Below are 128,399 nucleotides of genomic sequence, written 5' to 3'. Positions count from 1 at the left end.
ACCTGCTTACTTAATCAGCTCATGTTTACTACAATTCATATTGCTACCAAAGCCGCTCACCTTACTTCGTATGACATTGCTGTGTTCAGGGGCGGATCCAGGTTTTTTCTGAGGGGGGGGGGTCAGCTTCTGTCACTGATGATGATGATGATGATAGTAGCCTTTCTTATTTACCTGAATTCACCGTTTCTGCTCACGACAAACCCGCGTTTCATACGGCTAGAGCAACACCTGTAGCCCGCCGTGGTGGCTCAGTCAGTTCAGGCGTTGCGCTGCTGAGCACGAGATCGCGGGATCGAATCCCGGCCGCCGCGGCCGCATTTCGATGGAGGCGAAATGCAAAAACGCCCGCGTGCTTCCGTTGTAGTGCACGTTAAAGAAACCCAGGTGGTCAAAATTAATCCGGAGCCTTCCACTATCGCGTGCCTCATAGTCGAACTGGTTTTGGCACGTGAAAACCCAGAAAGAGGAAGAAGACCTGTAGCGAAGCCAGGTATCGGTATCGTCTGGAAAAGGACGATACCCAATACAGCCATGTGCATGGCGGCTGTGCCTGGTAATACAGGGTGTTCAAAACTAAGCTTTATGGTTTTCTTAAAATTAGGCACTGGGAGGTACGCGAAGACCACCGGTACAAATAAGTTATGTGGCCAGGGGGGAACAAAGTGAGATGATAATTATCGCTGTGAGCAGCCTAATTGACTAAAATTGAACAATTATTTTTTGTCGACTGCAGTAAGTGGGCATGTTTGTATAGAAAACTTAGAGGCAGTCGTGTTTCTACACAGTATCAGTCGGAAGAATTATTCTAGCGTGTCCGTGCTCCGAGATATCCGACTCCAAATTTCAATTGTTGTACTGCGCAGAGTTATCGAGTCGCCGCGAGAGCGGTTTATGCTTTGTGTTGCTGTGGAAGGCAGACATTTTGAACATCTTTAGGGCATTCACATCTTGATGGGTGAAGTGTTGTCATGAGATTTGTGCATGACAACACCAAACTTAAAGCGGCAGTATGAAATATTCGTTAGCGTAGCTAAAAAGGTTTCTGCTGTTCATGGTGCCGTTGTTACTCTTGATTTCAATAAAACTTACCATACTTGGAAATCAGCAGTCACTTTATTTACGTAGCCCAGGCAAGGACCATGCCCGGTCGTCTAGTCACCATTACGCACGCGCACTGCACTCCGGCTTCTCCGCTCGCGCCATTATCTCGGCATGGCAGCTGCCGCCATCTTTACAGGCTGCGCGGTCGCGTGTTACGACAGCGGTTACGGGTTCTTCGATATTTTTTTTTTTTTTTCATTTTGCCAGCCGTGAGGGGAAGGGGGGGGGCGGTTATTATCTTTGCCAATGCCTCCGCCCCGTTGTCAGACTCAACGCCTCATGCAACAACCGCGTCACATCAGGGAGGAGCTTTGCGCCGATTCTCACTCTCTTGGAAGTTGCATGCGTAATCGTGCGAACGACAATTAAAATTTGGAGTTGGATATCTCGTAGCACAGACATGCTAGAAGAATTCTTCCAAGTGAAACTGTGTAGAAACACGACCGCCTCTAACTTTTGAATACAAACATACACACTTACTGCAGTCAATAAAAAGTTAATTATTCAATTTCAGTTGATTCGGCTGCTAACAGCAATAATTATATCATCTCACTTTGTGTCCCCCTGGCCACATAACTTGTTTGCGCAGGTGTTCTTCACGTGCCTCCCAGTGCCTAATTTAAAGAAAACCATAAAGCTTAATTTTGAACACCCCGTATATCTAGCCTGTACTGTTTCTTAATATAAAACTTGGGATGATCTGTGGCAGGTTCGTTATAAATGCGTAAGCACGCGTCCGTTTTTGGAGTTCTATTGGGACACCTTGATTTCCTTAAGAAGATCCTTGTGTTCGGCTGAGACACCTTCGTTTGCTTTGGAGGACTAACTCCCCTATTCTCAAACAGCCCTCGACTCGAAGCTCTTCCTCCACTCCACCTTGTTGAGCACAGCGCCGCCTCTCGACTGATAAAGACGCGGCAGTTCTAGAGAATTCCCGTGAACGGTCATGAAGCTCAGTGACCACTTCTTTGGAGGGATGGCGGTGCTATCTTTCCTCTTGAGTTGACGTGTTGTGTTGACTAGAGGAACGTTCTTGAATACGGGCGTAACGCCCCGCTCCAACGCGGCAACCACTACGCTGGGTGTTTACGATATGCGAATCACCGCGTATGAAGACTCACGACGCCACCTACAAGAAGAAGGATGTGGCGTGCTAGCCGAGAGCGCGAGCCAGCGTCTTCATGTTTTGTTTCCCACTCGACGTCATCCTTTTACACAAGGTGCGCATCTGCTCCTGTTTCTGTAACCACGCGACGCCATCCTAGACCCGCGCGCTCGCGTTGGCCGTTGACGTCACGCTCCCGCGAGAACGCTTCGCCCATGCTCCGCGAGAACGCCACTCAGATAAAAGGATCCGGAGGGTTTGAGCCTCCTATGCTTAATGTACGACAATAAAACTGCGAAGTTACAATGAAAAACTTGTAGCGTACGAACGGTACTGTGCTCGTGCTGGATATTGTCAACGTGTAACTGTGATCACAGTTTAAAAATGTTGCCTATGAGTAGTTCTTAGTTTAGCTGTTAGTTGTTATTATTTATATATAAATACTTCAGCGAGAGATCTCTTTCATTAAGCAGGTTGGTCGCGGAACCGATGACATCCAATGAGGCAACCGATGACACCCCGAGGGGGAGCTAAGTTAATCAGGTGCGAAGGCGCTCACGCGCACATCGGCGTGCTTGGCAAAAGGGACGTCCCCTCGTTCATTCGACGCACGGCCGGCGCCAGGAGGTCCAAGGTGTTCATGAGAAAAAATAACTACGGCAACTTCGCGACACCACACCCCTACGGAATGCAACTAATGGCGAATTCCATTGGGAGAACAGGAGCAGGGCGCCGCGCAGTGCGGAGTCGGGCGACAGCGCAGTGAGAGAAGGCACACTCGACCCGCCACTGGAATACGGCGTGCATTCGGAGAGTAGGTGGGAGGGGGACGTGTGAGGAGAAATGTACCATGTGACTAACGCAATCGACGTCCCACCATTCTCTGCAGGAGAGCGGCAAAACACGCGTGATCGTCTTGTAATCTGTCGGGCGTAACCATGTCACCGTTTGCGGCCACGTACTACAATGTAACTACATACTTTTGTGCAGCGCCGACGCATCCCACAAAGTGTCCGCCTGCGAAGATAATCTGAAACTGCAACTTGAATCTGAAGTTGAGCTCCAGCAGCTTTCGCTGCTGTCACCGTCGAGAGTCTCAAGCACTTCAACAAGGCGACGACGCTTTGCTGCCGCTGTCCCCCGCGCATCTAACGACAAGCAAGGCGGACTAGAAATGCCAGGATCTGTCGCTAAATCGCTGCGAAGCTCGCTCGTATCACCGACGTCAAAAACAGCGGTACCAAAACACCAACTACGCTTGGCTGCCGCCATTACCGCCGCGCGCACCGGCTGAAGCAAAATAAAAAAAAATGTCACAGTTTCGCCCTAAGGGCGAAGCAATGAGTGCGATAGCAACACAGCAATGTCATACGAAGTAAGGTGAGCGGCTTTGGTAGCAATATGAATTGTAGTAAACATGAGCTGATTAAGTAAGCAGGTGTGCTGCGGCGTAAGTAGACCGACATGAAGAGAGGCTCGATGACCACGAGAAGACGCGTGTGAAACGGTGGTGTTGATGAGAAGCGCTTCCCGTGGGCAGCGCGTGCGAAGGGACACACCTGTAGCGCTGTGCTGCCGATCCGGGCAGCATTGCATGTGTAACGTGCGTTGAAAAATGTCGCGCGACTAGTACTAACTGAATGAACAGGCGTGGTGTGAGCGCGCACAAACAAACACGAATAGATCACACTGAATGACTGCAGACAACGACTGTCAAAACGATGGCAGCAAGCATACGCCGCAGCGGGCGAAGGTACGTGCGGTCTATCGCTTCAACCGAAACTGAGCGGCGAATGCACGGCGCATAAAGGTCAGAGCCGTGTGGAGATAAGAGACGGTGCGGACGAGCGACGCGCGCGGTTGTTGGCAAAATAGTAGCGCCCCCCCCCCTCCCCCCCCCCCCGCTCCCTCCGGCGCTGGCTTCCTGCTTCCTTGCTTGCGCGTGGGAGATGAGTGCGTTCGCTCTCCGTGATCGCGCGTCCCCGCACGCTTCCGCTCGGGCATACGGCGCGCGGCGAAGATTTTATCTATACGGAACCTCACGGCGACGACGATGACGACGACGGCGGCGATGCCGACGGCAGAAATCCGGTTGAAGTGTCCATATAATTGCTATCGCAATAAAAGAAATTAGGAGGATATGACGGTTTAAGTCACGTGACTTCCTCCGTACTCCGCTTTTCAAGCGAGAGCAGTCCGCACTGCTCCCGGCTGCTCTCGGCGCAGCGAAACTGCTCTTGTTCTACCACTGGATGACGGCTCTCCCACTCCTGTTCGACCACTGAAACACGCCGCTTCTGGAACGAGCACTTTCAGCGTGCTTTTGAGTGCTCCTGTTCTCCCAATGGAATTCGCCATAAGCTTGTGAGTGAGCTAGCTTTACTTCTACATGGCTGCTACAACTAGTACTCGCGAAAAAGTACTTTTGAAGAATGCTGGTGGCCATATTTTTTTGCGACAGGGCCATCCCCCTGTCAGCGAGGGGGCGATGCAGAAATCTGAGGGGGGGGGGGGGGTCAGGACATCCGGACATCCCCCCTGGATCCGCGCCTGGCTGTGTTGCTATCGCATTCATCGCTTCGCCCTTAGGGCGAAACTGTGACATTTTTTTCTACACGCGGACACGATCCTGAGGGAACTAGCCCGTAACAGCTTCGCTGTAAAACGCGAACAGTGATTCGCGTGCGAGTCGTTCGTGAGGTCAGCGTACTTCCTCGTCTTTCGCTATTTCTTTTGGAACGTGAATGCTCCTTAGATTGGAATGTCCGAAACGATGGTAGCTCGAAGAATGTGAAAACACTTACGGTAGAGTAGCTTAGTTATGCGCTCTTGCGGCTATTGACGTGCCAACCCATATACGCCATGCCAAAAATATATCAAGAAGATAAAGAAAACCTGACAATCGCTCTCGCCAGACGATGTCCAGCTTGGCATTTAAAACTAAATAGAAACACTAAATCAGTCCCTATTGATTAAGCACTGTTTCAAAGTTGTATTTTCGTTCATTCAGAGGTCAAATGAAGGCCACATACACTTTTTCTTTAATTTCGCGCCTAAACGACGGCGCCGGTACGTCAGTGTGACGTCACGGGTTTCAAAGTACATTCCCGTATTTGGGCCGTTATGGCTCTGCCAAAGTTCTCGAAGCTTGCCAAGTTCAGTCTTTGACTTCTTTACAACACAGCGTACTACATCTTCCCTGGTAAACAATTAACTAGGCCGGAACAGACGCCATCGAAGTCCACGACGTCACGGCGAGCTACTGTAGGAACTTGAAGGCCGCGTCGCCACCCGTCATTTTGTTATTGCCTTTTTCTGGTTTACAAAGCCATACCAAGGAATTCAGGTCATTGCCCCTTCGGCCATCAGTCAAACTTCACCCTGAAGTTTGACCGATGGCCGAAGCACCAGCGTACCAGCGTACCTCAATGAGCAGCATTTAAAAAAAATGGTATTTCATAGATAGGTCGAATTCCAACCACTTTTAGTTAGCAACGTCGAGATAAAATAATCTTCTCATAACATATACGCGTTTACGGCACTTAAACTTCCCTGCTGCGTTATAGCAGCGTTTTGGTCCAGAACAAAACTTTGGTAACGCAGCAGGGAACTTGCACTAATTAAGACTACGGGCAGGGAGCTCACAGCACAGCAGCGGCACACTCCACCGATTAGTGTACGTACGCTAGCAGCAACCTCTGGTCTGCGACAAAACAGTGCCAGTGGCCCCCAAGTCCCACTTTTCAAGCGCAGTTTGGGCAACCAGCGCTGAAACTTCGCGTGCCTGCAGCAGCGCCATAACACACAGCCTAGCGAGCGGTAGAAGCAGTTTTCAGCTGCACATGCTGCGATCTCGCGTTATCAATTCCACCGCTAATCTTGAGGTACATGTGTCCAGGTTTTGGTCTGACTGGGAACCGGCGTGATAGAAGGTATGAGCGCATGCGCTTTGTCCACCGCGCATCAAGTAGGGCCGTATGGCCAAAGCTTGGCTCGATGCATAGAACGAAAGCGAACGTTGATACAGGCGCGCGTCTGCTATCATCCAAAATGTCGTTCCATTTTCGGGGCTTCCCTATCGGATGGTGTCAGCATATCTCAGCTGCACACCCAAACTGCCGTAGCGCCTCCTGGCCAGCGCTGGTTCCCCTGCTAGCCTGCGACAGCGATGTGACGCTAAAAAAACCAGCTGCTCTCAGAGCTACACAGGTGGTCGGCACGCGCTCGTGCCACTGCTCCCGCGTTTGTCGTCATCGTCTGCTTCCACAGCTAGCTTGCGTTGCAGCTAATCATTCCAGCGTAGAATTTCACTTTTCTTCTGTCGTCGTAATGGGGAGGCCGCATTTACGGGGGTATGACCTATTCATTGTCTTACGTGACGGACAGATTTAATTTTGAAGAAATTTCAAGGAAATCCACGCAGAATGAACGCGCTCGGGAAAGGGCTCGTCGTCGACGTGCTGATTCTAGCGTGAGGGATTCCGAAGCCCAGGAGAAACGTCAGCGAAGAGCCGCCGACCCCGAGTTGTTGTTGCCTCAAAACATGGCTCGTACCCACAGGGGGGAGTGGCCCCTACGGGAGCGCGTTGTTGAGGCCGACCGTCAGCGTCGTCTAGCCGCTCTCCAGGAAGCCGACAACGGTGGTACACGCTTCGGCAACGCTAGCGCCAACTTCCCCGGTGCGACGGCCAGGTTTCAACGCTAGTTTCTCAACCGGAACTTCGGAGCTAGCTGCAGTGCGTGTGACCACGGCTGTGGTTCGAGCACAACGTGGCACTCGTCATTGCAATTCGTTCGGAGGAACACCGAATAAACACACGACAGGCTTCGCTTTCCCCCATTTCCTCGATAGGGGAAGGAATACAAATTTTTTTAACCAAATCAGCATTCTTAGGATACTGCCTGCACTTCCTGGTAATATATCTATCTACGTCCAGACTTAATCGTTTTCCTTTCGTGCCAACTTGGGTCATAGGGTACGTGCCACTGGCTTGGGTCACAGGGTGTTCGCCACTCTTCAAGCAACCACTTAATGGGACCTCAGATCGTTGGACGTCTGCCAGTGGGTATATGGCGCTTTTTAATGAAAGGAAGCGCGAGAGTGGAGCTCGGCTACAGTGCACGCCTTATACGTGCATGACGCGCTTCGGCGGTGGCAATACGGTGTGTCGCTATACATTACTTCAATGCAAATTGCATTAACGTCGACAGTGATCCTGAGATTGTTTCTACCGGAATTCTTGTGTTTTCGCGACATTGGGAAAACTCAGGTCAGTGTAGTATTCAGGTTGTCAACACCTAGGATTCCTCTGTGTGAGCTTCGCGCTTAGGCAAGACATGGCCTCCTATGCAAGAGATGGACGATACGTCTTGGTGCTTGCCGCGTCTTCATCCGGTTGTTGTTATACCGTCGTCCTCACGCCATCGTCTTCATGCAGTCGTCGTCATCTCTTGTCGTTATACCAACGTTTTAATTTAGGAATCGACATGTCGAATCTTAAATAATGACTACGGCACGATGACAATCAGATGCATCTGATTGTCGTTGAGCCGAAGTCGTTATACCCCTTTGTCGTTCCATCGATATCATTCCATCTTCGTCATTCCATCACCACTGCGTCGGCGTCATGCAGATGTCGTCATGTATCATGCTCATGGGCCACATTGACAAGCGAGTGTCATAGCAAAGTGGGACGATATCGATGTGGCACATAGCCGAAGCAACGAAAGTCTCACATTTACCCCTACACGTGATAAATAAACATCACTTCAAGAATATAATATGTTGCTATATTGTTCAATTGCTATTCGCAGTACCATCGACAGCAATCGTTAGATTTTGCCGTAATTTTTTTTCTCCTGTTCTCGATTGCTCGTTTTCTCTTCGCCTCCAAGACTTCGTACCTATCTTTGTAGCACAATGTTTAGCTGTACTTCTCTAGCCCTCCGTAAACTAAATACATCCACATGTTGCACAGTGCTCATGACGAATTCTGTCTTTGCACTTTTCCCTCACTGCTTCTGGTGTCTCCTGGGTTTAGCAAGCTTTCAAATCTCTAGTGTCCCCTCGTTTAGCTTTGATTAGATTGGTTGGGGTGCCAGGGCATAATTGATCGTCTATTTCTAAACGAAATGGCCGATTCGTTTCCAAAAGCGTTCCTGAATAATCTGGTTAATCAGTTCCTACCAGCATCAGCTTTCTATCACAGGGGCTAGATTTCAGAGACAGCTGATGCTGCGTGAATTCTACGCCCCGCCCCGTCTTTAACATACTCTTCAGATTTTCAGCGCTCACATTATTGAAACAGTAAACTCTGTCAAACGTGAACACTTGAAGTCGCAATCAATAGACGATGTTGTCGAATTCCATTTCTACATTTTTACCTACACAGAGCTGATCTGGTTCCTTCACCTAACTGTTCCTTTTGTGGGGGAACACGAAACAACAGATCAATTTATCATTGATTGTCAAATATATTGTCACGTAGTAGTGCCGCTGAAGTAAACAGTCGTAAAACTGTGTACGACGAAATTGATTCTTTATTGGGCGAACTTGTGCCCACAAAACCAAGCTACACTCGAAGCACAACGAAAGCGGCGAACGCAGTCGGCGATCGGCGAAAATCTGATCAGCGGCGAAACGCGTCGGCTTTTATATACGAGTCATCGAAGGTTCCAGATTAATCCCTGGTACCCGCGTGTCTTCCAGAAAGTTCTAGACAATTCGCGTCGCTCACATAATCAGATTACATGAGCGTCGGTGAAAGGAGACAACGGCTAGAAGTATCGATAAAGTTCGAGAAACTTCCGATACATGCAGGCGCGTCCTGTGCCTAGCGATGTTTAACAGCCGGTGAAAAGCGGTCACCGGTGAAAAGGATAAACATGTATACGTGTCAATACCCTCCCCTTAAACAGCATCGTCCCGATGCTACAAACACGAAAGCGAAAACAAAACCACGCATACAGAGAGAAAAAACAACAACAATAACAAAGCAACAAAGTTTCTAAGTTCGTCAGCGGGCGTAGAAAGGCTTAAGACGCACAACGTGGATGACTTCAGGTCGTGCCCGGCGCCGCTGTGATTGCGAAATGCCGTCTGGCACGACCTCATAGTCCAGTGCGCCGCTACGTCGGATGATCTTATATTGATGGTCCGAAATGGCGACGTAACAGTTTCTCGCAAAGTCTTCGTCGGCGTATTGAAGTACAGACCCAAACACGGTCGCCGGGCTGGTACTCGACGTAGTGTCGTCGAAGATTGCAGTGTCGATTGTCGGTCCTCTGCTGGTTCTTGATGCGCAGGCGGGCGAGCTGTCGACCTTCTTCGGCACGCTGCAAATAGGTGGCAACGTCGAGATTTTTTTTGTCGGTGACGTCCGGTATAGCATGGCGTCAAGCGTCGTTGCCGTGTTCCTTCCGTAGACCAGGTTGAACGGCGCCATGTGCGTCGTTTCTTGCACGGCCGTGTTGCATGCGAAGGTCACGTACGTAAGGATGGCATCCCATGTCTTGTGTTCAACGTCGACGTACATTGCCAGCATGTCGGCGATGGTCTTATTTAGGCGCTCGGTGAGGCCATTCGTCTGCTGGTGGTAGGAGGTGGTCCAGCGATGGCTTGTCTGGCTGTATCGCAGGATCGCTTGAGTTAGTTCTGCCGTAAAGGCCGTACCTCTGTCGGTGATGAGGACTTCTGGGGTACCGTAACGCAGCAGGATGTTCTCAACGAAGAATCGGGCTACCTCGGTGGCACTGCCTTTGGGCAAAGTTTTTGTTTCGGCGCAGCAGTTGAGGTAGTCCGGAGCAACGACAATCCATTTATTCCCGGACGTCGACGTCGGAAAAGGTCCCAATAAGCCCATCCCGATCAGCTGGAACGGTCAGCGAGGTGGCTCTATCGGCAGTAGAAGTCCGGCTGGCCTTGTCGGCGGTGTTTTGCGTCGCTGACAGTCTCGGCATGTCCTTACGTAATGAGCGACGTCGGCAGAGAGGCGAGGCCAGTAGTGTTTTTCTTGTATCCTCGCGAGCATGCGGGAGAAACCGAGGTATCCAGCCCTTGGGTCGTCATGGAGAGCTTGCAGAACCTCTGGACACAATGCTGAGGGTACCACGAGGAGGTAGTTGGCTCGGAGAGGCGAGAAGTTCTTCTTTAGGAGAATGTCATATTGCGAGAAAAACGATGCCAATCCTCGCCTGAACACCTTCGGCACAATGACGGCTTAGCTTCCAGATAGTCTACAACGCTCCTTAGTTCCGGGTCAGCTCGCTGTTGTTCGGCGATTTCATCGGCACTGATGGGTCCCAAGAAAGTGTCGTCATCCTGGTCATCCTGTGGCGGCGGATCGACGGGGGCACGAGACAAGCAGTCGGCGTCAGAGTGCTTTCGCCCGGACTTGTAAACGACGGTGATGTCGAATGCTTGAAGTCTCAGACTCCATCGCGCGAGGCAACCTGAAAGATCCTTCAAGTTAGCTAGCCAACACAAGGCGTGGTGGTCGCTCACAACTTTGAAGGGCCTGCCTAGAGGTAGGGCGAAACTTTGATGTAGCCCAGATGATGGTGAGGCACTCCTTTTCTGTGGTGGAATAATTTGCTTCCGCCTTCGATAGCGACCGGCTAGCACAACTTATGACCTTTTCTAGTCCGTCAGTCCTCTGCACAAGCACGGTGCCGAGTCCTACGCAGCTTGCGTCGGTGTGCAAATCGGTATCGGCGTTTTCGTCGAAATGCGCAAGTATTGGCGGCGATTGCAGGCGTCGCTTCAGTTCTTCAAATGCTTCGACCTGCGGCGTCTCCCACTTGAACTCGACGTCAGCCTTCCTGAAGTACGCCAGTGGCTTGGCATCTGTGAAAAGTCCTTGACGAGAAGCGCCTGTAATAGGCGCACAGTCCAAGAAATCTACGCACTGCCTTCTTGTCAGCGGGCGGAGGAAAGTTGGAGATGGCCGCACTTTTCTGAGGGTCAGGGCGCACTCCAGACTTGTTGATGACGTGGCCCAAAAACAAGAGCTCCTCGTATGCAAAGCGGCACTTTTCTGGCTTCAACGTGAGTCCGGAGGTTTTGATTGCTTGAAGAACTGCTTCAAGGCGCCGCAGGTGTTCTTCGAAGCTTGAGGCAAACACAACGACGTTGTTCAAATAGACGAGGCAAGTTTTCCACTTCAACGCTGCCAGTACTGTATCCATGACGCGTTGGAAAGTCGCAGGTGCCGAGCAAAGACCAAACGACATGACCTTGAACTCGAACAGTCCGTCTGGTGTTATAAAGGCAGTCTTCTCCCAGTCCCTCTCGTCGGCTTCGATTTGCCAGTAGCCAGTTTTGAGGTGCATCGACGAAAAATACTTTGCGTTGTAGAGTCGATCCAAGGCCTCGTAAATCCATGGGAGAGGGTATACGTCCGTCTTCGTGATTTTGTTGAGGCGACGATAATCAACGCAGAAACGTAGCGTTCCATCCTTCTTCTTCACTAACACCACGGGGGACGTCCACGGCCCGTACTCTTGGACGACTAGATGATGTCGTTGCGCAGCATTTCGTCGAGTTGTTGCCGCATGGCCTCGCGTTCGCGCACCGAAACTCGGTATGGGCTCTGACGGAGTGGGCGGACATATTCATCGGTTATGATGCGGTGCTTGGCGACAGGGGTTTGTCGAATTTTTGATGATGACAAAACGCAGTCTTTGTATTGCAGGAGCAGGGCCTTTAGCTGTTCTTTCTTATGTCTGTGAAGGTTCTGATTGACGTCGAAAGCTGGTGCACTAGAATCCGTGAAGGCGAAAGCACTGCTGGCTTGTACTATTTCGTCGATGTAGGCGACCGTGGTGCCTATAATAATGTGCTTGTATTCGTGGCTGAAGTTCGTGAGCATCACTCTTGCTTTCCCTTCACGTAGCTCAGCTATGCCTCTAGCGACGAAATTTTCACGGTTGAGCAGTAAGTGATAATCGCCCTCGATTACGCCCTCCATGTCTGCAGGCACTTCGGTACCGACGGAAAACATTACGCTGGAGCGAGGCGGAACGGTGACTTGTTCTTCTAGCACATTCAAGGCATGGTAATTGATGTTTGTACCCGGCGGTATTGCGTTGTGCGTTAAAAGCGTCATCGACTTGGACCTTAAGTCGATGACTGCACCGTGTTAGTTTAGAAAGTCCATACCTAGGATGACATCCCTGGAGCAGTGCTGCCGGATTACGAAGCTCGCCGGGTAAGTGCGGTTGTTTGCCGTGACTCGCGCTGTGCAGATTCCAGCTGGCGTTATAAGGTGGCCTCCCGCTGTCCGTATATCGGGTCCTTGCCAGGCTGTTTTCACCTTCTTCAACTTGGCGGCGAACGGGCCACTGAAGACAGAATAGTCGGCTCCAGTGTCGACGAGAGCGGTGACGTTATGACCATCGATTAGCACGTCTAGGTCGGTAGATCGTCGTCTGGCGTTAGGGTTAAGTCGTGGCGTCGGATCACGGCTTCGTCGGCTTGCTCCGCTGCTGCTACGTCGTGTAGGCAGGTCTTCTTTCAGCGTCGAAGTGTTGTCGTGAAGGCTCTTGCCAGGCGGTGTGCTGATACCTCATCGTGATGATTCGCGAATCTTCTTCGTCGGCGGCGGAGGATCTTCGCAATTGCGTCGTACAGCAACCGCACCTCCATCGGTTGCTCCTTTTAGTTTCCCGGATAGGGGCTCATGGACCGGCCCCGGGCTGGGCCAGTGTATGGTCGGCGCTGCGGCGACAAGTAGCGTCCTGGCGATTGCGAACGCGAGGGACGTCGGGGTGTCCACTGCGTTCCGGCGATGTAGTCGGCGATGTCACGTGGCCGCTCGCAAAGCTGTGGATGTGGCGCGTTGACGGCGAACCCTCGTAGGCCCATCTCGCGGTATGGGCATCGGCGGTAGACATGGCCGGCTTCCCCGCAGTGATAACAGAGCGGGCGGTGGTCGGGGGCGCGCCAAATGTCCGTTTTCTCGGGTAGCTGCGCTGGGCGCCGGGCGGGCGTGCTGGCGGCGGGGGCGGCGGTGCGCGACGGAACTGCGGCGTTACGGGGCCCTGGCACAAGCGTGGAGGGGGACCTTGACGGCGGGCGACGGCGGCGTAGGTCATCGCTTCCGGCTGTGGTTGAGGCGATGCCGGAATTTCTGGCACTTCCAGTTACCGCTGAATCTCTCCTTTAACTATGTCAGCGATCGAAGTCATCTGAGGCTGCGAGCTTGGGAATAACTTTTGCAGCTCTTCCCTTATGACCGCTCTGATCATCTCTCGCAGGTCGTCGGCGCCTATAGCGCTTGAGCTTCGGCGTAGTTTGTCAGCACATGGCGGTTGTATTGCCTGGCTCGCACTTCAAGCGTCTTCTTGATCGTTGTGGCCTCCGAAACAAATTCTTCGACATTCTTGGGCGGGTTACGCATCAATCCGGCGATTAGTTGTTCTTTGACGCCCCACATCAAGAAACGAACTTTCTTTTCCTCAGACATGTCGGGGTCGGCGTGGCGGAAGAGGCGAGTCATCTCCTCCGTGAAGATCGCGATGTTCTCGTTCGGTAATTGCACTCTGGTTTCTAAGAGAACTTCGGCCCTTTCCTTTCGTACTACACTCGTGAAGGTCCTCACGAAGTTCTCACGAAATAGGTCCCACGTCACCAGAGAGGTCTCTCTGTTCTCAAACCAGGTCCGGGCAGCGTCATCCAACGAAAACTAGACATGGCGCAGCTTGTCGTCATCGCTCCATGTGTTGAACGTCGCGGTCCTCTAGTATGTCTCCAGCTAGGTTTCAGGGTCTTCAGCCGATGATCCACGGAAGGTCGGTGGCTCCCGAGGTTGCTGCAGCAAGATGGGGGACGCTGGGGCTGCCATTGGGGTCGTTGACTTGGCCTTGATCGATGTGGTCTTCTCGGGAAGAAGTTCGTACTCCGGCAGAAGTCCTTGCTGCCTACGGCTAGCTCGCTGGTCCTTGGCGACGTTGGTGTCGCCCTCTGGTTTGGGGCTGGTAACGCAGCTTTGCGGGGGCGTTCAGTGCATGAACGCACTAGCACCTCCACATTAGCCTTAAAAACACCGTTCCACGTTTACTATCGAAATTACCAGCTTTGGGGGCTTCGACCCTTGGGCACAGCGACAGGAAGGTTGGCGATGCCATCCAGGATTTTACTGCCGGGCCAATGAGATTTCGACTATAAAATCAGAACTTAAGTTTTCGTTATTTTTCTACAAAATCGATTTCGATTAGCTGTATTTTTGCTTTCATTTATTCCTTCATTCTAATAAAATCATTATCTACAATTCATCCATTAATTCTCAACTATCTATTCACGAGTTTTTATTACATTCGTTTGCATTTTTTTCCTATGTTTTTATTGAACTGCCCGGTTCCCAACCAATCCCCCAGAGTGGGTGTGTGCCACTAACATTAAGGCTCTACATCTACATCTATAGTTCATCGCAGCATGCACCAAGTTCACTGCGAATACAATGAGGCTATCAACTGCATGATATGATTGGTGACGTTTAGCATTACGTGTTAAATTTCACCACTCAGTGAATAGATCGGTATCTTTAAACAAAAAAAGGAGGCGAAACAGATTTCTCCTAAAAATCAAGTGTCCATGCGGGAAGATCAATTTCTCCACGGTAGCGCATGGTAGCGCACTTTATGTTTCAGCCTGTCAATTAGAGGCTTGCGCTCTTCCACAAATTCCGGGCATTCTGGCAAGTAATGTTCCATTTCACTCAATCATGTGTTTCAAATATTCTAAACATTGGGCCACACTCGCAAAACCAGCAAGAGACGCCATTATTTGTGGATTACGTAAGTTCGAATGAAAGCTTGGATTCCTTTTGGCATACCACTAGATTCGCTACAACCACTAGAGGTAACAATTTTCCCGATTCGAAGCAACCAGGGTGCAAGTTCCCTGTTTATTCCCTGAATTTTACAGAACCGAAAGATTCCCTCATAATACGAGGTTTCGCAGGTTTTCCCCTGGTCGTAACACCCTGATCCGGTATGGCTCGCTCAGAGAGAGAGTGAAAAAAGGGGAAAGGCAGGGAGGTTAGCCAGAAGCCGGCTCAAAGAGCGGGAGAGGTGGAGCCCAGGTGACAGGGCTTTGGATTGATTTTGACCCTCTGAGGTTCTTTAGCGTGCACCCTGGGCCGGCGCACGAGCATGTCAAACAAAGTAGATATACTGTGACCTATATGAGTGACTATAGTGCCTATTCTTGCGAAGAATATGACCGCAAGCGAAGGGACGCATTTAATTAATCCTAATAGCACCCTTTATTTCAACACCGTCCAGCACTTCGCCTGCTCCCCTAAAAGCTGGATTCACACAACAGGACGCATCGCTTATTCAGTCCGTGGATGAGCATGACGTGGCTTGCGGCCGCCCAATCGCTCCACGCAGAGGTGCGACGCAATTCGTTGCAGTTTAGCCACGTCACGCTCGTCTGCAGACTAGAAATCAGCAATCCGTCCGCACGTGTGAATCTAGGTTAAGACGAAACATTAGCTTGGGGCCAACTCCAATGCCGCCTATTCAAACACATTTAAAACGCAGAAACGCTCTTATGAAACAACCACGAGATCAATTTGAACGAAATTAGTTGCATTTGAGAGGGAATGTGAAGTTCCAGTGACTGTTGGGAGCGGACCTTTCATTAAGGGCCTGGAATTTTTCAGCAAGACTGCTGGAAATTGGTATATTTTAAATAATATAGAAGAACAACGTTTAGAAACGCGTAACTATGCTCCAAAAAGAATGCTGCTGTTCTGTAAATTGCATCTGTTGAAGCATCTAAAGCGGATAAATTTGGTATGAGAATATACAGCTCACGTAAATGTGTTAGTGTTTACAAGGATTTAGCAAAAGTCGTATTCACATATTAGTGCTGTAATTAAGAGCCATGCATAATACATCAATTTTGTCCGCTTTAGATATATTATTAGGTGCAGTTTACAGAATTAAGATATCAATTTTCATTGCTGAGTTACAAAGTTGTAAAGATGATTGTGTTGTTTCTGATTGTTTTTCTTTTTAATTTTGCGATTTTCACCAATTTTTGTTTTATAAATTCACGGCTTAAATTAGAATTCCGCATCTAACAGTCACTACATTTTAACTTTTCCTTTGAAATGCAACAAATGTACCCATCAAATTCGGTGCAGCGGTTGCCGAAAAAAACTATTTGTTTATTATGTAGTATGTAGTATTTCTTAAATACATAGTTTTGTCTTTCTCTCTCCCTCATTTTCCATGCAAGTGAAACTATGTTTTCCTCTGTGTTCACGTTATAATGCCAACATCGTCACGTCTCCAGCTCACGCATACAACCATACCATATACTTTGGCGTATTCTCCGACAACACTGACTTTAAAAAACTTCCCTTACTTGAATGCACCACAAGCGCCTGGCTGATGGCCAGAAATAAGGGGGCATATCCCAGTTCACAATGGACTTGTATGGGCCCGTTAATGCATGCACCAAGCACGTATTAGATAAGACTGTCCTTGATGACACGTGTTGCTTGTGCAGAATATGGACATTTCTTCGTAACAATTTGTGTCGTGTGTTTGTGTCTCGGAACAGGAAGTTCATAGTTAGCGGACGTCTCATAGTGTGCCTCTTGTTATTTCAGCCTCAAAGAAGCTTTAAAATTTGTCCTTGATTATGATACTGAAATCAAACGAGGCTGCCACACGAGGTACGATAGTTTTTTCATTAAATGTTCCTCTGAATCGTACAGTATTGTTCGAAATTTCCCACGCAACAGCGTGCGCGAACGCGGTAATTTCATGCCCTGTAGCCGAGTTTGTATTTGATTCTAAGAGCTTCAAGGTTGTGAAGCGAGGAAAAGAACATCTTGTCCCAGCCTCATCAGCTACCGGTTGTAAAAATTACTTCATGAGCCCCACCACCAGTCCGAAAGTCAAGGCCTTGCATGGCTTCTGTACATACCATATCATCGCATTGCGGGAAAGCGTACATCGACGGACATCCCGTATGCCGTCTTCCACGTTGCGTGAAAGACCGCATATGCCAGCAAGCTCAAAAAAGAGGACAAGGGCGCCAGTTTGGCATAGCCCACATTAATCTGCAGTTTGTGAGGCATGCTTTCTGTCGGGGAAAACTTGTTCAATGTCACAGCGGTGCACTAAGTGTTTTTTCGAGCGTCAAAGAAGTCCGCGAATACACGCAAAGTGCCTAGAGCGGCCAGTCGCGCGGCAATCTTGCGTGTATTCGCGGGCTTCCTTCACACTCGGAAAAACACTTTTATGTAGCACGTATTGAGCGACAGAAAGCTGTATCGGGAGTTCTTCAAGTTGCTCTACAATTTTCTCACTGACACTTTTAATCTAATTATAATATTTGACAGGTTGATTAATTAATGAAGATTGATTACGTAATAAGGCGGAATGCAAAAATAATCTCAGTATCTCCAAGCAACGGCAAACAATATTACCTTGGTTCTGTCCAGCTACGTGGCATTTGCATATTGTTAAAGTTTGGTTCAAGTTACACGAAACACCCTGTATTAGCTCTATGACGCAGATCGAATGTTTGAAAGTTCTCTACTCGCTTTCCAGACAAACCACTGCACGTTTAGACACTTCGCGTGGTAGGCTTTCTATAGTGCTACAACTAACAGGTCCTTGAAAAACGGTACATAGTCCCTTTGGAGTATCGCTCAACGACAGCCTTGCGAACAGAACCAAATCTAGGTGGCGTTGATAAAGCACGCGGCGGCTTGCGTGTAATTGGAAGCCCAAAGTGCACTACCATAGCAAGTAATGGAAGTGGGGACACTCTACTATCGCTCCTACTGCAAATAAAACGTTTATTTAACAGTGTGGCCCACTGCTAAAGGAAACAAACAGTAGAGCTTGTGAGAATTTTTCCCCATGGCAAAAGTGTGGAAGCTTTGCTACTTGTGATTGACAGCGCGGGGACCTTTCTACACGCCTGTGCAGTGCATCTACAGAGATACAGCCAGTACTTGCAGCTGGAGTGCCAGCGAAGTGAGGGCCGCACATAGAAGTCTTCGCTTAACAGTGGGCGGCATTGTGTACATATATCAAGTTTCGTTTTTTTCTTTTCTCATGTACGCTTTATTCCTTTGATCACAACCACTTCTTTCGCAATGGTAGTGCAAGGGTATTGGGGTAGGTGGCTCCTATCGAGTGAATCATACCTAGTACTACCTAAGTGGTCCCTCCCTCTACCCTCCCCCACTGAATTTTGCGTAGTGTAGGCATACAGTTCCTGTATTACATAGGCATTTACAATGGCGCCCATTAGCGGGGAATGCCTAACTTCCCCCTACAGCACTTCCCTCCCCTTCTCTCCATCTCCCAGACAGACCATGATCTTGGCGCCACCACCAGCTTATGTTAGTGCCATACCAACTAAAGCGGCAAAGTTTCCGAGCATCTCAAATTAACCTAATTTCACCAGAAATTACGACTCAGGAATGCTGCACCTATTCTAAGCCCTTAACCAATACATGTGACACTGTTCCCAATTACCAGCGAGTTTTTATATAAGACCAGACGCTATGAGGCAAAACTGTGGCCCCTTCGGTGGGCTTCAAGGGGAGGGGAGGCAAAGCCCCTTTGCCTGCTCGTGCTCCCTGTGTTTCTGATAAGATTAGCACATATCTAACTTGTGTAGCACAATGGCCTATATGACACAAAGCGGGTGAGAAAAATAAATACAGGTGAATGTGACGAAGGAACAGTGCAGTGTTGAAGCAGGATGATGTAAAAGGGTTCCCTTCATTTTTCACCATTAATGTGTTAGGTCAGACATGTTTCTGAATATTCCTAAGTTTGTTCCATGCATGCTGCAAGCAAAACAATCAACCTTATTCCTACAGCTAGCACATATTTATCAGCAAGAGCATGGTGTCCAAATTTTGTGAATGAAAATAAAAAGCTGAAAAGTTTGAAATCATTGAGCTGTCCTGCTACGTTTCTATGGTGTTGAGACTGTGTAAAAATTTATTTAAGGAGAACTGGTTCGTCAACTGGTGCCTCAAGGGTTGCTCTACATCTGATATTGATGTGTGGTTGTTAATTTGTCATGCAAAAAGCTTGTGACCGTACACAATGCAGAAACAAAGGAAAAAATGAGCTCTTTACAAATGGTACACAGTCCCAGCCCACCTGTGTCTAACATGAATATTTCGAAATATTAGTTAAACAAACACTGGACATATACATTTGAAAATGTCATGTCAAAGCATACGACACTCATGTTCCTACAGCAAAGTCCATCTGCTGGCTTGTTTGACATGCCCAACAAGGTGCAATGTCATCCACATGTAGGGTCTGCTCTCACTAAGTGAGGAGATGGCCCTCATTAACAGAGCTAAGCTTTTTCATACAAAAACATTTTCAGTACTCTGTATTTCTGTGTTGTTTTGTACTGTTGCGTAATTGTTTCTTCGTGTTCATTCTAGTGAAATCAAAGCTTTTATGTGCTATTATGTAATGTTTCTTTTTGGTTCCTTCATTATCTTTGTTGCTCTGCCCCACTATTGTAACTTTTTTAACCATTCTTTCAGTTATCTTTTCCATGAACGCATGACAGCTCAGATATTGACTAAAAGGTGAGGCACTTACAATGGCCCTGCAGGTATTCCTTGCTCAATGACTACAGTAAAATACTGCTAGTACTACTGTTCTGTTGCCACTCTATCTGAGCATTTTAAGCATCGCAATGCAATGTGCAATTCAATACAGTCTTGCGCTGTCAAATGTACAGACTGGTCCTGACACACTTGCCTTTTCGCCTAAGTTGGTTCTCTCCAAACATTTTCCTTGTGAAGGAGTGACCTGTGGTAATAAGAGAGGTCTCGCATCTCTGTTCATTGCTATGTATCTTGCCACTGCTTAAGTGAGTACATTTTATGAACAGCACACACTATATGCGAAACACGTCCACACGATTTGATCCAATGGTCATACTCTGGTGTGCGTCTCACTGTCAGTGCACTTTGCACCAAAACAAGGATTGCATGCTGAAGATTTGCATATGGCACTAAAGGTAGGAATACATCGTTCATACTTCTATTGCTCGAAACTTAGCGTATTGTGAGTTCTGGCTGCAAGTGACTCAAAGGCGGGTCCAGTGATGATTGCCGAAAATTGTCAGGGGTGTGCTGGAACTTTAACTTACGTGCTGCATTGCAGTGCTTTGTGTAGACAAGCCGCAGAGTATTACATCACAAGGATGCAGCAAAAATATCGTCACTTTAAATACAGAAAAAAAGTTATGAACTCTACTGGTATGGGATTTCTTAGAAGGCAATTCATTTTTAAAAGTTACTCGGCAAAGTTTGTTGAACAGGGCAACAAACAGCAAAGAAGAGAATTGTCGTCTGCTCTTTTCGTCTACACTATGCAAGTTTATCTAAGATTTCATGACTTATGATTTAATGAAAATGAACTTTTGTTCAACAGCATGCAAATTGTCTATATCGTGTACATCTAGCTATGACTGTATGCAGGAGCAGTTAGAGAAAGGAGACCTGTGTCTCCTTGATAAGAAAAAGAATGTCCCAATACTAACTTTTCTTTGAGCACAACACCAGGTCTCAAAGGCAAAAGCAGTCTTTTTTGCCTAACGAAAGCACGCAATAGCGTCACTGTCCTTTCAACAAATGTTTCTACAATAAGTTGCACCAGGTTACTTCACTGTGTTGTTTTAAATTCACAACATGCATCTTTCTGCATGTTCCAATGACAATATAGCTACTTTTCTGCCAATGGTCAGCATGCCTGAAACTGAAACGCTTGACTTAATCAGTGAAATCAAATCTGACCTTTGCTGTCACGTTAGAAGATGAGTCAGCCCATCTGACAGATGCAGGTTAACAGCTATACTATATCAAAAGCAAAACAGAAAACGTAGTTCTGTTACGGTTACGTGCGAAAAAGAAAATGAAAGAAGGTAACGACGCAAGAAAGGAAAACAACTGCCTTTTGTTGTTCAAGACAACTAAATTTATTTTGATCATCAACACATACAAAACATAAACAAAAAATACAGCGTGTTCACAACTCTAGACAGTAGACAGAGAGAGAAACGAATTTGTCAGGAAAATTAAGTCTGGTTAGTAAGTTAACAAGAATTACAAAAGGACAAAAGGCTATGAAACACTGCATCACTGACAGAAAGAAAGCAAAATCATTGGAACATGCTTTGCGCATGGTCAGCAAGCTGAAGGTCGTTACAATCACAACTGCCACCAGCAATGGTGACCATCTTTGGTGCTGTGCCATACACTGCAGCCCTGTGACTCCCTTCTCAACGCGGTAAATGTTCAACATACTCACTCGTCGTGCAACACGGAATTTCGTGTCGAGCAGACAGTGGTGAACAGAGCCACTGATCTCTGGCATGCATTGTGACAAAGAAAAGACAGCTATTTTTGTTCGAATGCAATGTTCCAAGGCTTTCACTGTGTAACTAGCACCAGTGCTTCACAAACATTGATTAATAAATAACTGTATAAGAAAGAACAGAATCAGTATGCTAACAAAAGGTGTCAAACGTTGCTGGCCTATCGGTCTCGGTAGGTAGTATACGTTGTAGATCAATGTGATAGAGAATATGATTTATGCTATGGATGACAAATGCTCTTGCACTTAGCCAGTGGGATAAAAAAGCACCATTCTTAAACTTAGTAACTATCCAGCATGAATCAGCAAACCATGTTTCAAGTCATCCTTATTAAATAATCACTGCGTCAATACTGAATAGATGTTCTCTTTCACAGTGGCGCCCCCTGCACATCAGATGTCAATGCTACAGCAATTACCAAGCTGAAAGTTCGAGTTTGTCACAACAGTTCAAAAATGCAGCCCAGCTCACAGCAAGTACAATTACACTAGCTGCAAGAGTGCCTGGAGACAAATGATCTGCTGTTGCCAAGATACAAATGCGCCAAATGTATACTTACAACTACGACTATATGAAAGCCCAATACTAATATGTTATCAATAGCCACGAGAAGCTGATGTGCAATGAAATTGTCGAATGCAGATGAACATACTTGTGCTCCAAAAAATGCAGGCTACGTTTAGGAGTGGATTAACCCCTTAAGTGTTTTAGATGAGCTCAGCTCGTCAATGTGATCTTGGTTAATTTTGCTTTGGACAAGCTGAGCTCATCAATGGCAATAATCCCATTTTCAAAGCGATTATTAAAAGCGAGGTGCGTAGCACGTCCACTTAGTTTTTATACATAGACAGCTGCAGTGCCAGCTCTTGAAATCCGTGGTTATTTCGCTATTTTTTGTTTCACTACAAACTAGATGCCAGCACTTTTTCAGTGTTTTGAAGGCAGCATTGATTTAGTTTTTGTATTCTACAATACACGTGGCAGCCATTTCGGCAGCGCTGGAAGGACGCGTTTATTGAAATCTTTTCTAATAAATAAACAGCAGCATTTTGTCAGTGCTCAATGACCACGTTCTGGGAATCGCACGCTTTTTGCACCTTTTGGCAGATTTGCAACAATCTGGTGCGAGCCCTGTGGCAAAGCTCTCTGTTCTGTTTTGTGCTTCATGAAGTTTCACACAATTCATGACCTGCATTAGAAGTGTAAGTATGGACGAAAAAGTTTCTTCGGTGAAGAACTTTGCTTAGTAGAATAGTTGATCTTGAAACTAGGAAAAATAAAGAATTTTTCCTCATTTCTAACAATACCGTTTGTGGCAATGACAAGTACATAGATATTGCATAATGAAGAGGTAAAATGAGGTTTTCATGCTTAAATGATGAAGCAAATTGGTTGAAAAAGGTATAGAAGGGTTTTCTATGGACTAAAGTTTGAAAATAAGCCATAAAATTAAATAAAAATAAGGTAATTTTTGGTCAAAATAATAAAACACTTAAGGGGTTAACTGTCTCTAATGCTAGCAAAGTAAATCCAAAAGATAATGGTCTGTGGTAAACTTGGTAAAAAGTAAAACAAACAATAAAATCATACATGGCTGCCTCTGAATATCAACCATGATTATCACCTATGCGACAGGGACACACACACAAGAAGAATGCATAATCTTATTAACCAGCTGTTGCCTCCAATGAAAGACGTGAATAGCATGTCCCATTAAACATGTAATGGAAGACGTGTAATCATGAAGTACTAGCCAGTTCTACAAATCGAAGCCCATTGCAAAATCAAAATATACACATAAGGCAAAAAACTGGAAGATTCTAACATGACTATCATAAGCATACCAACACTTGTGCCTCCTAAATGCTGATTTTAATTTTATGACCTACCAGTGCCTGCTACAGCTTCGCTAAAAGCAGCTACGGGTGAAATAACAAACTGCCATCGAAAAATGCATAGCTGCAATACTCTGACGACAGTACAGTGATGTGTTGGTTGAATTAGCTAGTGGCCAACATGTGCAGAAAGTACCAATAAGGCATGCAGAGAGAGAAAAGGAAACATGAACAGCCAGAATGTTCTCCACACTGTCATGTGACTAAATTGGACAGCCTGAGCATGTACATGCCGAGCTCTGCACTTTTACCCAGCCTTGTCACACTACAGATACTCATAGTTCACCTGCATTTGTGCCTTCATTCACTTTTTTTTTTCACGGACACAATGCCCACTTCCCTACAACTAGACCATGCAACCACTTCCAAATGTATGGTGAATGCTGGCAGGCACATTTGTGTGTGTGTGGGCGTGTGCATGTATGTGTACATGCATGTATATCTGGATGCCCCGCTGAGCACGAGGTTGCGGGATCGAATCCCGGCCCTGGCGGCCGCATTTCGATATAGGCAAAATGCAAAAACGCCCGTGTGCTTGCGTTGTAGTGCACGTTAAAGAACCCCAGGTGGTCAAAATTAATCCGGAGCCCTCCACTACGGCGTGCCTCATAATCAGAACTGGTTTTGGCACGTAAAACCCCAGAAAGAAGCTATCTTGATGCCCCTTTTTTCACTTTCCCACAGTGTAGAACAACAAACCAGATGTAATCCTTGTTAACCTCCCTCTCAACACATTTCCTTCTCTCTCCATCTCACTGCCACCCTCCTCCCTCGGCTGCTCTCTGCACTTGTGGTCAAGTTTCCAAGTTTGAGCCCTCCCCTGTCCACTTTGAGTAACTGCTCACTCAGAGATACCTAACTGTTTACCACTACAAATAATACCCATCATAAGTTGGCTCCACCATACCTCATCCGACTGCTGCCCGATGAGCAGCAATGTAGAAGGACAACTCAACCCCAAGTTCCTTCCGGACCTATTCATACTACATAGCATAAGCCATAGGTCATCATTTGTGATCACAGACACACCAGCAAGTGTACAACGTCAGTCCCCAAAGAGACGATGTCGCAAAGAAAAGAACTACTGCTCTTTGACTTGCTACAACTTCTGGAGCAACGAGAAGGAAAATGATGCAAACTCGGCCCTTGCCTCAAAGCTACAAAGTCAATTGGTACACAACAGTGCTTCTTACAACTCCAGCATTACTGTACACTATACAAAGCACTACAATTACTATATCACGCATGAAATGCTTCGCAATTCTCCAGGATAATAGATACAGCACGTTCTACATGCTGTTTCTTTTCCATTAGTGTTGTTTCATGTACATATTCTTGAGTAACAAAAAACCTTTACCACCTAACTACTACACTTGGGCAGTGATCACGCTTTGTGGCACAGTGAAAAACATCTTCGTACAGTGGCTATAAAATACACCACTGGAATACAGCAACATACTGGCATAGTGCTCACAGAGCATACAGACGTTTAAGTTATATAGAGCATTCCCGCAAAGACTGCCAACAGTTCCTGAAAGTAGTGCTGTAGAGATAAAGGAATTTTTTGGCAACGCTTTATTATTCATGCTGGCAGACCTTTTCAATGCTATGGCAATCACTGGAATGATAAGCTAATATACTATAGTTAGCTTTTGAATTGCTTACTAGTAACATTTAACCACAGAATTGGAGCCAGGCAGTAATCAAATCATGATCAATTAATAGAAATCACGAAACTAGGACAACTTTCAGGTTATCTGTCCTCAAACCGTGAGTAAAATGCAGTTTTTCGTATTTTCCAAAAAGTCGCAGGCCTGCGCAGCACACGCAGCACAGTCACAGCGTAAGCTGGTGGAGCGGCTCAAGAGTAGCAATTTCGGCACCATGCACGACAGGGTCTTCGCGGCAAAGTCTCTTCGCCTCGTTTTGACGAGAATGATCTGAACTGTCTGCCTGGCGTCAACGGCGAGCTGCGGCTTGTAATGCTCTCTGCACAGCAGTCTGCTGAGCCCGATGATGCATGGTTGTAGCCACGCATGTAGCTCTACGATTCGCTTCTTCAGCAGCAGTTCGTACCTTGCGAGGAGACGCCATAACGTGTACCGAAGAGGTACCCAGAATACGTGGCGCACATCTCACATCGGGATCGCGTTGATTGCGCGCCTCGTCTGAATCGCATCTCGTCGTCTGCGCCTGCTGCGTTTGCAAGAACCTTAACTAGATGGCACCACCATACTGGCGGAGGCTGGAATCGTGTTGATTGCGCACCTCGTCTCAATCGCATCTCGTCGTCTGCACCTGCACACGCGCCGTTTACAGGCGCCTTAACTGGATGGCGCCACCATAGGTGGAGGCTCGGGTCGTCTGCGCCTGCGCGTCTCTGCCTAGGGCACGTTTATAGAGCCTTTTAAATGCGAAGCATTTCTTGTCGGCGGCTCTGCCCGTCCGTCCCACGTCCCACACCCCCACAGTGCATGCGCGTCCCCTCCCCCTCTCTCTCCTCTCCTACGCTCCCCCCTTTCTCTCCTCTAGGAATCCGGAGCAGCGCGCACGACAGGTGGTGCGACAGCTGCATACTCCGCTGGGGGTGCCACGGTAGTTCCACGGTATGAAAATGATGGAGCGCGCGCGCCTCATTATCTCTCGTGTGCAGCGCTGCGATGAGCGCTCGGGCCACTGCCGCGAAACCATCTCCCGCTCAAGCTGCATACTCCGCTGGGGGTGCCACGGTAGTTCCGCGGTATGAAAATGATAGAGCGCGCGCGACTCATTCTCTCTCCTGTACAGCGCTGCGATGAGCGCTCGGGCCGCTGCCGCAAAACCATCTCCCGCTCAAGCTAACCATCTCCCCGCTGCTTCGCATCCACACATGGTTCCCTTTAGCGGGAGATGGAGTAATATTTTTTCTGCTGCTTGATAGCAAGCGCTTGCGTGGCTCAGTGGTAAAGTATCTGACTCCCGTGCAGTGGGCCTGGGTTCGATCCCGGCGAAGACCGGGGACTTTTTTTCGCATTTCCGGCAATAGCGGTTACGCAGCGGCGGACACCAACCCGAACCGAAACGGCTATTGGAATGAGCCCATAAGAGCTTACACTGTAAAAATCTCTTGTTGTGTGCTTTGAAAAAATGTAGCATTAAACACCAAGATGGATTTTCTGGATTTATTTCTTGAAACTGGCACCTGTTTCAATTCCCATCAAGTGAAAAGTTACTCAGCACTGGTTAGCTTCAATTCAGCAAGTATAATGTTTTGAATAAAAATGCCAGTCAGCGATTTTTCAGTAATTTATTAGCTTAGCAATGATTAGCAAACGTTTCCTGACAGCTGCCGCTTCGAATTCTTTCTTTACCCCATTGGCTTCAGTAACTCTTTGCAGTTTTCACAGGAGCGCCTTGCATCTCTGTTGTAGCCCGTGAAGATGACCATGCAATAGATGAGTCCTGTGACTGAGTCACACATAATATTATGATCGTCTTAAGCTATACCTACATTAAACAAAGCACAAACATGTACTTATAAAATGAAACAAGGAAAACATATAATTGGAAGATATTCGGACGTATGAAAGTATTGCCTAATATTACATCTACAGTCAACTTGTGTTAATTGAAACTCTTATCGACCACAGGTTTCAATTAAAGATACTTGAATTACAGAAAGCTGAATAAGGAGAGGGTGAAAACACGATTTACGTGTTGTTAGACCGATGAATACGTAAGCCTGGTCACACTAAAATAGACACCGCATCCTGAACATGCCTACAAGTGGATGTATGAATGTGTCATCAGAAACACACAGCCACTTATGGTGTTGCCATCTTACAGCTGCACTCATCAACATACAACAGCCTGGATATCACACATGAAAACATTTCCATTCTCCATGCCTTATGAATGTACTCATCGACAACTTAGTTCCATGCCGCTCAATACTACAGAAAGCACAAAAATTAGAATAGTAAAACTAAAGCCTTGCTTGGACTAACTGGCTTCAAAGGGTGCTCAAAATGCGTAACGCCATCAAAATTTTGTCATTAGTTTCAATTAACAAACATTTTGAATTACCTGAGCTTGAATTACAAGTGAAATGTATATCATGGAAGTTTTGAAGAAGTTCTATATTCTAGAAAGCCTCAGGGCATTCAGATAACACCTTTAGGAAATTTACTAATTGTGTCAATGGTAAAAAGATCTCATGTGTCTTGCTAAGTATTAGAAACCGCACGTGAGGAATCAAAATATTACAGCTGCAATGGCTTTCCTGCGTAGAAAAGCCGTCTATTTGTTGCTACCACCAGTACATTTCCTTGGTCTGCAATAAATGGTTTGTAATTGTATACATGCTTTCCAAAGGCACAAAAAAATCCCCATAAAATAGTTGCTGGCTGAAGTAATGCAATATTGAGTTACAAACACGGACACTTTCATTTGCTATGGCTACATAAATCTTACATAACCTGTACACGAGTCATTCCAAAACGCTACATAAATCACATCCTGGCCTATGAACACTTGAGACTTATACAAAACTAACAAACACACGTGTACATATCATCACCATAATTCCTTTCGCTGCCACAAAGCAGGGCGAGGCTGCCATTCGGCACTAAAAATGAGTATGCGGCCTCATCAGTTTTCTAACAGCTATCACCACGTTCGGCAGTTTAGTTCTCGAAACTGAGCATGTTCACTGAGAAAAACAGAAAGAGTACAGCAGTCCCGTCCCGTTCATATAACCTAGCCACTCGTAGGTAATACAGCAGATCTCAGGTCCCAACCCAAACGTGCTATGCTTACTGCCAGGACCATTGCATGAGAGTGGCTACGTGGATGTCTAGCACATGGCCACCTAATGCGCCAAGAACTCCATGCATTGATCTCGCACAACTGGACGTCTAGAGTACACAAACAAAACTTAAAACGAGACAAAATAATTCACAGGAGGATGGAGATAAAGTGATCAGCAATGCTCAAACGAGAAAAGCCTCAGTTCAAAGCCAACGTTTTGACAAGGGGTATTTGTCCAAATGTTTTCCTGAAAAGCCCCTTGTCGAAAAGTTGGCTCTGAACTGGAACTTCCCTTGTTTGCCCACTTTTTAACATAGCTGAACGTATCTTGGGCGTATGTTGAACATATATTGAACTCTTTCAAGAAGAATGTCTCTGGGATACGAGTGGGACTTAAGTCAGGGTACAGAGGATTCCTCACCACATTTTCCAAGTACCTTGTCCTCCTCCTCGTCCTCCCTCCCTCCACCCCGTCTCCCCTCCAAGGGCTATGTAAACAGCTAGCACACACACCAGACACAATACAACATTTTCCGCAGAGTTCCTAGAAGCCAAGCAAGTAAACACAAGCAGCCCAATAAGGCATAAACCGAGAAATTGAGATAAAACTTATATTTGCAAGGAAAAAACCTTGCACTGCTAACAAAAAAAAGACACCTGTGTCACACTACTTGTATAAAGCAGCCTTTGTGTCATCGGCACGTAAGAGGCACTCCTTGAGAGCTGAGAGAAGTTATTAATGTGTTCGCTGCAGCGTGGGTCATTGCAGCTTTTTGTTGCCACACGTATGCAACATTTTTCGAAAAATCAACGCAAGTGAAAAACTCTTCTCCCTTCCAATCGCAAGCATGTCTCTCTGTAGCTTGAGAAGGATGCAATAGAAAGGTGCGCAATTTATTCGTGGGTCATGGCTTACAAAGATTGAGGCCTCAAAATATGTCCCCACCAATAACCTGTTGAGCTCTAGTGGGCTTCCAGTTCAGGCTTCGATGGGTGGCTTGCCCAAACTATTTTGTCCACGGGTAAAATGATTCATGCACAGTAAAAACAATGCTGTGCATAATGACACTAATTAAGTTATGTGCGAATGCCAATCGGCAACTCACTGTGACTCAACTTATGATCACTTGCACGAAGGTGTTAACCAGTAGGCAAACTTTAACAGGGACAAAATGTGCAGCTCCAAAGTAGCTTTAGGACTGGAAAGATCAGATGGATGCATACAGACGTGACATGTGACCATAGAGCGACAATGTTTTTGAAATGGCAGGGCGAAGGATGATATGTCGGGATGTGCAAACAGTAATCTTGAAAAACAAATCGAATACGAATGAAATAATTACTACATCAAATCGAATACATTTTGCATAGTTTTGCACTTGATAGAGTGTTTCCCTTTTACAAAATTTTACTTTACACATTCAGAAATTTCTACTAACAATGAAAGAAGACCAGAACGCTATGCTCCGAGATAAGCTCCCATGCAGCAATGGCTATGGTCTATTCGAGGTTTTATTTTGTTACTGTGCAAAGAAGTGAGTCCTTATAGAGCAGTGACTAATCGAGGTGCCATTTAGTCACTATCTATGAAATGAAAGCCTGGAATTAAAATTAAACAACACGTTTAGAAAATAGAAGCTTCACAAGCAATGCAAGAATACCATAGTACCGCCAAGAGCATGGTAACCAGTCAGCTCCACGACAGAACATGATAGATAGACCAAGCCCCTAACCATATGACGAGATGTTATCAGTGACCAATGCTGAGTCCGCAACGGTATAAAAGCTTGGCCTACGCATTAGATTCGAGTAGTCCAGGGACGGAAATGGAAAAATTGAACCACCTTAGTTGTTTAGTGGTTCCTTTTTTGAGTGCTTGCTCATCGGCGCTGGTTATTTGAAAGCTATTTGTTATATTCGATAAATATACGGTGTTTCGAATATTAACTATTCTATTTGAGCATCAAATCAAACAGCTATATAGTATTCGATTTGTTTTTCAACATTTTGAATATTCGCACATCCCTCATGATTTGCACAACACCTTATTGCTTTTTTATCTAGTGGTTAGCTGTACATTGTACAAGTACCTTAAATAGACTGGCTGCAGAAGATGTGTGAATGCTCTGCAAACATATTAAGGCCGAATATAAAAATAACATAGGCAAGATGAAACCATAAAAAAAATTCGCTTACTATTGAAAAGAATTATGTTTCAAAAAGAAGACAATGAGGATAAGAGAGTCTTTTCGGTGTTCTAAAAAAGAATATGGGAGATGTCTACAACAGCAATAAAAAACTATGCAATGCAACAATGTACTAGTTCTGATAAGACTACCATAAATTTTTGGCCATAGAATCTAAAATTTTATGTATAATGTGAAGTTAACAAGCAGACCTGCTGCTTCGCAATAAAAATATGGTACTTCAGTACAAGTCGACCAGCCCATTATGTAATATAGTAGCACTTTGGTAATTACTATTCAAAACAAAAAAACAAGAACAAAATGCAACTTCCTCTAAGGATGATGTTTCTGAAAACCTTCCAATGATACTGGCAGCAAAGATGGTGAGGATGTTGTCTCAAAATGACATTCTCTCTGACACTGAAAACCAAGCAGTAAACATTGGTGGCTTAGCTAATACTGACAACTGAAAAAACCCTGTTTCTTACAGAGGCAGTACACCCAAATAGCCTGATGTTATGTCTAGTGAAAAATATTTCAGGCCTTTAAATGAAGTGCATGTAGTCAGCAAAAGTAAGCTTTCACCCGCTGCTCTCCCATCTCTTTATTCTGTGGCCTAATTTTTGGTACGACTTTTACTCATGACTTTTCTATTGAAAACCTCCCAGGTGCCTCAGTCTGAAAGCAAAAGTAATTTATTACTTCCTTCTTTTGACGTCAGAGCTGGATACATTCTGCATACACAGCAGCAGGCGAGTATATTATTAGTCTAGCAGCCAAATATGCTGTTATAAGGCAAAATCGCTGCTTGGCTGCTTTTGCGAGTGCAAACGCATCCAAATTCTGCACATTTGGACTTGAGCGCCCAGAAGAATGCTGTCTGGTATCTGTACCTCGCTGGTGCCTGACTTGAGCAAGAAGCACCTGTCAATTCGGTGTTTGGCACCACTCATGTCACTCACGTATACAGTAAACCCTCATTAACTCGAACTCGGATATTTCAAAATATCTATGAAGTCGAAATTTTTTACAGCCATGCTGTCGACCAATGTTTTTCGCCTCTTATCTCGAAAATGTTTTCACCAGATTCCGGACATCTCGAAACATTGGTTTAGAAAATATACCAGGTAAAAGGCAGCATCGCTTGCGCTCAAATTTCACCCGATGGCAGCTCACTAGCAGAGGCAGACACTGCACCGGCCGGCCACACTCCCCGCTTATCTTTCCCCGTTCTTTCTGTCTATCACCGCTCGCGCGTATTTGCTCGGCTGCTCACTGCCATTTTGTTGTGGCCTCACACAGCAGCAGTGAGCTGAGAGTCGCAGTTTTTTTTTTCCCCCTCTAATTTAGGATGCCGTCACGAACACTTCAGTGGAGTCACGGTATATTAATCGTGATCTTGAGCAGGATGATTGCCACTTTTGAGCAGGCGCGATCATCCCACACACTGCAGCCAAAAGAAGCCAGCATGCAACCTCACAGCATTTCAGTGAGATCGCGGCTTGAAAAGGACGCTCGCTTCATGCTCGCGTGACAGTGAGGTATAAATGACGCGTCACTCGTAGGTGTCTGCTAATAACGCAACAACTGAGCTCTTCTGCAGTTTCAGTTTTCAAAGTTAAATTGTGCGGAATTCATTACAATGCAGAAAGTAGCAGCGTTAGCTTCTTGGATATCTGAAATCACTTATGCTCAAATGACTGTCTTCAATTATTGCTTAGGGTCATGCCTCTGTGATAAGCCCCCCTTCCTGGCACAGTGCCAGTAATGCCACTGCCCATATACTGCCCTATAATATGCACTAGAAGGTACAAGAAGGCATGAGGCAACATTTGACCTCACTGCTCCTTGTTGCTGTTGGCTCTGCTGATCTTTCCTTCTTTTTTTTTAACCACATCCTTCATAGAAGAATGTTTCCGACTTTTCAGCAATTTTTTTAATTCCCTGTCAGCACTGAACTCATACAAAGAAGGCACAAGCGTGAGCAGTTGGAGTTTGATATAGTAAGAAAATCATCTCCCAATTAGTGCCACCACTTCATTGAACCCTTCTGTTTTTCTGCGCACCCCACTTGTGTCGGCTTTGTAATGCCATCTCTCTTAATATGTACAGTCATCCACAGCTGCACTGTTATAAGCAGTACATTTCACAAAAGTTCTGGCATGCTTGGCCCAGTGAACACACGTTTACCATTGCTGTGACGATAGTGTCAGTGATAATACTATCTGCATTAGCAAATTAAAACCCTAAAATATTTGTATTCAAGAGTGCCCATGGGCACCAGAGCACTAGTAAATACTATACTACTGCGCAAGGTATCAACAGAAAGTGCCGGATTTTTACACATACAACCTGCTATAATTACTTTAACAAAGTATGTCCAAAGAACTTGCTGCTGGGCATGTTGGTTCACATGTAGGGAAGACATAGTAAGCAAACTCAATCAAGAGAAAAAAAGAAAACAGTTGTTTTTTTTTCTATATGGCTGTCTCAGATTGTGCTATTACGTCTTCTCGACAATATGTGTGAATCTTGCCTTCAGGTGCTGTTTCATGGGAGCACGCTTCTATGGAAGGAACGGGGAACCAGCTTGCCCCTGCCTAGCTGTACCATGCACGGCTCAAAGAAAAGCTACTCTGGAAGACAAACGACAGCATGTAGTGGACATGCTGTCTCACTTGGTCGCAAGGATGAGCAACTGCCAACGCATTTATAACCCCAGATGAACCTCCATAAAGCACCATGAGGCCATGGAAGGGAACTCCACTACCAGTGCCATTAATTACTACCGTCCCTCACAGTCATCATCATCATCAGCCTATATTTATGTCCACTGCAGGACGAAGGCCTCTCCCTGCGATCTCCAATTATCCCTGTCTTGCGCTAGATGATTCCAACTTGCGTCTGCAGATTTCCTTACTTCATCACCCCACCTAGTTTTCTACTGTCCTCGACTGCACTTCCCTTCATTCTCTTGGTATCCATTCTGTAACTCTAATAGTCCACCGGTTATCCATCCTACGCATTACATGGCCTGCCCAGCTCCATTTTTTCCTCTTAATGTCAACTAGAATATCGGCTATCCTTTTTTGTTCTCTGATCCACACCACTCTCTTCCTGTCTCTTAACGTTAGGTCTAACATTTTTCGTTCTATTGCTTTTTGTGCGGTCCTTAACTTGTTCTCGAACTTCTTTGTTAACCTCCAAGTTTCTACCCCATATGTTAGCAGCGCTAGAATGCAATGATTGTACCTCCCTCATGACACCATCCATCACAGTAAAGCCCCCCAAGTACAAGCTTCCATGCACACAAATGACTGACTACATGCATACTCATTCTGCAATCTGCATTCTTATTCATAAAAATGGCAAAGATAGTATCGTAAAGACAATGTGCTCCGGTACATAAAATATCACTGTGCGCAGTCACCAATACAGACTGCCATCCAGATTCTGATGCTGATTGCTGAGTTTCTTCCCACCAAGCGCATTGCAAAAGAGCGTCAGATGAGGACAACTGGGCCCGTACTCACTAAACTTCTTCTACACAGGCAAGTTGTCTCATAGTCCTACTTTATTTAAGACTTGAAAACAGTCTGATCTACTGTCTAAGTAACACATCCAGCGGTGAACATGTTAAAGAGAAATCGTACAGCAATGATAAATTTTATTACCGGTAGAAATTATGGAGTACTGCTCATAGCTTGCTGTCCGGCTGCCTGCCACTCGTATTTGGGATTGGCATGGCAATAGGACAACCGCCATGGCAATTACCTGTAAGGGACAGTTAAGTAAGAGGTGTCATGAGCACAAGCCCACAGCCGATGACCTCCACTGCTAGAACGCACAGTACTCATTTGCAAGACCAGGAGTGAAAGAAGGACTCAGCCAATACTGCCTCCTGTCTAACTAAGAACTAGACGTGAAACGACGTTGGCATGGGCTCTCGCGTCCTGCCTGCAGCCTAGTAGTTCAGACACCGTCGCGACACACCTCGCTAGACGCAGCTGACGGGGAGGGGTCAGCTACCAGGTCCCACCTGGGCAAGTGGTGCCGGAAGCGGGGGCGTCGGAGGTGGCGGAAGCTGCTGGAGGAGGTCCACGCCCGTAACCTGCACGTCGCTGGGGAACAGTCGGCTGCCGCCACTGAGCCGCTTGTCGTGTGATGGTGGAGGCCGCAGCAAGGGCACACCGCACACTGTGGCACTCTTGGTTGTCCCCATGGAGTGTAGCGGCAATCGGCCGTACAGCGATGCGTGCTTCGGGGAGGCCTGCGGGGTGAAAAATTCAAGGTTTCGGACCTCACACATCAAGGCTCACAACTAGTGAACCGTGCATAAAATATGTGTGCAGAAACCATCGACAATGACTGTCAACGTAAGTGAACAGCCAAACGCGTCAAGAAAGCTATTCACTTTATGAAAGGAATGATGCGCTTGATGACATATATTATTTACAGTTACAATATTTAGGTATCATTTGTTGCTTCATTGCATAATTCCATGGAGAAGAAAGCCATTAACCAGCACATTATTAGCGTTAGTATAGGTGGACAGCACATGCGCCTCAAAGAGGTAAGACAGATGGTGTTCAGCAATACGCGCACCGTTCAATGCAAGCACACACACCCTTTGCATCGGCGCTTTTGTTCCAACTTCCGACAACAAAAACAGGCGAAAGAACCAAAGGAAGCTACTGTATTCGCTTTAATAATGGGGACAGGTATAAACGGTTCCCCTGAACGAACTGCTAGCTTTATTTGCATTTTACCTTCGCGCAGTGGTAGTATTTCACGGCAAATTTTGTTTAACAGTTTGGTTGTAGTAGTTGTCCATGTCATCCAGTATATTCGCAATTACATGTTGGCTGCAGGAATTCAAGAACAAAATAGTAATTGTCACTGTGAAAGGAATAGTAGTGCCATCTGTCATTATCATGGCAAAATACAGCATGCATTGTGCTTCACTATAACAGTGAGAGATGGCACCACCACCCCACTGCTAAGAGTATCTACCGTTTTCGTCTTATTATTCTTTTGTGTTGCATCACTGTCACAGAGCGGCATAGTTTCTCGAGTCATCGACACGCCGATTAACGGCCGCCATAAACGTCGTGCTCTCACAGTGCGGCATCTAGTTTCGAGAAAGCAACACGCCGATTAATGGACCCAGGTGCGTGCGTGTGCGTCTGTGTGGTGCAGTGCGGGGGCTCGACCTTGGAGAGAGGGGAATCTACCGTTCCTTCGCCCCTGATTGAAAAGGGCGCGGCCAAGATTTTTGGGAGGAGTCATGAAATAATTAGGTGAATTCTGCATACCTGCAGTTACTCGACATGGGGAACTAGGGAAAGGAGAGGCTATTTAAGCGCAGGTTTTAGGCCCTGCTAATCAGTCTAGAAGCTGAACCTATGAGCTGCTGAGAAGCCGTCGGGGGGCTAGTGCCGTCTAGTATCGCCTGGGCTGCCTAGCCGCATCGGAACTCCAAGTAACTAGTTGACGTACGAGACGACAAACCAGCGTCTGCAACGAAGCTCACGGTAGTTCGCCTCAAGTTAGCCCAACCTGCTTGAGGGAAGTCGACAGATCTAGACTCCCGGGAAACCCAGCCCAGCAATCGCATCCACCTCAACAAGATCGGCTCGCCAGCATTCTTCGGGAAGGCTCTGCGCGCCGACTTCACGGTTTATGGACTTGCTGCTGCTGCCCGGCCACGCGTACGGCATTATTTGTTTCGTTTGAAGTTTCTTTTTGGTTGAACTTTGTTTAGTGAACTACTGTTAAGTGTATTCTTGGATAATTGATCCGCGCCCTGTTTCATTTTTATATCTATTGTTAATTGCTCATCCTATTTATTTGTCGTCATCATTGTGCTATATTAAGTTCAGGTGTGTTAGTTTGTCTAGTGCATTTTTTATTATTTTATTTTAATAATTTGTGTACATTTATCAGCCGATAAATATCTTGTTTTTTTGTTTACTCCCGACGACTCTTTCACTGTGTTAGCTTGAGTACGGAACGACCAACCGGCTTGTATACCCCGTCGATCGACTTCGCGCCGACAACGAAACGGGTGACAGCCGTGACAATCACCAAAAGTAACCATTTGCTTCTAACATACTCTAAATGAAACAAGGAAATACAAGAGCGGTGCCGAAGGTCATCGCCTCAATGAGCATTACGCATGCTGGAAGTGAGCCATGCAAGAACAGGAAGCCTTAGAATGTCATTTCAATGTCACACTTTGCAATTTGAATTTGCAGCGATACTGCAAATATAAAGCAAACCTACCACAAAATGTAGAATTAAAACAATAAATGTTGTGCTCATACCCCTTTCATTCCTTATTTAAAATCCTGATATTTAATAAAATAAATACATAACAATACAGTTTATAACGAAGTGCTCGGGACCTGCACTATGGTTTGTTATACAGGGCACTTCATTGTAAAGGTCGGACACCGTACCGCTCACAATAGAGCACGCTAAGCACATTCAACAAAAGAAAAACATTATATTCATAGTGACTTCAAAACAGACTTAGGGAAATTGGTTGCTAATTTTTCTGCGCTTTGACTGACAGAATGTACAACTTCGGCCACACTTATTGCACCGAGGTTCACAGTATGCTCCACAGTGAAATGCAGCAGCTAGTACGGAAAGTAAAGCTGCAGATTACCGAATGCCGCGATCACCTCCCTTGTCATCAAAATTCTTGGTTCTCTTAGAGAATTTTCATGACTGTCGCTTTCATTGACATTCGCGTCCTTTCTACTCCAGATGCCTTTGAAGACGTCGTCGGTTGTTAGTTACAATTACATCATCAAGTCGTCATCTACTGCTATGTATTTGTCAGCCGTCACACCCGTCGATGGGTTACAACAAGCAGCGTACGAGTTTAATGATTCCTAGAGCTTTGCAGCAAGACTCCTTCCGATATCGGCACGCGCATAAAGTGCATCGTGCTGTGAGCACTAGCACAGAGCGGACCTTGGTGATGCCTGCGGAGGGCAGTGCCGGCGCCGCTACATGGCATTCATTGTGAAGCAGCAAATCAGCCACTTAAGTTCCTTCGTTGTACAGGCAAATTTGTTGTACTGGTTTTCGTTGTCGAGGCATTCACACTACATATAAAAGATAGGAATTCGGCCTCAACATAATCAATCCTTCGTTACGCAGGTAATTTCACTCTAGAGGCATTTGCTGTAGAGGTGTTTGACTGTACAGTTAAACCTGGATTATAACGAAATTGACAAATTCCCGAAAAACTTCGTTAAGTTTATAAAGAGGATTTCGTTATATGCAGGTTCGGCACGAAAATTCGAAAAAGAAACGCTTACCATATAAACTCGATTCTAACGCGCCCTCAATTGTAACGCACACCCGTTTTCCGTTTTCGTCAAAGCACTCATCCATGGAACGTCACACCAGGTACCGGATGCGTGGACACGTGTCGTTTTGCACAAGCACGAGGCATCGGAAACGAAGAGCGAACGTCACGATGGCGTTGTAGTGTTAAAGTAGAACCCCGCTGTTACGTTCCCGGGGGCTGCGTTTTCCCGGCTGTTCGTTTTTGGCCGGTCCCGGCACAGCTCCCATAGAACCCAATGCATTGGTAACCCCGCTGTTGCGTCGCAACTGTAGGACCGTTCCCACATCATACGTTGCGAACTGCCACCCTGCGCCGGCCCGAGCGGCCATTTTGACTTTTCATGTCGCTTAGCTTGGTGGCTTGACGATGGCATTGGCCGCCCAAAGTGCCGGGGGCGACAACTATGACGTATTTTCGGATTCCGCCAGCAAAAGTATCACAGCCCAGCCCTTGAGATCCGTATTTGCTATACAAAGATGGTGTCTATGACGCGTTGTGGCCCTAAAATTGGTTTTGGCTCATAGATATCTCGTATAAAGTCCAAGGGCGATAACGCAGTCGCCAAGCCGTATGCTGTATGTGCGAGTGAAAACGTGTGAGGGGAGCCGACGACCGCGTCTAAATCTCGCGCGCGCAAGAAAAGCAGGAAGGAAGCGCTCTCCTTCTTCTGTTGCGCTCGAGGCACCGGCGAGGGAGCGAGGGGGGAGGGATAGCGCAGCGGCGTTGTACTGTACTCTGGCATCAACTGCGTACTGCGCGGCGGCGCGCGGTCGCGCGGGTCGTATCTTGAAAGCGATCAGCATTGGGGCAGAGTCTTGTAGCTTTGTGCATGCTGTGTGTTCTCGGCGCTCAGTTTGCGTTGAAGCGATAGACAACAGCACGAAGGTCACTTCGCTCACTTCTCCCGTGGCGCTTCCACCCGCCGCCAGCGTTTGACAGCGCATGTCCGTGTTCATCGAGTGTGATGTGTCACAGCGTGCACCCGCGTGTCGGCAACATCAACTGGAAAAGGAGAGAGTGCCAGCTTGGCGGGCTAGGCCAGCTGCAGCAAGCGGCAGGATCAGGTTTGAATGAAGGGATGGGGAAAGGTCACGCCCACGGCGGCAATATCGCCGGGTTGAGGGATGCAGGCCCGCCTCGCACACGCATGCACGCACACGTGCGCTTGCTTCGCATTCCGTCGCGGCGGAGAAGGTGCTTCCGGTTGCTGCTCGCGCAAAAATGACAAAATTTGGGGCGAAATCTCTAGGTTGTCGGAGGGGGAAATTCGTTATATCGAGGGAGTCTCCCGCTGCAACTTCATTACATAGAGGTCTCAAATACATGTGCTTCTATGGAGTAATGGCAGGGAATAGAAAAACTTCGTTATATCCAGGAATTCGTTATATGGAGGTTTGTTATAAGCAGGTTTAACTGTATTAGGCAGCTCGCAACACCTTTTTCGGACAAGGATGCATTTCCATTCGCTTTACTGGCAAGTTTCCCATTTGAGGCCTATGAACCTCTCTAAAACAATTCAGAAACAACAGTAACTTACTGTTCAGTCATTCAACTTGCCTAAAGTGAGAGAAAGTGATATCCTACATCGTCGTTCACTGCTTAAGATGTTTATGAATTTCTCAAGAATCTGGTATGATTTGGTTTCAGGAGTCAGCTGCCACTTCAATGAATACAACCATATTTCCTGATATAAAGCTTGGGAAGAAGTTGGGTGCCTTTGAAGAGAAACCTTTGAAGCGCTTTGCTGACTAAATGTCATAAAAAATGAGTGTTATGTCACTGGCACTCCCAAGTAAGGAAATGATGCTTTTTTAGAGGGAAATGCTATTGATGTATTGCGATGGCATGGTACAATAGAATCCTGCCACAACGAAAGTGATGGGGCTGATGAAGAAATCTTATTTGCTGCAGAACTATGTAGATATGAAATTTACAAATACTAACCATATAACATGGGCTTTCGCAACAAGGAAGTCATCATTTCAAGAGTCTAATTTTCTTAACATTTTCTAACATCAAGGCTTGTGAGAGTTGCTCTAGAGTTTTATTTATTTCTTTCTCTTTCGAGGGTGGCAGTGTCCAGGCTTGCTTCATGAAAACTTTGCTCAAGTGAAAATATGTCATGCACGGACTTTCTTATGGTGTTAATTTTGATGCATTTACATTCTACGGGTCACTGACAGGGAATACAGAAAACTTTGCCGTGTTGAAAACTTCATTAAAATGATAAATTTGTTAAGAATGAATTCAACTGTAATCCTACCAACATATCCAGGGAATCATGCTAACTATGCTTGTCCTGCGTGCATTCTTGCCAATAAGGCATCCGTTGAAACAAGCATTGCGTCTTGTCCACTTCGCTTTCAATTCCTTGCTTCATAAGTGGTAAGGGTATACTGTCGATCCAGATATATCAAACTTGGATATTGTTTATATCAAACAGTCGTAAGATCCCCAAGGAAATCCCATGCAAAAGTTTAGTGATGTATTATGCATATATCAAACAATGCCGGTTTGAACAATATATCAGATAAAACAATGAGCAGCCACAGCACTGTGAGTTTTCTGTATGTTCCATAGTAAAATAAACCACTTACTGCAACGTTCCCATGCCCCGTTATTGGTTATGAAACATGAAATCCTGGAAAAGAAAAAACAAATGCCGCCTATGTGCCACGTGCATTCGCCACATCACTAGCCTTGCATGCCTCTGTCCCATTTCCCTTCCACACCGCCGAAACACGAGTCTAGGTGACAGCGCCGCCGGCCGCCGTCGACGCTGCTGACTTGTGTATCAGAGGGGTGGGAGATGTGAGAGGGAGAGAGAATTAACTTTATTAAAGGTCCTGAAGAGGCCTGGGCACCCCTTACGGGGGCCGGCCCGGTGGCTCCGCCCATGTGGGGACTGGGAGTCAGAGCTCGACAGCCACCTGTTGGGCCTTCTGGACGGCCTGATGTTGAAGGGCCCTGTCGGGGCTCCTGTGGTGGTTAATCCAGTCGTGCTCGGTGGCAGGAGACCTGAAGCTAGCGTTTAGCGCGGGACACTGCCACAGCATGTGATTTAGGTCGCACTTTGGATTTTGGCATTTAGGGCATTCTGGCCTTATATCTGGTAGGTATTTGCTGCATATATAGGGGTTGGGGTAACTGTGCGTTTGCAGCAGTCTAAGCGTTAATTGTTGTGCTTTATTTAGTGTTGGGTGAGGTGAGGGGAATTTCTGTCTAGATAACTTATAGTGCGAGCAAATCTCGTGATAGGAGAGGAGTGGCTCCCGGTGCGTCTTGGTGTTCCCGGCCGGTGAGCCCGCCTGCGTCCCCGCGCGGCACATAAGATCTCGCACGAGGTTATGGGCCAGCTCATTACAGTTGGGGACCCCTGGCTGAACGTTGAGGCCTTCATACCCTGGGAACCAGTGGATGTGCTTGTCTACGTTTATTTGAGCGGATGCTAGAATGCTTAAGGCCGCCTGGCATAGTGTACTGCGGCGGTATGCCAGTGCAGCGGGTTTGGAGTCGGTAAATATTGTGTCACCCTGAGGGAGGGCTAGAGCAAGGGCAATGACCACTTGTTCGGCCTCGCAGGCTTTCTTTGTTTGTATGGTAAGAGCATTGAGGGCTGTCCCGTCAGAGGCGACCGCCGCAGCCGCAAAGTAGTGTTTGTCTACGTATTTAGCGGCATCTACGAAAGCCACGTCTGTCGCGTGTAGGGTGGCCGCTTTTAGTGAGGCTTGAGCGCGTGCCCTTCTTAAGAGTCTGATTATGCACGGGGTGCATATTCCTGGGGAAGGGTAGTACTGTGATTTTAGGGCGAAGGTGTTGCGGTAATGGTGTTGGCTCATTGACTTGAGTTGGGATAGGAACACTTATGTGTGAGAGGAGTTCCCGGCCCACAGCTGTCGAGGACAGGCGAATGAGCTGGGACATTCTTCGCGCTTCTGTGATTTCTTTGAATGTCGTATTATGTACCCCAAGGCCTAGCAGGCGCTACGTGCTTGCCGTCATGGGTAGACCAAGTATTCGTTTCGTGCATTTTCGGATGAGGTTGTCCACTTAAGTGTCATCGCCTTTGCTCCATGGGTGAGCGCAGGCAACGTATTGAACGTGGCACATTAAGAACGTGTGAAAGATGCGTAGTAAGCTCTCTTCTGCGAGTTCCACGTGTCTGTTAGCGACGCGTCGGGTGAGGTGAATGACTGCCTCAGCTTTTTTGGTGAGATGTGTGATTGTTAAGTCGTTTTTGCCATTCTCCTGCAGGGTAACGCCCAGAATTCGAGAGAGGTGCAAGAAACACAGTAGCCCTGCAGCATTACGTTTCACCCTAATAATGCACATGGAACACACTCGGAACTGTGGCACATGATCTCACTGTCGGTGATTATCATTACAGAGCACGGACATACAGCTGGGCAGAAACACGCAAATCTGTATAAGTATTAACAAATCCAAGGTCTGCACGAGCTGTGCACGCACCAGGTGGAGATTACTTCACAGCAGGCCTGTAGCCAGGGGGAGGGGCCCTAGGGGCCCACCCCCAAAATTTTTATCGTTTTGTGCTTTACCGAAAATAATTACTGAAAAATAGGTGCTTTCCCCATATAGTCAAAGCCTTCAGCAAGTGCCCCCCCCCCCCCCCCCGCCAAAAAATTCCAGGCTACTGGCCTGCTTCACATAAACGCACGACCTTACTCCTATTGTGTGGAGGCTTTGTCATTAGCATAAACACATTCGTGGATGTACTTGCAAATTCCTCTTGTTGAATTTATATTTCAACATACCGAATGATTTTTGGTGGTCCCATGAGATACGTTATACAGTGAAACATCTATATAATGAAGTCAGTAAATCGATGCTATCATGAAAAGCACAAGCAGCGAATGCTTTTCGTCTGCCTCTCGCTTCAACACATCTCCGAAACTCGAGATTGCACAACCTTCAGCACAAAATGCGTAGAAAGACAGCGCACTATGCCATGCAATCTTATCTCGCCCAGTCTTTGCACATGCGGCAGATTACCTCTAAAACACAGCCACAGCCACGCTAGAAAAGGAGATACGCCAATTCAGGTTCTAACACATGGTGTTCTATAGACCAGAAGTTATAAATAGTTAAATACTTTGTTATCTAGAGAATTTCGTTATATTGGAGTTTGTTATATCGAGGTTTAATTGCATTAAGATTTCACTGAAAAATGTTCCTTTGAACAGCGCACTGCACTCTATGAACTAACTGAATGCTGAAATGACAATAAAATAGGTACAGCTTTTACCTGTGCTAAATTTGCTGCTATGCTCTCCTCTTCCTCTATTATGATTGTTTCACGCTAGCTACAACGTACCAGGCCAGGTAGATGGGCCAAACTTCCCTCATTAGCGGTGCCGTTCTTACCTGAGCTTTCCGCGCAGCCTCCATCTTGGCATCGAGCCAGTCAAAGGCATCCAGCTGCGAAGGCACTGGCAGTGGAGACATCCCCTGCGGTGCAGCAGCGGGCTTGTTACTGCCGATGGTGGCGTGATTGTTAGGCGTGGATAGTAGGTCGTCGACGCTCAGCGAGGGGCAACTGCTGACACGCGACAGCGGCGCGGCACCGTCAGCTGTCACACACGAGTAGTACCGATCGGAGCTGTCCAGATTGGAGTACGTGGGCCTAGCGTCAAGCGTTCCGACGTTGTAGTAGGGACGCTCGGCATTGGCCGATGAGACATTGTAGTAGGTCGCAATGGACTCCCCGACGCTGGGGAATGTCAGCCCACCGGCCGGTGTTGACTTGCGGACGGGTTCTGGTGCAACCTGGAGGGTCGTGTCGATTTCGCTGCAAAGGTCAATGAGGACTCCTTCTTTGATGGGGCTCGGTTTGGATTCGGGTTCTGGAGTGGCGTCGGATGACCCGTTAGCACCTGCAACACACAATGCAAATAGTGCATGTGGCTGTTCCAAGTCTTCTTTACTGGGTTATACAGTTAACCTGCTTATAACGAACCTCCATATAATGAATTCCTGGATATAACAATGTTTTTATATTCCCCGCCGTTACTCCATAGAAGCACATGTATTTGAGACCTCTACGTAACGAAGTGGCAGCGGGAGACCCCCTCAAAATAACGAACTTGCCCCGCCGACAACCTAGAGATTTCGCCCCAAATTTTGTCATTTTTGCGCGAGAAGCAACCGGAAGCACCTTCTCCGCCGCGACGGAATGCGAAGCCGCGGCGTCGTGCTTGACGTGCGCGAATTCACCTCGACTGCGAGGTGAGAGCGAGCGCACGTGTGCACGCGTGCGTGCGAGCGTGCGCGAGGCGGGCCTGCATCCCTCGACCCGGCAATCGTGCCGCCGTGGGCGTGACCTTTACCCCTCCCGATAAAACGGGTATAAAAATTGCCTGCGCATTAGAATTGAGTACGACCCTAAATTTGCGCTACCATATCGCCATCGAAATTTCAATATGGCCGCCTCCTACGCACTTCGAGCCTAGCTCCTGTAGCTTCGACCATGTGCGGTAGTACATGTACTTAGGCATTAGTCTACTAATTTAGTTAAAGAGCGAATGTTTACAAGTTTATACGGCCGATACAACTACTATCCTCACTTCGTATAGCTGTCTGCTAATTTGCTGTCGCAATCGATGCTTCACCTTTCGGGCAAAACTGGGACTTTTTTGTTCATCGCAACTTTAGTGTATTGGGAGTAAATCTTGAGCAATAGTTGTATTTCTGTAGGAAAGCATGACGTGCGCAGTACTGTAAAGGATTTTTTTTCTCTCTCTTGGTCACGGAAAAAGGGTGTGCGTTACAATCGAGGGCGCATTAGAATTGAGTAAATACGGTAAGCATTTCTTTTTCGAATTTTCGTGCCGAACCTGCATATAACGAAATCCTCCTTATACAGCTAAACCTGCTTATAACGAACCTCCATATAACGAATTCCTGGATATAACGAAGATTTTCTATTCCCCGCCGTTACTCCATAGAAGCACATGTATTTGAGACCTCTAAGTAACGAAGTGGCAGCGGGAGACCCCCTCGATATAACGAATTTTCCCCTCCGACAACGTAGAGATTTCGCCCCAAATTTTGTCATTTTTGCGCGAGCAGCAACCGGAAGCACCTTCTCCGCCGCGATGGAATGCGAAGCGAGCGCACGTGTGCGTGCGTGCGTGTGGGAGGCGGCCCTGCATTCCTCGATCCGGCGATCTTGCAGCCGCAGAAGCGAGCGAAGTGACCTTAGTGCTGTTGTCTATCGCTTCAATGCAAACTGAGCGCCGAGAACATACAGCAAATCTTGTGAGCTATTGTGTAAGATACCTGACAGTGCCCTTGCGACATTGCTGTTGGCATTGACACTGTTGATGCTTTCGCCATTGTTTTTCACCAACCACCTCATTCACGGCGCTTCCTCTATCATGAGTACGTGCCATGTTTGAGGCTTGTCATCGTCATTGTCATGTACGCCTTCTTTAGGAGTTGTCTCCAGACCAACACCTATCCTCACCTCACGCTCTTTGTCCTTTCTCTAAAGAGTGAACTACCCTCAACGATACCACATGGGCCTACCAAAAATCCCTAACAACCTCCCCAACCGAAACGCAATGCATGAGCAGTGGGAGATGGTGCTGAACAGCTCAGCATTGGAGGATCAGTGAAAGCTGAGCGCCAGAGCCAAAAGTGCTACCACCGCCGCTGGCGCTCGACTGAGGGCTCCACCCACCATGGGGATATACCCCTCTCCGTGCCCCATCAAAATACCGTATTTACTCGATTGTAACGCGACCAAAATTGTAACACGAGGGGTGACTTTTCATTGCATCCACCAAGAAAAAATAAAACTGCGAAAGCAACGCGAGGGGTGACTTTTTTTTTTTTTTTCGCTACCAGCAAAAAAAAAGAAGAAGAAGAAAACCGCTAAAGTAACGCGAGACCAGCGGATGCATGAAAAATGTCACAGTTTCGCCCTAAGGGCGAAGCAATGAATGCGATAGCAACACAGCAATGTCATACGAAGTAAGGTGAGCGGCTTTGGTAGCAATATGAATTGTAGTAAACATGAGCTGATTAAGTAAGCAGGTGTGCTGCGCCGCAAGTAGACCGACATGAAAAGAGACTCGATGACCACGAGAAGGCGCCTGTGAAACGGTGGTGTTCATGAGAAGCGCTTCCCGTGGGCAGCGCGTGCGAAGGGACACACCTGTAGCGCTGCACTGCCGATCCGGCCAGCATTGCATGTGTAGCGTGCGTTGGAAAATGTGGCCCGACTATTACTAACTGAATGAACAAGCGTGGTGTGAGCGCGCACAAACAAACATGAATAGATCACACTGAATGACTGCAGACAACGACCGTCAAAACGCTGGCAGCAAGCAGCGGGCGAAGGTACGTGCGGTCTATCGCTTCAACGGAAACTGAGCGGCGAATGCACGGCGCATAAAGGTCAGAGCCGTGTGGAGATAAGCGACGGTGCGAGCGAGCGACGAGCTCGGTTGCTGGCAGAGGAGAAGTGCGCCCCCCCAGCTCCCTTCGGCGCTGGCTTCCCGCTTCCTTGCTTGCGCGTGGGAGATTGAGTGCGTTCGCTCTCCGTGATAGCACGCGTCCCCGCACGCTTCCGCTCGGGCATACGGCGCGCGGCGAAGATTTTATCTATAGGGAACCTGACGGCGACGGCGACGACGACGGCGACGCCGACGGCAGAAATCCGGTTGAAGTGTCCATATAATTGCTATCGCAATAAAAGTCGCAGTTTTGGCCGAAAGGCGAAGCATCAATTGCGATAGCAAATTAGTACAGAGCTATATGGAGTAAGGACAGTAGCTTTATCAGATGTATAAACTTGGACACATTCGCTTACTAACTGAATTAACAAGCATGATATCAGCGCGCTCACGCAAACATGAATAGATCACACTCGATGACCGCAGACAAGCACTGTCAAAACGCTGGCATGAGGAAGCACGGCAGGAGCAGTGACCAAAGGTTCGTGTGGTGTATCGCTTCAACGGAAACTGAGCGGCAAAAGCACAGTGCGTACAAAGGTCACAGCCGTATGGAGATCGCTTTCAAGATAGGTGCGCGCGACCGCCCGTCGCCGCGCAAAGTACAAGTACGCAGTTAATTGCTCGCAGAGCAAAAGCCGCACTCCCTCCTTCCGGCACTGCCTTCCCGCTTTCCTCCTTTCGCGTGGGTGATTGAGTCGCCAGTTCCCCTTGCACCCAGTCGCAAGATACGCATTTGGTGCCGCAGCTAAACGTTGCCTCCGCTCCCTCCCTCCCTCCCATCCCCCCACGACCTTTCACATGACGGAAGACTTCGCGTTTGCTCTCCGCCGTGCGTTTGCTCTCCGTGAAAGCGCGCGAGGGCGGCACGCGTTTTCACTCGCACGTTTCACTCGTTGATTATAAATGGGCGCATCATTGCACTTTTTAGACAAGTTGAATTTCGGTATTCAATTGTAACGCGAGGATAGACTTGAGGCAGCAAAAATATGGAGAAAAACTCGCGTTACAATCGAGTAAATATGGTAAAGTTTTTCTCTCTCTCTTGTGCCGCCGACGCTGTTTTCACAAGTATGACAACGAAGAATTGCATGCATACACACCGCCATCTTGTCAATAACATTTTCTGCGCAGTGCACATACAGTAGTAATGTTCACTACAGTATTGCTGGTTCAGGCCTCCGAAATGCATGCGCTACTGCTCTCCGAGTCTGTGAAGAGCAAAAAGCCTCGAACTACACGCCCACCACTGCTGTTGCACGATGGCTCAGCGGTTAGTGCACTGGACTCCCAAATGCACACTGCTTCACTGGCATGGGTTCAAATTTCAGTGGAGCCGCTATGGGAATGGCAAAGCTGGGAATGACGAGGTGGCCTGATGACAGAAATCGTTGTTGTGTGTCGTCAATGACAACGGTGGTCATCAACATAGCAGAATGGACGGATTTCAATGGATTTCAAACATTCAACTACCGTCACAGTAAAACAGCAAGAAGACGGGACACAGGGCAAGAAACAGACACGGCGATACGCTTTCTGTGTATTGCCTTCTGCACCCCATCTTAACATTTTTTAAAATGAGCTGTGTACCAACCAGACCAAGTGCCCACAAGCCACCTGTACAGTGTACACATCTCTGTACGCTAAGTGATTTTGACAGTTCTGTCCAGTGGTGGCAAGGTTAAAACCACGGACATCGATCCTTGGGAAAATACTCAGCGTGGCTCTACATCACTTCAACGTGCTGAGGACTGCTACACGTGACCACTCTGCTGAAAGCCCTACCACATTTGAGGAGCTGTCCAAACTGTCACTTTCCATCAGTAATGATAATGTAATCATTAATTTCCTTCCTCATAATACCTGCAGCCAATAATTAACTTGTGCTTGTGCTCAGACTTGGTCATTCAATCATTTTCACGGAAAAATGCAAAATGTCTGACTGCACATTAAGTCAATATTCAAGCAGTACTGTGTAATTATGAGGATTCGCTACTTAGGGTGCTATAACGTAAAATGATTCCAAAATATTTTGATTCCAATTTCTGCAATCAGCCTCCACGATTGGTCAAAACATTTTCGGGCCGCTCCCAACTTCGCCTGTCTGTCACGCGACGTCACGAAAACCGCAATAGCTCCCCATCTGATATAACGTGTACACACTGATTATGCATGATTAAACCGCACAAAAGAAAAATAATCATTCCTGATTCGATGTCTTTTCACCAGTAGCTCTCTGCTATTGGTCCAATATTTTCTGGCTACGCCCACTTTGCCTGTATGTCACGCGACGTCACAAAACCGCGAAAACTCACCACGTCAAAGTGACGTGTACGCGAAAAAAAATGCATTAATATGCCGAACAAAACTGAAAATTTTTCTGAATAGCCACAGACTGCGCCGTTCCGAAAGGAATAGAAGATTGCTCCCCGCCGATCGCTCATGCCCTTTCTACTTGCACCGAGTGGTGAGCATGTATTTATTTGCGCATGATAAACCTTTTTGCGTGGCAGTAAAACGTTATCGAGCCCTTTCGGCATGCATACGACATCGCTCTGCCAACTCTTCCTTGCTGAGGGTCCGTTTTAGCGGCATTCTTATCCTTCCGTTGCACGCCGCCGCGATTTTCGACCGGGCCACCGAAAGCTAAGTAAGGCAAAGCGGACCAGTCGGAGAAGCCGGCACCACCCTCTTCATGCGGTTATCTATTGTCACTGTGCTGGCTCGGCCCCATCGAAACCCTGTCCACTAGAGCGTGCTCTTCGCCTCTTGTCAGCCAATTAGATAAGAAAAACCGCTGAGTGTAGACAATGTTATTGGTTTGGAAAGCGAACAAAGCTGACATCCTATAAACGAGGAGAGTGTTTGATTGGGTTGTTCAGACAACGCTGCGGGTCACCGCCCGATGCTTGCGTCGGTGGTTACGTAAATTTGACGTCAGGAGTTTGGAATCAAAACGGTTTGGAATCATTTTACGTTATAGCGCCCTTGGTGTACAAATCATCACCCTACCACCTTGATTATCTTTCAGTGCTCTTGAATAAAATTCTGCAACTTTGACACATTTATTGACGGTCCTTCATAATTAGCGGCTGAGGGGAAAAAAATTAAGCCAGAAATTAGCGCCGCTACTTCACAATGTATGCTATCGCATACAGTCCAACCCACTCAGAATGATACCGGTATTAACAATATATCAGATAGTCAAACCTCGATATAACGAAGTTGTACTTGCAGCGAAAAACTTCGTTATATCGATTATTTCATTATGTCGAGGTTTTGTTAATTCAATGGAACTAAGGTGGGGAAATAAAAATAGTTCGTTACATTGCGAATTTCGTTAAATCGAGGTTCATTAAATCAAGGTCTGACTGTATAATAATGAACAGTGGATGCAGCATCAACTTTTGTATGTGTTCTATGGTAAAATAAACTGCTTACTACAATGCTCCCATGCTGCGTCATCAGTGATAACAATTACACCTGGATACTGGATGTGTGCGCCAAAAGGAACGAGAACGCAAAATCCCCCCCCCCCCAAAAATTAATTGTGGAAATTAATTGAGGACTGAAGCAAGGATGGCCCTTTGTCGCCATTATTGTTCATGATTTATGTCAAGGGCATAGAAGGATGGCTGGAAAGTAGTGAATTTGGTTTTCACATTTGTAGTGGGAAAAAGCTGCAACAGAAAGTCGCTGGGCTGTTGTAGGAGGACGATATTGTGTTACTATGCAAGGGATTTGCAGAGACTCGCGAATGCAAGTGGCAATACAGCGACGAATCTAGGCCATAATATAGCACAGAGAAATCGGGAATTATGATGCTTAATGAAGAGACGATTATATATGTGACATCCATTCAACAAGAATGCATACCCATAGTCGAGCAATTTAAGTACCTGGGAGTATACACAAACAAAGGAAAGTCTCAAGCGCCCATTAAGATATCTAAAAATGATAGGGAAGAGAAATGCAGCAATAGTGAAACACAGAGAACTTTTAGGCTGTAATAAATACGACATGCTGCAAGGAATTTGTAAATGCGTAATGGTGCCAATGGTAACATTGGCAAATGCAATTCTGTGCTTTAAATCAAAAATCTTGTTGGAGTTGGAGATTAACCAGCGGTCGGTGGGCCGACTGGCTTTGGGGGCCCACGGTAAAACCACAAATGAGGCATTGCAGGGTGACAGGTTGGGCCTCTTTTGAAGTCAGAGAAGCACGAAGCAAAATTAGTTTTGAAGAAAGGCTCAGGAACATGGATGAAAATAAATGGGCGGCCAAAGTGCACAAGTATATCTACATGAAAAGCGTGTACACAGAATGGAGGAAGAGGCCAAGGAAGTTGGCAACCAAGTACAGGATATTCGAAACTGTAAATAGACAACCAGGAGTTATCAGAAAGAAAGTGAGAGAAATAGAGACCGTGAATTGGAAGCAACGAATGGAAACAAAAAGGACAATGGAGATTTACAAGAATGAGAAGAAAGAAATTAGAAGGGAAAATCTGTACGATAACACAAAGGGCAGTGCCTTGTTATTTGAGGCTCAAGCCGGTTGCCTAAGGACCAAAACATACCGGAGCAAATATTCGTAACTAGATGAGGCATGTGTGTGGTGCAAAAAAAGCCTGGAGACAACTCGGCATATCGTAATGAAATGCCAAGACATTCACCAAGCAACACCCATAGGCAACCTTCTAGAAGCATTGGGATTCAAAGAATATAGAAGGATTAACTGGTCAGCAGTCGAGATAAGTAAGAGGCGATTAGAGTATTGGCGGAAGAAATGCAGAGAAAATATTGATCGAACCGGAGTCATTGAAAGCGTAGGTAGGTAATGGTATAGTATAGTGATAGAAATTTTAAATATGAAAGTTTAGATCGAGATCAGATAGACAAAAGGCTAGATGGTGATAGATGTAGTAAAACATCAAGCAGGCTAGGTGACAATTTGCTGCAAGCCGATTTCGAAGTGGATACCAATAAATATTATCATCAGCATCGCTGGCCTCGCGCGTACCTCTCCCTTCCACCCTCTCGCCAAAGAAGCCAAGGGGGGGGGGGGGGGGGGCGGAGTCACAGCGAGCTATGTCTACCGAGATACAATCTCAGCTTATTCGCGCGGGCGTACGCCGAGGCGCGGGAGCCTCAGATGGCGCGTCTTCCGTCAACTGCGTTATCGGTGCCGATGGCACAGGGCGATTGTCGGTTTCGCTGCCGGAGTCACATGGTGACTCTGGCATAGCGCGGCACCGATACGATAGCGCTGTACGTAATCCACGTGCAAGGTAGCGCGGCACGTTCAGTCAGGCGCTCCTCTGCTTCTCCCACTAATCACCATATTTTTCTTGCCGTAGGAGGCTTGCGCTTCCGTATTCCGAAGGCGTGCTTCGTCCAAAATTTCTTCTCCAACGAGCGACGATCCATCACTAACCTGGGAGCTCTCAGTAATCCGAATTCTGCGTGTCAAGTGAAGACGCCGGCGTGGTTTACGAAGCAGACAACTGCGGTTGCCATCTTGCCCCTGTCACAGCAGCAACCAATGGAGAGACGCCTTTCAGCAAGGCAGCCAATCGGAAGCCCGCTTTCATCCGAGGGCCCATGTGACTACTTATCGCAGACCCGTGCTTCTTTTGTGTTTGTGCGTTTGTTACAAGATGGCGACTAAAGACGAATTGAGAAGCGGAACGGCGAAAATTTGAGCTTTCCAATGATACCAAGATGGCGGTGCTCGGTGGCGGGAAATACGAGATATGTCTCCGTGAACTGCAGTGATTTTGCGTCATTTAAAGCTGTTTTCTGACCCTGCGCACTGACGAATTAATCTTTTTCGGGCACTTTTAGTGAGTTTTCAGCCAAACCATTTTGATACAGCGTAGATTAGGCATTGCAGATACTGAAACGCGTGGTTTTCAAAAATCGATTTTTCTTGCGATTTTCGCTATCTGATCCTCGCGTCCCCCCTTAATTTGGCTAGCTTTAATTGCATTTCGATGATACGAATTTCGGCTAATACGAATATTTTTCGTGACCCCGTGAGATTCGTATCATTGAGATTCCACTGTATTGTTAAAATCAGTAATGGTACAAGTGGGTTCGAATGTACATTTTAGTCTAATTTTAAAAATATCTGAATGTTTATCCCGTCTGCTTTTTTGTGCAGCCCGGTTATAACAATTATCAGTCATTACAAGTGAATTTTCTTGCCACTTGAATATTGTTATAAGCGGGTCTGACTGTACTTAGTGATGACTGACTTCTCGACAGCTGTGCACATGTGCGTCACAGGGGACCTTGCACGCTCTCGTTTATCAGATGTTTCTCTACCTCGTATGACTTTTGCAATTTTGTGCACACTGTGACAAAATTGTGTATGCTCAACACATCTCGAGTGTCCAATTAGATACCTCCAAAGTGAATCAAGCCCACCTATGATGCTGTGAAGAAATGAATGACCGATGGTAGGTTCGAACCTCTGTCTGCCAGCACCGCAGCCCAGCACTCTAACCATTAGTCGACGACCGCATGCCAAGCGCGTAGCCAGGGGGGGGGCTGATGGGGCTTCAGCCCCCCCCCGAAATTTTTTCGTGCTGGCATGCACCGCCGACCAAAACTACCACCAACGACGGCAATGATGCTGGATTTTGTCTACAATGTCCTTTTCACGCTCGAAAAGACATTTCGGCACGAACATTGCGAACTCAGGCTCGATTTCATGACAACGCCCTTGCACCTGGAGTCACGTAACGCAAGGAGCCCCATCCGAGCACAACATTTCGACGGCTTTTCGATAGCGAGCGGGCGCGTTGCGGCATCTCGCAGCGGCCGCGGAATAAACGGAGCGCATGGATTTCAATTACGAAAGTTTATGGGTATAAAGTTCTCATAAACTTTTGACGCGAAAGGTGCGCTGACATTTCCAAAGGCATGCTTTAAAAGATTTTCAATTCTAGAACTTCATGGGGTTAATGTTCTTATAAACTTGGGCCAACATGCGCGCACTGGAACGCTCGTGTCCAAGCCGTTCCATAAATGGAAGCGCACGCTCGCAATCTCCCACACACACGAAAATACTAAATATCACCGTGACTGTCAGCTAGCAGCTGACAATTTTCTCCAAAGATTTTCAGGAAGCGTGCCCAATGTGATTGATCAGCTGGACCAGAGCAGGCAAAGTAATATATGAGAAAACAGAAGAAAGGGAACGGCCTATTATTGAGGATTTTTTTGTTTTTTTGCGGGCGACAAGGTCCGACTCTCCGTGGCCGCAGGGACAGGGGCCCTATGGATTTAAGCAATGCCCCTGCTGAAAATACAGGCATTTTCAGAGTGCATCTTCGCATGCGAGCTGATTGTGGAGATACATATCTGAAGAACCATTTGGAAAGTTGCCCCAGTATTGCCTCGTATTTAAGCCCAGACGCACAAAACCAAATTATAGAAATTTGTGGTGACATTATCAAAGAAAGCTTAGATTCAAAAGCAGGCTGCTTCTCCATACTTCCTGACAAAATGACGGACATCGCTGGAATCGAACAGCCTACTGTTTCTGCAAGGTACCTAAACAAGTATGCCAACGACATCAAGGGAGTGTTTTAGGTTTTAGCACCGGAATAGATGCCCATCTCTCACTGCGACAGCAGGTTCTATGTAAATGTGTAAATACTGCTGCAGCATCTAGTCACCCTTCCATTGACCACTGCCAGCAAAGAGAGAATATTTTGTTAACAATAGTTTACTAAAAAACTACTTGCGCTCTGCAATGTCTGTGGAACGCATGGTTAGGCTGGCGCTTCTATACACTCACAGAGACGTCGGCATCAGCGTGTCCGAAGTCATTGACCGCTTCGCTCAACTTTCCCGCCGTGAGAAGTTTGTCCTTTAGATAGCGAAGCAGCAAAAATCAATGCAAGTAAAAATCACTGTTCCTTCAGGTCCATAACTTCTTAATTATGAAAACGTATGACCGTTCATTAGCTTTTAAAACCGCAGAAATTTTCGCCGTTTATTCTAGCAGTTAACATCATGATCACAATTATCACGCGAATACAAAAATTACGAGGATACCAATAATCAATTTTGACCGACCTTGCTCATTGAAAGCCCGGCCCACGCGGCGTTCGCCAAAAAGACTCGGATATTGGGTAGTTCAACTTACCGCATCATCTGTGGCCTTCGTTTGTCCTTTTCTTTCCTTTTCAGCTACCTGCTTTTATTTCTTTTTTGAAACGAAGGAATACCCTCCTTTAATTTTGGGTGCAGAATAATTGTTGGCGTTGTGCAGGCAGTGAAATTACACATTTTCGTACTGATTTATGCATTATTCCTCTATTATTCTACCCACATGGCGCTGTCGCGACCGCTGCATGGCCCGAGTACATATCACGATTTCTGCGATCATAGTTTTGTTCTTGCCTAGATCATCTGTCTTTCTGTGCGCAAAGTTTACTATCTGTGACTGAGCAACATGTTTATTTGTCTTATTTGACGCATTATATACACTGACGTTTGCTTAAATACGTAGATTTATTGGAGACTCATACGTATTCTTAAACATCTTATTGCGAGGTGTTGTGTATAACAAGCAGTGAACTTTGTTTCCAGCGACTCTTTTTTGCCCTTTAGCGAGTTGTATCTTCGCATTTCTAATATATATTTTGCAGAACTCCCACTTTTTATTTGTACTCACTGGTGCGAGTATTATCTCGGTGTAATTACAATACACGACGAATTACAGATGCTCCTGCGCAATCGACTGCAACGAGGGATAGCATCATTGAGATTTCTTCCTGGCCGTTGCATATGTAGGAAAATGTAAACAAGGTTCTTGAATGACAAAGATTCATCAAAATATTTGTCCTCAACTTATTCATTTCATGGCATTTACGTTTTTCGTATAAGCTGCATGCAGTGCTTTGCTGGTTTCGAACTGATATTGGCCCTTTTCGCGGCGATCCCGTGGGCGCTGCCATATTTGATCACGTGATGACGCGTCCATTGCATGCCTCAACTGCCTCCGTTGCCTCCTTGTTTACAATGGAAGTGTATGACGCCGGCGCGGCTTAGAAAACCTCTTTTTTCGGAGATATCGTAGACGGTGACTAGGTGGACGACACGAAGCTTTGATCACCTGCAGCTTCAGAGAACATGCAAAAGCGCTTTCGGAGCTGATTAAGCTATGTCCAAACGGCACAAGTAGTGTATATGGTGCTTCTTCTAAAAGCGGGGCTAAATACGCATTTCAAGCTTTGCGATTATGAATTCAGTCAGGATTAGTGTGTTTTGCTCTTTGTTCTTTATTCGACGAATATTTTGAAGCAGTGGCTTGTCAGTTTCTGACTCAGTGAAGTTCCTCGGTGCGGCCACTATCTGATTATTTTCTGCCTAATCGCTCGCGGGTGTGCTCAGTTCCGATAGATTTGTTCTTGCTGCGCACAAGGCTTGCAACGTAGCTGTTTTGTACATTGTAATACCTTGTAGCAAATATATATTACAGCTAGTAACTTGCTTACTCTTGTGGACCGTCACGAAACATTCAGCTTCGACCATTGGTGCGCCATAGGTGTAGTCCGTCATTTATTGTGTGTATACAGTGCGCATATATTCAAGTGTGCGTCCATTCACTTATTCTTGATACGTCGGCGATAGAGTGGGCGTAAGTTTTCCTGCCATTTCGACAGACGTGTATAGATAACGTGCGCGAAACTTACTATGACAGGAAGCGGTGCTACTCCCTTTGTCATTGTTTAACGAGTGGTACTCACTCTTGCCGACGTTCTGGGGTAGAAGCCCTTTCTTTAAAGGTTAGCGATAGAAGGCTGGCGGATGAGTAAATTTCTGTATCCTCGAGGAAAGCCGTACATCACGAAGTGCCGGTAACACGTTCGGACAATTGCAGCAGCGGTCCGCGAACTTCGCCACACAGATTCATTCTATTCCTTAACATGCCAGTCACTATTTTTGCAGCCAACTACTGCACACGTCTTCAATCCACATTATTCAATCTAGCATGATTGGAGCACAGTGTGTTAGCGAAAACTCAGTTGCATTTCCGAAAGCTGATCGCACAGAAGCAAGGTAGAAGCGGTAATGGTTTCGTATTCGTGCGCGGTTGCTGAGGAGAGGTATGGCGCGCCGCCGTGAGCGCCATCTCGTTTCTCTAAAACAAACTGCTCCGCGAAAAGGGTCAATAGTTCTAAAGTTCATGTGATGTTTTCTTTACTGATTAATTAGGCAAAAAAACGAGAAAGCATTGATAGCAGTTATTTCTCCCACAATTTTTGGGGCATACGAATATATTCTTTTATGAAAACATACATATTTTAATGGACAGTGCATAGCGTTCAATAATTCGTTTGCAGCATCTAATATACAATGAAATTGGCAATACAGTTATTATTCATGCATTTGATCCCACGACCAATTCTATAAGGAGGAGGCCGCGCTGAAACCTGAGCCCCCCCCCCCCCCGAACAAAATTTCTGGCTACGCCACTGCCGCATGCATGCTTCTCTCACGCCAAAGCTGATCTCCGAAACCTCTGGGGTGTGCGTCACGTGCCAGTTTCTCACATTCGTCCCTCTCAACGGCTAGCGGCTAGCACTTTGAGATGTTGTGTTACACTGCACTGCCCTCACAATCACAAAGTGTGTGTAGTCTGTCTATAATGCCATCGCATTATTAATAGCACGCAGAATGCTTCCAAGCACTACGACTGACCCAGTGCCAGCAGACGAATGGGAGACGATGCCGCCCGGTCATCATTCTGCCTTCCCAGCTCGCTAGGATCGGTCCGCTCGTCGATAAAGCGGTTGTAGCTGTACTGGCGCATCTGCGTCGTCCTCTTGGTGATGGGGTTGTTCTGCGAGGAGCGGCGAGCAAGCTCTTGCAGTCGCGTGGCCAGTGGAGGGGGCGGTTCGTCATCCTCGGGGGGCAGGCCCAACAGGTCCGGAGGCTCCATGGGGTTGCGCAGGTACAGTTCATCGATGGAACCCGGGTCACCCCAGGTGCGGCCGCTCACGTCCATGTGGCCCGTATGAATGAAGCTGCACCAGACGAAGTTATGTTTATTAAATATCCAGACTCCAGTAACTCTTTCATTCCTTAAGGGGCACTCTGCATTGATACAATTTTGACCACAGCCTTTTACACGTTGGTGTGCTTTCTTGTCGAACAAGGTTGTACCAGGAGTCCAAGAACAAGTCTGGATTGGAATCACCTGCCTGCTTTCATTGCCGCCATTCCAGACAATGGGATCTTCAAAGCAACCGTGCACAGCACACTATGTTAAATTTTATTGCTGCACTTGTTTGCTATCTGTTACTAAGTCTTCGGGCCTGGAAGCTACTTAAATAAGTAAATAAATATTGAAACACCTTTTGAAGAAAATGTTTGCAATTTATAAGAAATGCTGCCATGAACATGCGAGCCAAATCTTATTTCGCTGGAAGGAGCAGCGAGTCCACAATATTGCATAAAATAATGCCGTCTCTTCAGCGACTTTCAAGCCATCTCCATTATGTCAAGTCAATATTGCCATATGCCAATGCAACAGCCCATAAACAGCAGTCATTAGGCCATTGTTCATGAGTTACATTGGAGTGAGCGTGGACACACCTCTAATCTATCAGTAAAATAAAAGTGACAGAAATGGTTAACAGGTCCCACCCATCCTGCCACCATTCCTTTGATGCTATTTGCCCATCCCTGCAGAAATACCACAAGTGCTGTGGGGACGCTCGATTCTCACGTGTCCCATGATGCTTTCCCTGCATGGCTCTCGCGTCTCCTGTAATCCAGCTTCTGCGTGTAAATATGCACCGCTGCGGTCGGTAGTTGCAGAACAGTACAAGAGATGGCGCGAGTGTTACGCTGCTGATGCCACATAATGGCGGGGTTACTGAGGCGCAAAACGGAGAGCAGCCTCTTGGCACTTGTTTGCAGTGCTGTATATTTAAGTCTTTGACCGTCAAAGGGATAAATTTACGACCTTGTTTTGCCTGTTGGTGCACCGTGTAATGTACGAATTTATCTCAATTTTAAAACATTTACAATGCTGACACCTTGCTTTCGCATTTTGCCAACAGGTGGGGGATTGCATTACTATCGCAACTGAATCTTCTCCCTCCTTCCACAGCACAGTGCTTTTTTTTTCTGTGTGTCTAAACAATGTAAACGATTGTGCTGCTATAAACTCAAGCAAGAGAGTGGGCCTCTGTAACGGGCAAGACAGTCACCTATTTCGCAGAGGTCTGCTGATGTCGCGTGGGCTGACACGCGACAAGGACTCGCAGGCACTGCGGGGGAACTGCCCGATGCGGAAGGTACGCTGGCTCTGGCCCCGCCACCAGTGGTGCTCGGGCCTGCCGTCCAGAACCTCGACCAGGTCGCCCAGCTCCAGTTCTAGTCGGCCGCTCTCCTGCCAGGGAGGAAGAGAAGAACCACGAGGCTCAGTGCCGTACGACCAGGGAAGAATGTGGCCTGATGCCAAGTTTGGTCCAACTAAGCCTATTTCTATGAGGCTACGAGGGCATTGTGGTTCGAAACTGTTACAGAGCAAAGTGGCATAGCCACTACACTTAATGATACAGCACCAGCTGCCAAAAGACGCATGTTTTTTCAAGGATACACAGTCAACCACAAAAGTTTATGGACCATGGGATCTCAGAAAACATTCAATTCCCAAGCACCCTGCAGCAGAAGCCAGTAAAAGTGTACATGACAATATCATCATATTTTAGTCAAAGACCTGAAATGCAAATGCCAGGCTCATAAGAAGCCAACACACAATGACAGCAAGGACAACATAGGGGAAACAACTTATACTTACTCATTGAATTAAAGAAATGATAAATTAATTGAAATGAAAATGAATGAAAAAACAACTGGCCGCAGGTGGGGAACAATCCCATGTCTTCGCATTACGCGTGCAATGCTGTTACCATTGAGGTACCGCGGCGCCGTTTCAGGCCCCTCAGTTCCCTTTCTTATCGTTCATTACATAACTAGGGCTCGAATCCGGCAATATTGATGCCTTCAGGTAGCATATGTGGGTTTATTGACCAGTTGCCCTCATCCCAAAAAGATCACGTACTCGTGACGCCTGCAGCAGAAAGGATGTTCCACATCTGCCACCTAGGTTTGTGAGTTGTGATGCTGGCTAACAGTCCCAGGGTTAGTTGTAGTAGTAAAATATAAAGACCCCAGAAAGTCGACGAGAAACCGGCGCCGCGGTAACTCAATGGTAAGAGCATCACACGCGTAATGCGAAGACGTGGGATCATTCCCCACCTGCAGCCAGTTGTTTTTTCATCCATTTTCATTTCAATTAATTTATCATTTCTTTAATTCAATGAGTAAGTATAAGTTGTTTCCCCTATGTTGTCCTTGGCGTCATTGTTTGTCGACTTCTTATGATATGATTAATAAAAAATCGGGCCCCTCGGTTCCCTTCCTTCTCGTTAAATACCAGGCTGCGTTACGAGGCTGCGGAGATGTTCAGCTTTTTCTCAGATTTCATGGTCCGTAATATTTTGTGGTTGACTGAACCTTTACTGAAGACACTGCACGGTGTATAGTTGCTTGTCATTGTAGCTCCCAAGCAAGTCAGTGCACTGCAGGAACAACATTCGCACTACAACAACGCTTCTGCATTGGCAAAGTCAATTATGTACGTCAACTGCCCAGTTTGTCCCTTTCCCCGTGTGTGCAGCTGTGTGGTACAGCATGAGCCAGGCATTGAGCGATACAGAACTGCAACTTCCTATGGGTGCATTGCATAACCTGGTGCAAATGTTGACCAAGTTTCCCCCCAATTTTCACCAGCTCAAGTTCATCCTTGGATCGTTCAGTTCTACGAACATTTTCTCCACATAGCAATGCCTGTGAGTCGTCTCCTATGCTTATTTATGAAACACTGCTTCATCAATGCCAGCTCTTAAAATGTTATGCTTTCTAAACTTTCAAAATATTAGTCAATTCGTACATTTCTTTTTTATAACACAAGCACATAATTTTAAAACAAATTGTTTTTCATCATTGCTAGAGGTCACTGAAATGTCCCTTGAAATTGTTACAAAACAGTCGGCATATGCTGCAGGTTTCACTTGAATGTTCTACACATTCTTTTGGTTCCTCGATAAAGGCTGTTATCCAAATGGGCCAGTTAAGTGAAGTTTCTGGTAAGCAAACTTTTCTTTAGTTCCTTTGAAGTTTGTTAAAATGAACATTTACTGTATGTACCAGTGTTGGGTAACTGACTAAATAACTTTTAAATATTGGCATAAGCCTCTAAACCCCATTCAGTCAAGTCAGAAAGAAGCCCAGTCTTGTTCTTGCATGCACAAGACACTGACTCAAACCGTGGCCTAAGCGTAAATGCATATTAGGCTTGTGTGAATATTCAATATTTCTCAATATTCAATCGAATATTATGCTATTTGATAGTCACTTCGGCTTGAATTTCAGCAATCAAAGTTTCCAAAGTATATGAAACGAACAGATGTATTTTTCTTCATATAATCCGTATCACCAATTACAACGCCTTGGAAAGAAACAAACAATCTGTGCATGTAACGTGTGGAAATAAGTGCATACAACGCCTGAATCTTTGTCAAAACAATCTCCATTCACGGATGAATGAATCACCCACGTATCTTCAGCCAGCGGCTCTTTTCCCCACCTCTTCAAAGAACTTTGCCCTAAACATAGCTTGCCGGCAGCGCGGCCTCCAGTGTCCTTTGTTGCAATAAAGAACTAACATTTTTTTAGGTTTGTCAACATTGGGCACTTTAGTCCAGGTTTTATGGAAATCCGCCAACTAGAACTTTGACATTATTCGACACTAATTACTATTCACTTCGAACTAAGAAACTGATATTCGCACAAGCCTACTAAATAGGGCACAATGGCATTTATCTAATGTTTCCCATTGAGCAAAGCCCCAAATCTCTTACTTTATCAATGCATGAGGGAATAGGCACCGGGCGGCCGTTGTAAGGCGCCAGCGGCGCGCCGGCGATATACTGGCGAACAGCGCCGCGAACGGCACCTGTCAGAGCACTGGCATGTGAAGCAGACGATGGGACGAAGGCGCTCGGTGCTTCCAGTGATTTGGCACTGCGGGTTTTAAGGGCTGACGCACCGGAAAACGCATTTTCGTGTGTCTGCTTTTGAGAAAGGTCGTCACTTGTACGAGGCAGATCACATTCGTGGCATCAAGTAGTATATAAAGCAGAAAACGAGCGCAAATTGCGATGCAAATACACCACGCGAACGGAGCTCACCGCGGTAAGATAACACGTGGAACTCCAGCAGTTATATTCCAGATGGTATTTTGCTGTGCGCGTTAACATTCTCGCGTATTTAATCATGTAAATAGGCGAAGAACACAAAAATTATGGAGAGAAAAAAAATGAGACCTACGTCTTCCTTATTCTGTTTCTTGAGCTGCTTCGCCGATCGGATGTGTGTCAGTCATTCTCTGTCCATTGTAGTTCTTTTATCTTTGCAATGCTTCCCCATTCTTAATTGCTTATAAACTAGCCCAATCTTCAGTCACGCCCATTTTATATAGCTTAGCGCGACGGGAGCCGTCGGTGGAGGCGAGTGTGAACACGCCACTGCGTTGGCGTTCGCCGTCGATGCACAGCACAGTCGTGTGCCGGACTCTACCAGAGTTTGGAATTGATACGAAGGAAAATGTACATTAAAAGAAAGACTGATACACTGATAATACGGCAAAATGAATACAAATCTGAGTGTTCGCCTTCGGTGCCCAAGGCGAAGACGGAGGCGAAGACAGGCAAGTGGGACACGAAGCTCTTGCGTATGAACGGCTCTTTTATTAACGTTAGAACAACTAGACCATAGCAAATCAGCGTCGGAAATGTACAGTGCCCAGCGATTGAAGCGCTGACAGCGCGCGGCTGCCGCCGACTTTTTTTTTTTCGCGCCACAGGTGAGCGCTGTGGGACCAAATGCAGTCATAATGCGTTACTAAGGTTCTCGCTTTCACTCTACACCACAATGCATCAGTTTGGCGTCCCCAGCGCTTACAGTCAGTGCAAAAAGCGTTGGCGACCACGCGATTCGACTATCGCGTTTCAATTGCTGAGCACTGTACGCGCTGTTGCCTACAGACCGCACATATACAGACTTTCCGCCTGAAAAACGCGATGCCGCGATGAACAACGATTGAATTTAATGGCCTAACCAGTTTCAGTCATGTTTCAGTAACTGTTGGTGCACCCAAAAACGCAACATGTTTGATCAGACTTGGTTTCAAGGCAGCGCCTGCTGCGCGCGGCCCGGCCGCCACATGCCATACATTCGCGGCGCAGCCGCATGAAGGCGCCACCGGTCCAAATTCATCCCGCGCCCGGTGCCTATTAAACTGTGTACCCAACCCATTACATTATCCATGCAACAATTGCACCCCACCCCCCCACTACAGCCTTCCGCTGCTTGCAGACCTCGATCTTGTCAGCAGAGAAATGCTTTGAAGTATCTGGCCTGTTACTTCAATGAACCGCAAGGAGCAAACTTATCACCTGCAACGTGATCACCCGTGCCACACACCAGAGATGGGTACACAATTATCGCAAGCTCTCAAAATATTGAGAGTTTCCCCATTGCCTCGTTGTATTTGCAGGCATGCCAAGAGGAGCAGGATGAGAGGGTACTCTGTCAAAGGGAGTGAAAGAGGAGAAGCATTACCTGACAGGCCAGCAGACAAGTTTTCAGTATTGGATGAGCCATGTACACTGGGGCCTCATTCATGACTGATTGCTTCCGAGGGTACTTTCATTTTCTACATGCCATCCAGTACAATGCCTCATTTGAGCAAGGGTTGTTATGTCCACTGACTTAAACCAATTGGCATTCCACTGAAGGTGACATACACCCAAGAGTGAGTGATCAAGAATATGGCACCCACTACTGCAATAGCAGTTTATACCAAAGCAGCGCCTACAGGGCATCGTCTAGGAAACAAGCTTCAACGAGGATTCTTTCGAGAGGCTGTAGAAACAGCTGCGCCACAGCCACCCTGGAACGGCAAACCATCCTCTCCCTCTCCTCACTAAGAGCTCATCCTCACACTGGCACATGCTAAGCCTCTGCATGCATTCCTTGGGATGCGAGGACGCACTGCAGCTTTGTGCCATAGCTACATTCTTTCTTTTGCTCTCTGTTTACTGTGCCACATATCTATGCTGGCACTGCAACAGGTGAGCACACTCTGCCCCCCACACGGGCGGATCCAGGTTTTTTCGGAGGGGGGGGGGGAGTCAGCTTCTGTCGATGATGATGATGTGGTAGTCTTTTTTATTTGCCGGAATTCACCGTTTCTGTTCACGATAAACCCGCCTCTTATACGGCTAGTGCAACACCTATAGCCAAGCTGGGGTCGTATTCAGTTTCTCCGATAGGAAAAGGGCATTGCCCAACGCAGCCATGTGCTTGGCGGCTGTATGTGCCTGACAATATATCCAAGTCTGTGTTGTTCCTGATATGCACGGGTCCGTCTTTGGAATTCTGTTGGGACACCTTGATTTTCTTAAGAAGCTTTTTTGTGTTCGGCTGAGACACCTTCGTTTGCTTTAGAAGTCTAACGCTTCCGCTCCAACGTGCCAACCACTACGCTGGTTGTCTACGATATGCGAACACCGCGTATCACCTACAAGAAGAATGATGTGGCGTAGTAGCCGAAAGCGCGAGCCAGCGTCTTTTGCTTCATGTTTTGTTTCCCACGGGACGTCATCCTTTCAAATAAGTCTCGCATCTCCCTTTTTTTCTTTTTCCTTTTGTTTACCATGCGACGGTGTCCTAGGCCCGCACGCTTGCGTTGGCCTCTCACGCCACGTTCCCCCACTGCGCAGCCACAGCTCGAGGCTTTGCCCGCTCCGCAAGAACGCCCACTCAGACAAACTGATCGGGTGGGTTCTGTCCTCCTATGCTTATTGTACGACAATCAACCAGTGCGAAGCGATAATGAAAAACTTATAGCATACGAACGGTACTGTGCTTGTACTGGAAGTTGTCAACGTGTAACTGTGATCAGAACGAGCGGTACAGTTATAAAAGTTTTCTATGCATAGTTCTTAGTTTAGTTGTTAGTTGTTAATACTGTTGCAACACTGGGAACAAGGTGGAAGAAGAAGGGCACGAGATGGTGTCGGAAGACAACAACGTTAGGGACTTTCCTGCGCTGCCTATCTTTTGTATATCAGCTGTAAATAGATTTCACTGTTACTTCAATCCTTGTATCACATTTTGGTGGAGGTGCGGGGCACATCTCATGCGAGACGGAGCTCCGAAGCGGACGTAGCCTGGCCGTTACCACCATGCCGACTGACGAAGAGGCTGCAACAACGGCGACCACAACGGTGTCCACCATGCCAACCGTCATCTTGGCCCAGCCCCACGATCCTGGCACGTTTATTGGTACCGACAACCTGGACGTCGAAGACTGGCTCCAGCTGTACGAGCGTGTCAGCGAAAGTAAAAGATGGGATCAGACCGTTATGTTAGCCAATCTGATCTTCTACCGTAAAATTCCGAGCAAGCGCCCCCACCCGTGCAAAAGCCCCCCCCCCCCCCCTAACTTCACTGCCAACTTCAAATTTTCGCGCCGTTCCGGGAAAGCGCTCCCCCCCCTCTCCGCACCAACACTGGCCTGCCACATCCAGTCCACGAAAATGATGGCAAATTCGGCAAATCTCACCGGTGTGCATCGCGGTGCCCCGATGCGCCGTTTCATCGAATCGTGGTCGCACCCGACGCCCCTAAAGTCCCTAGATATTTTTTTATGGGGACTTTAGGCGCCCCAGTGGGCACACGTGCGCATCGGGGTGAACTGCGGCTGGCGGTCTGTAGTTCACGGACCGCCGGCCGACGGCAAGATCTGCCTCTCACACGGCACAGATTTCCCTGCGACACAGCGACGTGACCACTCGGCGACAGAGGAATGGTCGCAGCTACGCTTTGGCGACACCGCTGCTAATCACTCACCACCAATATCGTCGCTAGGCCTTTTCTAATTCATTTCGAATCTCTAGCAGACGGCGCTTCAGAACGAACCGCCGACGCTCCCAAGCAGCAATGTTTTGTTACCGTCGTTGCTGCTTTACCCTCTCCTCGCAATACTTTCACACGATGAAGAAAACATGCTGATATTTGCGGTGCCACCAGCTGCGATGCGAGCATGGCTGAGCCGCGGTTTGCTGTCCGCCGTCGGTAGCCATGCACTGCAGCTGAGCTTGATTTGTATCGGAACTCTCATTAGTGCTAAACGTTTCACCGTGGACATGGTTACTAATAAAGTGAACATTACGCGTCACTTTACTCTAGCGGACATAATTTTGCCTGGAATAGAAGCTGCATAACTAATGTTCATTTCACCGGTCGCGGCGACGCAGCGGTGCAGCGTCAATGCGCTCTTTCTGTAGTTCTTTCGGTGGTTTTGAGAGTGATAAACACCACTAACAAATCTTTGGCTTAATAAAGTTCATGTTCAATAAAATTTTAATTCCATTCCCACTGCGCTTCTTTTTTTTTTGGTGCGAAAATTTTGTCGTTGCCATCTTAAATTTTGGTGCCGTTCCGGGATAGCAACCCCCCCCCCCCCTAACATTGCCAGTAATTTCGACTTGCTTGAGGGGGGGCGCTTGCTCAGAATTTTACGGTACTTGAAAGGCACGGCAAGGGTCTGGTTTCAGACACACGAAGAGGAGCTAACGAGTTGGGAGCAATGCAAGAAAAAGTTCTGCGACCGTTTCGGGAGGACAGTTGGGCGACAACGAGCCACGAAGAAGGAACTTGGAACTCGCGCCCGGACGTCAGCTGAGTTATATGTGACGTATATTCAGGACGTTCTTACCCTTTGCCGCAAGGTAGACGAGCGAATGCCGGAAGATGAAAAGGTGAACCATGTGCTGAAGGACATAGCTGACGACGCCTTTAACCTGCTCGTGTACAAGAACCGCACCAGCATCGACGACATAATACGTGAATGTAGACGTTTCGAACAAGGTAAAGGCCGTCGAATTGTCCATCAGTATACCCGTCCTCCAAATACAGCCGCTACATCATGCGAAGACCATTCCGCGCCTCAGCCGACCACGTCCGACAGCATTGTGCGCATCGTTCCCCGAGAGATAGAGGCCGCATCGCCGGTTAACTCCCAGACGTATGCCCCGAAGGATTTTCGACCAACGGTTTCCCTCATCCAGTCTGTCGTTCGCGAAGAGCTGGCGAACCTTGGTGTTCCCACCTTTGCCCCATCAACCGATCCGACGCCCTTATATATGCATACTTCAGCAAGAGATCTTTTTCATTAAGCAGGTTGGTCGCGGAACCACTTTATTACAGTATGGACCACTTATAACGTAACCGCCTATAGTGCAGGACCGGATATAGTACGGTCTTTTCAGACTCCCGTTAATTTTCCCATAGCACTCCATGTATACGCATACCGCTTACAGTGCAGCCGCGTGAGACGAAATACCGGTTATAATGCGGCTTCCGCGGGAAAATCTCGCCGACAAGGGCAGCAGCCAGCACGCTTCTGAACAAGGTGCGTGCTGCCGGCCGGCGTATGCATTATTCAATGCAGTCAAACTCTCGTTAATTCGGACTTATTTGGCCGCACATTGGTTAATTCGAACTACTTTCGGAGCTCGGTGAGCGAGGAGCGCCGCAAATGTGCGACGCAAAAGTGCAACGCAAAAGTGCAAGAACGGCGCTAGCGTCCAACCGAAACGAAGCGGCGGAGTCCGCATCGCCACAGCCATCAGTTGAAATCGTACGTGAATGACAGCAACGCCGGAACGCTTCGAGCCTATTTGTGTCTTTAAAGCCTGTATTCCTGCGTTTACCGCCACGCATGACACCGTGTTGGCCGCGGGCTTTCCTAACTGAGTAGGCGTCATCTACGATCGCGTCGATAGCGGCCGCGGTTTTTTCCACAGCATTTGAACAGTATAATTTCGTTTTTACTCGGTACGCGCGTCGGCCGCGTACCTAAAAAACAGTGTAGTCGCCATCGATGATCGCATAGATAGCGACCGCGGTTTCGACGGCCAGTTGCAGCGGCTGGACGACTCGGTGCGTACGTCGGGCGCGTGCCTTCAGCACCGCAAAGTCGCCGTTCATAATCGCGTCGATAGCGGTCACGGTTTTTTCCGCAGCAGTTGCGGCAAACAGTCGTTTCGTTTTTACTCGGTGCAAAGCTGTCAAGCTTGAAGAGCACCGGCTACATCACCATTATGTTTTCGCCAGCTCACTCGAGAAAACGTAATCGCGATGTGCGCGCGATAGTACAAAGCGTGTCTACATGCTTGGTACAAATGTTTTGCATACGTACAGGGCTTGAAAATCGTTGTTTTGGTTATAGTGCGGTACCGCTTATAGTGCAGATATTCGCGACACCGGCGACTTACGTTATAAGCGGTCTACACTGTAGTTGTGAAACTGAAAACTGCATACTCCTCCCGAAGAACACGAGTTGTCTCTCAACTCTTAAAAATAAAAAGCGCACAGCTTGACAGTTTAATACTTTATTACGATTTATCACGAATAATGAAAGCAAACGCAGGAATAAAACAAAGTAGAACAAAAAATTACTGCTGCATTTGTGCACTGTTTGCTCCCTGACAATCCTTGAGTTCCCTGACAATCCACGCAGGGCAACATCGTGAGGTAATGAGTATACCTCGCGCTGTTTATATTTAATTGACAACGGCTCGTCTGACATTTGATTTATGGGCTGGGCAGTTCCTTTATTTTTGTAGAAACGCACGATACAATTTATATGTTACATATAGATTGCGTAACAACATTGTATGAAGTATCTTGATGTAAATCTGGCTAGAATACACGTGAAGCAAAAAAAATCATGAGCCATTGAACTCTATGAAGGTGGATGACGAGTGAAGCTGTTTACCTCAAGGCACAGAGGCCTCCCCATTACTATGACAGAAGCGAAGCGAAATTCAAAATGCAGAACTGTAACCTGTCTTTCTTTTTTTTTTATATACATTTGCGGGGACTTACATTAAGCAAAAGAAAACTCGTAAATCAAAGAGCGTCGTTATGCTTTTTTTTTTTTGGTACGCACATTTACCTTTGCTGGTTTCAGAGTCTTGAAATAAACGCTTGGACACAGGAGGAAAATTACGAGGGATGCTTAGAACTTTCTAAGAATGTGAAGCCGAAAGCCTAGTTGCACCCATAACGATCCGGAATGAAGCTCTGCGCCCACGCGCCGAGGTATACAAGGCGTGCAAGCGCGCTGCGAGCATGCTGCCGCCGTTTCCAGAACGTCCTACGGGCTCCTTCCCAGCGCCGCCGGTGCCCTTTCCATCGACGCCCTCCCACGCCACCGCTGACATTTCCCTCATCCTCCCCAGGGCCGACGAACGCGCGAGTACTGGCGCGAAGCGAGCTCACTCACTTTTTCTATACCTCACAGCGACCTTGAAACATACAGATTTAAGGCAAAAATTTAAGGCTTTCACTTTAAAAATGTCAATATCCCTTTCTGTGACATTGTAGCACCAAATTCCGCGCAGTCGCTACGCGGCATTGAAGGGCAGACAGACGAACTGCGAAGGACAGGGGGACATATTAAGTTGATCTATTTACTGTTTAAGTTGATCAAGATTAGACTGTACACTGGGGTACTCTGACAGGAGACAACATAAAACCCAAATAAAGACGTGGTCTCAGCTTCGTCAGGCTACCGTGTACTAGACGGTCTTGTAGTGTGCTCAGAGGAGGGCGCGGGCTGTTGTGTTGCATGTTGCCGCCGGAAGGAGGCGCACCAAGACGAATTCTTCCTGAAGTTTTTCCTGCGTGAGCGACAGCAGACGGTGACGTTCGTCCTCGAACTCATGGTCCTTCGACACGTTCTCCTCTTTTGCATGATACAGCTTGCGCTGTCTGTGTTCGCATTGTCTATTCACGTTGCTGCTATCAACGCCTCTCCGCTTTGTTAGCTTTTTTTCTCCGGTGTGAACGTGCTAGGGTGCGCACCCCTGGCTTTTCCAGGTAACGATAAGAGGCAACCGATGACACCCCGCAGGGGAACTCAGTTAATCAGGCGCAAAGGCCCTCGCGCGGACATCAGCGTGCTTGACAAAAGGGACATCCCCTCGTTCGCAAGATGCCGCCAGGCACGGCCACACCAGGAGGTCCAAGTGTTCATGAGAAAAATAACTATGACAACTCTGTGACACCGCACCCCTACGGAAAACAGCTAAGCTTGTGAGCGAGCTAGCTTTACTTCTACATGGCTGCTACCACTGGTACTCGCGAAAAATACTTTTGAAGGATGTTGGTGGCCATATTATGACAGGGTGATGGTGACAGGGCCATCACCCTGTCAACGAGGGGCGATGCAGAAACCTGAGGGGGGTGGTCAGGACATCCGGACATCTCCCCTGGATCCGCGCCTGACCCTGCCTCTAGCTATGTTACCATCTCCCACCTAGTTTATTGCAATCAATCACACAGCACATACGCAGAATTTTAAAGGGATATTAAAGAACAAAAATCAAATCCACCTACACTGTCAGTACCATGGCTACAGGCAGTGCCAAACAGATGGGAAGACAAGAGACAGACATTGCCGTGTCTATCCCTTGTTTTTCCATCTGTTTTTAACTGCCCAAAGCCATGAATCCATACCACCTAGCCTAATTTCAATGCATGCTACACTAGCAGAGCATGCTTTCAAAGCCAACTTTCCCTCTCATAAACTTTGGGGGGTTGTTGTGTGGCCGGTTTTGTGGGACTTGGTGAGTCTGAGTAAAATGTGTTATGTCAATCGTGCACTTCATCTGTCCTGCTTTGTGCTACAACTTTCTCCCCCTAGTGGATTTCCCCGACACTGACAAGTGTCTCGTAACTTCACGGATATATGCGTTTGACACTCGCACGTACCTGCACAGTTCGCAGTGCGCGCAGCACAGGTGGCCGTGCTTCGAGAAGGAAGTCCTTGAGCGCGGGAAACGTGGGCCGGTCGGCCGGTGCATGCGCCCAACACTGGAGCATCAGCTGGTAGACATCCCCGGGGCAGGCCTCGGGCTGGGGCAGCCGCTCCCCAAGCTGGTCGATGCGCTGCAGGATCTGTGCACCGCTCAGCCCCACCCAGGGCTCCTGGCCAAAGCTGAACGTCTCCCACAGGGTGACGCCAAACATCCAAGTGTCGCTGGCGTGCGAGAAGTGGCGCGACTTGAGGCTCTCCGGGGCGCACCACGGGAACGGAACCTGCTTGTGGACACAGCGAGCCCCTATTAAGCTGCATTCGCACTTGCTTGCTTGACTGACAGGTCGACAGACAGATTGACTGATCGAATGATTGCTTTAGAAGGTTTAATGTTCCAAGGCAACACAGGGGCTATCAGTGAAGCCGCAGTGGAGAGCACTGCGTTACCTTGACCAGCTTCTTGGACATGCAACTAAAGAGGAGTACACAAGCATTTTTACTTTCTTCACCTTCAAAATACACTCAGCACAGCTCGAAATTCCTGTGACCTCGTGCCACAGTAAATGACTCACTGAGGTGGGTGATTAAGGCAGTAAGATAAGAAAAAGTTTTGGCAGTTTCAGTGCACAGACTAGCCATCATGTGACAGCCCCATTAACCCTTTGCGGTCCGCTGTCGGGCACCGCCCGACAAGGGTATCCGGGGGTTAAATTTCGCGGTTTTTCTCACTGCGATTTATGCGCATTCTTTGTATGCATGATGCGCCATCTCTTGAGGGATAAATAAACTTTGTTTGTTGAAGTTTACTTCTTTTTGCACTAGGATGCAGCACAATGTTCAGCATGGCTTCTGGATACCAGAGCGTTCTCACTTGCGCGCGGAACAGCACGTTCGCGCGGTTTCGCTGAGGAGCATGACCGCATTTTTTCCGCGAGCGTTTTACGGTGGTGCATTTAGTGAAAGCTTCTAGTGGTTTCCATCGTCAATAGCTTTATTTTGAGGCGCACACAGCTGCAGAATTATAGTGAGAAAGAACAGCGACACCTGCAGTACCGCCGCAACCTCATCCTACAGCTGGTGGGTGACGTGAGGGCTAGAGCCAAAAAGCGAGGCCCGTCTGCGCGGAAGGAGTGCAAGGAAAGGCTAGATGGGAGGAGCCATTTCATCCACAAGCTAGCTCCCAGGCCGAAGCAGCAAGGACTGTGCCGCTTGTAGCGATCGAAAAACAAACAGAGGCAGGAGGGAAACTTTGTTTTTCTGCAAAACCTGCAGTAACAACCCTGGCCTGCACCGAGGAGAATGGTTCGAGCAGTTTTACACGCTGCTCAAATATCGGTAGAGGAGTTGCCTGCAGAATCCAAGAGAAAAAATAAATATCCTGTGAGTTTTTCTTCCACAGTTGGTGGTTTTGTTAGCGGCGCCACAAACTGGCAAAATAGTTTCGGACCGGAACAGCCAGAAAGTGGGAAAAAGTTTCGGACTGCAAAGGGTTAACACAATATGACAACAAAATTTCAATAAACACATAAGTCAGTGCTAGTGCCATCCATTCATTGTCCCTTGTCTGTGTCGCACTACACATGTATGTAAAACTGTTCATAAAAGACCCAGTGATGATAAAGGCAGAACAATCAGTGAATGACATTTCCCCCACACACCTCTCATGGAAGCCTTGTTTTACAATAAGAAAAATGGCCATTTGCTGAACTTGTGAACAAAGAAGCTTGGAGGAGCGGAATCAGTCCATCTTTCTTTTTTTTTATTTATTAAAGAAATTCTACCTTAGCCAGCATTGTGTCCTTTAGTTACTATGATCTTCACCTACCGTGCATAACTCCTACAAGCTCTTGATTTCAATCACGATATATGGCCACGTGTTCTGTGGAATGCTTTTTGTTCTTGTCAGTTCCTGCATGTTATCCATGTCATCATACTTTTGCTCTGGCTTGACAGAGGCACGTTCACACGTGCAGGTGATGCTTGCAGCGCATTTATCGACTGTCGCAATCAGTGGTGTAGCCAGAAATTTTGTTCGGGGAGGGCTCAGGTTGCAGTGCGGCCTCCTCCTTATAGAATTTTTCGAGGGATCAAATACATGAATAATAACTGCATTGCCAATGCCATTGTATATTAGATGCTGCAAACGAATTATTGAACGCTACGCACTGTCAAGTAAAATATGTATTTTTTCATAAAAGAATATATTCGTTCGTATGCCCCAAAAATTGTGGCAGAAATAACCGATATCAATGCTGCTGCATTTTTTTTGTGTATTTAATAATATCACACCAACTTTAGAACTATATCAGTTCGAAACCCGAAGAGCAGTGCATGCAGCTTATATAAAAACGTAAAGGTAATGAAATGAATAAGTTGAGGACAAATATTTTGATGAATCTTGTCATTCAAGAACCTTGTATGTATTTTTGCACATATGCAACGGCCAGGAAAAAACTTCAATGACGCTGTCCCTCGTTGCAATAGATTGTGCAGGAGCAGCTGTTACCGGTCGTGTATTGTAATTACACCGAGATTATACTCGCAACAGTGAGTACAAATAAAAAGGATGAGTTCTGCAAAATATACATTAGAAATGTGAAGATAGAATGGAATATACAAATGCGAAGAAAAACCTCGCTAAAGGGCAAAAAAATAGTCGCTGGAAACAAAGTTCACTGCTTGTATACACAAAACCTTGCAACAAGATATTTAAATATATGTCTAAGTCTCCAATAAATCTACGTATTTAAGCAAACGTCACTGTATATAATGCGTCAAACAAGAGAAATAAACATGTTGCACAGTCACAGATAGTAAACTTTGCACACAGAAAGACACACGATCCAGGCAAGAACGAAACTATGATCGCAGAAATCGTGATATGTAGTTGGGCCATGCTGCGGTCGCGACAGCGCCATGTGGGTAGAATAATACAGGAATAATGCGGAAATCAGTACGAAAATGTGTAATTTAACTGCCTGCACAACGCCAACAATTATTCTGTACCCAAAATTAAAGGATGGTATTGCTTCGTTTCAAAAAAGAAATAAGAGCAGATAGCTAGCTAAAAAGGAAAGAAAAGGACAAACGAAAGCCACAGATGATGCTGCAAGTTGAACTACCCAATATCCAAGTGTGCTCTTGGCAAACGCCACATGGGCCGGGCTTTCAGTGAGCAAGGTCGGTCAAAATTGGTTATTGTATTCATCGTAATTTTCATATTCGCATGATAATTTTGACGATGCTAACTGCTAGAATAAACGGCTAAAATTTCTTCAGTTTTAAAAGCTAACGAACAGTCATACGTTTTCATAATTACAAGCTTATTACGAGCATATTACGAGCTTTTTACTTGCATTGATTTTTGCTGCTTCGCTATCTAAAGGACAAACTTTTCTCGGCAGGTATGTTGAGCGAAGCGGTCAATGACATTGGACACGTTGATGCCGACGTCTCTGTGGGTGTATAGAAGCGCCAGCCTAACCATGCGTTCCAGAGACATTGTAGAGCGCAAGTAATTTTTTCAGTAAACTCTTGTTAAAAAATATTCTCTCTGCGCTGGCAGTAGTCACTGGAAGGGTGACTACAATCTGCAGCAGTTTGTACACATTTACATAGAACCTGCAGTCGCAATGAGAGAGGGCATCTATTCCGGTGCTAAAACCTAAAACACTCCCTCGATGTCGTTGGCATCCTTGTTTAGGTACCTCGCACAAACAGTGAGCTGTTCGATTCCAGCAATATCCGTTGTTTTGTCAGCAAGTATGGAGAAGCAGCCTGCTTTTGCATCTAGGCTTTCTTTGATAATTTCACCATAAAGGTCTATAATTTGGTTCTGTACATCTGGGCTTAAATACGAGGCATTACTGGGGCAACTTTCCAAATGGTTCTTCAGATATGTATCTCCATAATCAGCTCGCATGCGAAGAAGCGCTCTGAAATTACCTGTATTTTTAGCGGGAGCTATGCGTAAATCCATAGGGCCACTGTCCCTGTGGCCACGGAGAGCCAGACCTTGTCGCCCGCAAAAAGAATTTCCTCAATAATAGGCCATTTACTTTCTTCTGTTTTCTCATATTTTACTTTGCCTGCCCTGGTCCAGCTGTTCGATCACATTGGGCACGCTTCCTGAAAATGTTTGGAGAAAAATATCAGCTGCTAGCTCACAGTCACGGTGATATTAAGTATTTTCGTGTGTGTGAAAGATTGCGAGCGCGTGCTTTCATTTCTGGAACGGCTTGGACACGAGGGCTCCAGTGCACGCATGTTGGCGCAAGTTTATAAGAGCATTAACACCATAAAGTTCCAGTACTGAAAATCTTTTAAAGCTCGCCTTTGGAAATGTCCGTGCACCTTTCGCGTCAAATGTTTATGAGAACTTTATACCCACAAAGTTTCGTAATTGAAATCCATGCGCTCCGTATACTTCAACAATGGACTTGGGTCAACTCAGCCTAATCAGCACCAGATCTGGCACCAAGGGTTCAATCGTTATGGCTCAAAAGCTTGCTGCTCGACGTTCGGCAGGTAACCACATGCTGGGCATGTGGTCTTGCAACACGGTGCATGAATGCACACACCATACAAACGTAAGTAGCTGCATTTCCAGCAAGTGTCCTTTGGGTTAGACAGTCCCCAGGTAGTGTTTGTAACAGCTCTTCAGCAAAAAATTCAGGAGTTCTGAGGAACTCACGAGGCTCTGACAAAGCATTCTGAAAGACTAAAGCAAGATATTACATTTGATAGATCAAAAACAAAACATTGTCATCAACAATGAGCTGTCCTTTGTTAATGTGCACAAATAAAATGGGAACATGCAAAAATATCGCCAAGTCAACCACTGCAAATAACTTCCTTGACAACCATCAACCACAACAAAGGAACAAACCAGATTGTACTGGCTTGACTTTAAATGGCACCAATATTGTAGCCAGATATCTGAATAAAAGTGGCTATGATTAGGCGAAAAATGATAGTCGAGAATTTTTAAGCACTTTATGAAGTTGAAGGGCTTTTGAAGCCCTGAAAGTCTTTATTGTAATAGTCAAGGATATTCAAGGGGTTTAGGAACTGCCCATCCTGCAGCATCCTGACAAGGATTGTGCATTGTGGCATTCCTTTCATGTGTCATTCTGTTATTGTTTCTCTTTCTATGTAGCACACTCCCCTCTAGAATGCCTTGACACTTGAGGGTATGTCAAATAAACAAGTATGAACTGCAGTGGACTTTCGAAGTGCAACATGTACACTTAGCCACAAGAATTCATTTGCAAACATGCTTTGACCCTTTTCGAATCCGCATTACCAATAGTTGTCCCAAATGTTTGCCAGGCCATCTTATGACGAGCAACCCATGCCTCAAATGAAGATAAAGCACTGATAATGCATGCTATGGCACTTACTTGAGCATGTCATGAAGTGAACGACATCAATGTTTTCAATCCTATATACACATAAGCTGCGAACATATCCTTCAATTAACCCTTGTTGGTTCGAATTTTTTTTACGAAGCGAAAATTTTATGTTGTGTGCATCCGAATGGTGAAAGTCGTAAAAAAATAAAGAAAAATATTCCCGCTGGAGTTTCTGGCAATGAATCGGAGGTTTTTCTCATGAAAGACCAAAAACTCTGTGTGTTTTAAGCGACATGTGGTTCATCAGACTTCTTAATTCGCAATCATAATGCTGTGATATATGGCCACAGTTTATTTGGAGCTCATTTTTGTGCAACCAAAGGCAGGTTACATGCATTGCACAGCAGGCTCCAGATATACAGCAGATAGGCCTAACCTCAGCAAGATGCGACCCGTGGATATTTGTGAAATACTGGGGAGAACCATACTTGCATGCGGCACAAAATCAACAAATTATGCAGTTAGCATTGCTGACACATTTCTCAAAATAACTTTGTTTTGCTAGGCGTCTGATATTTTTGCAGCAATTTGTAAGCTTCGTAAACCTTATAGGGACTATGTAAACCCTGTAAGCTTTGTAAATCTTGCTGCAATTTCTACAGGAATAGTTGGACCAGAAAGGGTTAAGAACCATCTGTGACACTGTTACAGTGGGACACAATGGAGCAGGTCTAACGATTAAAAAAGGGTGTTCTGAGTGTGCCCAAAAATGAGGACTTTCATGCAGTCCCATTATTTACCTTCAATCAAGAACACAATAATCTTGATCAGCCTAATTAATATAGAGCTTTAGATAGGGGACGCAATCGGCTTGGGTATGCAAGAAATAGAGGCTGTGGCACAGCACATGTGCAGATCTCGACGTGTGGTTTGGTTCTTGGGGTGACCAGCTCGGAAAAAACATCGCTGCACCAAATTTACTCTGGCCACGAACGAGAATTTCCGGGAAAGGAACTGGGGCGAGGCTAGCCAAGACACGCTTTCAGAAAACAACAATAGGTGTTGAACGGTGAATACGGCACTGCTGTCACCCATTCTTCAATCTCGCGGCATCATTTCCAAATGCATGCTGACATCATCCTCCTCCGGAAAAGGAGGGTAACTGCCGATCACAATGAAGCCGGTAACAATGCATTTCTATGGCGAACATGCCATACCCGATGCCAAACTTTCTACAAAAGCGATGAAAGGGGCTAGTTGGCGCACACTCATGATTACGTTGCGTGGAGTTTTATACTGGCAAAAAAATAACAATCACATCCAATATAACAAAATATAACATCCCTCCGCATCCTTGTCCCTTCTTTGTCATTTTTTGTCATGGGAAAACTCAGTGCAACGTAATCATAAACTTTCTAGCCTTTTTGGTTGCTTTGGCTCCAACCTACACCCATATACACTGTTTGTTTCATGTTGACAGAGACCTTTGGCATCTAGATTAAGTATATTTCATTAAAGGTATTTCTTTTATTTCGTATTTTATGGTTAGTTTTATATCTTTAAAAAAGCAAACGCAACCGTGACTGCATGTTGATGGTTTCGAGTGCATGGGACTTGTGTTTGGGGTTGCAAACCTATAGCGCTATTCTGCTTGCATATGCAACACAGACGTACCCAAGCACTAGGCGACCTCAATGCTTGGATAACCTTATCTAAAGCTCTCCAATGTCCACTGCAGGACAGAGGCCTCTCCATCGATCTACAGTTACTCCTTTCTCGCACAGCCGACACCATCTTATGCATGCAAATTTCCTCATTTCATTACACCACCTAGTTCTACGTCGTCCTTGACTGTGCGTCCCTTCCAATGGCACTTATTCGAAAACTCTAATATACCACCGGTTATCTGCCCTTCACATCACATGGCCCGCAACTCCCATTTCTTACTCTTAATCTCAACTATAATAATGGCTATACCCACTTGCTCTCTGATCCATTCCTGGCTCCCCTTAACGTTACACCTATCACAATCCACCTTGTCACCTGTTGCGCAGCCCTTACCCTTTTCTCAAGCTTCTTTGCTTTCTTCCAAGTTTCAGCACCATAGGCTGGTACAGCTAGAATACACCGAGTGTGCTTTCATTTTCACTGGTAGCCATAAGCTGCTATTCATTGTGTGCTCGAACCAGCTTTCTTTTTATTGTTATGCAGATTTCCGTCATGGTCCAGATCTCCTCAGACTACCCGGCAAAGTTGAGCAAATTCCTGCGGAGCTTCCATCAACGTGATGTCCTGCTCGAAGGGATAGAAATAATGTGCATGGTCTAATGCACATGCCAGAGATGAGCACTGTATACAACAAGGTCCAAAATTGCAAGGTGTACTAAGTGGTGACGTGCAATCAAGTATGACAACGACTAGTAAATAAGGAACAAACAAAAACCAAGAGTGACTGCAAGTGCCAATGTTAATTTTACCTGAAAAGAGAAGAAGGTAGATGTGTCATAGCGTTACTACACGGATAAAATTTTTGCACTGTGCTAAAACACAGTGCATTATGTAAAACACAATGCCGAGAAACACAATACACCCAGGACCCACTACTATAAGATAAGCAGCTTCTTTAACTGCTATCACAGTCCGAACATTTCTCTGGATAACTTGGGCAAACAGTTGGTCGTGTTATCTAAACCGTGTGCCAGCCTAGGAGTGGCGGGCTGTTATGCAAGATAAGCTTCAGGGTTCTGACTCTGTTCAACGAGTGAATCCCTTTGACAATGGTATGATGGCAATTTGTACATACGCAATCTTTTCAACGAAGTTATGCACCTACATATTTATCCTCAAGTCATGCGAGAATCTTGGGTTTCCAAACACACGTAAATTGAGGTAACCTTAATAAAACGAATTCATAGAAAATTTAGTTTCCAGTGTTTTCACTTAAGATAATTTCTACTAAATGTCGTTTCACAAAATTTTTGAAGTAGTGCTGACATTTTTTTTTTTTTTGCTTTGGTGGATAGATGTTGACAAAACAACTATGGTATGAAGCCTTCATTTTTTGAGCGCACAATATGATCTCTTAATGCAATTTATTGTTTACATCCTCTTTAAGTACCGCTCATACAAACATCCTCAAAGAGTAACGCATTTTAAATGTAAACTGGGTTACATGATGAAAATCAAAGCAGGTGGTCACGTGTTACCACACACCACTGACACGCACACCACTTAGCATTTGCCAATCAGTGCCACTGAGCATTACCTGAGCAACTGTCATCTGGCACTACTAAGAGCTCCAGTGTGCTAAGTACACTGGGGCTCTTAGTACTTCTTTCTCATGTCCTAAGCACATGAGAAAGTGCAATGACGCTTGCTGTCAAGAGAATTTGGCCAACTTGCTTCACTGAGCTCCCTTGACATTACATCAACAATGTGATCATTTGCATTGGCCACATGCTGTTTATTGCTTCCATGTTACTCCATGAATCTGTATCCGCAGTTTTAAGAGTAAAATGAAAACAGAAGCCTGGCATTCTTGCAAGAGTTGTTATTCTGTGTTTCAATCAACGGATAGAACCACTGTATGTTTTCAATGCTGCGTTTAAGCCGCCACCACTATCCCATTCTAGTTTATCACAATGATTTAGAAAATTGTCCGGGTAGTAAGACAGCAACACCTCCCCATAATGGTGTTGCTGTCTAAGTAGTTTCCATGAACATTAAATGATACATTTTTCTATTTTAAGATGGCAGTATTAATGACCACTTTAGTATTAATAATTGCACTGCTATCAACTCCAAATGATGCATTCTTATGCTGTGTAGACACGTTTTTCATAGCAAAATGGCAGCACTGATGACCACTTCCCAAATACCAATACAGTGGAATCTCGATACGATCTTCACGGGCACTGGAAAATAAAGCGTATCATCCGAAAATCGTATCATCCAACTATTACCAACCAAATTGTATTATCGGGAAAATTAAGAAAATGTATCATACCGAAAAATTTATTACGCAGAATCGTACCAACGAGGTCCCACTGTACTAACTGCACTGATATTAATTTCAAATAACACATTGTTTTGCTGTGTGGCACCAAGCCACCATGATGGCACTCAATAAGAAAGTTGGACTGAAAAATCAAAATCATGCTAAAGGGCTTGGTGTACCAAATGGGCTAGACGAATGCTTTAGTGGGGTTTGGAACTCTGTAGGTCCCATAGAGAGAAGTGAGAGCTCGGGAGGAACTTGTGTTGTATTTTCCATGTTGAATATGAAGAAGCACAGAGTGAGGAATGACGGCAGGGTTGTTTGGCAGGCAAACAGGCTTCGCTGATACCACTGGTATGGCCAGTGGCATACTAATTCACGAGTGGAGAATGAGAGCGCAGCGAAAGGAATGAAGGGCGATCTTTGATTGCCAGTAACTCCATTTCTACAGAGTGCATTAAAATACCTTTGTTGGGGCTAAATATTTCCAAAATAGTGTCCTTTAATGCCAAATGCATTTCACAACATTGACCAAATGTGTTGCAGGGCTCCTTTAAAAAAATTTCAGGGGAATGGCCTGATACTTGGTTCACCCTGCATACCAACCCGATGATGCTTCTAATCTGTTTTCTTCAGCCCTCATGGACAAGAAAAATAATGAATCAAGCATTGTTTGACAATGTAGCCAAGGTGAATGAACTATCCAGAGGTAGAGACAACAGTGAATTAACTATTTATTGTCGCAGCTGCAAACATAGTTGCTGCTCACGCTTTCCGGAGAGGACTTGAACAATGCAAGACGTGTTTGCAGAAATGAGACAAACTACAACACCTTACTAGAGGAAACATGAATGCATCATTTGCATTGGAGACATGCTGTTCATGCAAAATTATCTCCTTGCTTCCATGTTACTCCATGAACTGGAGACAAGCATAACACAAGCACAGGTTGCAACAGTGTATCGAAAATACAAACATGGTAGATGGCAGTCTCGGATACTGGTTTTTTTTTTTTTTTTAAGACTGTTATTAGTGTAATGATTCCATTTGTTTCGGTATCTTGGCCATTTTTTTTACTATTTCTAAATTTTTAAGAATTTGAGAAATATGAACTTTCCTTTTTGTACCTCGAGACACTCGTATCGCCGAGTCTGCGTTACGACGGGAAATTCGCTGTAATGAATGAACGAAGACAAGGGGGCGCACCTTCTTCTGCTCGGCCATGACGTAGCAGTCCTCGTGACTGGGCAGGGCGCGCATGAGGCCGAAGTCGCCGATCTTGACCGCGTTGGCGGCCGCCAGGAGCACGTTGCGCGCAGCCAGGTCGCGGTGGATGAAGTGGCGCGACTCGAGGAACGCCATGCCGTTGGCCACCTGCACGGCGTACTCGACGAGCCGGGACACCGGCAGCCGGCGGCACTGCTTGCGCAGGTAGTCGCGCAGCGAGCCCAGTGGAGCCAGCTCGGTGACCATCATGAGCGGCGCGCTGAGCACCACGCCGAACAGCTGGATGAGATTCGGGTGGCGGAGCTGCTGCATCGCGTTCACCTCCTTCATGAAGTCCTCGAAGGCGCCCGGCTGGGACAGGGCGTCCTCCTTGAGTATCTTCACGGCCACCGGGATGGTGCGGCCGTCCGGGGCGTCCCACTCGCCGCGCACCACGACGCCGAACGAGCCGTCGCCCAGCTTGCTCGCCAGCGTCACGTCCTTCTCGTTGATCAGGCACGTCAGCGTGCTCAGGTCGCCCGTCGGCGAGGCCCCGATCACGACCGACGGCTGCTGTTGCTGCGGCGAGGACGAGCCCCGGGCCTTGACGCCGACGGGAAGCAGGCGGCTGAGCAGGTTCCGCTTCCACTGGGACGCGCGGTGCTTCTTGACCGTGTCGAGCAGACGACGCGCCGCGGGCTTGCCCATGCCGATCTTCTCGAGGTCCTCGGTCTGGACGAAGTCGAAGTGGCGCGGCCGCGTCACCTGCAGCTCGTCCCGGATCTTCATGAAGAACTGTTCTAGCTGCACCTCGCGCAGGATCTCGTAGAGCCATTCGACGCCCGCGTCCTCGCCCGCCGCGGCGGCAGCGACGCCCGGGTCCGACGAGCCCGCAGACCGCCGCAGCGTGTTGCCGCCGCTGCCGCCTAGACCGCTGGCACTCATGCCGGTTCCTGCTGCCCGTTTCCGGGGTGTCGACTTTCCAATCGGGTCCGTGACTTACATGGCGAACCCAGAACGGGACCATCCGCCATCAAAGTATCCGCGGTGGCAAGTCCGACCGAACACGATCGACGCCCGCCGTCAACTCGCGAGCGCTCTAGGCCTCGCTCCGGCGGTCGTCTCCTGCGACATTCAATTGTGACTGGCGGCGTCGGCGGCGTTCCTCGGCAACCTTTTTTCGCTAACGCAGCAGGTAAGAAAACGAGGTCCGTACGTGCCCTACCGTTCAGAATCAAGCGGAACACCACTGTCCGTCCGCGTCACGATGCATCCGCGTTTACGTACGCTCGTTCCTCTTGTTTTGACGGGAGCCAAACACATGCGTCACATGACCTCACAGCAGCGACAATGCTGACGCAATATCCGCACTGTCGGAAAATAACATAGAAAAGAAGCTTCATTGCTATTCAAACAGCTACATATTGCCTTTGGAGAGCTTCAATATTTAGCGTTTATGTTCCCTAGAACCGTATTACGTTGCATACACAACTGTACAACAGCACATCGTTTCCATCAGTAAAACAAGAAGTGACGTTTTACCGTGCAAATTGCTCTAGGCGAAGCAGTCACGTCTAACGTCGAAATAGCGGCAAGTAGTTCCGAAATGGTCTGCTACAACGCGATGAATGAAAACCTAGTTCACGGAAAACTTATTGCGTCGTAACTGCCTGAAACGCCTATTCAGTATACAGGTCAAAGCAGAAAGTGTTCAATCAAGACAATTTTTGATCTCTACTAACCACAAAAGTCTACAACAAAGCTCGACACGGCCGCTTTTTCTCGCGAAGGAAGACTGGCGGGGATGGTAGTCTCGAACTCAGGGAACCTGCCGAAACCGCGTGCGCTCTCTCTTAGGTTAGTGCACCCATCTACAAGTCTAAGCAAATACTTCCACGCTTCTCCGCTTGATTAAAACGCGCGCTGCGGTCGAATCCCCTAGGAGGCTACGAATCCGCTAGGAGACGTGTATTCCGGATGCAAGCTTATCGCTCGAGCATAAATGAGGCTATGCTCGGAGAAATGTCCGGACCGTACCACGACAACAACGTGACAGCAACGTCGCTGTAAATGTCATTTCGTAAAGAAAACAGTACACTTTGTTTTCTTTTTCTTTTCCCCACCAAATTCACTGCTACACTCAAAGAAAATAGTTTGCATCCTTTTTAGTCAAAATTATTCCGGCGTTACCCACTACAGCACGTGCCTCACAATCATATCGTTGTTTCGACACGTTAAACCCCGGAATTTAATTTTTAATTTTGTGGGAAGCTTACGTTACCCCTGTACAATAATTAATCGTTAGACAGGTTGTGAATAACAAGAGCCGGGCACTTAGTTCCCCTAGCTTCTTGTTCATACGCGTTGTCAGCGTGGCGCATACATCATTCTTGACAGGTAAGTAGCGAGCGCAGAGTTTTCAGGAAGGGAAACGCACGCAAGACATATATGCCAATTATTGTTTGAAGACGAGACACACCTCAACGAGTGCAATGTTTGTTTGTTTGTTTGTTTTTTTTTTTAAATTGCGATAGCAATTCTATGGACAGTCCGGGCGCATTTCTGCCGTCGTCGTCGCCGTGAGGTTCCGTGTAATGTCCATGGGCGATAAAATCGTCGCCGTATGCTGTATGTACGAGTGGAAGAGTGCGAGGGTGAGCCGGCGATAGCGGCTCAATCTCGCGCACGCAAGGGCGGGAAGGAAGCGCGCTGTCTTCCAGTCGCGTGCAACGCTCCGGAGGGGGGGGGGGGGGGGGGTTACTCCGAGCGACCGCGCGCGCCCGCCGGGCCGCAGGGCTCCGGGGGGGGAGTAGGGACGGGGAAGCCGCATTCTGCGCTGCCCCCCCCCCCCCCCCCCGAGCGGCTGTATCTTGAAGGACAACTGCGCAGCGGGGGCACAGCACAGTCCTCCCTGCGCTGTGTTTTCGGGGCTTAGTTCGCGTTCATGCGAGCGGCGGGCAGAAGGTCAATTCGCTCGCTGCTGCTACCGCGCTTACGACAGCGTTTGGACAGCGAGTTTCCGCGGTCGAGTGCGAAGCGTTCATGCTTGCTCGTGCGCGCGTGACACCATGTTTGTTAACTTAGTATGCCTATGTTTACAAGTTTATATGGCCGATAAAACTACTATCCTTACTTCGTATAGCTGTCCACTTATTTGCTACCGCAATCGATGCTTCGCCTTTCGGGCGAAACTGCGACTTTTTTAAATCACTCTAGACCATGACTGCACGGCGCAGCCGATGACTCGCAGCGGCTCGCGTGTGCCTATAATTTCTATCACAATAAGAGAACCTGTGTTGTCTACGCTGTACACGCAGTCTGCGTTTAACATACATATCAATACAAAAGTAGACTGAGCCAAAATTCACACATATTACGATACACGGATGCCTGAACTGCTGTCCGAAAAATATACATTATAATGAAGCTGAATAAAGCCACAAAAATTCATTGTTTTGCATGACAATGTGGCCGCACACGAGCATTACCCTCATGCGCGGGTCCAGAGAGGATGTACAAGTGTCCTACACCCCCCCCCCCCTCCCCCTTGAAATATGTGTGCGAGCGCCAGGGTACGGCACGTGACAAGCTCATGAAGTACTTCTTCCCAGCTGTTACTGTTCTTTAGCTCTGGAGAGACAAGAAATGTTTAATGATTGTTGAAGAGAATCCTCCAGCACGTAAAAATGAAAAAGCTCATCATGATCATCATCATGATTCACCATCTCAAAGTCAGGCACCCACCTCCTTGAAAAGAACCTAGATCCACGCCTGGTTATCCTTGCTTGTCACTTGGCTGTTTATACGGACCTAAATGTGCTACTAGCATCAGTGATTACGCAGTTCTGAAATGCGTGAGACCGGCACATTTAAATTTACATTCCTTGCAATTTTATTTCCTTGAATTCCAGCACTGTGTACGTTGCAATTCTTCTGCGAGACTCAAAATGAGGTGAAATGGATAGCGCGGTGTATGCAAAAGTAATCACCTACGGCATCTGTACATGCGTACACGCTGTACATATATTGATGTCCTTGCCAAATGTAGTAAGGTCGTTGATATAACATTGTAACGCAACAATTTCTTTTTCAGGCGATTCAAGCGAAGTGTCGGCGGTGGTGGTGGTGTCACGCTAAAACCCTATCGAAAACCTGTCGAAAACTCGCGTCTCGTTCACTTGGTATATACCAAAATTGGCATGGCAGGCAACGAATGCATGACTAACATGACTGATATGTCATGACATCAGTAACATCACATGCTCGTCAGTTACGTCACGATTAACGATGATACAGTCAAGTGTGGCGCATACCCGCATTGGTTATGCGGGTATAAGCCAGGGACAAGACGGAAGGAAGGAAAGAAATAAAACCCGGATGCTCCTAGAGTAGATCAGGTACGGGGAAAGCTGCGCCGGATCACGTGTCGCGCGCGACAAATCAAGGTCGTTGGGTGTGTCGTGGGGAGGGAAAGGGCAAAAAAGGTGTTGGCGCGCAGTCCTCCGGACTTCCTTCGCCTCAGATAAGTTTCGGCGTCCGGATGTGAAGGCCACGCGTGGTGCGTTCCGCCGAGGAGCAGGCTGCGTTTGAGCTACAGAGCCGCGAACGCGCTCGCGAAAGGGCTCGTCGTCGACGTGCCGATACTAGCGTGAGGGGCTTTCCAATTAGCATCGCGACACTCGCGCCATCTCTCGCAACGCGCCGCAACCACCACGATCCCCGCCTGTACTTAGCCACGCGGTGAAGCCGGATTACAGGAGACGCGCGAGAGTCGCGCATCCCCACAGGACCGACAGGGAATACCTGGCGGCCGCTTCGTGGACCTGCTGGACGGCCGATTGCTGGTCGGCGAGAAGCGAGCTTCTGAGGGACTTCTCCCACTTGTCCGAGGTAGAGTCGGGATGAGCGTTTCTACAATCCCAGAGCACGTGTGTGAGTGTCGCCGTGTATCCGCACGAGGGGCACATGTCGCTGGGGTACGCGTCAGGATAGAGAACGTGGAGTTTGGCGGGGTTTGGGTACGTGTCTGTTTGTAATAAGCGTAGGGTTAGCGCTTGCGGTCTGTTAAGTTTGGGGTGTTGGGGCGGAAAGATGCGGCGTCCAAGGTAGAAGTGTTTGGTGATTTCATTATACGTAATGGGTGCAGCCCGGTTGGTCTCTATCTCGGCGAAACAGTGAAACAGACTGTGAAAACACACTGTGTCAATACAGGGCCAGTAAATGCCTCGGGTAAGAGAATACAAATACCTCGGTGTATGGATAAACGAAGCCAATAGATATCATCATCATCAGACTGTATTTATGTCCACTGCTGGACGAAGGCAGTGGACATAAATACAGCCTGATGATGATGATGATGATATCTCCCTGTGATCTCCAATTACCTCTGTATTGCGTTAGCCGATTCCAACCTGCGCCTACAAATTTCCTAACTTCATCACCCCACCTAGTTTTCTGCCGTCCTCGACTGCGCTTCCCTTCTCTTGGTATCTATTCTGTAACTCTAATGGTCCACCTGTTATCCATTGTGGTGAAACGACGACGATGACGACATTGACTACATGTGCGGCGCGTCGCGGAAAGAAGAGAGAGAGCACGATGTGGCGCGGCAGAGAGAAAAAAAAAGAAGAAGAGGTAGAAGGCACGAGCGCAGCAGAGGCGTTGGAGACGGCGTTCGAAGAGCCAGGGTTCGAGAGGGTTGCTCGGGTGAACCGCTGGGCAACCTCCTGACCAGTTGCGTTCCTGCGGATGTCGGTGACCTGTGCGGCGACTACCTGCCCGCGAGGCTGCTTCCCGGCTAGTACTGTTCCTGGTCGTCTGATCTCATGCCAATCCTCAACGTTCGAGCCGCCGCCACCGCTAACCCAGCATCGCGGACAAGTCGACCCACTACGTCTTGCTCAGCGACCAAGTCGTCCCACCACGGTCTCCTTCTACTGAAGACGACGAGGACGTGAGCAAGAACCTTGTAGCGTAGGGACTTCGCATGCATGGGTTATATGTACTTTAGTCACTGTGTGGTGTGTGCGTCGTGCTGTTCGTATAGTGTTTTACAGAGTGCTTAGTTCTAATATATGTTATCTTCAAACCTAAACGTCTACGGCTCCATCCTTCACCGCACCGCACGTCAACAAACGTGACGGTCCGCAATCATCTCACTACATTTTTGGCGTCCGCGCGACAGGACAAAACTCTCTTAACACCTTTTGAGAGTCTCACTTTGTTTATGTGCGGTGGTTGAAGATGGATGCCGAAAAGCTGATAGGTCTTGGTAAAGAGTTAGGACTGTCAGGAAAGGCACTCCAGCAGTGGATAGAGAAGGAGCGCGAGAGAGAAAGCGAGAGATATACGCTACAGCGTGAAGCTGCTAAGGAGGATCACGACAGAGAGTTAGAGCGGCAAGCCGGAGAACGCCAGTTACTTGAGCTAAGGCTACGCGTGCAAGAGTCGCAACAGCCTAGTCAAGCAGGCACCGCTGAACCAAGCGAACGCAGCGCGAGCAGTCAAGGTTTTCGGAGTCCGCACAAGCTAATTCCAGCTTTCAATGAATCCCGGGATGAACTCGACGCTTATATTCAAAGGTTCGAGCGAGTAACCACTGACCAAGGATGGCCTCGTGACAGGTGGGGTCTATCCCTGAGTTTGTGCCTAACAGGGGAGGCTCTCACTGTTGTCGGACGCATGTCTGCTGAAGATGCAACTGACTTTGCGAAGCTGAAGTCAACATTACTGCAGAGGTTCCGGTATACCGAAGAGGGTTACCGAATCAAGTTCCGAGAGGCCACACCCAAAAATGGCGAAATAGGACGCCAATTTGCAGGCAGACTGCTTGGTTATTTTGACCATTGGCAAGAACTGGCCAAAACCGAAAGGACATATGACGCCTTGAGAGACAGGGTCGTCTCGGAACAATTTTTGCGTCGATGCGACCAGAAGCTCGCGGTATTTTTGAAGGAACGAGGCTGTAAAGATTTTAGCAATTTGGCCGCAACAGCGGATCATTATCTCGAAGCCCAAGGCCTGACACACCTGGCGAGAGGCAGAGAAGCGAACGCGTATGTGAAGAGCGGGACGGTGCCAAAAGAGCCAACGAGCGCTCAAGGAAAGCCCCATTGCTTCATATGCAATAAACGAGGCCACAAGCCGTCTGATTGCTGGTCTGGAGCCACAGGGAGTAGGTCCGGGAACAATGTGAAAGGGAAGAAGCCACAGCCCAAGAACACGAAGGACCGCAACGAGGCTTTGTGTTCCAGTTATGAACGTGGCCAAACAACGCAAGAAAGCACCCTGCGCGAACAGTGCCAAATTGCAACAGACATTGAAGACACCCGATGTGACAAGATTGGGTCGGCTGCGGAAAGCCCCGTCGGTCCGATACGTCGAACAGCACGAACGCCGACAGCGCAAGGTTATCTGGAAGGTCAGCCTGTGACCATTCTCAGAGATTCAGGCTGCGACACTGTCATCGTAAAACGCGCACTTGTTCCAGCCGAGAAACTTACTGGGAAAACGCGGACTGTTTATTTATTAGACAGTTCCGCTCAACACCTTCCAGAAGCGGAAGTTGATATCGACTGTCCGTTCTACAAGGGCACGGTACTTGTCATATGCATGGAACGGCCACTGTATGACGTTGTGTTGGGCAATATCAACGGCGTCTGCCCCTCTCTCGAGTTGCCTGGAAGCGAAGCCGCGCTAAAGCCTGAAAAACGTACTGATGGCTGTCTACATTGCAAGTACAACACCGAACCTGTTTGCGATGATGATGTGGCTGCTGTATCACGATCCGGTGGCAAAGAATCACCAAAGCTGCCAGTAGTCATGCCAAGCCCGTTGGACGTTGGTCCCGAAAGATTCGCAAAAATGCAAAAAGACGACCGAAGCCTCAGTGGTTGCTTCGCGGACGTTGGCAAGACTAAAACGACACGATCAACCACTGCCATATTCGTCATCATCAATGACCTTCTCTACAGGCGGTACAAGTCTGCGACACAGAGAGAAGTGGAACAGCTGGTTGTTCCGAAGGACCTTCGAGCATCCGTCCTGAAGATCGCACACGAAGGCATACTGTCCGGTCACCAAGGGACAAAGAGAACGGCGGATAGGGTTTCGGAAGAATTCTACTGGCCTGGTGTGCAAGCAGAAGTCACGCGGTTTGTGACATCCTGTGACATTTGTCAGAGGACCGTCCGAAAACATCTTGTAGGACGTGTGCCTCTGAGAAACGCGCCGATAATGAATACGCCTTTCCAGCGTGTCGCTATCGATATCATTGGACCCCTGTCACCCATATCGGCCAGTGGTAATCGATATGTCCTAACTATGGTAGACTTTGCAACCCGTTATCCAGAAGCGGTTGCGTTGCCAAGCATCACCGCTGAAAGAATTGCCGAGGCATTGCTTGGGATGTTTTCCAGGGTCGGCATTCCACGAGAAATAGTAACCGACCGAGGTACACAATTCACCTCGCAGCTCATGAAAGAGTTAAGCCGTCTGCTGTCTTTTAAACAGCTACCAACCACGCCTTACCATCAAATGGCGAATGGTCTAGTGGAGCGCTTTAACGGAACGTTAAAGCAAATGATCCGAAAGATGTGCCAAGAAAGCCTGAAAGATTGGGATCGATACTTAGCCCCACTGTTATTTGCCTACAGGGAAGTCCCGCAGGCAAGCTTGGGTTTCTCGCCCTTTGATCTGCTCTATGGACGCTACGTACGAGGACCAATGGCAATCCTCAAGGAGCTGTGGTCGGGAAGCCAACTGCATGACGAGACAAAAACAACGTACGGCTACGTTGTGGAGCTGCAAGAACGATTACACCGAACGTGCGAACTTGCCCATGAGGCACTTCGAAGGTCAAAGGCGACCCAGAAGGAATATTATGACCGGAAGGCGAAGGTTCGACACCTTGCCGTGGGAGACAAAGTATTACTTCTGCTCCCATCCGTCAACAACACACTAATACTGACCTGGAAGGAACCATTTACTATTATTGACAAGAGAAGCGACATCGACTTTGTCGTAGACTTAGGCACACGAGAAGGTACCTTCCACATCAATCTCCTTAAAAAGTACGAGGAGCGGGAGTCGTTGCCGCCGACAAAACACCAAGCTGCTGCCGCGGTCAACACTCGTGAAGGTGTTGAAAATAGCGACCCTCCATTTCTTGTACTCAAGCAGAAAGAAACGTGCGAGAACGTAAAGATTGCCACAGACTTACCGGTAGAGCAAGGCGACCAAGCAAAGGATACGATGCGTGCATTCCAAGACATATTCTCGGATGTTCCTGGCAAGACGCATCTTGTAGAATGCCAACTAAGACTGACCACGGAAGCGCCAGTGCACGTACGCCAATATCCGGTACCTTTTGCAGTTGAAAAGGCCATCGAAGAGGAAATACAGGAAATGCTGAAGCAAGGCATCATTGAACCTTCGCACTCACCATACCAGTCGCCGGTGATGGTAGTTAAGAAGCAAGACGGTAGCATGCGTCTCTGCATCGATTTCAGACAACTAAATCGAGTGCTCATTACGGACAATGAACCGATTCCACGGGTGGACATGATGTTCGCTAAGCTAGGAAAGAGTCGCTACTTTTCGAAGTTTGATTTCACGAAAGGGTATTGGCAGGTACCAATGCAATCAGAGAGCAAACAGATGACCGCCTTTCAGTCAGCATCAGGCCTGTACCAGTTCCGATTCATGCCATTCGGCATCAATACCGCGCCAGCTGTCTTCACACGGCTGATGAGGAAGGTAGTACACGACATCCCCAATATTTATCACTATTTTGACGACGTTCTGATTGCCACAGAAACATGGGAGCAACATATTGATACTCTCCGACGTTTTTTCCAAAAAGTGAAGAACGCTGGCCTGGCCATCAAACCCTCAAAAAGTGAAGTTGGATTCACTTCTGTGAAGTTTCTAGGACATATTGTAGGCCATGGTGCCTTACGTCCACAGACGGAGACACTCGAGAAAATAGAAGTCGCCACGAGGCCGACCACTAAAAAGGAGGTCCGCTCATTTCTTGGCCTTACCGGTTATTACCGAGACTTCGTGCCAAATTATTCCGAAGTGTCTGCACCCCTCACCGACCTGACTCGCAAGCGGGCACCAAACAAACTCGCATGGGATACGTGCCATCAGGAAGCCTTCCACAAACTTCGACACTTTCTTTCTGCGCAGCCAATTCTACAGTCCCCAGATTTAGAGCAGCCGTTTGTACTTCGGACAGACGCCTCATCAACAAGCCTGGGAGTTGTCCTCCTACAACGCCATGACGGGGTCTTACACCCGGTTGCATGTGCAAGCCGGAAGCTACAACCCAGGGAGGCACGCTACTCCACCATAGAACGGGAAGGCCTCGCCCTTGCATGGGCCATCCAAAAGTTCCACGTGTTCCTCTACGGAAAGCGTTTCGTTTTGCAAACAGACCACGAACCACTTTCCTACATTAATTCCGCTAAGCATGTAAACAACAGAGTGCTCCGCTGGAGTTTGCTAGTCATGGAGTATGACTTCACTGTCGAGTATATCAAAGGCAGTGACAACATTGGCGCCGACTACCTCAGCAGAGTCTCGTAGTCCCCAAAATGGCACCGACTATTGTTTATGTATGTGTTGAGGTTACTGCTTTTGTGTATCGTGTGCGTGTGCTTTAGAAATGTATGAACAGTGTGAACAGTCTGTGTACTTTCAAGTGTGTGCGATAAGTGCTAGTGAAACCAGTGCTCCTTCTGCAAGCCCACTCCTCAGAGCAAAGTTGGTTAAAGATAAACAACTTTCTTGGGTGAGGGGTAGTGTGGTGAAACGACGACGACGACGACATTGACTACATGTGCGGCGCGTCGCGGAAAGAAGAGAGAGAGCACGAGGTGGCGCGGCGGAGGAAAAAAAAAAAGAAAGAAGAGGTAAAAGGCACGAGCGCAGCAGAGGCGTTGGAGACGGCGTTCGAAGAGCCAGGGTTCGAGAGGGTTGCTCGGGTGAACCGCTGGGCAACCTCCTGACCAGTTGCGTTCCTGCGGATGTCGGTGACCTGTGCGGCGACTACCTGCCCGCGAGACTGTTCCCTGCTAGTACTGTTCCTGGTCGTCTGATCTCATGCCAATCCTCAACGTTCGAGCCGCCGCCACCGCTAACCCAGCATCGCGGCAAGTCGACCCACTACGTCTTGCTCAGCGACCAAGTCGTCCCACCACGGTCTCCTTCTACTGAAGACGACGAGGACGTGAGCAAGAACCTTGTAGCGTAGGGACTTCGCATGCATGGGTTATATGTACTTTAAGTCACTGTGTGATGTGTGCGTCGTGCTGTTTGTATAGTGTTTTACAGAGTGCTTAGTTCTAATATATGTTATCTTCAAACCTAAACGTCTACGGCTCCATCCTTCACCGCACCGCACGTACACAAACGTGACGGTCCGCAATCATCTCACTACATTTAGTGTAGTGTATGTAATGTAGTGAGATGATTGCGGACCGTCACGTTTGTTGACGTGCGGTGCGGTGAAGGATGGAGCCGTAGACGTTTAGGTTTGAAGATAACATATATTAGAACTAAGCACTCTGTAAAACACTATACAAACAGCACGACGCACGCATCACACAGTGACTAAAGTACATATAACCCATGCATGCGAAGTCCCTACGCTACAAGGTTCTTGCTCACGTCCTCGTCGTCTTCAGTAGAAGGAGACCGTGGTGGGACGACTTGGTCGCTGAGCAAGACGTAGTGGGTCGACTTGCCGCGATGCTGGGTTAGCGGTGGCGGCGGCTCGAACGTTGAGGATTGGCATGAGATCAGACGACCAGGAACAGTACTAGCCGGGAACAGTCTCGCGGGCAGGTAGTCGCCGCACAGGTCACCGACATCCGCAGGAACGCAACTGGTCAGGAGGTTGCCCAGCGGTTCACCCGAGCAACCCTCTCGAGCCCTGGCTCTTCGAACGCCGTCTCCAACGCCTCTGCTGCGCTCGTGCCTTCTACCTCTTCTTTCTTTTATTGCGATAGCAATTATATGGACACTCAAAAGCAGATTTCTGCCGTCGCCGTCGCCGTCGCCGTCGCCGTGAGGTTCCGTATGACGTCATTTGGAGAAGAAATCGTCGCCGCGGACTTTTGCGAAACCAGTGCCATCGCACCGCGGCATCACGTTTATGAAGTTATATGCTTCATTTCAAGACCATTTTCGACCCTGTGAGTTCTTTTTGTGTACTTTCGCGAGAACTTTTGTGCCCGGGGCGGCCGCCACGTCGGCTAACCCTAACGTCGAGTAGGGCCCCGCTAACCCTAACGCCGTACCCGCAGACGAGTTCGCCGCTTGAACAAACGGCGGGGCTCCCGCCGGCACAGAGACTTCTACCCAAGTCTTGCCAACCGCACTACAATGCCTTACGAAGTCACCGGCCGAGAAATCGCCCCATCGGAGGTTTCCGTCAGCAACGGGTGGTGCGACATCGCCCCACGAAGAACGACCAAGCCTAACCTCAACGTCGCCACCAACGTGGCAGCCTACGGCGCCACAACGAAAGCATCCAAGCCCGCGTCGGCCCGTAAAGAAATCATCAAGGCAAGTAGGATGCCCTTACTCCCGCAAAACGAGACCAAAGTAGTAATTCGCATCCGCGGCGGACTGAACATCGCCAAAACCGGACACGTGGAAATTGTGCAGGCCATTCAAGAAGCAGCCGGACTCGAAACGACGCAGTGCGATGGGGACACGATTTGCCCAAACCTCAAACAGAACATCATGGTCGTGAGTTCCCCGCTACCCGAGAATGTCCATGGATATTTGAAAATTCAGAGCATCACCATCGCCGGACAGACGTACGAGGCATCCTTCTACCAGACTGCACCGGACGACACGTGCAAGGGAGTCATTCGCAACATTCCGCTCCACCACACGCAAGAAACGATAACCAGGTCTGTCGTCAACCCGAGAAACCCACTCGCACTGGCGGCGAAGCGCATTAAGGAAACCGGGACGGTGATTGTGGTCTTCTAAGGATACAAAGTTCCCAACCACGTGATGTACGGATGTGCATGGGTAGAGTGCTCGCTCTACAGGAAGCAGATCGCAATATGTCAGGCTTGCGGAAAACTGGGGCACCGAGCAGACGTATGCCCCGCACCTGAAAAGCAGACTTGCAGGGGCAGCGGCATTGCAGACCCCGGAGCTGATCACGTTTGCGAAGAGGTCTCTTGCGCGTTGTGCGGCGAGAAACACCCCACGGCCAGCAAGGAATGCAAGAACAGATACCAGGTCCCGTACGTGGTACGCAAGCGAAGAATCGAGAACAAGCAGGCAGCCATTGCGGCCAAGAAAATTCGAGATAAGGCGACTAGTCTGTTAAGGCACAACGGCGCAGATGCGGCGCAGTTGCCAGACGGACAGCGTGAGCACAGAGGACGCTCCAGATCCAGAGGGAGCTCGGGATCCCGATCGGCCAGCAGAAGTCGCAGGAGCCGCTCCCGCACACCCGGGAGCCGAGACCGCTCCACCTCGGGGGTGCGCTTCGCACCCCCGGGCGGAGCCAACAGCTGGGCCCAGCGAGTCAAGGCGACAACGGGATGCCAGGCCTCCGCAACGGCGGGGACGCTGCCCACAAACCGCGGGCCGCTGAGGGACCAATCTCAGGTGAGCTTGCGAGCATGGCCAGAGAATAATGTACACAAGGACATCTTAGAAAGAATCAAAGCACTCGAGCACGAGAACGCTCAACTCAGACGCACAATGACAGAACTGGCTAACGAGAATAGATTGCTTAAAACGCAAACCAGCAAACCAAGCGCACAGACACAGGATACGCACATGGACACTTCAGCCAGTCCGACTCCCCCCAGCGTAGCGGAATCAGAAACGGCTAGTCAAACCGCACCCGCGGGCACACCAGCCACCAAGAAACGCAAGGCCAAGACCACGGAAGGTGACACGCCTGCCAATGACATAGACGGTAAATTGGACAAGATCCTTAGTACCCTAGGTCTACTCCAATTCAATGTCGAGTCGCTCAAGAAGGGTCACGACAGACTAGTAGAGGCGGTCGACGGCCTAACGAGCAGGGTAGAAGTGATGGAGAAGGGCTTCGGCGCCAGGATCGAGGCTCTCGAGATAACCATCTTTACTCACTCCACGACACCTGTCAACCCCACCGCCTACCCCATGGTCAGAAGGAACAGTGCAACAAGCGATATCGTTACACCCAAAACGGCGGTAAAGTCCGCAACCAAAGTGGAAAGCAAAAATGGAGAAGGCAAATAAGCGAGAACCAGCCGAAAGGCACCAAGCGCCAATTAGCAATCAAGGGAAGCTAATAATCTGGCAATGGAATTGTCGCGGTTTTCGCAGCAAGAAATCGGTCCTGCAACAACACATCAGACACACTACAGACAAGCCGGACATCATACTCATTCAAGAGACCAACACCGACACACCCACCCTTCCGGGATATGAAGCAATTGCTGTTCCACCCACAAAAGCCTGCAGCGGTGTAGCGACGTTTGTTAGTAACAGGCTCGCATGGGCCGAGATTGACAGAAGTAATCCGGACAGCAAATGTGAGCACTTGCTCATCGAAGTGTTTCCCAAAGGCAAAAAGGCCAATAGCATACTAGCACTCAACACATACAGTAGCCCGAACCACAAAACGCAAAGTTTCAGACGAATTTTGAAGAAGGCCAGGGACAAAGCCGGAGACAACCCGCTGATTACTGCCGGAGATTTCAACGCCCCAAACGTAGAATGGGGATATGGCGTCACCAGCGCCAAAGGCAGAAATCTTGCCACTGATACGGAAGAGATGGGCCTCACCCTGATCACGTCCGCGCTCTACCCCACCAGGATGGGCAACTCGGTTTCGAGGGACACCACCCCAGACCTTACGTTCGTCCTCAACGTCGAGAGGGCCACCTGGCATAATACCGGTGAGGACCTCGGCAGCGACCATTACATTGTAGAAACGTCAATAGCAATCGCCTCGAAACCACTCCGAAAGTGGAGATACACGGATTGGGATGCGTTTAGACATGTACGAAAGGAACGTACCGAAAAGCCCGCTACACTAGAACAGTGGACGCGCGAACTCGAGGACGCCCTCAAGGCGACCAAAGAAATCGAAACGGACGTCCAGACAATCGGGATGGATGCTAAGCTCGCTCACATGCTGGAAGCAAAAAGATCCATATTGCAGAGATGGCGTACTCAGAGACTCAATAGAAGACTCAGGAAAAAGATCGCACTGCTGAACAAGGACATTGAGAATAACTGTGCGGTACTCCACAACCAACAATGGGACGAAGTATGTGCAAGGGCCGATGGCAGCATGACATCGGGCAAAACCTGGAACCTGCTCAAACACCTTCTTAACAAGGGTCAAACCAAGAGCTCCCAGACCAAGGCGGCTGACAAGATAGCGAAACGCGACCTCAAAAACTCGAACGAGCAGGAATTTATGGCAAGACTTGCCGAAAGATACATGCCACTCTCGAGCAGCCACGAAAGCGACGCCGAAGCACCCGGTTCCCCGTACACGGGAGCGGACAACCCCGACCTCGACGAACCTTTCAACCTGGAAGAAATCAGGACCGTCCTTCAAAACCTTAACGGCACATCGGCCCCAGGTCCCGACGGTATTAGTAACAAGGCCCTTCGTAACTTGGACGAAGACTCCATCCGGTTCCTAGCGGATCGAATCAATCAGGTCTGGGATTCAGGCATGGTCCCGCCGGAATGGAAGCACGCCACTACGGTTCTCATCCCAAAGCCCAACAAGCCCTCTGGCGTCGAGAACCTTAGACCCATATCGCTCACGTCGTGCGTGGGTAAGGCGGCGGAACACGCCGTTCACAACAGAATCTCCAGATTCCTTGAAAACAAGGGACTGTTACCACACACCCTCATAGGATTTAGACCCGGTCTATCAACTCAAGACACCATGATTTTAATCAAGCACCAAATCATTGATGACCCCATTAGAAACGCCAAAGCCATTCTCGGGTTGGATCTCGAGAAAGCGTTTGATAACCTATCTCACCAATATATTGTGGACACCATTTCCGAACTCAACCTCGGAGCTAGATTCCACGCGTACGTCAAGTCATTCTTGGATAATAGGACGGCTACGCTCCGATTTGCCGACCTCTCCACGGAGACACTCTCGTTGGGGAGCAAGGGCACCCCCCAAGGCTCGGTCATCTCCCCTATGCTTTTCAACCTTGCCATGGCGGGACTTGCCGAGAAACTCGGACAGATCCATGGGCTCGAGCACACCATATACGCAGACGACATCACCATGTGGGTCTCCAAAGGAACCCCTGGTATGGTGCAGTACATCTTGCAAGAAGCAGTGAACACCGTAGAAGAATATCTAATTCCCACAGGACTCAGATGCTCGCCTACCAAGTCGGAGCTGCTTGTACGCAGACCCACGCAGAAGGGCCGAAGGCCATATTCAACAGACTTCGATTACAATCAGGAAATTACCGTACGAACCAATTCGGGACACGCCATCCCGTGCGTCGACAAAATCAGAGTCTTGGGTATGATAGTAGAGACTAAAGACGTCAATGCCTCTACGGTTCAGAAGCTCATCACCAAGACTAACAACGCTATCGGGCTCATCAGAAGAATTGCCAATAGACACAGGGGCCTCAAGGAACATAATCTCGTCAAACTCATACACGCGTTCGTCACCTGTCACTTCGCATACGTTGCGGCAATGCTCAATTGGTCAAGATCCGAAAGAGACAGACTCAATGCGCAAATCAGAAAGGTCACCAAGCAAGCCCTCGGCATTCCGACCAGCACCAGCAACGAGAAGCTGGGGCACCTGGGTATGCACAACACCCTGGAAGAAATTGCCGAGGCCCAGCAGCGCGCCCAGCTTGCTAGGCTTTCGACGACGCCTCCAGGGCGCACGATATTAGCGAAGCTGGGCTTTGCTCAAGGAAACATAGAAAAAGACTTTGCAGACCTCCCACGGGACATCCGCGCTAAGATCACGGTCCGACCTGTACCCAGAAACGTACACCCCGAAAACAACAGGGGCAGACGACAAGCGAGAGGACAATTCCTCCTTAACCAAGCCTTGGCAAACCGCGAAAGCTCAGCTTTTGTGGACGCGGCGGCATACGCGGGAAACAAAGCTTTCGCAGTGGCGATGGTGGACGGCTGCGGATCCACAAGACATGCAGCCACGGTAATCGCAAGGAAGCCTGAACAGGCTGAACAGGTTGCGATCGCCGTTGCGCTGACCAATGACAATATTTCTCACATCTACAGTGACTCCATAGCCGCAATTAGAGCTTTTCAAAAGGGCACGGTCTGCGCACAGGCTCTAAGAATTGTCACAAAGAAAGAGATTAAGCACCACGTCATATACTGGTTCCCGGCACACTTAGGACCAAAGATCGGCGACGTCCCCAACCTTAACGAGGCGGCTAACGAGGCTGCGCGCGCGCTTACAGACCGCGCGGCTTCACCCGACCACTCGGAGAAGAAGGACGCCCCCACTACATACAACGAAATCACTAAACACTACTACCTACAACGTAGAGAGTTTAGCACGCCACACCGCATGCTCACTCGAGCTCAAGCGGTTACTCTCAGAATGCTACAAACAGACACATACCCCACGCAAAACAGACTACACCACTACATGCCAGAGCTCTACGACAAGTCTTATTGCACCAATTGTAATACATCCCTTAACGTCTATCATTTACTCTGACCGTGCTCGCAAGCTCACATAAACTCCGAACCGGACAAGCGCAAGTTTGAAGAAGCAATCCGGAGCGAAGAACTCGCTCCCCAACTCTGGGCCGTCCAGCAGGTCCACGACGCCGCCAGGAAGCTCAACCTCCCGGTTCCGTCGTGGGAGACGCCCGCTCCATGAGAGCCCCAAAGCTCTCGTGGCCTGCAGGACCTTTAATAAAGTTGATTTCCTTCCTTCCTTCCTTCGTCGCCGATGATGATGATAAGTGGTTCTTGAGGGAAAGGGAAAGGTTGGCGCTATCTTCTGCAGCCCTTGAGGGAGCACGGCTCAGCGCCAACGGGGAGGGGTAAGTGGGAGCGAAAGAAGGGATAGAGTGGAGTCGCCATGGCTGGGCGAAGCAAAACCGGCAGGCATAGGCGGCACGTATCAGGCCGAGATGGAAGGCCTTGGTGTGCTGCAGAGTCTGCAGGGGTGTTGTGCCAGGCCGGTCAGGCCCGGGGTGGGGTGGGAGGCCGTGAGGCCTTCCCGCTTGTAGAAATGTCCTTAGAGGCGTGCGGAGAGCCCTGACGAGTCAAGGAACTCCACGACGCCTCGAAGTGCAGAAAGGTGGTGTCGGCCGGGGAAGAGGAGATCTTCCTCCTTCGTCGCCGCGGTAAGTGGTTCTTGAGGGAAAGGGAAAGGTTGGCGCTATCTTCTGCAGCCCTTGAGGGAGCACGGCTCAGCGCGCCGAACGCTGTATGTGCGAGTGAAAGGGCGCGAGGGGCGCGTCTTTCACGGGGAGTGAACGCACGGCGGAGAACAAACGCGCGTTCTGCGCCGTGCTCGCTTAAGGGCTGCAAAAGTAGGCGTCTCTGTTCTCCTTCACAATCACCATGTATGTAGAGCAAACGCGCCTTCTTCCGACGAGCGAGATGCCGTGGGGGAGGGGGAGGGAAGGGAGGCGACGTTTAGCTACGGCACGCAGTGCCTATTTATATCAGAGGCTCCGGCAACAGTCACCAACGCCGCACGCATTTTGAGCGAACGCGGGCAAAATGCCGATGGCGTCGACAACAGTTCTGCGTGTTGCCGATGCTGCTGCATGTCCAAGTTTATACAGCTGATAAAGCTAATATCATTACTCCGTATAGCTCTCTACAAGTTTGCTATCGCAATTGATGCTTCGCTTTCAGGTGAAACTGCGACAACTTTTCTTTTTTTTCCTCCGCCGCGCCACCTCGTGCTCTCTCTCTTCTTCCCGCGACGCGCCGCACATGTAGTCAATGTCGTCGTCGTCGTCGTTTCACCACACCCTGTATTATTTCAAGTGGTATGTATTTGAGCAAAGTGAAGAACAACTAAAACAATAAAACCATTCTAGGTCAAGTCTTTCTTAGCTTTCCAGTTAAAGGGTTAAGAGACTGCCACGTTTTTGTGAGAGCCGCGCTGGGACGAGAACGTTTCATCTAAGTAAGCTAGAGGTCTGATCGCCATCAAAACTTGTTTCGTCATTTAGCATGCTCATGAACTATAGTAATCATCACGATCATCATCGTCAGCTCCTGCTGATGATGATCTATCAACTCCTGAATGCCAGGAGCAGAGTCATGGCAGCTACTATAGGCGTCGCCCCTCCATGGTGCACGACAAGAGACCGACGGGAAATCGTCGGCGTTAGTCAGCACCCAGTGAGATAGTAGGTGACGTTAGCTTGACGTTTACTGCTCAGACTGTGGCATGCGCACAGCAGCTCAACGGGAACGCTTGTGCGCTGGTGGTGTGCGTGCTGCACAACGCTCATGCCCACAGCAGAAGGCTAAACGCTGACCTTGCTCCACCAGCGAGACGATTGCGCGTGCCCTTCATGCTGCGTACACGTCGCTTCATCGATTTTGCAGCAAAGCAATTTCCGCGTCTCCCGGAGACCTCTATCCATCTACGCGCAAGCCGCAAGCGTGCTGCGCCTGCGCCGTCAGCGCAGGCGCAGCACGCTTGCGGCCCGCAGCACGCTTGCGGCCCGCAGCACGCTTGCGGCCCGCAGCACGCTTGCGGCCCGCAGCACGCTTGCAGCACGCTTGCAGTGGCGGCCCCGATGGGGACGACGGCGATAATGCGCTTCGAGCATGCGTATATAACTAATATGGCAATAAAAAGTTATTGTCGGCGCATAACGTTCACCATCGTGGCGAGTGTGGACTTTCGTTTCACCATAGCCTAGTATAAATGGCTGCGATTAAGCGCTCACCTAAACGTATACGAAAGAGCAGCGGCCATGAGAACTCAAAATTCCGAGTTCGGGTTGACAGATAGAGATAAATAGATAGATTGATTGATTGATTGATTTATTTATTTATTTATTTATTTATTTATTTATTTATTGATTTCGTTTTACATCCCAGAGGACCATGGAGGCCATGAGAGACGGCGTAGTGGAAGACAACGGCTTATTTATGACCACCTGGGCAGATCCATCGCACCTTAATCAAAGTACATGAGAGATTTCGAATTTCACCGCCATCTAAATCTGACCGCAGCGGCCGGGAATCAAACCCACGACCTAACGAATGGAAGGATTTTGAAATGAATTAAAGTATTGGGATGCGGCAATTTGGTGTACCCTTCCTTCGAAGATTTGGTTATTGCGAATATACAGTGCTTATATGCGGTTATGGCAGCGCTTCTGCCGAAGAAAGCGGTCCTGTGTAACAGTTCTCCGCCGGCATATTGCTGTAAGGAATCTCAGTCAAACCATTTGCAAAGAATTCACTTTTCCAGAAAACACGCTTCCATGTGAAAATCATAGCCGCAGATGACACCTTTGCGTCGCAGATAGTGAAAGTGAACGACCTAACGGCGAAATTAGTTCGAACCGTCTCCCAAAACAGCTAAAAAGAAATCTTCGTCTGAATAAACATACTCGTATATCCAATTCACTAACGCACTGAAAAGGCGAACTTTAGAAAAATGGCACGTTTTACAATATAGAGAGATCATTGTTGAAACAGTTGACGAGCGGGTTGACAACAATGGTAACACTCGTTCCGGTAGTGCAGCTCGAACTGGTAGTTACTTCGGCCTGAACTTGAACCCAGCCACTAAGATTGTTATCTATACAGCGCTAATTTCGCTTTAGTCATTGGGACCGTGTATATAGCTTAGCGGAGTGTTATCCCTTTAGTAGAAGGTTCACACCTCGCTCTGGTCGTTGAAGACAAATTAAGGGGTTCCCACGGCAAAAACAAATGAAGAAAGGTACTTGAAATATACGTATTTCTCTGGTTCATACGGGCTAATTTTGTTTGAGTTTAGCTTGCTACTTTGTTATCCGCTTGCTAGCAAACAGCACCAGGTGCAACGTATTTAGGTGACTACTGCTAACTGGCCTTAGCGGACCAAAATGAGAATTGAACCAGGCAAAGGTGGCAAAGATACATGTTTTTATGGCGCACAAGATAATGGGAAGCCATTGCGGAATTCGGAAGTTTTGCTAACGTTTTTACAATAATTACTCAGGAGATAAAGGTTTAAAGATGTGTAATTCAAGGCTAATAAGTCTAGCTGCAATACACAAACATTACCTTCCTTCCTTCATTGACAATGTCCAGCACCACAACAATATAATTTATGGTTTCGCGCCTACTTACCTACAAAAGTGGACAAAATGCATGCGTCTTTGGTACAATACAGAATTCATAATGCACAACTAAACGAATGAAAATTAACCGGTAACAAAAAAAAGCCGCAGTATCGCCCGAAAGGCGAATACATTGCGATGGAGAATTAGTAGAGAGCTATACTAAGTAAGTGTTGCAGTTTTATCGGCCGCATAACTCGGAAAAAACTTGGAAATTTTCGCTTCCTAACTAAAGAAGTCGTAGTTTTGCCCGAAAAGTGAAGCATCGAATGCGATAACAAATTAGTGGAAAGCTTTACAAGCTAAGGATAGTAGCCTTATCGGGCGTATTAACTTGTAAACGTAGGATACTAACTAAATGAACTAGCATGGTGTCACGTGCGCACAAGCAAACATCAATACATCTCACTCGATGACCGCAGAACCTCGGTGGGAAAAGATTGGACTCGGGACGCGCGATTACCCTTCGTGCTGCGTCAGGCGCGTCGCGTTCGAGAAGCAAGACGTGCCCCGCATCGGCTGCGGGCGATATCTTTTCGTGCGAACCACACGCCCGCCCTAGTGCCTGACATCATATGTGAAACGGTTTCTAAAGGTGATCTCCTTTCGACCGTTACGGCCATTATTGCATTCCCACATTTTAGGGGCGAAGCTCTTTAGGGTGTGAGTCTGTCCCTCCTCTGTAGTATGTAGTAGGTAGCCACGTCTACATTTATGTAAAAAAAAATTCCGAAAGATGTCTCCGTAGCGCGGAATCGAACCAGGGACCGTTCGCTTCCGAACACGCAGCGCTAACCACTACGCCACGAAGCTTTTTTTTTTTTTTTAAACACTACGCCACGAAGCGCACATGGACACACACACCACGATGACAATAAATGCCCACCATTAACGAAAGACTGCGCGTTTCTAACGCGTTTGTGCTAGCGCGTTACGGCCCGTGTAAGAAGCTGGTGTAAGACGCTGTGGCCTCTCCGCCTTACCCCCGTATTCATAAACGCTCCTCGACTTGAACTTGACTTGCCACCGCCTTGGGCAGCGCGTTCGAAACGCGTTGAAGGCGGTGGCAAGTCAAGTTCAAGTCGAGGAGCGTTTATGAATACGGGGGTTATACTCTCTCAGCAGTCATGTGATGGCGTCGGCAAACGCGGTGCGCGTTCTGGCATGTGTAAACGGCTGCGTAAGACGCTGTGGCCTCTCCCCCTTACTAGAGAGTACTGCACGTTTCTAACGCGTTTGTGCTAGCATCCCCTTAAGCGGGAGATGGTGCAATTATAATGAAGGGCGCTGTTATAAAATAGGAATGACGTCACATATGGCGCGTGTCATTGGTGGAAGTCAATCGTTCGATTTAGTGCAGCGAGACTGGGCGAATTACACGGAAGATTCACGGTTTACCGATGATTCCCTCTGGAGCTTCGCCCACTCATCATCATTCACCCCGTGGATATGCGGTGTTTTTTTTTTTCGAACCGTATCGATGTCGGAAAGTCTGCTCCTTGCCAGCCGCCGCACTGGGTCTTGCCTCGCTTGAGGCTAGGCCTATCACCGGACACGCACCCACCCCCAACAGCCATGGATGTGCAATCGCAGGGTGAAGACCTCGACCCGACAACGTTCACACCCAGTGAGAGGACCACGATACTCCGCCCGTACAAGGGTGGAAAACCAAGCCCGGAGACGCTGTTTGTTCCTCCTCATGGAGCCCTGTTCGAGCTAAGCCTCCCGCGTCCGCCGTCGGTAGTCTGGTCGACGCTGTGCTTGCGACCTTCAAGCCGACAAACCGCGCTCAACAACAGCTGCCCGTGACGCACGCAGTCGCACTGCGAAGTAAGCAACTTGATTCACTCCCTATCGGCACTATAAGGGTAGTTTTCCGACTAAGAGGAGACCTCACTTTGAACGGAGCCATGGCGCAGCCACTCATGCAAGCTCGTCAAGTCACCGCTGCTGACCGGGACCTAGGAGAGTTTCACCTCCGGACCCACCCTACGAACAACACCTTCACGGTCGCCATACCTCACGAGGTCAATGGCCCTTCACCTCATCCAACTCAAGGAAGTGGTGCTCCAAGAGACCAGCTACCCTGTCGCCCCCTACATCGCACCGCCGCCCGCTGCTGTGCGCGGTGCCATCTCGCAAGCCTACTGGGCGGAAACACTGGAACTAGTGCTACGAGACCTCCAGGCTCGCAACCCGGAAGCTGATATCATCGCAGCTCACAGAGTGGGTAGGACCTTCTCCGTATCGATCCCATTTGCGCACGGGCCAGTCCCTCACACCATACGTTACATGAATGTAGTGTATAGATGCACGCCATACAAGGGAAGTCCAGACGCGTGCGCAAACTGTCGTCGACCGGGCCACAGATACGACGTGTGCCCCCACCCGTAGTGCGGGGACAGCATGAACCGCAAGATTTTCCCTCTTGCATCCGGATCTGCATTCTCTGTGGAGGGCAGCATCTCAAGGGCACCGGCTCGTGCAAGGCAAGAACTGCCACCGCCAAACGACGCAGCCCAACGCCCCAGAAGACAAACTGCCCTACCAAGAAGGACTTTCCCCCGCTTAGCACGACCCTCCTGTGTACCTCTACATGGGCTTCCAAGGCTGCCAAGACGAACATCACGACCTCCTAGGACCCGGAAGAGAAGGCTCTGCGGGAAGAGGTAAAGCAGCTCAGGGCAGCCCTCTCTACCTCCACCCCTGATCTATCCCCCACTCCACCACCCCATCTTCTTCATCCACCCCGTTCGACCAAGCTCCTCAGAAAAAGAGGAGGCCTGCTGAGTACCCAGCCCAACCTATAGACCTGGAAGCCAAATTTCAGGACCTCGCCCAAAACCTAGAACCCAGGTTCACAGAGCGAATTACTGCGCAGGTCACTGAACAGTGCCAGACTATGATTGAAGCTACCATTACGCGTATAATGCATAGGGTCATATCTAGCATCACGACCAAGGTAGAGGAGCGTTTAACTCACCTTATACATGGACTCTCAACGACCTCTCCTCTCGCAGTCCCACCTTCTTCACCCCTCTTTCGCCCCGACACCCTTCAACATGGGTGCTCCGAGGGGCCATAATTCTTTACAAATTATTCAATGGAATTGCAGGGGCTTTCGGCGAAAGCGCGACCCTCTGCAACAGATTATCACCAATTCTTTGTCCCCACCAGACATTATCACTATCCAGGACGCGAATGTTTGCAGGCAACTGCCAGGATACGCTGTTATCCTCTCGGACTCCACTGGTCTTCCTCGGCTGGTTACATACCTCTGTGGCATTATGTGGTGCACGATATTACCTCCCCTATTGCTCACACCTTCATCGAAATTTTACCCCCCACCCCTTCACAATCTCTCCTGTTCATTCTTAACTGCCATCTTCTCCCGCGACAGCATATTCAGCTACTCCATTCATTCTTCAAATCCGTAACCCAAATGGCCGGATCAAACCCCCTACTGGTTGCCGGTGACTTTAATTGCGCTCACGTGGACTGGGGCTATCGACGCACCAAGCACAGATGCACAGTTTTATACAATGAAACGCTGGCGCTCCACCTGACCATCTTTAATGATTTCAGCCTACCTACGCGGGTTGCTAACAGTGTTACTGCTGATACTAGCCCAGACCTCACGCTTGGTAGAAACTTGGCCCATCTGCAGTGGGAAAGAACGCAAGCCACACTAGGTAGCTACCCCCACCTAATGCGCATAGCAGTAAACTATCGCCAACCTGAGCGCAAATTTACCGCTAGGCACTCTAATTGGGGCCAGCTCCGTAAATTTAGGCAAGCGCAGCCAGCACAGGCCCTCTTCGACCTATACACCTGGACTACTCAGTTACAGAAGGACCTTCGCCACCATACCCAAATGCTCGATACTACTCCAGACACCCCTGTTATCGACAGTAAGCTCAACCACCTCCTTGAAGCTCAAGACAACATAACGCAAAGGTGGAAACTCAAAAGCACAACTGGCAACTAAAACTGAAACACACCCACCTTCAATCCCACATAGAACACCATAGTGCCACTCTCTGCAAAGCTAACTGGGCTCAGGTTTGTGACGGCCTCCACGGCAATCTCTCCACAACCCGCGCTTGGAATCTGTTACGCCACATGCTAGATCCCACGCAATCTAAAACTCAGACGCGTCTTAGCATTCACCGCCTCACTCATAACCATCGGCAGGACACCGACACCTTCCTCACGCAGGTGAAATGCACCTATACCACCCCAGGTCTTCCTTGCAAACATACCGAGAATACGGGCTTACCCCAGCCACAGCTTGACGCTCCTATTACAGAATCAAAATTTCGCGCAGCCGTATTAAAATTGTGCAATGCCGCACCCGGTGAAGATCAAATTACGAATGCTGCCATCCGATATCTTGATGATGCCTCCATCTCTCACCTAGTCACTTACTTTAACGAGTGCTGGGAAGCAGGTACCCTCCCTGCCTCCTGGAAGCATGGAAAAATCATATTTATCCCAAAACCCCACAAGCCCATCACCCTCGAGAACATCTGTCCCATTTCTTTTACATCCTGTCTCGGCAAGGCCTTCGAGCACATAATCCTTGCCCGACTAACAACGTAAAGGGAAGAGAATCATCTTTTCCCCCACAGTATGGTGGGATTTCGTGCGCATCCATCTGCGCAGGATACCCTACTCCAAATTACGCAGGACGCGCTTGATGTTACCATCCCCCATCTAACTAAAGCTATCCTGGCAGTTGACCTCATTAAGGAATTTGACAGAATTCGACACGCTGCCATCTTACGGGAACCGCAGGCACTACAGGTAGGCCCTAAAGCCTAAAACTACGTTCGCGCCTTCCTCTCTCGCCGCACTGATCACACATTGATCATCTCAGCACACCCCCTTATACACTCGGCGAGTTCGGAGCCCCTCAACGCGCGGTTCTCGCCCCACTTCTATTTAACATTGCTCTCATCCCTTTAGCCCAGAAACTCAATGTCATCCCACACCTAAAGCATACCCTGTACTTTGATAATATTACCACATGGACCACTCATGGCCCTGACGGAGAAATTGAGGAAACCCTACAATTAGCAGCCGACACCATCTCCGCTCACACATCATCTATCGGGCTCGAGTGTTCCCCCTTCAAGTCCGCGCTCCTCCTAATTAGACCAAATTCTGCCGCTAACTCGCCCATCCAAATCAGTTTACAAGGATCCCCTATCCCCCTCACTCCCACCCTGCACATGCGTGGCCTCTGCCTGCAGGATTCCTGACGCAATGACCATACCCTTAAAACACTCAAGATCTCCACGCAATCAGTGTTGCAGCTTCTACACCGCGTATCTTCCCTGCACAAGGGTTTAGACGAAGCAGACAACATGAAAGTTGTACATGCTTCGTCACGCGCTCGGTGCATGTACATAAAAGTACATGCACCGAGCGCGTCAAGCGCCATGATCAGCCATGCAACTAAGGCAGCCCTAAACCTACCCAGCAGCACTATCACAGCCAAACGCCTTGCACTAGGCATGGATAACACGCTTCCTGAACTAGTTGAGGCGCACCTTCAGACGCAGTACTTGCCGCGAGCGCCACTGGCCGCCATATCCTCGCCTCCCTTCGCATAACATACCAGCTAATCAGTCAACCCTTATAGCCATTCCTTGACACATCCATACCCCCCTCGTAGTTAAACCCCTTCCTCGAAACGTCCATCTCCAGCATCACACCTCTCGCCGCGTAGCTCGCGCAAATGCCCTCCACAAGTACTACGGACAAGCCGAGGAATGCCATTTGGGTAGAGGCCGCATGTACAACACATGAAGCTGTAGCAGTTGCTTACAACCCAACCCTACCCCGACCTCTAACTCACCATCTTCCTTCGGGCTCTACAGCTGAGGAGGCAGAGGACACCGCGATCGCCTTAGCCCTTGCACATTCGGATGCTGAATACATCTTTAGCGATTCCAAGACTGTCTCTGTCCAACTTTGCCAGAAGCAGGATTCACAGCCCTGCCTGGCACCTCCCTCCCTCTATTCTACCCCCCATGGTCTATCACGCGACGGACAACGGCGCGTTACCTGTCAGCTTCTCTCTCTTGCGCGCGCCAGATTGAGGCGCGATCGTCGGCTCCCCTCGCGCGTTTTGACTTGCACATGCAGCATACGGCGCGCAGCGACAGTGTTATCACCCTTGGACTTTATATGAAACATCATGGCGACGGCAATGCCAAACATGCGGCTGGAATGTCCATGTAATTGCTGTAGCAATAAAAACAAAGGTGAACCTTCACTACTTCATGAGCAGGTATAGCTTCACGCTCAGGTTGCTCTTGAAACAGTATGCTGTGCCAAGAATCTTAGTCTAATAAAGGTGGTGACCATCATGTGCAGTGCCTCGGGGAAATGCATGCAGCAGTACGACAATGGCTGCTTTTCTGTTTTTGCTCATGTCATATCAACCGATTAATCGCGAATAAATCAATAGTAAAAAATGACAGTTTTAATTGCCCCGCACAACGCTACTGGTAATAAAATCACTTCCAGCACTTGTCGAATTGGTGCCGCAGTGCTACAGTTGGCCTGGCGAGGGGAATCCGAGCCCCTTTTTGCCGAGGGGAAGCGGAGCACTAGTAAAATACATCCCGCCATCTTACACTTTACATATAGGAGGATGGTTACATGACACCAACATGACATTCGGTCATATCGGTCGGGTGGTGCTTCCGCGCTACACATTTAAGCGCGAACTGGTAATGACAATTATTCCACTATAGAGAAGTAGTCCCATGTACCTCTATATTGGTCGTGGTTTACCTGCTCACATTAAACGCACCAGAATCACCAAGCTCCTACACAAAGACTTTGTCGCACAGCTCTAAACTGTCAAGAAACCTCACGGCAGGTGAGATAATTAACCTTGCGACCTTGAAATGTCCTCTCCAGCACCACCAACGTTTCACGGAAAATTGGGGTCCTACTGGAAACCTTTAGGTGCACGTATTCTGTCTTTCCCGCCCGCCGAAAATAAAGGTACCTTAAATTATACTTCAAGTGGCAATCAGCTGCTGGGTCACTTAGCGCAGCAGCTGGGGCTTCTTCTAGCCGTGGAGACCTAAATTGATCGAGTAAACGTTTTATAGGGCAAGCGATGGCTCTTACGCCTGTCTCACGCGGTGTGAATTTGCTTGCAATTTCGAAGGTGTGGCATATGCACCATCGGCATCTGTACGTGCGCGTGGTTTTTTAATTCTGCTGAATTTCTCTTCTACGATGAGCTGAACTTCTCTACGCATGAGTCCCGATGTTTTGCCCGTCTGATCGCTGGCGGACGAGTATCTTGCCGACGAGAAAGAGCAGCGCGCCAGTGCCGAAAGTCGAAGGAGATGTGTTGAGGCTGCAACGAGAGATCGCTCATCGAGGAGTGGCGTCGGCGTCGTCCACTGGGGTCACTGCCGGAAAAGCGAGGGGCAATGCATATTTGAATAATTAATAAAATTGTACTGCATATATTTTTCATCTACGTAACTTTACGACACATGTTGCAGTTTACAAATTGTCGCTTGTCACTTTGCAAGGTAGATCCACTGGGAACGAATTCTGAGGATGACAGGGGTTTCCAGATAAGCGCCGTCAAACTCGCACTAAAAAAAAAAAAAAAGAATTGTTGTTCCACCGAATTTTCTTGCAAAAGCGCCGTTTTGTGCATTCAAGCACGAATTTAAGGTAACTGGAACACCATTTAATTTCTTCGCACACTTCGGGATTGAATATCTAAAAAAACTGGTGTCATCCTGAAAATGTTTTACAGGAGAACGCACCATGCAATCAAAATTAGATCAAAATTGACTAAATTATGTCATTAGTCCAACATATATTTCGATTCACGTGCAAGTTATGTCCATCTCTTTGAATAATGCAGCTCAAGGACTAAAATTGTGCTATCTGCCACAGGAGATTTCCTTTGAATTCTACATTCTCAAAAATTATACCGGTATATAAGTATAGGACCGGGAGCTGAGTAATGACTTGGTCCAAAGAAGAAACGCAGAGGCAAACAAGCAAAAATGGCAGGAAGAAGTGCATTATTCCCAGCAGGCGACCGCAATCAATAAAACCGTGACCAAGGACAATGGGATCGCAAGTTCGGAGGAAATTGGACCCATACGTCACCCTGAGGCAACGAGACTGGTAAGCGGCTTCGGTGGCTCAATGCGGTTGAATCCTCTGACAATGACGCAGCCTAGTCTGGCCCTGGTACAACATTTACAAAATGATGTTTAGTAAACGATTTTGTTTTCGAAAATGTACATCTCACATTTTTTCTTACGCCTGTCTTCACAGATGTTTATAACAATCGGTTAAGGCAGGTTCATTTCCATTTTTTATGCACTTCTGTCTTGCGTCGAAGCCTTCCGTAGTGTTGTATAGCAAAAAATTCTTTTTACCTCACTGCATCCCTTTCCTGCATTTATTAATTCACCATTTCATCGTCAGTAAATCGCAGTTGTGAACAAAATTTTCAGCGAAGCGTTCTTTTCATAAGATAGTACTCGTATGTTCGTACTTCCGATGATAGTTTCCCCACATTAAAATGTGTGAAGCTCACGTGCTCTTCTATGTTATTTAGGTTTCTCAATTTAGTTTCTTATTAACTTACCTGATGTACATTGTTCTCCTATTTATTGTACAGCTCAATGTAACCCCACCCTTACTCAATACCATGTACATGGCCTGTAACGTATAAAACAATCAAATTAATTTAAATAAAACTTTATGACATCACCATGTTTCGATTATCTTTTTTATCATTTCGGTTTTTGAGCACGAAATCCGGTGGTCGATTTTCAGCCGCGAAAGTCACGTCACAGTGGTTGTTTAATGCAGAAATATGGGGGCGCTGCGCTTTAGGTTCGGAGTCCTTGAAATCTCAAACGGTTTGGTGGCTTTAAGGCTAAATGACTCATATGTACGATAAAGGTGGACTGTGAAATCATGGTATCAAGTTGTGTTATTTAATTTTTTAGTTTTCACTTTCTTGGGCCCTCCTTCTCCAAGCTCCTTTCTCATCCCTCTCCCCGTGTCTTGCAGAGTAGCTAGCATGTAGGCAAATACTAGTACACCGGGAGACCTCCCTGCGTTAAAAGAAAAATCCTCTCTCAAACTCCCTCTCTCTTCGCTCTTCCTTTCTGTTTTTGTTTTTCGGATCGTGTGTGCTATCACGCAGCTTCGTGAGGGGACCTTTAGGTTAAGTGTAACCGCAGGATCTGAGTTTGCCGTCGCTAAACTTCTCTTGCTTAAATGTATCATTGGTGGTCGCCCAGCATTGCAGTTATCGTGCCACTATTGCACCCATTGTTGCCACGCGTGATATGCCCGAATGTAGACAAATAAGGAGATTCTCTTACGTGAGATATTGTCACGTACGAGTTTGTACCGCTGTGGACAAAATGACGTTGGTTGGTGAAGAAGAGGCTGAAGTGTCTCGGAGCTCGGTTGATGGTGTTACCCTGGCCACAGAGCTACAACCTTCTAACTGAACATACTGTAAATACGTATATTTTCTCCCCGTAACATTTTCGTGGAAGTGCGGGGTAATCTCGCCCGAAGCCGGCCCTGGATCTTCGCAGCGGGCGTCACATCGGTTCCGCTGTTATGGCTACCGACGCTGCCTCCGACGCTGACGCGGCCTCCGCCGCTCATACATCTTGCTGATTGTGGGCCACCTTTCCTGTCTTTTCTCTATCAGACGCGAGCGAGAGGTGAAAAATTTGTTCTTCGAAGTATCTTGAAGCAAATATACTTCAGAAATTGCCTAGATACACGATCAGTTACCAATAAGATTACAAGGGTGCTACAAAACTTGTTATCGCTTGTATCTTGAAGCTGATGTACTTAAGCATTTGCCTAGATGCTATACGATCATTTACACATAAGATAACAAGAATGCCAGAAAATTTGTGAACTTTCGTATCTTGGAGCAAGAGGGAGATTGAGATAAAGGAGATGCGATAGGCAGGAAGGTTAACCGGAAGGTAGATGCCCAGTTTGCTACCCTGCACTGGGGAAGGGGTAAGGGGAGATAGAAAGATAATGAAAAAATACACACACGTAGAAAGAGAGTGAGATGAAAAAAATTCAAAACACACTCAGACACACACACACATACACAAAGGAACGCAGGAGTGTCACAGTCGTTCAAATAGGTCGCTTGACCGGAGGAACTTCAGTAGCCCCTTCGTTGCCTTCTGGTGTCAAGACCACATTAGCCGGCATTGTAAGATTGCCGAGTCAGAAAGCGGCCGGTCGTCGATGCGTGCCAACACCATCACGAGCTACAGTCTCTGGGAGCTGTAGTGGGGACAATGACAAAGGATATGTTCGATTGTTTCTTTTCTGCCGCCACTATCACAGGCAGCACTGTCAGCCATTCCGATGCGGCAAGCCAATGCATTGGTGAAAGATATTCAAAGCCACAATCGGCAGAGAACAGTTGTCTTCATTCGGGATAGCCAAGATGGAATGCGAAGTTGGAGGGATGGATCCAGGCGGTGCAGTCGAGTATGCCGATAACCTGGCGTGTTCCACATGGATCGTGTGGCACCATGCGCGAGTATGCGAAGCTTTGTTGCTGCATCGGTTCTTGATAGTGGGATGGGTTTATTTACGGCATTTTCGTGAGTACTCCTAGCAACTTCATCAGGATGTTTATTTCCCGTGATGCCGCAGTGGCCTGGGAGCCACTGAACAGTGATGTCATGTCCTTTTTCTGTTAGTTCATGATATACCTGCCTTATTTCCAGCACAAGTTTGTCTTGTGGTCCACGACCTAGAGCGGATAGCAGAGAAAGTAGGGCTGCCTTCGAGTCAGTAAATACGAGTACGCTCCATCTTCGTGGTAGATCTTCATGAATCCTGCGAAGTGCGCTGCGAAGTGCCGCAAGCTCCGCAGCAGTCGAGGTTGTATTGTATAGCATCTAGGCAAGTGCTTAAGTATATTTTAAGCAAATTTACTTAAACACTTGCCTAGATGCTATACGATCATTTACACATCAGATAACTAGGGTGCCACAAAATCTGTTAACTTTTTTATCTTGAAACAAATATACTTCAGCAGTTACCTAGATGCTATACCATCAGTTACACGTAAGGTAACAAAGGTGCCATATTTGTTTATGTATAACTACACTAAGCAAGCACCTACAATTGGCACTTCTCTACTTGCACATCTGGCGTGGTATTGAACAGACGGGCCTTTCGTAGACGTACAAAAAAAAACTATTGCCTGATTGCTTTACTTACGGCTGCGGCATTAAGGCTTCATCGTCCCCGATTTTTTTTTCTCTAGAGATTGCCACATCCCAAGTGAGAACGCCATATATTCGTCTCCAACAATACATCGGTGCCCACTCGCCTAACTTGCAACCCTATTAAGACGCTACATATTTGTGCTTTTATCGTAGTCACCAGCGACTTCGCGGCAAATTTTACGGTTTACGACAAAGGCTGACGGACTGTTACACGTCTGTTTTGGTTACTTAGTAGGCAATATTACAGCACTAACATTTTATCGGACAGTAAGCTGTGTCTAGACAGCCACGCCGTTATTAGTTGCAGAACGAATGGGCGTCCACGCATATCTTTTACGCTGCTCTTTACATATGTTCTTATTCATTTTTGTAATTGTAGTTGTTGCTGTTGATTGCTAACATGGTGTTGTGCTTTTTAACAGTGAAGGTGCTTAAGCTGGAGGTAGTCCGGTGGTGTACGCAGAAAACTCCGCTGCCTGGCGATGATGTCATGGGCGTCACCTAGCAACGGAGCGCCACCTCCTCACATACTATTACTTCTCCGAGCTGGGAAAGAGAGAGCTGAGAGAGAGAGAGTGAAAGCAGAGCATAAAAATAGAATCGCGCCGCATATCAACGCCACCAAGACCTCTAGGTGGCGTTGCGCATATCGGATGCGTAGGGAGCCTACATGAAAAACGGCGTTGCATGTAGGCTCCCTATACGGATGCGAGGTAGAGAGGATGAGTGAGGCAGCTGGTAGTGGGACGCGTAGAACTGCTGCCGACGCCGACCGCGTTTCCCCGGCTTTGCGCCGAAGGCGCCCGGTGTCCGTGACTGCAGCCGATACCTCTGGCGGCGGCTCGGCAGGTTTCAACCAGAGAACTGGACCCTCGTCGCTTCCGAAAGACTCAAGCGAGAGCTAGGGAAGCTGAAACCAAGCGTCTTGCCTAACCTCCGCAGCAGCGCTGCTCGCTCCTCCGCCGTAGCTCTGCCTAGCTTCTCACCACATCCGCGCTGGGGCGAAGCTAGGCAATGACGTCACTTCAGAGTATATAGCTCCGCGTCACCGAGGTGCAAACACTTTGCCTCGTGAGTTTACGCCGAGCACATGGGGCGTCTGAAGCAGATTGACACGCCCGAAGAAGAGGAGGAGCGGCGCGAAAAGCGCCGCGCTGTCACTCGAGAGCGGCAAAGAACACTTCGCATCAATCCAGAGTTTCTCCAGCACCGCCACCTTAAAGCCTAGAAAAGCCAAGCTAATAGAAAGGCCAAGTTAAAGCGAAGAGTGAAGCAAGTTAAAGCTAATGAAAAGGTCAATTTAAAGTTAAAATAGAACGAAGTTAAACGTAATGAAAAGTCAAGTTAAAGGTAGGAAAGGGCCATCAGTTTCGCTGTTTGCTCAGACTTCGCCCCACCAGTGTGAAGCTGCCCCCATTTTTTTCTGAGTTTGATAATTTTTAACCAACTCATTTTACTTGCGCTTTCTATTCTGAACAAGGCGGCAATTGTAACGTATCAATGCTTGTTGCTGGGCTAGTTGCTCCATCCTACACAATCTTAAGACGCAACGGAGCGCAGAAAAAAAAAGGTCAGGACAGAAAAAGCGTTACTTGCAAGTAGAGAGAGCGAAAATGTTAAATCAAAGGTAGAGAGGTTAACCAGAACTGAGTCCGGCTTACTACGCTACACCGCGGGAAGGAAAAAGGGGAGGGAAAGTTTCGGAGAAGAGGAAGTCCACTTTGGATATCGTTGGCGTGGTAACGGTTTTCTGCTCTATATCACTGCTCTATATCGCTCAGTCCGGACCAAAGACGGTCACTTAATCCTGTAGTTTTTAAAAATCGGAGCAGCGCTTTTGTGGTTTTATGTAGCTGCGATATGCGAGGCCATAGCCGCAAGATCTTGTTCAAGTTGAATGGTCTTCTATCCAGCTTATTTAGAGCAGTGCAGAGGCCATGTCTTCCGTTTTCAAAAGATGGGCAGTAGCGCAGTAGGTCTCATCTATAGTCTCATCGATACCGCAGGCATTTCTCGGCGCTATCAGCCCTTACAATCAAACACGTGTATGAATTGGTGAATGCAACGCCCAAGCGTAAGCGACACAGCATTGTTTCCTCACTTCGCGGAAATCCAGGTAACAGCCGCAGTTGCATAGATGGGTCGAGAGACTGCAATCGATGCGGGGTGAATTCAGGTGTGTGCCACTTCTCCAATGTCACACTGTGCGCTAGCTTACTCAGGCGCGGATCCAGGGGGGATGTCCGGATGTCCTGACCCCCCCCTCAGATTTCTGCATCGCCCCCAGGCTGACAGGGGGATGGCCCTGTCGCAAAAAATATGGCCACCAGCATTCTTCAAAATTATTTTTCGCGAGTACCAGTGGTAACAGCCATGTAGAAGTAAAGCTAGCTCGCTCACAAGCTTAGTTGTATTCCGTAGGGGTGTGGTGTCGCGAGATTGCCGTAGTTATTTTTTCTCATGCACACCTTGGACCTCCTGGCGCCGGCCGTGCCTTACTCGTACCGTCGGTGGCGTCGAATGAACGAGCGGACGTCCCTTTTGCCAAGCATGCCGATGTCCGCGCGAGCGCCTTCGCGCCTGATCAACTTAGTTCCCCATTGGGGTGTCAACGGTTGCCTCATTGGCTGTCATCGGTTCCGCGACCAACCTGCTTAATGAAAGATCTCTCTCGCTGAAGTGTTCATATATAAATAATAACAACTAACAGCTAAACTAAGGACTACGCATAGGCGATTTTTTTAAAACTGTAGCACCAATTGTGATCACAGTTACACGTTGACAATATCCAGTACGAGCACAATACCGTTCGTATGCTACAAGTTTTTCATTGTAATTTCGCAGCTGTATTGTCATACATTAAGCATAGGAGGCTCAAAGCCGCCAGATCCGTTTATCTGAGTGGCCGTGCTCGCGGAGCGGGGCGAAACCTCGAGCAGCGGCTGCGAAATGGGGGAGCATGACGTCAGCGGCCAACGCCAGCGCGCGGGCATAGAGAAAGGAATTGCGCGGGCTTAGGATGGCGTCGCGTGGTTAGAGAAACGGCAGCAGATGCGCGCCTTGTGTAAAAGGATGACGTCGCGTGGGAAACAAAATATCAAGACGCTAGCTGGCTCGCGCTCACGGCTACTACGCCACATCGTTCTTCCTGTAGGTGCCGTCGTGAGTCTTCATACGCGGTGATTCGCATATCGTAAACAACCAGCGTAGTGGTTGCCGCGTTGGAGCGGAGCGTTGCTCCAAAGCAAATGAAGGTGTCTCAGCCGAACACAAGGAATCTTCTTAAGGAAATCAAGGTGTCCCAACAGAACTCCAAAGATGGACCCGTGCTTACACGTTTATAACGAACCTGCGACAGATCATCCCAAATTTTATTTTAAGAAACAATACAGGCTAGATATACCGGGTGTTCAAAATTAAGCTTTATGGTTTTCTTAAAATGAGGCACTGGGAGGCACGTGAAAACCACCTGCGCAAATAAGTTATGTGGCCAGGGGGACACAAAGTGAGATGATAATTATCGCTAGTCAGCAGTCGAATTGACTAAAATTGAATAATTAACATTTTATTGACTGCAGTAAGTGTGTATGTTCGTATTCAAAAGTTAGAGGCAGTCGTGTTTCTACACAGTTTCACTTCGAAGAATCCTACTTTACTCGCGGACAACTTTCTGTGGCAATGAAGGGAAAGCTACGGAGGCAAAGCGCTCACAAGTGAGGGGGCTTCTGAAAAGAGTCCCGCGTTTTAATCCACGTTGGTTTATGTTGGCGAAGAGTAAACATAAACAGCTTATTAGTAACAGTTAAATAAGACAGAACACACCACTGAGTGTAAAAGTTTACTCATTTTGCGGCTTTTCCCTTCCGCGTCTGGGCAAACGCGAAATCGTCGCACGTGGAAGTTGCGTCGATTCAGCGTCTGTTCCGAGCAACCAAAAGCACTGTCAAACGCTGCCGGACTACTTGGCGCGGTAACACATGTGCAGCATCCACGCGCCCGTAGCTTTCCCTTCATTGCCACAGAAAGTTGTCCGCGAGTATAGCGTGTCTATGCTCCGAGATATCCAACTACAAATTTTAATTGTCGTTTGCATGATTACGCATGCCAGAGAGTGAGGATCGGCGCAAAGCTCCTCCCTGATGTGCCGCGGCTGTTGGGTAGGGCGCTTAGTCTGACAACGCGGCGGAGGCATTGGCAAATATAATAACTGTCCCCCTTCCCCTCACGGCTGGCGAAAGAAAAAAAAAATCGAAGAACCCGTAACCGCTGTCGTAACACGCGACCGCGCAGCCTGTAAAGATGGCGGCAGCTGCCATGCCGAGATAATGGCGCGCGCAGAGAAGCCGGAGAGTAGTGCGCGTGCGTAATGGTGACTAGACGACCGGGCATGGTCCTTGCCTGGGCTACGCAAATAAAGTGACGGCCGATTTCCAAGTATTGAAAGTTTTATTGAAATCAAAAGCAACAACGGTACCATGAACAGCAGAAACCTTTTTAGCTATGCTAACGAATATTTCATACTGCCGCTTTAAATTTGGTGTTGTCATGCACAAATTTCATGACAACACTTCACCCATCAAGATGTCAATGCCCTAAAAATGTTCAAAATGACTCCCTTCCACAGCAACGCAAAGCATAAACCGCTCTCGCGTCGAGTCGATAACTCTGCGCAGTACAATGGAAATTTGGAGTCGGATATCTCGAAGCACCAACACGCTAGAATAATTCTTCCGACTGATACTGTGTAGAAACACGACTGCCTCTAAGTTTTCAATACAAACATACCCACTTACTGCAGTCGACAAAAAATAATTGTTCAATTTTAGTTAATTGGGCTGCTCACAGCGATAATTATCATCTCACTTTGTGCCCCCCTGGCCACATAACTTAATTGCACAGGTGGTCTTCGCGTGCCTCCCAGTGCCTAATTTTAAGAAAAGCATCAAGCTTAGTTTTGAACACCCTGTATTATCAGGCACAGCCGCCAAGCACATGGCTGTTTTGGGTAATGTCATTTCCCTATAAGCTCGGAGAAACCGATACCTGGCTTCGCTGTAGGGCTTCTTCATCTTTCTGGGGTTTTACGTGCCAAAACCAGTTCTGATTATGAGGCACGCCGTAGTGGAAGGCTCCGGATTAATTTTGACCACCTGGGGTTCTATAACGTGCACTACAACGTAAGCACACGGGCGTTATTGCATTTCGCCTCCATCGAAATGCGGCCGCCGCGGCCGGGATTCGATCCCGCGATCTCGTGCTCAGCAGCGCAACGCCTGAGCTGACTGAGCCACCACGGCGGGCTACAGGTGTTGCTCTAGCCGTATAAAACGCGGGTTTATCGTGAGCAGAAACGCTGAATTTCGGTAAATGAGAGAGGCTACCATCATCATAATCATCATCATCATCATCAAAAGCTGACCCCCCCCCTCAGAAAAAACCTGGATCCGCCCCTGAGCTTACTTGGTTGTTGGGCTGCGTCAGTCCTCGATAAAGGCACAAAAACAAGAATTGCTCCTTCGTGTGCTTTGCTAGCAGCTTCGTCGGCGAGGTCGTTGCCGGAGATGCCGCAATGACCCGGCATCCACTGCAACACGACGTCGTCCTTGGGCGATCATATAATGGTGTGCAAGTACGTTTGCGCGCAGTTAAAAAATTTTAACTAAATTATGGGGTTTTACGTGCCAAAACCACCATCTTATTCTGAGGCACGCTGTAGTCGAGGACGCCGGATTAATCTGAACCACCTGGGATTCTACCACGTGCACCTAAATTAAGTACACGGGTGTACGTTTGGGCAGAGTAATCAGAAACAAAATTGCATCCTTATCCAGTCATACAGGCCCAAAACTGGCATTCTTTGCTGCTCAAAGCCACATACATATCGCTGACACAGACGTCACGATTCATATTGAAAAAGTAAGCGGCCATCAATTCCAGAGTGAAGGAATAGTTGCTACTACCAAGTATGGTGATATTTGAAAGATATGGCCCGCACATGCAGAAGTCGCTGTGCATAGGTAAATGTGCACTTATCTTATTCTTGACCGACAGGTCGCGTTCTCTTGCCTAATCATTGATGCAACGGACTGTCTGGCCGATATACAGGGTGTTTCAGCGAACACTTTCAAAATTTATTTAAGGTTGCCTGTGGGTGATAGCCCAATTCTAGTTCATGAGCTGGTCTACTCGAAGAGGCGGATATTACTTGCACAATAAATTTGAATGCATAATCGAATGATTAACAAAAATTCACCAATTCAGTTTTAAACTAATTACCTGATGGCCCATATTGCAATTTACAAATTGTAGCCGTGGAGTTCGCAAGGCGGATCCACTTGAAATTAATTCTCAAGTTGACACCAGTTTCGGGATATTAGTTCCCGAACTTTGCTGGAAAATGCATTGGCATTCCAGTTAAGTTTGTGCTTCAATGTAGAAAGTGACGTTATGTTAAGAAACTAACTGGAACGCCAATGCATTTCTCCGCAACGTTCGGGAATTAATATCTCGAAACTGGGGTCATCCCAAGAATTTGTTCCAAGTGGATCCGCCTTGCTGACTCCACGGCTACAATTTATAAATTGCAATATGGGCCATCAGTGAATTAGTTAAAAACTGAATTAGTGAATTTTTGTTAATCATTCGATTATGCATTTCAACTTCTTGTGCAAGTAATGTCCGCCTCTTCGAGTAGACCAGCGCATGAACTAGAATTGGGCTATCTGCCATAGGAAACCTTTAAGAATTTTTGAAAGTGTTCGCGGAAACACCCTGTATACTTTGCCGCAAGTAAGTCGAATTTCGTATGCCATGCCGACTGCTCAAGTAACGTACGGCCTTGCATGCTTTTTTTCCACATAGAGTCAGCTTAGGCGGCCCTGAGGATGCATGGGTACAAGCCAGGGAGCTTCCGTGGAGCCGCAAGAACGATAGGTACTTTGTGCCAGTTGGCCATTTTCTTTAAATTGTGGGCCACCTTATGCATGTACGGAACAACGTGCGGCATTTTTTTCTTCTAGCGGCATGGCATTCCGCTTGCCCTTCGGTTTTCGGAGGAGGGTTTCCGGTGCTGCGAACGTGACAGAAATAGGGTATCCGACTGAGGGTTGCCGTGCAACCCGATAGCTAAAGATTTCCTGCATTGTGTGAGAACAAGACGTCGCCAACGCTGCCTCAAGAGACATGGAAACTATTACCCCCTTAATAAACTTGGTATGCCCTTAGTCGAACGTTAAAGGTCATTGGCGTGAGTAAGGGGAGTACGCCGAGCGTATGCGTCTCTCAGAAAATAATAGACCTATATAAATTTAAAAAACAAATAAACTCAGTTGCAAGTGAGCTCTTTACTGTCCTGAACTTTTTTCCGTCCTCGGTTGCGTCTTAATGTTGCGTAATAAGTCGCAATTGTAACGTTGTGCAGTCTCATATTTTTTTTTTTTTTACTTACTACGCTTGCCGTATGTCTCACACTCGACATACGAGTATGTACTCGTATGTCGTCTATATTTCCGCTGCTACGAAAAAACTTCCCAGTGTATAAAAAATATATGGAGCACATTTGGCGGCGAAGTGAGCTTGGTTTCGCACACAAAGGGTGTAAGAAAACACCTATCGCTGCGAAAGAAATTTTGCTCATTTTCTGCACCTCTATAATAACTGACTCGCTATCAAGATCGGGCTGAGCCTCCTTATGCGAGTCGTTCTTTTTTTTCTTGACGACTTTGGAAACGCAGACGCCGAACCTTGTATTCAGAATGAGAGGAAAGAAACTGGCTCCAAAGCAATGACTTCCTAATGAGTCATGTCTGCGAAATATAGAAAAAAAAAGAAAAACTGCCGTCAGTTTTGATCAAAGCACACCTAAAGGATTTTTCTCTCTGATGTGGACTCAGGCTCGAATCAGCAGGCATTGTCCTCCTTTTAAACAAGAATAACTACAGCGGTGACCAGAAAAATTTCAAATTGAAGCAATGCCCAGCAAAAATGTGGCGGCCGAGTTCGGGAGCAAGCATTATAACTAGTACAAAATTGTCATCAATGCTCACATTCTTTGCATACGAGGCGGGAATAAACGCGATAAACCACTTGGTGAGTTGCCCACCACCTGTACGGCAGCTGTAACGGTAGGCAGCTGCACCACATGCAAGCGTACGAGGAAAACATCTCTGCAAGACATATGCATCCTAGTGCAAGCACACGGTCTTTTTCAGGCATGAGAAAAATAAGCAGACGAGAATACATGTGGAACGACGTAATTAAGCAATGTTACATTAGTTTACACTTAGATTTCTGAATAATCCCTAACCCAAGATGCGAAAGAGAGTGACTGAATCATACATTGCATGTTGTGGTAAATCGCAACGCGTTACGTTGTCAGTGATGAACAGGTTCAGGTGCAATTTGTGGGGGCGTGTAATCTGTACATAAAAGCCGCGGAAAGTTAAGGCAGGCGAGTGCTGCAGAGAAAATTGAGGGGCACTTTGTAAAGTCCAAAGTGTGTTCGGCGAAAGCCTGTGGCCATTCGATGGACTATGCCATGTCTTTTTTGTGCATGACACTTCCAGTGGAATGGATTGCTGAGAGAGTGTAAGGGGGAGAGGCCACAGCTGTGGCGGCGCCACTGTTGCTATGCGCCGCTGTGCCATCACGTGATTGCTGAGAGAGTGTGAGGGGGAGAGCCCACAGCTGGCACCGTTCCAGGGCACGGACGGACGGACGGTCGGACGCCGCGAGTATGAGCCATTAAAGGCTTTTCGCCTTACTAAGCTAAGAAAATGTGCGGGCGTATGTAGGGTTTTTTAGTTACCCAGGCCGGATGTTGATTACCTCTGGGAGATACCTTGGTCCTGCAGTATAGACAAAATAGACAGATCACGGCTATTATGATCATACTTCATTTTTACGAGTGTGACGCTGAAATGTACCAAATAAATTGATGCAGCGACATGACTGATATTACATTTTGTGCTGCCTCACGAAGCGTTTCCTCTTATTTTTTTTTGTATGTGATTGATATCTCTCAACGTTGCCATGCCACGTTTTTCCTTATTGAACTGAAATGTTACAGATGGGTGCAGGGAGCTGGCAAATTAGTCAACTTAATCGATTGTGCAGGCGCAGCAATTCTTACAATTGGTAACTCCAGAATCCCTTACTTGTGCTGGCAACATTACCCAAATAAACCAAAATGGTTACGACATCAAGGGTCAAGCCAACATCACCTAGATAGCACAAGGCCTACGCACTCCGATCCACGACGGCATGCTACCTGGCACGACTGCCATAGAATCTAATGGAGACGCTCCCGCGTAAGCAACATTGATTTTGACGTCACCACGTCTTCGTCACGTCAGCGTTGACAATGGAAATTTCGGGCCAGGTAGCATGACGTCTTAGATGGGAGTGCGTAGGCCTGTGCTATCTAGGTGGTGTTGGTCCAGGTGGCTCTTTTGCTTGACGCTGTGCTCACGTTTCTTGGTTGTGGCGCGGAATCGATGTGTCTTATCGAAGCGTGAACCGCCCTTGCGGCTGATAACCTTATTTAGATCGGTCTCGAGAATTTCAGCGACGAAAACGCCGATATATTGGCGCAGTGCGTGCAAATATCGTCCTGCACAACAAGCCGCATCATATTTTTTAAGAGACGTAGTGCCTCTCAGGCAAGCCGGAGGACTTAAGAGTAAGTGTTTGTGCGCAATGGACTCCTCCTAAAGGTGGAAGCAATTGTTCGCCGTGTCGCTTCACTGCCACCGGTACGATACTCCACTGTTTTCGATTGCTTTTCGACCCATTGTATCCCACCATATACAGGCAGTAACGTATGTCGTGCTTTCAGAAGCTAAATACGTATATTGTGCCCTCAGAGAACGAGGCTAAAACTGTAAAGTTACCTGCCTATTGGAATAAAAACAATGAGAGTTCGATTTGTGAGTCAGGGTGCACGTTTCTGTTTAGTTATCTGATCTGTTTGATAATTAAGGTCGTCTACGTCCGATGACTGGCTCTTGCTCGTACTCGCAGTACGCAGTGTTCGAGGTACGACCCGGGCTTGGGAAAGCAACAGACACCTGCCGCCTGTAGTAATTATCAAACACCAGTTAAACGTGAGAAGTGCATAACAACCAATCAACCTGAATTCCTTCCAACAGGTTTCCAAAAGTTAGCGAGCGTTTTCTTTTGGCAAACTCAGTTGTATTAGTGTATATGCATGACTTGGAAAACAATTTGACCAGTTGTAATGGCATTTGGCCTTGTGCACCGTGCCGGAAAGCAAACTAACGGCGCTGTGCCAGGTCCAATGCTCCAAAGCTGGAACGACCGATATATTTACAGTTGCTTCTAAATTTCTTGCAAGCGAGTAAAGTGCTAACTCACTGTGCAGAATGAGAAAACCGCATCTTCTGCTCGCACCGCTAAGCTAAAGCATGTTGGGAAAACTATATGTCACCTCGGGGCATAACATTTGTCATGATGAACTTCAGACCTTCCGAGCTAGTTATCATTCTTGCTACTGTGACTGCGGACAGAGGTACGTTAGCGAGAATATTCCTGTTGCTTAAAACATTAGTTGCGCTAATACTGGGACAGTAAACTATACACTAACAAAACCAAATGAAGCTGAAGCGTACATCGATATAATTTATTAAAGCCCCTGCCTAAACAAAGTACACTCCGCGATTTGAAACGCCAGCAAAATATTTAATGTATATAAAAACAAAGCAATGGTCTACTCGTCTGGGAGATAGAAGTCGTCCCGAGTGAAGTGTTTGGAATAAACCTACTGAGTATCAGTCACATTTTCCCAATGCGCAAGTTTATTATCCAAGTCTCTATCCGATGCGCGGGGTCTGCTTCTTTCGGGAAATGATAAAATCATACATTGCTGTCTTTCTACCGCGATGACGCCGCACAGCGGTAGACAATGATAGCCTTTCCACATCCGTCCTTTTTTTTTCGGGCTCATGCTTGGCGGTATCACGACGATTTGAGAACTACAAGGCATTCAGTGCATGATAGGAGACTCTCTTTCACTTCAAACATGAACCTGGATAGGCTGGTTCTCGGTGCGGCCGCTAGGTGGCGAGCCATTACTTGGAGTCGCGAATAAAGATGTGGTGCTGACTACACACTCAAAAGCTACTGTTCCCAATACAACTTTTCATCTACGTAAGACACCGTGAGAAAGAAAAGTCATTATTTCATAATTCAATCTGTTCTGCCAGTAATCATCTCCGTTTCTCGATTTTCTATTGAAACGAAAAATCAATAAAGCAGGAAAGTGCGTCGGACTGATTCTCTCTCTAACCGAATGCCTGTATGATTATCCAAATCGCTTTCCTCTTCAAAACGCATTACTTTGCCGCGACCGCTGTAATGAAAAAAAAAAGAAGAAAAACAAGCGCTACCGTGCGGCAGAGAACTAACCCGTAAAATGTTGTACCAGAGAAACCGCACCATACAACCCGCCGACGAAATCTCTCTGGGAGAAATGGGTAGCACCTGCGCCCTTCGCACAAATGACCGTATAGCCTCTAACGGTACTACAACCAGCTGAAAAAGCAATCAGTTCTTTTGTAACGAAAAAGAGAAAGCTGTAATAGCTCGCACTTAGAAAGAAACGTCTCGCTTCTTAGCTCCCGCCTAAACATACATTTAGGAAAGATGACAGTAACATTTCATTTCAAATCGCGGTTTGGTTTCATCTCAATGCTATCCTCAGAATAGCTTGTTTTGGGTCGGAATTCAGCGTGGGAGCGAGATACAATAATACGGGCTTTCAGCCCTGTTTCTGACAAAAAAGAAGGGCTCACGTGATGGAATGGAGGTGGCCCGAAAGCAAAATTCTGGTCGCGGGCGTGTTTTCACCAGATAGAGTTGTGTAAATGTTGAGTGTTTTGACAATACCGGAGAAGGAAGGGTACCTACAAGCCATATATGTGGCGCTTTGCTACCGGCTCCCCCATGTAAACATCAACCTGGAAAGATTCGCCGCAGAATTTCAGGACATGCGTTTATATAAAAGCACTGTTTAGACGCTTTATGTTAATAAATGTCGTTTATTTGTTGCGTCGTCATTGTCTCCATTGTCACACATTTGACTTTCCCATGTCGTTGTGTACTTACAACGCCTTCACGTGGCTTTTTGCTCGGTCGTCATGTGCGTCGACAACTTGTGCATCTCAACAATAAGTTTCACAAAGAATGAGTCAAATTGTACAATGCCTTACAAATTTTACTTCTTTCGGCACGTTGCCAGGCAAAATTAGACGTGATTAGTAAATAAATTTATTTGATGGAAACATTGGAATAAGGCTCGCACCTACAATATTTTTTGAAACGACAACACCATTTAGAAAATATCAAAAGGCCCTTACTTGTTCGGGAAAGAAGTTTGGGACGAAACTGCGACAGCCTGGAGAAGTAAATCTGATTTCAGCGAATACGGAGATACTGCAGGACATGTCAGGATAAGCAAGTGCGCGGGTTCCGTAAAACTAAGTCTCCAATGAGCAAACAATAGTCGCATATACAACTATTGAACAACGATCCAAACAATCAACTGTCTCGAGCATGAGCGTGAGTTCTTTATCGCAGCGCCGATTTTCAGATGCCCGATCTTTTGCAGACGCCTCGGCCGCATGACGCGATGTCATGTAACTGGTGTTCTCGGTTTTGCGCTTGATGACGTCGGTAATCGCCTCCCGGACCGGCCGTGATTAGACGGGTCTTGCTGGAACGTAAGACGACACAAATAGCATTTGCGTGTGATTACACTACTGTTGAGTATTTGACAGCCCAAGGGGATTTAGCTGCGGACAGCCACCTAATTATCTTGTGTTGATCTGTAGATTCTTGTGAACTCTAACTACACTGAGTGCTTGATTTTAGGATTACCAGAAAAATGTTACAAGTGTGCACGTATACTAGTGTTTTTATGGCACAGTGGGCATAAACTTTTATTATTTAATACAGGTCTGTTGACACAAGTCAATACATTCTATCTGCCTATTGGCCGCGGATCGTGATGATGATGATGATGATGATGATGATGATGATGATGATGATGATGATGATGATGATGATGATGATGATGTGGTTTATTGGCACCCCCTTTGAAATGGGGCAATGACAAATAGTCACCTAACCTGCTTGAGTTAATCAGGTATCTATAAACGCTTTTCATTTTTTTCATTCGGACATTTTTGTATACACCTCCTCAATCTCTCTATCTCTTCCTGTAAACTTTTATATCTACCTTGTACCGCTACCGCTGCCTGGAACGCAAGCGCTCGTATCAACCCCTCCTCTGCTTTTTTGACACCAATACCCTAAACGTATCTTGCTTATCTCCACTGCTGACCGGTTTATGGTTCCGTCCACTTTAAATCCAAGCGCTGCTGGACCGTGTATATTACCTACGCGTCTCACTGGATGAATCCTTTCGCATTCCATTAGGATGTGCTGACTGGTCTCCGGACGTTTTGCTGCATCGTATACATGCATCTTCGTCTTGCGAATACTTACTTCGCTATGTTTCTGTCCTTAGGCAACCCGCTCGAGCATCAAATAGCAATGCACTGCCCTTTGTGTTATGGTAGAGATTTTCCCCTCTAATTGGTTTCTTTCCATTCTTTGCATCCAATTCACTGTCTTTGTTTCTTTAACTTTCTTTGATGACGCCTGGTTGTCTACTTGTACTTTCAATTACCCTGTACTAGGTTGCCAACTTTCCTGATTTTTTCCTCCTTCCTGTGACGACGCTTTTCAGGTAAATATACTTGTGCACTTTAGCTGCCCATTTATTTTCCTCCGCGTTCCTGCGTCTTTCTTCAAAACTAATTTAGCTCAGTGCTTCTGTGCCTTTAAAACAGGCCCAACCCTGCACTGTCTTATTTGTGGTTTTACCGTGGGTTCCCACAGCCAACCGGTCTACCAATTTTGGTAGGGCGGTAAATCGGTAAGTCGGACAAGATGTCCGATTTTAAGCACAGAGGGGCATTGGCGAACGTTAGCGCTGGTACCGTTCCTCCTTTCCAGATCCTACGCACCACCTCATAATTATTATGACCTCAAAGTGCTGAATGTTTTATTATTGCTGAATTTTGCTTATCCTTTATTTTCAGATTATCTTGGTGGGTTCTTGCGTAAGTCTTCTCTTCGTTTATGCATATGCCTAGGTATTTATTGCTTTAATGTGGGTATGACTTGCTATTCCCAATTTCTCTGTGCAAACTTAAGCCGCTAAACTTAAGTTGGTGCAGGTGGGATGAATTGAGGAAAAAATTATTTAGCGCTGCTAAATCTCCTCACTAATTTGGAAATGACAGCTGATGGTAAACGAGGGGCAAACTGCTTACTGGCGCCTGTTTATTTTCAAATTTGTTATTTTTTTTTTCACACGCTATCACTAAATACGCCTACCGCATATCCACACTAACGCGGCTACAATGCTGCCGCCTCTAGCTCGATCTCGCGGCGAGTAACCAAACATTATGGTGCTTACAGGACCCATATCGGAAGAGTTTCAGATGACCCACATTTGACACAGCAACGATAGTTCTTTCTTTTTCTTCTTATAGAGGGCTTTCCTGGATTACCCATCTGCTCGACTCTTGGCCAATCCCCGTGAGTGGGTACTGTGCCAAAGACGTTAAGGTCATCATCATCATCATCATCATCATCACCTCACCTGAACTCCATCACATCACGCATTGTAAACCGGAAAGGTGGATTGCCCAGAAACCAAAACTAGTTTTCCTCTTTCTCCGAAGTAAATTTTACAAGCTCGACGACAATTCCAGTTTAACAGCACATTGCTAATCTCTTTTATCCACTCTAGCAAGCAGATATATCTGCGCTTACATTTGCCGCTGCAGACCACTTAAAAGGGGGCGCTGCTATGTGA

General features: G+C 47.6%; 1 protein-coding gene across 2 annotated transcripts; it reads right to left on the bottom strand.

Moving 5' to 3' along the window:
* Positions 1-19,093: 19,093 nt before the first annotated feature.
* Positions 19,094-82,255, bottom strand: LOC119461750 (activated CDC42 kinase 1). 2 transcript variants are annotated; one of them, XM_037723123.2, is made up of 7 exons: positions 80,866-82,255; positions 70,263-70,589; positions 58,556-58,737; positions 57,039-57,364; positions 43,223-43,731; positions 34,511-34,741; positions 19,094-20,032 (listed from the first exon to the last, which is right to left on the bottom strand). In XM_037723123.2, the coding sequence occupies exons 1-7, from the start codon at positions 81,808-81,810 to the stop codon at positions 19,931-19,933; spliced, it is 2,622 nt and encodes an 873-aa protein (XP_037579051.2). In that variant the 5' UTR covers positions 81,811-82,255; the 3' UTR covers positions 19,094-19,930. The 2 variants fall into 2 exon arrangements, with proteins under 2 accessions (XP_037579051.2, XP_049528072.1); XM_049672115.1 differs by lacking the exon at positions 19,094-20,032 and adding an exon at positions 26,076-26,944.
* Between the last annotated feature and the right edge of the window lie 46,144 nt (positions 82,256-128,399).

The sequence above is a fragment of the Dermacentor silvarum genome, chromosome 8 (genome assembly GCF_013339745.2).
Source record: "Dermacentor silvarum isolate Dsil-2018 chromosome 8, BIME_Dsil_1.4, whole genome shotgun sequence".
Classification (NCBI taxonomy): Eukaryota; Metazoa; Arthropoda; class Arachnida; order Ixodida; family Ixodidae; genus Dermacentor; species Dermacentor silvarum.
The sequence above is the reverse complement of the archived record's forward strand: the minus strand, read 5'-3'. Positions and strand labels throughout refer to the sequence as shown.

What these genes read in the sequence shown, in the direction of transcription:
- LOC119461750 (XM_037723123.2), bottom strand. Translation starts at nt 81,810, where the DNA reads ATGAGTGCCAGCGGTCTAGGCGGCAGCGGCGGCAACACGCTGCGGCGG. An exon ending in GCGCACTGCGAACTGTGCAG is followed by an intron (nt 58,738 to 70,262) that starts GTACGTGCGAGT and finishes CCTCCCTGGCAG; the next exon opens with GAGAGCGGCCGACTAGAACT. An exon ending in CATTCGTCTGCTGGCACTGG is followed by an intron (nt 43,732 to 57,038) that starts GTCAGTCGTAGT and finishes TGTGTGTTGCAG; the next exon opens with GTGCTAACGGGTCATCCGAC.